The 144,179-nt window shown below is 39.9% G+C and overlaps 1 protein-coding gene across 1 annotated transcript; it reads right to left on the reverse strand.

Annotated features, from left to right (window-relative positions):
• Positions 1-61,369: 61,369 nt before the first annotated feature.
• On the reverse strand, positions 61,370-63,094 carry LOC127687081 (RNA-binding protein 12-like). Its single transcript, XM_052185759.1, has 2 exons — positions 62,698-63,094; positions 61,370-62,667 (listed from the first exon to the last, which is right to left on the reverse strand). The coding sequence occupies exons 1-2, from the start codon at positions 63,092-63,094 to the stop codon at positions 61,859-61,861; spliced, it is 1,206 nt and encodes a 401-aa protein (XP_052041719.1). The 3' UTR covers positions 61,370-61,858.
• Between the last annotated feature and the right edge of the window lie 81,085 nt (positions 63,095-144,179).

Below are 144,179 nucleotides of genomic sequence, written 5' to 3' on the forward strand. Positions count from 1 at the left end.
CCTCCAACAAGGCCACACCTTCTAATCATTCCCAATTCCACCAACTGGGGACAAAGTATTCAAATATGTGAGCCTATTGAGGTCATTCAAGCCCCCACATACAGAAGAAACAGATCCTTTAATAGCAAAACAAACAAACATACAGCTACAAAAACCACTGAGTACAACTACCGAGTCTTTCCTTTGTGGAGCAAACAGGAAAATAGGGATCAATAGGATTAAACAGTTGGTGTTTGGTTTTGGAAAGGAAATAGAGAGGTGGCATGAGGGGGTACAATCTTTAGATAGACATGAGATGATATAAACTAGTGCAGCTACCATAAAAATCCCTATGAATGGCTGGCTCTTCCTCCAAAAATGTAATATATATCTACTATATGATACCATTGTAACACTTCTAGTCATATGCCGAAGGGAAGCTAAGTCAGGAACCAGAGAGATATCACAAAGAAAATATGAAACACACACACACACACATGAGAGAGAGAGAGAAAGAGAGAGAGAGAGAGAGAGAGAGAGAGAGAGAGAGAGAGAGAGAGAGAGAGAGAGGATAGTTATTCAACATTAAAGAATATTTTTATATCAATTTTATGATGGAACTGGAGATGCACTTAAGCAATAGAAGCCAGACTCTAAAAGACAAATATCACATACTCTTCCTCATAAGGGTTTAAAGGATAGGAGGAACAGAAGTATATAATGGTAGAAAAATTAAAACTACTTTTTAAAAAATATGTAGACTCTAAAGTAAAAACAGTATGTTTCCAGCCATGTAAGTATATAAACTGTGATAGGAAAACCTACAGGAGTCTGTTAACTGTAGTGTGGGATGGACCAGAGACCAGTGGCAGTGAGGAGGACAGAGTGATGGAGGAGCGTGAATATGAGCACATTATAATCATGCAATTGAATGAAAATATCACAAAGAAATCCATTATTTTATATAATCCCTAAAACTAGATAGTTTTGTTTTGTTTTAATTAAATTATCTGAAGACTTTCCTGCGTGATCTGGTCTGATACTGTTATTGAGGGAATGGACTATTTGGAAGGGACATTAGTACAAGACCATGATGTGTTCCACAGCAAGAGGGAAAGAGTGGGTGTCAGGGAAGATGGAAGGGAAAACTCTAGCCTGGGCTGGAAGAGTCATTGGAGCACTATTCTGTATGGGAGAGGCTTCAGTACAAAGACCTGGGATATTTCCTGCCTTCTCTGTAGAGATAGTTTTGAAACTGTTTTCTGGTGGCTTATTCATTCTGGCTTAGGTTAGCTAATCTAACCAAAGATGCCTCAGGAAAGTGAGGAAACAGAGTCATTAAGAGGAATTAAGTCAGTCCTTCCATGGGAAAGGAAAGCTGAGAATGCTTACACTTACACGGAGTACCATACTGAGAAATGAACAACAGGTCTTCATATTTGCTGTAGAGGTAATGATCAATGATTAAACACCCCGTGGAACCCCGGGTTTTGTTTATTTTCAATTTAGAGACATGGCTACTGATCTTTCCAACAGGAATTGAACTCTAATGTTTCTTTTAGTAGAAAGTGAGGTAGTGATTTAATTTATGCTAAAGGGATTTCTGATTTCATTATTCACATGTAGAAAAAGTGAATCCCTAGTTGCACGGACCCCAAAGACACCACCTAGTTGGGTGCCTCTCTGCTGCAGGCCTTGAGTTGTGGTATTCTTAGTTGCTTTAGTAAGCTGGCAGGCTTTGTGCTGGCTGTGATTTTATCAGTTTTGGAAAGCACACCTTGTATGTTGAGCTCTGCATGACAAATCAAATCTTGCATTCTCCACATGCCCGTGTGAGTGGATCAGTGCATCTTGGTTAGGATTCGATCTCCTAGATTAGCAGGCAGGATTAACTTTTCTTCTGCCAACTGCCACCATCCCTCCAGGAATTGAGTCATAGGCAAATGCTTAATCCATTGGCAGTTCTTTGCTGTATATTTGGGATCATCTAGTATTCAGGAATGCCCTCCACCTCCAGGGTCTGAAAATGTGATGGCTAACACAGGTTCTGCTTTCACAGCTATTTCCTTACTGCTCAGCTTGCTAGGTTATTGCTTCGGGTGACTGGATCATCTTCTTTCTGATGCCCTGGGCATCAGAAAAGCTATTAGAAAAGATAATAGCTATTCTTTTAGGGAGCCAAAGAGCCATTAACAGGACCATGATTTCTTCCTTATTTTTGACAGTCTTTCCTTCTGTAGCCACCAGTCTCCTTTCTCTGTAAATTGCCCCATGAACATGAGCAATTTCAAAAGTAATACCCAAGGCACAATTAGCATAACAAATGACTCCCATGAAGAAGTAAGGAGAGGGCCCTGATCCTGGAAAGGCTTGATCTAGCATTGTAGGGGAGAACCAGGACAGAGAAAAAGGAGAGAGGTGATTGGAGAATGGGTAGAGAGAAGAAGGCTTATGGGCCATATGGGGAGGAGGGAAAAACTGAGAAAAGGGAAATCATTTGGAATGTAAACAAAGAATATAGGGGAAAAATGAAAAAAAAAAAGATAGCTTTTTATTTTGTCCTAAAGTCAGAGCAATTAGCTCAGCCTGCTGAGCTGATATTCCAATAGGTAAAGCCTCTGCCCAGATGACTCTTTTTGAAACTCCTGCTGCCCCTATATACCTCCATCCATCCTGCATGAAGCTGCTGGTATGGTTCAGCAATATAGTCTGATAGCGTGGCATTACTAAGGCAGTAGTCTGGAGGTTGCTTTAGGATTCCTTGGATGATGTGGGGAATGGTGATAACCAGACTCTGTCCCAAAGTCAGCTTATCTGCATCCTTTGGCATGAGAGCCACTGTTGCAACCATTTGGAGGCAGGGTGGTCATCCTGCAGGTACTGGATAGAACATTTTGGACAGATAAGCTACCGGGCAGCCCCACAGTACCAGATGTTGGCTTAGGACCCCTTTGGCTATCGCTTTATGTTCATCTACAAACAGGTGGAAGGGCTTAGTCACATCTGGCAGCAATAAGGCTAGGGCTGACAGGAGAGCTTGTTTCAGTGCATCTAGAGCCTCTGATGTTCTTTCAGTCCATGTGAAGCCTGGCTATTCCTTGATGGCTTCCTATAGGGGCTTTGCCAGCTCAGCAAACCCAGGGATCCATAGTTGGCACAAGCCCACCATCCCAGGAATTCCCTAACTTCCTTTGCATTTTTGGAGTATGGAGATTGTCAGTACTGTTTCTTTTCTGGCATAGAATAGCCATCTTTTACTTCCTTGGAGAACATAGCCCAAATATTGCACCTCCTCTTTGCAAATCTAGACCTCCAGTTTCCTAGGGTCTGTAGAGTTGTTTTGTGCCTATCAGGCATAGTTCCTGTGTGCTGGCTGTGCTGAGCAAATTATCTAGATATTATAAAAGAGTTATTTGGGGGTACAAAAAGCAAAACTCACCCAAGTCCTAATGCAAAGCCTCATCAAAGATGGTTTAAGAGTTCTTGAAGTTCTCTTCTTGAAGCCCTAAAGATGGGTGGGGAGTCAGGTCCAGGTTAGTTGTCCACTAATTCCTTTGTCAAGGTTGCACCATTCGAAAGTGAAATTATCTTGGCTTTCGGGAGCTAAATGGAGGCTAAAGTAAGCATTCTTTAAGTCTAGTACTGTATACCAAACATGGTCTGGAGGTAGAAAACTCAGCAAGGTGTATGAGTGAGGAACTGTGGAGAGAATGCTTATCTCCCATTTGTTAACTTCTCTTAGATCTTTCACTCAATGATAGTCATTGGAATTAGGCTGGTGGACTGGTAACAAGGATGTATTCTAGGTTGACTAGCAAGCTTGCAAGATACCCAGATCTAATAGCTGCCTAATGTAAGGCATGGTCTCTCTGTGGTCTTCCTTAGACATGGGGTACTGCTGGACCTGCACTGGATCCATCCCTTGTTTGAGCTCAACGAACACAGGGGGCAGTGTTTAGCTAGTCTGCCTGTTTCAGCCTGTGAAGACAGGAATCACCATAGCCAGGCCTCTATGTCTTGGATTGGTTCTCTGTGAGTCACAAGCAACTGGTATTCACCAGTAAGTCCCACAGTCAACACTGGAATGTGATGACCTGTTCCATTTAATACTTTGGTACAGTGAGTGGTAAAATGCACCTCCATCTTGGTTAATAAGTCACACCCCAATAGTGGGTTGTTCATGCATATTGTTTTATCCCTGCAGCTCCCTGTACCTAAGATGTCTTGGTGGACAAGAGTCCATCTGCTTATAGAAGAATTGAGTCCTGCATTCTCATGTTCACCATAAATTCAGTGAGCTTCCTCTCTACTTTAAGGGTTACCATTACCTTGGGCTCAGGGAGGAGAATTAAGACCCATTCTATCCAGTCACTTTCTTCCTTGAGTGCTATAGTTGGCACTGCCTCTCTCAACCTTCCATTTTTGGGACACTTGTTGGCCCAATGACCTTCTTCTTTACAATGGACACATTGATTTTTGCCTAGCCTGGGATGGATGTCTTCCTTCCTAGGTCCTTTCTTACCTTCATCCTTAGCTGTTTGAGGTGCCCTCCTCTGGATTGATTGTTGCTGCTAACATGATCTTAGCTAGGTTCTGATTCTGCTGCTCCTTGGCCTTTACCTGTTTTTCCTCAGCACTCTCCCTATTATTAAAAATACCTTTTCTGCCATGACCACTAAATTCTGGAGACTCTTTTCTCCAAGTCTCTGAAGTTTTCTGTGAATATCTGTAGCAGATTTCTTAATGAAACCCATGTCCACTGCTGCCTTTGCTTCCTGAGACTTAGGATTCATAGGAGTATATTGCCTAAATACTTCCATGACTCACTCAAGGAAGGCAGCTGGACTCTCTTCTAGTCCCTGTCTAATATTATATACCTTGGTCATATTGATGACTTGTGAGCCACAGCCTTGTGAATCCCCAATAGAGTCTGGCAGTAAACAAGGAGTCTCTCCTTACCTTCAGCAGTATTATAATCCCAGTCAGGATGAGTGGAGGGAAATCCCTTCTTGAATGGAACCAAGATGGAGGTAGGGATCGCAGTGTCACCAATTTCCTGGCATTTGTCTGGATTCTCTTTCTCTTCTATTGTAAAGAGGACCTGTAATAGTTGCTGACTGTCATTCCAAGTGAGTTGATGGGTAAAAAGGACAGTTTTTGGTAGGGTTATCAAGGCAAGGGGCTTCTCTTAAAAGAGGGCATTCTGAAATTCCAATTATACAAGTCACTGATAGCAAAGGGGCAATAGAGATAAGGCTGGGTTCCTTGGTCATGGGTGAGGGGCAGCAGCTCTCGGAAACAGCAGTACATTTGGGCCCAACTGTTTGTTCTTCTGGGGTTCCCCCTTTTTTATGTATACAGCATTCTGCCTGCATGTGTGTTTGCAGGCCAGAGAGGGCACCACATCTCATTGTAGATGGTTATGGCTAGGATCAGCTGTGCCAAGTTCAGGCTGAAAAAGGCTCTGGTGCTCTCACTGGAGTTACCATGGAGTTTCTGAGAAAGAAGAAGCAGCTTTAATATCCACAACCTAGTCAGATGCTGACTGCTGACATAGTCTCAGTGTTGGTTGATGCTAGCTGGCCCACACAATGGCCCAGACTGTTCTCTCACTGGACTTGAACAATCACATAAAACCAATGACAGAGTAGATCACACACAGCCCATGATATCCTGAGGAAATTCAGGCGACTTCACGGGTATATCAAAGCACAGGGAAGAAAACCTCTGTGTAACACACAAGATTCAAAATATTAACACTCTGTTTTCTTGGCTAATTATGAAAGACTGCTAACTCTTTACCAATTACAAGTTTATCTCTTCTCCATTCAGTCTTCCCTAGAGAATGAGCTACTGAAATAGCCAATTGAATTCTCTTGCTGATAGACTTCCATCCTTCAACCCTCCCCCAAGTTACCATGAGATCTTTCTGCTATATTTTCTTGGGACACTCACGTCATCTTATATCTTCTTCCTTGCTAATGTGCTCTTTAATGAGCTCAGCCAAAGCTATGTTCTAGGATTCTTTGATTAGAATAATTGGCACCTCACTGTATCTACCATGTGATGATCCTATTTTCTAGGAGATACTTGAGAATTTTGATCAGTATTTTCCATAGTTTTTACTCATACACATATCAGTGACTGATAGTATATAGCCTAACTCAAAGTTCACCAAGATAAAAAGGGCAAATGATCTTATTAATGAAAGGTAGAGTTATTTGTTTACTTGAAGAGAGTGTATATTGAAGAGAAACATTATTATTTAAAAATGTTTCCCATCTTTCATTCTTTTTCACACTATGTTTCAGGAAAGGTCCTGAAGCGAGGTAACCATGGGGATCAAGAAGAGCTCAGCTAGCTTTGGCTGGCCAAGCTAGATTATATGGCCTACTTCTGTAACAAGCCCACACAGGCCAAGACCTTGGACAATAGGAACTACTGGGCTAAAAGCCCTGGTATCGTCTGAATTGTATGGAGGGCTTTCAATCAGTGGTAACTGAATCTGAGGACTGGAGAGTTTGGCGCACAATGACCCAAAAACCTCTTAGGTTATGAGATCAAATCATGTCACTGCTTGCTTGAATAGAATGGCTGGAAAGTGGGAATAATTTAGAGCTGTCAAAGTCTTGTCCAGAACACACTAAGTTCAGAGGATTTTCACATTGAAAGGTCTGTGGAATTAAAAAATGGCTAAATTGTGATAACTATGGAAGGTCACTTTTCCTCCCACTGAGAAATGAGCACACATGAAGTGTGCTTCAGCAAAGCATGGAAATTAGGTTCCTGTGATGAGACTGCTGTCCAGTGGCTCTGCATGGCTTCCCTCCCAGTCATCTCAGGTAAATAAGTTATCCCCTGGGAATATCTTTCTCAGTGCTTTAAAGCTCATGGGATTCTCCAATGATCACATTTCATAGCAATATTTTGTACATAATGTTTACCATAATTTCAGTCTTATGCTTATTTGTATAGTTGCTTACTTATTATTCCCTTCTATATTGCTCCCTCCATAAGGCTAATTTTGCCCACCTGGTACTGTATTTTTCACATGACATAAACAGGAAATTGCCTTGATAAATTATACTTAGAAGCATAAACTTTACCTCATAGTGCTTTTAAATGTCTTGATTACTTTTATGAGAAAGACTATGATTCCTTCTCCTGAAGGTAGGAAGAGGTAGACCAACATTCAGAAGCAAAATGGAGAGCTCAAGTCTACGCTGCACAGAGGAGCAGCTGCCTTCAGTCATGTCTTTTGGAAAACTTTTATGGAATTGTTGTTTGGTGTTTCTGTTCTTAGAGAGGTCCTGATGCCTCTGGAGACACAGGGCACAGTTTTCATATTCCATGTCAGGCCAGCTGAATAAGAAATATGTGGTATTTGTTGACTGACAACATTTTACATGCTTCTCATTTTTACTGAGGAATATCCATTTTAATGTTTGTTTACAGTGAGATGGCTCTTTGTGACAACAAACTCAGAAATTTGTCTGTGCTTGAGACCTTCAAAGTATCATTGGAAAGTATCATTGGCTTTAAATTTTGATCTTTTCCAGGATGTCTTAAAAATGTATTGTAAAAAAAAAATTACTAATAAAACAAAGTAGGCAAAAATAAAGTATGAGGTGTTTGTTTATTTGTTTATTAAATGAAACAAATTTACTGTCAAATTGGCCAAAAGCAAAAATCCAACTTTTTTTTAATATTTTTATTTTCTATATTCTTTGCTTACATTCCAAATGATTTCCCCTTTCCCGGATCCCCCTCCCCATATGTCCCATAAACCTTCTTCTCTCCATCCATTCTCCAATCACCTCCCTTCTTTTTCTCTGTCCTTATATTCCCTTCCCATGCTAGATCAATCCTTTCCAGAATCAGGACCCTCTTCATACTTCTTTTTTTTTTTTCATTCTTTTTTTTAATTCGATATAATTTATTTACATTTCAAATGATTTCCCCTTTTCTAGCCCCCCGCCCACACTCCCCGAAAGTCCCGTAAGCCCCCTTCTCTTCCCCTGTCCTCCCTCCCACCCCTTCCCAGTTCCCCGTTCTGGTTTTGCCAAATACTGTTTCACTGAGTCTTTCCAGAACCAGGGACCACTCCTGCTTTCTTCTTGTATCTCATTTGATGTGTGGATTATGTTTTGGGTATTCCAGTTTTCTAGGTTAATAACCACTTATTAGTGAGTGCATACCATGATTCACCTTTTGAGTCTGGGTTACCTCACTTAGTATGATGTTCTCTAGCTCCATCCATTTGCCTAAGAATTTCATGAATTCATTGTTTCTAATGGCTGAATAGTACTCCATTGTGTAGATATACCACATTTTTTGTATCCACTCTTCTGTTGAGGGATACCTGGGTTCTTTCCAGCATTTGGCAATTATAAATAGGGCTGCTATGAACATAGTAGAGCATGTATCCTTATTACATGGTGGGGAATCCTCTGGGTATATGCCCAGGAGTGGTATAGCAGGATCTTCTGGAAGTGAGGTGCCCAGTTTTCGGAGGAACCGCCAGACTGCTTTCCAGAGTGGTTGTACCAATTTGCAACCCCACCAGCAGTGGAGGAGTGTTCCTCTTTCTCTGCACCCTCTCCAACATCTGCTGTCTCCTGAATTTTTAATCTTAGCCATTCTGACTGGTGTAAGATGAAATCTTAGGGTTGTTTTGATTTGCATTTCCCTAATGACTAATGAAGTTGAGCATTTTTTAAGATGCTTCTCCGCCATCCGAAGTTCTTCAGGTGAGAATTCTTTGTTTAACTCTGTACCCCATTTTTTAATAGGGTTGTTCGGTTTTCTGGAGTCTAACTTCTTGAGTTCTTTATATATATTGGATATTAGCCCTCTATCTGATGTAGGATTGGTGAAGATCTTTTCCCAATTTGTTGGTTGCCGATCTGTCCTCTTGATGGTGTCCTCTTCATACTTCTTCATGGGAGTCATTTGTTATGCAATTTGTGCCTTGGGTATTCAGGGCTTCTGGGCTAATTAATATTCACTTATCAGAGATTTCATTCCATGTGTATTCTTTTGTGATTGGGTTACCTCACTTAGGATGATATTTTCCAGTTCAAACCATTTGCCTAAAAATTTTGGGAATTCATTGTTTCTAATGGCTGAGTAGTATTCCATTGTGTAAATATACCACATTTTCTGTATCCATTCCTCCTTTGAGGGGCATCTGGGTTCTTTCCAGCTTCTGGCTATTATAAATAAGGCTGCTATGAACATAATGGAACATGTGTCTTTATAGCATGCCGGGGAATCCTTTGGGTATATGCCCAGGAGAGGTATAGTAGGGTCCTCTGGAAGTCTCATGTCCAGTTTTCTGAGGAACCTCCAGACTGATTTCCACAGTGGTTGTACCATCTTACAGCCCCACCAGCAGTGGAGGAGTGTTCCTCTTTCTCCACATCCTCGCTAACACCTGCTGTCTCCTGAGTGTTTGATTTAGCCATTGTGACTGGTGTAAGGTGAAATCTCAGGGTTGTTTTGATCTGCATTTCCCTAATGACTAATGATGTTGAGCACTTCTTAAGGTGCCTCTTGGCCATCTGAATTTCTTCAGGTGAAAATTCTTTGTTTAGATCTGTACCCCATTTTTTAATAGGGTTATTTGGTTCCCTGCGGTCTAACTTCTTGAGTTCTTTGTATATATTGGATATTAGCCCTCTATCAGATGTGGGGTTGGTGAATATCCTTTCCCAATTTGATGGTTGCCGTTTTGTCCTTTTAACAGTGTCCTTTGCCTTACAGAACCTTTTTAGTTTAAAAATCCAACTTTTAATCACTCCCACTTTTGTGTTTGATTCTTGCTTTTCATGATGTGGTGATTTGACTGAGAATGGCCTCCATAGGATCATATCATTGCAGACTTAGTCCCCAGGTGGTAGAACTGTTTGGGAAGGATTAGCAGATGTGGCCTTGTTGAAGGAAGTCTGCCACTGGGGGCAGGCTTTGAGGTTTCAAAACCCTACATGATTCATTTCCAGTTAGCACTCTCCCTGACTAATTCTTTGCATCTCAAGATGTGAACTCTCAACTACTGCTCCAGGATCATGCCTGCCCACCTGCTGATATGTCGCTGCCCCATGGTGGTCATGGACTCAAAGGCTCTGAAATTACAAGCCCCAATAAACTCCTTCTTCTAAGTTGCCTTGGTCAAGGTGTCTTTCTACAGCAATAGAAAATTAACTAAGACACATGAGAATCATTGTTAATCCATAGCTGACACTCTTAGTATTTGTCATGGCAGAGGCAAGACATCAATTCACTCACATACATGTGTATGAAACATATGACTGCCTAGCAGTGGTGGCTCATGCCTTTAATCCCAGCACTTGGGAGGCAGAGGCAGGCAGATTTCTGAGTTCAAGGCCAATCTTGTCTACAGAGTGAGTTCCAGGACAACCAGGGCTGCACAGAAAAATCCTGTCTCAAACAAACAAACAAACAAACAAACAAAAACATTTAAAAAAGAAACTTATGACAAATGATTTCTTTCCTCTTCACCAAACATTTGTAGTAGACACAGGAAAATCAGTGTCAACAAGTAAATCTCTGTTTATAGGATACAATTTGCCCAGGTGGCATAATTATTAGAATTTTAAAAATTCAATGGGAAAAAATAAGAAGGACATAAACAGAATAAAACAGGCAACAGATTTAATAATTGACCAGTATTTTAAAACTCCATTCCCACTCTCCAAATGATGATCCCTCTTATTAGTTAGTTATCTAAATCAGTGGTTAACCTTTGAACTATATACACACAAGCAACAAAAACAGACTCAGTGGATTTATTTACATATATTTGTGCATATTTATATGTATAGATATACACATAGTTATATGCACTTATATACACATGTATAACTGTAGAAAATGTAATGAAAGAAAAGGAGGCTGTCAGCTTAATTGTGGAGGCATGTAAGGGTAGATGGGAGGGGCTGGAAGGAGAAAAAGGAGGATGTGATAAGGCATATTTCCTTTCAGTCTGGATCACAGAATTCTATTACCCTAACAATTTAGGTCAAAAGAAACAGCTTAACTGAAGATTTGTAACATATTGTCCTCTTACAGCAAATGTCAGAACATAGGGATTGTAGATGTGATTGGGAGAAATATTTCATAGATGAAATGTACCTTGGGGCTGAAAATCAGATTTCCTTTGAAAATGTGTTGAAAAAGAACAGATCTGTGAGGGAACTGTGTTATCATAGTTGTGATAAAAGGAAGAAAGAAAGAAAGAAAGAAAGAAAGAAAGAAAGAAAGAAAGAAAGAAAGAAAGAAGAGAAGAAAGAAAAAAGAAAGAAAAGAAGAAAGAAAGAAAGAAAGAAAGAAAGAAAGAAAGAAAGAAAGAAAGAAAGAAAGAAAGAAAGAAAAAAGAAAGCTCACAAAACACCCTTCCACTTCTGCAGCAGTGGGAGACTGTAGAACTTGATTATTGCAAAGGTAGACTAGCATATTAATTAAAAATAAGACTGACATTTGAAGCATATTTCAGATTTCATGGCAAATTTCATCATTCTAAATATAGTTTCAGATTAATTATGACACATTTGGTGCTAAGCTATTTTAGAATTCAAAACATTTCCATCTTGGACTGGTTGCAGCAAATTAAGGTACTTGATCAAGGCTGCCGAGAACGGGGGCTGGATTTAATATTCTGCATCTCTTCATACCCTGCCTTTAGCTTTTCTTTTCTCTGCAGGATAAGTCAGGAGAATTACACAAGGTGATAGCATTTTAAGTGTAAATGGGGTTTGACATTTTAGGTGTAAATAAGAGTGACTTATCTTCTTGCAGTGTAAGTCACTCATGACCAGTGATTAAAATAAGTGAAGACCAGAGAAACTGGTGTGTGTGTTTCCTCACATGTACACCAAGAAATTACATATGCATTTACTGCTACCAGCACTAATTTACTCTTTTCCTCTTTATTGTCTCATTACAGGAATTGATAATGATATTTTGTGCAAATGATACTATTTTTCAAATACAGCTATGAACTAGGGGTCTGTCTCTTTTGTGACTGTAAGGCAGGCATACCTAGTCTTATAAAGTATAGCTAGAATAGAAAACTGAGTTTTTGTTTTATTTTGGTTTCTTTCTCTTTTTCATTTTCTAATTGATCTATTTGCCATTCTGAATGAAACATCATGTATGGTATACCTATGGATTCTTTTCATAATGTTAAGTTGAAGAGAGCTGGTAAGAGGGTTAGCTGAAAGAAAGGAACTGACTGAGAAAGGAGGACTTCTGAGCTGGAAAGGATGCTTCATTTCAGAAAAGCTTAAATCATGCCATCAAGAAGTGAAAGCTACAGAAAGTAGCTCAGGCATACCCAGCAAGCTTGTCACAGAGCTAGCCCAGACAGTTAAAATAGATGAGTTAGTGTCTTAGTTAGGGTTTCAATGCTGTGAAGACATACCATGACCGAGGCATCTTTTATAAAGGACAAGATTTAATGGGGCTAGCTTACAGTGTGAGAGGTTTAGACCATTATCATGGTGGACTCCATGGTAGCATCCAGGCAGATGTGGTGTAGGAGGAGCTGTGAGTCCTACATCTTGATCTGAAGCCTTCCAGGAAAAGTCTTTCTCTTCTGCACTGGATGAAGCTTGAAGATAGGAGCTCAAAGCCTGCCTACACAGTGACACACTTTCTCCAACAAGACCACACCTATTCTAACAAGACCATGCCTCCAAATAGTGTTACTTCCATGTGAGCAAAGCATTCGAACACATGAGTATGGGTGCGAAACCTCTTCAAACTGCTACAGTTCAGTCTGCCATTTCTTTATCTGTGTATTATTTGGCTCATTTGTAAAATCAGCCTGACTGAGAGATAGCCTTGAGTTCCTTTTATTGCTAAGACTCAGGAACTGGTAATGTCAATCAATAAACGAATTCTGAGTCTTTGCTGTTTGAGGTGAAGGTGCTTAATTTAAACTCTGAAGACCTCAGATTCATTTCTGGAGGATAGAAGAATTGATTAATTTAGTGCAAATTCGCTGGTTTTCTGTGTGGAGCATGTTATAAGGCATAGATGGATAAAGGGTTTCTGCTGTCATGGAGCAGGGTCCATTTTATCTACTTGTTTAGGTTTTTTCTGTCCCAATAAGTGTTTATTTAATGCTAGCCCCTGACAGTGATATAGTTGGTATGGAGACATCAAAATATATTTCCGGGGTCCATAAGATGGCTGAGTATGTGAAGGTACCTGCCACCAAGCCACAAGACCTAGGTTAGATACCGGGTGTTAGAGTATAGGGTCCACATTATTCTACTCCATCAATTAAATAATTATAAGACAGGGAAGAAGTTTAAGTTATAGCAAAAGGTAAAAAGTATTGGCATATGAAATAAACTCCTGGAGCAAGAAAGGGCCTCAGACTGGGAGTCTGCTGACTTCAAGAGGAGCTATGTTTTCTTTACTTTCAGTATACACATTCAGTAAATTTTCTCCTTTTTCTCTATTGTTTCTTGTAATTCATAGTTCTTTTCTGGAACAGGGATTATGTCACTGTTCCACTCTATGTTTGGTCATTTACTTTTTTGTAAACTCTCAGGAGTTTAGAAACTCCTGATAATGTGTTACATTCTCTCTCTCTCTCTCTCTCTCTCTCTCTCTCTCTCTCTCTCTCTCTCTCACACACACACACACACACACACAAACACACACACACACACACACACACACACACACACACGCCACATGCACTTTTGAAGTGGAGGCAAGCAAACAAAAGTCCAAATAGGAGTATTAAGAATAAAACAAAAAAGCAGGTGTTTTGTATTTTATAAAGATCTTATGAAAAAACAATCTTATAAGAGGGACATTTGCACTGAATCTTAAAGCACAAAAAGAAAGTGATCATGCAGAAAAGAGTATGTATCCAAAATCAGTGTGGACATCTTCCTTCTGGTCCACAACTAGGCCCAGGACAGAGCAGGTGTTCCTGATCTCCCTCCAATACAGCTTAACTGCCAGGAGGTCCATCACAACCAGGCTCACAGGCTAAAGGAGGGACAGGATCCTGTCAGAGGCAGCAAGGACAGTTAACACCTGAGATAACCAGATGGCAAAAGGCAAGGAGAAGAACATATGCAACAGAAACCAATAGGACTTGGCACCATTGAAACCCAGTTCTCTCAACACAGCAAGTCCTGGATACTCACACACACTGAAGAGCAAGATTTTGACCTAAAATTCCATCTCATTAAGGTGATAGAGGGATTTAAGAAGGACATAAATAACTCCCTTAAAGAAATACAAGAGAACTCAGGTAAACAGGTAAAAGCCATTAAAGAGGACACACACACACACACACACACACACACACACACACATATATATATATATATATATATATATATATATATATATATATATATATATATATCCCTTGAAATACAGGAAAACACAATTAAACAGGTGAAGGAATTGAACAAAACCATTTAGTATCTAAAAAAGGGAAATAGAAACAATAAAGAAATTGCAAAGGGAGGCAACCATAGAGATGGAAAACCTAAGAAAGAGATCAGGAGTTTCAGATGAATAGAATACATCAATAGAATACAAGACATAGAGGAGAGAATTGCAGGCATAGAAGATATCATAGAAGATATTGACAGAGCAGTCAAAAAAAATACGAAGTTTAAAAAGCTCCTAACTCCCAAAATTCAGGAAATTCAGGACACAATAAACAAACCAAACCTAAGAATAATAGGAATAGAAGAGAGAGAAGATTCGCAATGCAAAGGGCCAGGAAACATCTTCAACAAAATGATAGGAAAAAAACTTCCCTAACCTAACGAGTTGGTCATCAATGTACAAGAAGCCTACAGAACACAAAATAGATTTGAAAAGAACCTAAGTGACAAAAAAAAAAAAAAAAAAAAAAAAAAAAAAAAAAAAAAAAACTCCACTAGAGAACTCCTACAGCTGATAAACAACTTCAGCAAAGTGGCAGGTTATAAAATCAACTCAAGCAAACCAGTAGCCTTCCTATACTCAAAGGATAAGCAGGCTGAGAAAGAAATTAGGGAAATGACACCCTTCACAATAGCCACAAACAGTATAAAGTACCTTGGGGTGACTCTGAACAAACAAGTGAAAGATCTGTATGACAAGAACTTCAAGACTCTGAAGAAGGAAATGGAAGACCTCAGAAAATGGAAAAATCTCCCATGCTCATGGATTGGCAGGATTAATATCATTAAAATGGCCATTTTGCCAAAAGCAATATACAGATTCAACTCAATACCCATCAAAATCCCAATTCAGTTCTTCATAGAGTTAGAAAGAGCAATTCTCAAATTCATCTGGAATAACAAAAAACCCAGGATAGCTAAAACTATTCTCAACAACAAAAGAAATTCTGGGGGAATCAGTATTCCTGACCTCAAGCAATACTACAGAGCAATAGTGATAAAAAAAACTTCATGGTATTGGTACAGTGACAGGCAGGTGGATCAATGGAATAGGATTGAAGATTCAGAAATAAACCCACACTCCTATGACCACTTGATCCTTGACAAAGGAGCTGAAAACATCCAGTGGAAAAAAAGATAGCCTTTTCAAAAATGGTGCTGGTTCAACTGGAGGTCAGCATGCAGAAGAATGCAAATGGATCCATCCTTGTCTCCTTGTACTAAGCTCAACTCCAAATGGATCAAGGACCTCCACATAAAGCCAGACACTCTGAAGCTAATAGAAAAAAAACTGGGGAAGACCCTTGAGTACATCGGTACAGGGGAAAAGTTCCTGAACAGAACACCAATAGCGTATGCTCTAAGATCAAGAATAGACAAATGAGACCTCATAAAATTACAAAGTTTCTTTCTGTAAGGCAATGGACACCATCAAAAGGACAAAATGGCAACCAACAAATTGGGAAAAGATCTTCACAATCCTACATCAGATAGAGGGCTAATATCTAATATATACAAAGAACTCAAGAAGATAGACCCCAGAAAACCAAATAACCCTATTAAAAAATGGGGTACAGAGCTAAACAAAGAATTTTCAACTTAAGAACTTCGGATGGCTGAGAAGCATCTTAAAAAATGCTCAACTTCATTAGTCATTAGGGAAATGCAAATCAAAACAACCCTGAGATTTTACCTTACACCAGTCAGAATGGCTAAGATTAAAAATTCAGGAGACAGCAGGTGTTGGTGAAGATGTGGAGAAAGAGGAACACTCCTCCACTGCTGGTGGGGTTGCAAATTGGTACAACCACTCTGGAAATCAGTCTGGCGGTTCCTCAGAAAACTGGGCATGTCATTTCTGGAGGATCCTACTATACCACTCCTGGGCATATACCCAGAGGATTCCCCAGCAGGTAATAAGGATATGTGCTCCACTGTGTTCATAGCAGCCCTATTTATAGTAGCCAGAACCTGGAAATAACCCAGGTATCCATCAACGGAAGAATGGACACAAAAAATGTGGAGTACTATTCAGTCATTATAAACAATGAATTCAAGAAATTCTTAGAAAATGAATGGAGCTGGAGAATATTATACTAAGTGAGGTAACCCAGTCTCAAAAGATTAATCATGGTATGCACTCACTAATAAGTGGATATTAACCTAGAATATTGGAATACCCAAAACATAATCCACACATCAAATGATGTACAAGAAGAACGGAGGAGTGGCCTGGTTCTGGAAAGACTTATTGTCGCAGTTTAGGGCAAAACCAGAATAGGGAAGTGGGAAGGGGTGGATGGGAGAACAGGGGGAGGGAAGAGGGCTTATGGGACTTTCGGGGAGTGCCAGACCAGAAAAGGGGAAATCATTTGAAATGTAAATAAAAAATATATCGAATAAAAAATTTTAAAAAAGAAAAAAAAAGAATGGATGCATATACACATTTTTGGCAATCCTGTATATGTATGAATAGGTATCTGTGTTTAGTATTCTTGTGTTCATGTGTGATGTGAGTATGTATGTGAGTGTTACTTGTGTGTAAACCAGAGGTTAATGTTGGGCACCTTCTTTTGTTTTTTAATCTCTTTTCACCTTTGTGTGTATGTGTGTGTTTATGTAATGTGTGTACTTGTACATAGATGTATGTACATATATATGTGTATATGTATGCATGTAGAGGTAGTTTTATATTTTCTACAGTGCTGATCCATAGCCATTGCTAGGTATGTGATTTTGAGAACATCATTCAGCATTTTTATGAAAAAATAAATACTACTTATCATAAAAAAGAAAAGAAATTCCTTCTGTCACAAAGTAAAGAAAAGATTAAATACACAGAACAAAGAGAGAATATAAAAAGTGGTAAGGGAAAAACCCCAAGTAACATGTAAAGGAGAGTTATCAGAATAAAACCAGACTTAATAGAGACTCTAAAAGCCAGGATATCCTGGACATATGTCATGCAGATCCTAAGAAACCACAAATGCCAGCCCAGGCTATTTTACCCAGAAAAACCCTCAATCACCATAGATGGAGAATTTCATGACAGACCAAATTTAAACAATATTTTTTCACTAATCCAGCCCTTAAGAAATAAAAGAAAGAAAATTTTAATCCAAGGAGGGAACCAAGAAAAACAAGAAATACCAAGAAACTAATCATTTCAATATAAACCAAAAGGAAGAGTACCACACAAACATTATTACCGCCACTAACAACAAAAATAACAGGAACCAACAATCATTGATTTTTAATATTTCTCAACACCAATGGACTCAATTCCCCAATAAAAAGATAGAGAGTAACAGATTGGATATGTAAATAGGACCCAGCAATTTGTTGCATACAGGAAACATACATCAGTGAAAAAGATAGGCACTATTCAAGACTAAAAGTCTCGAAAAAAATTTCCAAGAAAATGGTCACAAGGAACAAGGTGATGTAGTCATTCTAATATCCAATAACATAGACTTTTAACCAAAAGTTGCCAAAAAAGATGGTAAAGGATAGTTCATACTCATCAAAGAAAAAATCCACCAGAATGAACTATCAATTCTGAGTCTGTCCTCTAAATGCAAGGCCACCCACGTTTGTAAAAGAAACATGACTAAAACTCAAAAGAGACATTGATCTTCAATAAAGGGGAAGACTTCAACACCCCACTCTCAACAATATATCATGGAAACAGAAACTAAACAGAGACACAGTTCTAACAGAAGTAAAGAACCAAATGGATTTAACAGATATCTACAGAACATTTCACACTAAAGCAAAGGAATATATATTCTTTGCACCTCATGGTACCTTCTCCAATATTGACTGTATAACTGGACACAAAGCAAGCCTCAAGAAGATACAAGAAATTAAAAATTATCCCATGCATTCTATCAGATCACCAGGGATTAAGGCTGGTCTTTAATAAGAACAAAAACAACAGAAAGCTCATATACTAATGGAAACTGAATAACTCTCTTCTCAATGATAACTCACTCAGGGAAGAAATAAAGAAAGATATTAAAGACTTTCTTGAATTTAACGAAAATGAAGGCACAGCATAGACAAACTTGTGGGCCACAATAAAAGTAGTGCCAAGAGGAAAATTCATAGCATTGAGTATCTTCATAAAAAAAAAATTGGAGAGACCCTATACTAGCATCTTAACAGCACATCTGAAAACTCTAGAACAAAAAGAAACAAATACCCAGGAAGAAATAATCAAACTCAGAGCTGAAATCAATCATTTAGAAACAAAGAGAACTATACAAAGAATCAACAAAACTAAGAGCTGGGTTTTTTTTTTTTTTGAGAAAATCAAGAAAATAAATAAACCCTTAGCCAATCTAACTAAAAGGCACAGAGGTAGTATCCAAATTAAAAAATAATCAGAAATGAAAAAGGAGACATAACAGCAGAAACTGAAGAAGTTAAAAAAATCAATGCAATCCCTATCAGTTCTTCATAGAGTCAGAAAGAGCAATTCTCAAATTCATCTGGAATTTGAGAATTTGACAAAAAACCCAGTATAGCTAAAACTATTCTCAACACTAAAAGAACTTCTGGGGGAATCAGTATCCCGGACCTCAAACAATACTACAGAACAATAGTGTTAAAAACTGCATGATATTGGTGCAGTGACAGGCAGGTGGATCAATGGAATAGGATTGAAGACCCAGAAATGAACCCACACACTTATGGTCACTTGATCTTCTATAAAGGAGCTGAAACCATCCAGTGGAAAAAAGATAACCTTTTCAACAAATGGTGCTGGTTCAACTGGAGGTCACCATGCAGAAGAATGCGAATTGATCCATTCTTATCTCCTTGTACTAAGCTCAACTCCAAGTGGATCAAGGACCTCCACATAAAATCAGACACACTGAAACTAATAGAAAAGAATCTGGGGAAGACCCTTGAGGAGATGGCCACAGGGGAACGTTCCTGAACAGAATACCAATAGCTTATGCTCTAAGATCAAGAATTGACAAATGGGACCTCATAAAATTACAAAGTTTCTGTAAGGCAAAGGACACCATCAAAAGGACAAAATGGCAACCAGCAAATTGGGAAAATGTCTTCACCAACACTACATCTGACAGAGGGCTAATATCCAATATATATAAAGAACTCAAGAAGTTAGACCCCAGAAAAGCAAATAACCCTATTAAAAATGGGGTACAGAGCTAAACAAAGAATTTTCACCTGAAGAACTTCGGATGGCGGAGAAGCATCTTAAGAAATGTTCAACATCATTAGTCATTAGGGAAATGCAAATCTAAACAATCCTGACATTTCACCTCACACCAGTCAGAATGGCTAAGATTAAAAACCCAAGAGACAGCAGGTGTTGGCAAGGATGTGGAGAAAGGAACACTCCTCCACTGCTGGTGGGATTGCAAGCTGGTATAACCACTAGAGAAATCAGTCTGGCGGTTCCTCAGAAAACTGAGCATGATACTTCCGGAGGACCCTGCTATACCACTCCTGGGCATATACCCAGAGGATTCCCCAGCATGTAATAAGGATACATGTTCTACTGTGTTCATAGCAGCCCTATTTATAATAGCCAGATGCTGGAAAGAACCCAGATGTTCCTCAACAGAGGAATGGATACAAAAAATGTTGTGTATATACACAATGGAGTACTATTCAGCCATTAGAAACAATGAATTTATGACATTCTTAGACAAATGGATGGAGCTGGAGAACATCATCCTAAGTGAGGTAACCCATTCTCAAAAGAACACTCACTCATGGTATGCACTCACTGATAAGCGGATATTTGCCTAGAAGCTTGGACTACCCAAGACACAATCTGCATATCAAATGATATCCAAAAAGAAGGAAGGAGTGGCCCCTTGTTCTGGAAAGGCTCAGTGCAGCAGTGTAGGGGAATACCAGAACAGGAAAGTGGGAAGGGATAGCTGGGGGAACAGAGGGAGGGAAAAGGGCTTATGGGACTTTCAGAGAAGGCGGATCAAGGAAAGGGGAAATCATTTGAAATGTAAACAAAGAATATATTGAATAAAAAAAGAAATAAGAAAAAAAATTAGATCCTACTACAAAAATCTGTATTTAACAAAACTTAAAAATGTAGATGAAATGTATGGCTTTTCTAGACAGATACCAGATACCAAAGTTAAATCAGGACCAGATAAACCACCTAAACAGTCCAATAATCCCTAAGATAATAGAAGTAGTGATTAAAGTCTCCCAACCAAAAAAAAAAAAAAAAAAAAAAGTCCAGGGCCAGATGGTATTAGTTCAGAATTCTAACAAACCTTCAAAGAAGAGCTATTATGAATACTTCTCAAACTATTCCACAAAATAGAAACAGAAGGAATACTATCTAATTCATTCTATGAGTTACATGATACATAAGCCACACAAAGACCTAACAAAGAAAGAGAACTTCAGACCAATTTCCCTTATGAATATTGATGCAAAAATACTCAATAAAATTCTTGCAAACCGAAACCAAGAACACATGAAAATGTTCATTCACCATGACCAAGTATACTTCATCCTAGGGATGCAGAGATGGTTCAATTTATGGAAATCCACCAATGTAATCCACTATATAAACAAATGCAAAGAAAAAAAACACATGATCCTCTCATTACATGCTGAAAAAGCTTTTGATAAAATACAACATTCCTTTATGCTGAAAGTCTTAGATCAGGCTTTCAAGACCCATGCCTAATCATAATAAAAACAATGTACAGCAAACCAACAGCCAAAATCAAATTAAATGGAGAGAAACTTGAAGCAATCCCATTAAAATCATGGACAAAACCAAGCTGCCAACTCTCTCCTTCTTTATTCAATATAGTACTTGAAGTTCTACCTAGAGCAATTAGATAACAATAGGAGGTCAAAGGGATATAAATGAGAAAGGAAGAAGTCAAGGTATCAATGTTTGCAGATGATATATATATATAGGCTTAAGAAGTTAGACTCCAGAAAACCAAGTAACCCACTTAAAAAATGGAGTAGACAGCTAAACAAAGAATCTCAACTGAGGAATCTTGAATGGGGCCTAGAGTACCTAAAGAAATGTTCAACATCCTTAGTCATCAGGGAAATGCAAATCAAAATGACCCTGAGATTCCACCTCACACCAGTTAGAATGGCTAAGATAAAAATCTCAGGAGACAGCAGATGTTGGCAAGGCTGTGGAGAAAGAGGAACACTCCTTCATTGCTTGTGGGATTGCAAGGTGGTACAACCACTTTGGAAATCAATCTGCCAGTTCCTCAGAAAATGAAAATTGAAGACCCAGCTAAAACACTGGGCATATACCCAAAAGATGCTCTAACATATAACAAGGACATACGCTACACTATGTTCATATCAGCCTTATTTATAACAGCCTGCAGCTGAAAACAACCCAGATATCCCTCAATGGAAGAGTGGATACAGAAAATGTGATACATTTATGCAATGGAGTAGTACTCAGCTATTAAAAATGACATCACAAAATTGTAGGCAAATGGATGGAACTAGAAAATATCATCCTGAGTGAGTTAACCCAGACCCAAAAGGACATACATGCTATATATTCACTCATAAGCTGATAATAGCCCAAAAGCTTAGAATACCTACAATAATTCAGAGACTTTATGAAGCTTAACAAGATAGAAGGCCAAAATATGGATGCTTCAAACCCACTTAGAAGGGGAAACAAAAATAATTAGGGAGAGAGAGAAGGAGGGACCTGGCAGGAGAGGGAAAGGGATGGAAAAAAGGAGCAGGACCAGGTATGGGAAGAGACAGGAGAGATGTCCTGAGGTCCAGGAGAACATATAGAAATAAGTAGCAGTGGGGGAGAGAAATGGGCATTGGTGAATCACTAGAAAGTCCCAGATGCCAGGTATTTGAGAGACTCCCATGACCCAATAAGGATGACATTCGCTGAATACCCAACAGCAGGGAGATTGAATCTGAAGAGGTCACCTCCACTAGATAGACATGGCCCGCCAGTGAAGGGATGGGGACATCCACCAATCTAAATATTTTTAATTCAGAAGTGTCCCTGTCTAAAGAAAATGCAGGGGCAAAAATAGAGCAGAGGCTGAAGGAAAGGCCATTCAGAGACCACCCCACTGTGCAGTCCATTCTTTCTGCATACATCAAACCCCACTATTGCTGATGCTAAAATGTGCTTGAAGATAGGAGAATGGTATAGCTGTCTTCTGAGAGGCTCTGCCAGCACCTGGCTAAGACAGATACAAATACTCACAGCCTTCCATTGGACTAAGACAGATGCAAATACTCACAGCCTACCATTGGACTAAGACAGATGCAAATACTCACAGCCTACCATTGGACTCAGCCCACGGACCCCATTTAAAGAGTTAGGGGAGGAGCTGAAAGAGCTGAAGGAGATTGCAACCACATATGAAGAACAACAGTATCAATTAACCAGAACCCTCAGTGCTCCCAGAGACTAAACTACCAACCAAGGAGTACACATGGGCCAGTCTATGGCTCCTACTGCATATGTAGTAGAGAACTGCCTTATCTGGCTAGCATCAGTGGGAGCACTTGGTCCTATGGAGGCTTGATGCCCCGGAGATTGGAGATACTAGGGGGTGAGGTGGGAGTGGATGAGGGGTGAGCACCCTTTTAGAGGGAAAGGAGAGGGGGTTGGAGTACAGGGCTCATAGAGGGGAGACCAGGAAGAGGGATACCATTTGAAATGTAAAAAAATTCAAATGGTCAATAAAAAAAAAACAGAAAAAGAAAAAGAAAACCAGTATGGCTGTTAGAAACAAGAGATGACCAAAGGAGAAATATATTAAAGCCAGGCAGACTTTCAAGGGCATTAAGGATGTGGTGTGCTGAGTTCAGTAGATTCTACATTTTTTGGTAGGGTCAACAATGATGGAATGTGATTTGCATGTGGAGCAACTTCCTGCATCTTAAGGACTGCTGATTGGAGGGACAGGAATGAAGTGAGAAAACCAGCCAACAGTTTGGTGCAGAGGGAGGCAGGGCAGGTAGGAAGTCTCAGCTGACAGTGAAGGGATGCATTCTGAATTTTAAAATAATCAAATTTGCCAAGGAATTATATCTTGCTCCATATCCCCAGTATTATAGCTTGTCTTTTCAACCTTGAAAAACCTTACTCTGTGACTGTATTTGGAGGTAGGCATCATAAAATCAATCCAATGTGATCAAAGGGTGAACCTGATCCAGTTACGACACAGGTGATTGACCTTAATCTTGTTTGAGAAATCAGAACACAGAGCGATGACCTTTAGAACGTACAGAGAGAAGATATCTATGAGCCAGGAAGGGTGGCCTCTCCTCAAGGCCAGTGCCTTGTCAGACTCACAGCCCCGAAAACTATGAGAAAATAAACTATGGCTTAAGGAATCCAGTGGGCTCTGCTTTGCTATGGCAGCCTTAGAAAAGAAATTGTATGTAGGGATTTAAGAAAAAAGATAAAACTGAGGCTGACCCCACTGTTGAGGACAGACGGTTGGACGGAGGGGTGTTGGACATGGTCTGCGTGAGGCAGCAAAGCAACAGAGCAAGCTGCCAACTCCTCAGTTCGCTTTGTGCATCTAAGGCCCAGGGGAGACTGTTTAGCTGGAGAAAAAGGAACTATGATGTCATGCAAGGCTAAAGGAGTAGGTGAATTCTCTAGGGAGAGAACAGACAGAAACAACAGTTGAATTCTGAGCTCACAGGAACTAACTTGAGTAATCATAGCAAACTAACCAGAATCACTGGAGGAATAGAGGACACCGGGGTATTCAAATGCACCAAAGGAAAACAACCACATCTAGCGGAATGGGCCGAATGGTGTTTTCTGCTAGTAATTCAGACTGTTTGATTTATTTTAGAGTGGAGAATTATCTCAGGAAACATTTAAGTATGCCATGGAGACAGGAGGTAGATACAAGGCTTTTGAAAAACTTGAGAGGGGAGGGAAAGGGAAGGAGGGAAGGAGGTAGAGAGGGAAGAGGAGGAAGAGAGAGAGAGAGAGAGGAGAGAGAGAGAGAGAGAGAGAGAGAGAGAGAGAGAGAGAGAGAGAGAGAGAGAGAACACAGAGGGTTTATTTATTTTTTAAAGACCAGAGATGTTATACAAGAGGCACATGCTGATGTTAACCAAGGGCAACAGAGGAACAACAAAAATTGGTGCTTTAGAGCATACAGCAGGGAACCAGGAAAGAGAAACCCTTCAGAAGTTGCGATGGTTAGAACCTACTTAGCACAGTGCCAGTACCTCATTTAGACAGAGGAGGTATCCACAACATATCATCTAAACTTCAGCACTCCAGAATACTGACTACTTGGTAAAGGAGATGCATGAACATCACTCTGGCCATTCTTCCTTTCCTAAAAACAGAAGAGGAAACACTAATGGAAAGTCTGCTCATACCAACATGGAAACAACAAATCAAGACCTAGGGAAATATGGACAAGAAAACCTTCTAAACTCCTATTCCTAGTTAGTCACTACTTCATTCAAATAATTACCCTCACTCCAGACCCTTACTAGTGACATTTTTGTATTTCACCATGTAGTCTATTCAGTCCATGAGTGTCTCTGGTTTTCATTTTCTTTTGAAACTCATGTTATATAAAACTTGAACTAAATAAATACATACATTTTTTTCTTCCTGTCGATTTTCAAGTAGTTAAAGCATAAGGCTAAGTCTGTACAGAACAAATCATAGAGAACAAAGGGACCTTGTGCTTCCTCTATACCAGTAAAGGGGAACACTGAAGATGGTGATGGTTTTGGAGAGCTTTTCCTTAAATATATTGGCCTAACTTGGAAGAGGCTGAAGTCAGAGGGAAGATTCCTAGGATGGTAGGACAAATGTGGAGGCACTAGTCTTTTCAGATCTAATTATCAGTGGCTAGTGGATGCTAATTGGTGCTGATCTTAAAAATGGAGTAATATTGACAACAGAGACTTAATGTAGAGCTAACTTACAAAGAGCAAAGACATTTGCAAAGAACACAGAAACTAATAGAAAAGAAACTGGGGAAGACCCTTGAGGACATGGGCACAGGGGGGAAAGTTCCTGAACAGAACACCAATAGCTTATGCACTAAGATCAAGAATTGACAAATGGGACCTCATAAAATTACAAAGTTTCTGTAAGGCAAAGGACACCTTCAAAAGGACAAATCAGCAACCAACAAATTGGGAAAAGATCTTCACAATCCTACATCTGACAGAGGGCTAATATCTAATATATACAAAGAAGTCAAGAAGGCAGACCCCAGAAAACCAAATAACCCTATTAAAAATGGGGTACACAGCTAAACAAAGAATTTTCACCTGAAGAATTTTGGATGGCTGAGAAGCACCTTAAGAAATGTTCAACATCATTAGTCTTTAGGGAAATGCAAATCAAAACAACCCTGAGATTTCACCTCACACCAGTCAGAATGGCTAAGATTAAAAACTCAGGAGACAACAAGTGTTGGTGAGGATGTGGAGAAAGAGGAACACTCCTCCACTGCTAGTGGGGTTGCAATTGGTACAACCACTCTAGAAATCAGTCTGGCGGTTCCTCAGAAAATTGGGCATAACACTTCTGCAGGACCCTGCTATACCACTCCTGGGCATATACCCAGAGGATTCCCCAGCATGTAATAAGGATACATGCCCCACTATGTTCATAGCAGCCCTATTTATAATAGCCAGAAGCTTGAAAGAACCCAGATGTACCTCAATGGAGGAATGGATACCAAAAAATGTTGTGTATATACACAATGGAGTACTATTCAGCCATTAGAAACAATGAATTCATGACATTCTTAGACAAATGGATGGAGTTAGAGAATATCATCCTAAGTGAGGTAACCCAGTCTCAAAAGAACACTCATCGTATGCACTCACTGATAAGTGGATATTAGGCTAGAAACTTGGAATACCCAAGACATAATCCACATATCAAATGATGTCCAAGAAGAAGAAAGGAGTGGCCCCTGGTTCTGGAAAGGCTCAGTGCAGCAGTGTAGGGCAATACCAGAACAGGGAAGTGGGAATGGGTGCATTGAGGAACAGGGGGAGGGAAGAGGGCTTATGGGACTTAAGGGGGGGATCCAGGAAAGGGGAAACCATTTGAAATGTAAAGAATATGTCAAATAAAAAATATACTTTAAAAAAAGAAAAAAAAAGGAATGTCTCGACAAAAAAAAGAAATCTTCAATTGTCCCTTCTATTGTTATTAAACACACACAGACACAGGCACAGACACAGACACACACACACACACACACACACACATAACACTGAGAACATCTCACTTCTGAGTGCAAAGTTTAACAAGTCTCCTAGAGAAAATTGCCAATGCCTAATAAAAACTGTACATACATTTTCCCAAGGCCTTGTCTGAAAAATTTCCCCAGGAAATAGAACATGATAAGCAGAAACAGAAGCACATGCACAAGATTTCTAGTTGTAACATTATCTATACAAACAGAATACTGGAATCAATAAATGCCTTAATAGTAGACTAACTGACCAAAATATGTTTTAAAACAAAGTGTTTTAAACATAGTTTAAACAGAATGAAGGGGGAATGAGGTGGATTTTTATGATTTCTTCTTCTTGTTGTTGTTACTGTAACAAATTCTTGAGATAATCCATCTTCTAAGGAAGAAAGATTCCACAAGTTTCAGTCTATGGTTTCTTGGCCACATTGCATTAGGCCTTTGGTAGCATAGTGCATTACATCAAGGCCAGTATAAAGTGGAGGAGAGACTCTTAATTTTGGCCAGAAAAGAAAGAAAAAGAAGATTAATGTTTGGTGTTCCAACATTTTCTTTGAGGACATACCTGATGAACTTATGTCTCTGTCCTTACCTTATACAGATTCTTCTACATCTAGACAGTGATACAAGCTGAGAAGGAACCTAACCTTCAAACCATGGGACTTAGAGGGACGTTTCACATGCAAAGGTTTGCACCTCAAAACTGAGTATCTACAAAGTCAGATAAACACAATCACATATTAGGCTCATAGCATATCTATACCAAATATAAATTAAATCAATTTGTCTTTTGCCAGTGACTGTCTTAATAACTTATCTTATTTCTATGATACAATGTCCTGAAAAAAGCAAGTTAATTAGGAAGAGTTCATTTTGGATCATAGTTTCAGGGTATAGTCCATCATGGTAGAGAAATTATGGTGGTAGACTTAAATTAAATATAGTCGGGAATCCCAGGAAGGTGAATGCTTGTGCATAACTCATTTTCTCCCTTTCATTCTCCCTTTCGTAGAGCTCAGAATTCCACCAGTACAGAGCTTGTCAGCCAAGTTATCAAAGTTGTTAACAGCAAGGGTGGCTGTCATCTGATGGGCTGTAGCCAAACCTGCAAACAGTGTCACTTAAGCAGTGTCTTTACCTAAAGTGTTTTACCTGCAAGTCTGTGCAGGAACAAGCAGTTAAATCTATTGATAGATATTTTCAAATTTTACTCCAAAATAGTAAGCTATTTTACCTCTCAAAATTTAATAATCCATATCAATTTTCATTCATCCATGTTTAAATATTTGTTCTCAATCAGTGCACCAATAGACACTTACTCCATTTTTATAGTTTGTCTTTGATTTTACCTGAATTATTTACACATATTTCAAATTTTCATTTACTTATAATTATCAACCTTTTCCTCTACAGATTATAGGACAGACAGTGATTTATTGATGTGAGGATGCAGAGGGCTGGAATTTTTACTGAGTCCTACAGGATACAGAATCCTCTAGCATGTAGGTACAAAAAGCCAGTGCCTGGCTTGGAAGACTCTGGATTGATGCTGTTTTCATGTACATTGGCTGATCTCCTCATCCTGTCTACTAATTAGTTATTACCACCCTTATACTTAGATTATTTCTCTTCCCTCTGTCTTCTGATGTTAAGACATCAAGGATCAAACTGAATGAGACCACACTCTACTTAATTTATAGAGCAGAAAGTGGTGTGGAAGAAAGCATGCCCACACCATGTCAAGGCAAGAAAAAGTGTCAGAAGATCTGAAAGGAGAACTTCCTTGTGGCTGAGGTGACCAGGGAACACACTGGGGAAAGGGGAGCATTTAAAGTGGATCTCCAATTCTAGATTGATTTTGTGTGTACGAAAAAGGACAGAGGTCTTGCAGCACCTAGAGAACAAAGCAGAGTATGAAAAGGAAGTCTCCAGGAGGAGCCTGGAGAAAAGTTGATCCTTCTCTGAAGAGAAGGATGAACACTTAAGAACACACCCAGGTTTGGGGGTTTGAGGTCCTGCTTCTTCTAGCCTTTCAGCCTTCTTTGGTGTTTATCCATACCTTGGAAGAGGATGTGGACATTGAGGAATGTTAACAGACATCGAGAGAATAGTAGAATGTCAGCACTGCTACAGTTGTCTTTTGAGTCTTCCCTCTTCACTGCTATAGCCAGTGCTTCAGCTCAGTTGCTCAAATTATAAGTACTGTAGCCTGGCCCAGTGACCAGCTCTCACTTATTACCTTAATTTACCTAACGTTTATTGAGTCATTTAAAACAGTTAAGTAGATTTAAGCATCTTCTCTTACATGACACATGTCCTTCTGGGCCCATAGCCAGGTAATGACATGGCCCTATGCCTCTCTTCCTTAGGAAACCTAGGGGAGTGCCATTAGAGGGATTTACACTCATGAAACTGACACATAATTCTCTTAATCTAGAAGACCAATGTGCTCCCTCTTCCTGAGCATTGGCCACAGCTGGTCCATGTGACAGTTTCATCTTTATCCCAAAAGCATTGTCATTTGTCATTGTGACTAAATCTTGCTACTTTCTCACATCTCTAACCCTCAGGTCACTGTGCAAAAGCCATAGGATTTAAACTCCAATTCTTTTTAGCTTTAGGCTAGGGTTAGTGAATTCGGATAAATAGGAGCTTCTTTGCAATTTGTATGTATCCCCACTTTGATGTAGGTTTAGATTTGAAACCTCTAAGATTCCCCCAGAGATGGCAAATAAAGCAATTAGGAGAATGGTATAAACACCTGCCTTTGGTTAAGGACTGTGTCTCAGTTTTTCTCCTGGACAGTATTTGGGGAAATTATCTTCATGAGGGTTTTATTGTCACTGATTGCTTAGATCTGTTCCTTGAGCATTTTCAACAAATTGTTCCAATAAAAGGACTTGTAATAAATCCCCCGTGTTCTGTGGATTCATTGCCTTGTAGGTGTGATCCTTCTTGGAGATATTGCAGCCTGGTGATTCAATGACTTTGTAATTTAAACTCTGACTCTGAACTCTAGAGGGAACTGAACAGACTTGTATTCTTAAAGTAATGACTTAAAACTACAATTCTGAAGATGCAAGACTTTCATGACTCCTTTGTCTCTATTGTGTATCTGTGCCGATAAACATGTGCTCAACCTGGGGAGGGGAGGCTGAGTCTGAGAGCTGTTTTTAATCAGGGACTGGTGAAGCAACTCTGTTGTTGTTGGATAAGAAAAATCACAGGAGACGCATGCTAAAAGTGAAGTGAAAAGAAGTTTCAGATGCAGCCTTAGAAGATCTATTCGGAAGTCAAGGCACAAGAAGCAGAAAGGTTGTGGAAACGTATGTCCAAAGGCAGGCTGGTATAGACATTGCTCTGCATCCTGTAAATAACATTAAGTTCTTTTTTAATTGGATATTTTATTTATTTACATTTCAAATGCTATCCCCTTTCCCCAGTTCCCCTCTGCAAACCCTCTATCCCAACCTCCTTACCCTGTTTTTGAGGGTGCTCTCACACCCATCCACCCACCCACCCACTCCTGCCTTACTGCCCTAGGATTCCTCTACATTGGGGAATCAAACCTTTACAGGATCAAGGGCATCCCCTCCCATTGATGCCAGATAAGGTCTCTTCAGTTCCTTTAGTCCTTCACCTAACTCCTCCATTGGGGTTCAATGGCGATCAGTCCAATGGTTGGCTGCGAGCATTGGCATCTGTATTGGTCAGCATCTGGCAGAGCCTCTGAGGAGACAGCTGCATCAGGCTTCTGTCAGCAAGTACTTCTTGGCATCAGCAATAGTGTCTGGGTTTGGTGGTTGCATGTAGGATGGATCCCCAGGTGGGGCAGTCTCTGGGTGGCCTTTCCTTCAGTCTCTGCTCCACAATTTGTCTCTGTATTTTCTTTAGACAAGAATAATTCTGGGTTAAAATTTTGGAGATGGGTGGGTGTGCCCATCCCTCAACTGGGGAGCTGTGCCTAACCTCTGGATATGGTCTCAACAGGTTCTCTTTCCCCTTTGTGAGGTAGTTCAGCTACTGTCATCCCCGTGAATCCTGGGAGGCTCTTGCTGTCCTGGCATCTGGGACTTTCTGGTTGCCAACCCTGGCTCCCCATCCCTCATTGATATACACCTCTGTTCAATCTGTACATCTCCTGCCTCTCCCCATACCTGATTCTGCCCCTCTTCCCCCCCACCCCTTCTATTCCTCCCAAGTCCCTCCCACTCTCTAGTTCCCTTGATTATTTTATTCACTCTTCTAAGTAGAACTGAAGCATCCACTGTTTGGTCATCCTTCCTCTTGAGCTTCATGTGGTCTGTTGGTTGTATCATGGATATTCCATGCTCTTTTGCCTAATATCCATTAATGAGTTGTCTTTTGTGATTGAGCTACCTCACTCTGGATGATATTTCCTAGATCCATATTGCCTGGAAATTTCATGAAGTTATTGTTTTTTAATAGTTGAGTAGAATTCCATTGTGTAAATGTACCACATTTTCTATATTCATTCCTCTGCTGAGGGACATCTGGGTTCTTTCCAGCTACTGGCTATTATAAATATGGCTGGTATAAGCATAGTGGAGCATGTACTTTATTAAATGTTGGAGCATCTTCTGGGTATATGCCCAGTAGTGTTATAGCTGGGTCCTATGTCCAATTTTCTGAGGAACCGCCAGACTAATTTCCAGAGTGGTTGTACCAGGTTGCAATCCTGCCAGCAATGGAGGAGTGCTCTTCTTTCTCCACATCCTTGCCAGTATCTGCTGTCACCTGAGTTTTTGATCTTAGCCATTCTGACTGGTGTGGGTGGAATCTCAGGGTCATTTTGATTTGCATTTCCCTGATGACTAAGGAGGTTGAACATTTCTTTATGTGCTTATTGGCCACTCAAATTTCAGCAGTTGAGAATTATTTCTTTAGCTCTGTTCTCATTATTTAATAGGGTTATTTGGTTCTCTGGAGTCTAACTTCCTGAATTGTTTGTATATATTGATATTAGCCCTGTGTTGGATGTAGGATTGGTAAAGATCTTTTCCCAATTTGTTGGTTGCTGTTTTTTTTTCTATTGACAGTGTCCTTTGTCTTACAGAAACTTTGTTATTTTTTTGAATTTCCTCCGTTTCTGTTGCTATGTCTCCCTTTTCAGTTCTGATTTTATCAATTTGGGTAGTGTCTCTGTGCCCTCTGGTTAATCTGGTTAAGGGTTTATCTATCTTGTTGATTTTCTCAAATAACCAGCTACTGGTTTTGTTGATTCTTGTATAGTTCTTTTTGTTTCTTCTTGGTTGATTTCAGCCCTGAGTTTGATTATTTCCTGGAATCTACTCCTCTTGGGTGTATTTGCTTCCTTTTGTTCTAGAGATTTCAGGTGTGCTGTCAAGCTGTTAGTATATGTCCTCTCCAGTTTCTTTTTGGAGGCATTGAGATCTATGAGTTTTCCTCTGAGCACTGCTTTCATTGTGTCACATAAGTTTTGGTATATTGTGCCTTCATTTTCATTAAATTCTAAAATGTCTTTAATTTTCTTCTTTATTTCTTCCTTGACCAAGTTATTGAGTAGATAGTTCACCTTAGAAGGTTGCTCACTTCTATGTTTGTGTGGGCTTTCTGTTGTTTCAGATGTTATTGAAGACCAGCCTTAGCCTGTTGTAATATGGTAGTATGCATGGGATAATTTCAATCATCTTGCATCTGTTGAGGCCTGTTTTGTGACCAATTATATGGTCAATTTTGGAGAACGAACCATGAGGTGCTGAGAAAAAAGTTTTTTCTTTTGTTTTAGGATGAAATGTTCTATAGATCATCTGTTAAATCCATTTGGTTTATAACATCTGTTAATTTCACTGTGTGTCCATTTAGTTTGTGTTTCCATGATCTGTCCATTGATGATGGTGGGGTGTTGAAGTCTCCCACTATTATTGTGAGAGGTGTAATGTGTCCTTTGACTTTTAGTAAAGTTTCTTTTATGAATGTGGGTGTCCTTGCATTTGGAGCATAGATGTTAAGATTTGGGAGTTCATCTTGGTAGTTTTTTTTTTTCCTTTGATAATCAGTGTCCTTAATTATCTGTTTTGATAACTTGGTTCAAAGTTGATTTTATTAGATATTAGAATTGTTACTCCAGGTTGTTTCTTGGGACCGTTTGCTGGAAAATTGTTTTCCAGCCTTTTACTCTGAGGCAGTATCTGTCTTTGTCACTCAGGTGTGCTTACTGTATTCAATGAAATGTTGGGTCCTGTTTATGCATCCAGTCTTTTAGTCTGTGTCTTTTTATTGGTGAGTTGAGCCCATTGATGTTAAGAGATATTAAGGAATAGTCATTGTTGCTTCCTGCTTTTTTTGTTGTTGGAGTTGTAATTATGTTTGTGTGGCTATCTTCTTTTGGGTTTGTTGAAAGAAATTTCTTGTTTTTTAGGGTGTAATTTCCTCCCTTGTGTTGGAGTTTTCCATCTATTATCCTTTCTAGGATTTGTGGAAAGATATTTGTGTAAATATGGTTTTGTCATGGAATATCTTGTTTTCTCCATCTATGGTAATTGATGGTATGGCATAGTAGCTTTGGCTGGCATTTGTGTTCTCTTGGGCTTTGTATGATATCTGCCCAGAATCTTCTAGTTTTCAGAGTCTCTGTTGAGAGGTCTGGTGTAATTCTGATAGGTCTGCCCTTATATGTTACTTGACCTTTTTCCCTTATTGCTTTTAATTTTCTTTTTGTTTTGTGCATTTGATGCTTTGACTATTATGTGACAGGAATAATTTCTTTTCTGGTCTAATCTATTTAGAGTTTTGTTGGCTTCTTGTATGTTTATGGGAATCTCTTTCTTTAGGTTAGGAAAATTTTCTTCTATAATTTTGTTGAAAATATTTATTGGCCCTTTGAGTTGGAAATCTTTTCTCTCTTCTATACCTATTATGCTTAGGTTTGGTCTTTTCACTGTGTTCTGGATTTCCTGGATATTTTGGGTTAGGAGCAATTAGCATTTTGCATTTTTTGTTTGTTTCGTCAATGTTTTCTATGGTATTTTCTGCCCCTGAGATTACCTCTTCTATCTCTTGTATTCTGTTGGTGATGCTTGCATCTATGACTCATGGTCTCTTTAATAGGTTTTCTATCTCCAGGTTGTCTCCGTTTGTGATTTCTTTATTGTTTTCATTTCCATTTTTACCTGGATGGTTTTTTTCAATTCCTTCTCCTGTTGTGTTGTGTTTTCCTATAAGGGATTTTTTGTGTGTGTCCTCTTTAAGTGCTTATGTTTACCTGTGTTCTCCTGTATTTCTTTTTTTTTTGAAATTATTATTATTTTTTTATTCGATATAATTTATTACATTTCAAATGATTTCCCCTTTTCTAGCCCCCCCACTCCCCGAAAGTCCCGTAAGCCCCCTTCTCTTCCCCTGTCCTCCCATCCACCCCTTCCCACTTCCCCGTTCTGGTTTTGCTGGTTTCACTGAGTCTTTCCAGAACCAGGGGCCACTCCTCCTTTCTTCTTGTACCTCATTTGATGTGTAGATTATGTTTTGGGTATTCCAGTTTTCTAGGTTAATATCCACTTATTAGTGAGTGCATACCATGATTCACCTTTTGAGTCTGGGTTACCTCACTTAGTATGATATTCTCTAGCTCCATCCATTTGCCTAAGAATTTCATGAATTCATTGTTTCTAATGGCTGAATAGTACTCCATTGTGTAGATATACCACATTTTTTGCATCCACTCTTCTGTTGAGGGATACCTGGGTTCTTTCCAGCATCTGGCAATTATAAATAGGGCTGCTATGAACATAGTAGAACATGTATCCTTATTACATGGTGGGGAGTCTTCTGGGTATATGCCCAGGAGTGGTATAGCAGGATCTTCTGGAAGTGAGGTGCCCAGTTTTCAGAGGAACTGCCAGACTGATTTCCAGAGTGGTTGTACCAATTTGCAACCCCACCAGCAGTGGAGGAGTGTTCCTCTTTCTCCACACCCTCTCCAACACCTGCTGTCTCCTGAATTTTTAATCTTAGCCATTCTGACTGGTGTAAGATGAAATCTTAGGGTTGTTTTGATTTGCATTTCCCTAATGACTAATGAAGTTGAACATTTTTTAAGATGCTTCTCCGCCATCCGAAGTTCTTCAGGTGAGAATTCTTTGTTTAACTCTGTACCCCATTTTTTAATAGGGTTGTTTGGTTTTCTGGAGTCTAACTTCTTGAGTTCTTTATATATAGTGGATATTAGCCCTCTATCTGATGTAGGATTGGTGAAGATCTTTTCCCGATTTGTCCTCTTGATGGTGTCCTTTGCCTTACAGAAACTTTGTAATTTTATGAGGTCCCATTTGTCAATTCTTGCTCTTAGAGCATACGCTATTAGCTTCAGAGTGTCTGGCTTTATGTGGAGGTCCTTGATCCATTTGGATTTGAGCTTAGTACAAGGAGACAAGGATGGATCAATTCGCATTCTTCTGCATGCTGACCTCCAGTTGAGCCAGCACCATTTGTTGAAAAGGCTATCTTTTTTCCATTGGATGTTTTCAGCCTCTTTGCCGAGGATCAAGTGGCCATAGGTGTGTGGGTTCATTTCTGGATCTTCAATCCTGTTCCATTGATCCTCCTGTCTGTCACTGTACCAATACCATGCACTTTTTAACACTATTGCTCTGTAGTATTGCTTGAGGTCAGGGATACTGATTCCCCCAGATTTTCTTTTGTTGCTGAGAATAGTTTTAGTTATCCTGGGTTTTTTGTTGTTCCAGATGAATTTGATAATTGCTCTTTCTAACTCTGTGAAGAATTGAGTTGGGATTTTGATGGGTATTGCATTGAATCTGTATAGAGCTTTAGGCAAAATGGCCATTTTAACTATATTGATTCTACCTATCCATGAGCATGGGAGGTTTTCCCATTTTTTGAGGTCTTCTTCCATTTCCTTCTTCAGAGTCTTGAAGTTCTTGTCATACAGATCTTTCACATGTTTGGTAAGAGTCACCCCAAGATACTTTATACTGTTTGTGGCTATTGTGAAGGGGGTCATTTCCCTAATTTCTTTCTCAGCCTGCTTATCCTTTGAGTATAGGAAGGCCACTGATTTGCTGGAGTTGATTTTATAACCTGCCACTTTGCTGAAGTTGTTTATCAGCTGTAGGAGCTCTCTAGTGGAGTTCTTTGGGTCACTTAGGTAGACGATCATGTCGTCTGCAAATAATGATAGTTTGACTTCTTCCTTTCCAATTTGTATCCCTTTGACCTCCTTATGTTGTCGAATTGCCCGAGCTAGTACCTCAAGTACAATATTGAAAAGATAAGGAGAAAGGGGGCAGCCTTGTCTGGTCCCTGATTTCAGTGGGATTGCTTCAAGTTTCTCTCCATTTAGTTTGATGCTGGCTACCGGTTTGCTGTATGTTGCTTTTACTATGTTTAGGTATGGGCCTTGAATTCCTGTTCTCTCCAAGACTTTAAGAATGAAGGGATGCTGAATTTTGTCAAATGCTTTTTCAGCATCCAATGAAATGACCATGTGGTTTTGTTCTTTGAGTTTGTTTATGTAGTGGATTGTATTGATGGATTTCCGTATATTGAACCAACCCTGCATTCCCGGGATAAAGCCTACTTGATCATGGTGGATGATCGTTTTGATGTGTTCTTGGATTCGGTTGGCAAGAATTTTATTGAGTATTTTTGCATCGATGTTCATAAGGGAAATTGGTCTGAAGTTCTCTTTCTTTGTTGGATCTTTTTGTGGCTTTGGTATCAGCGTAATTGTGGCTTCGTAGAAGGAATTGGGTAGTGTTCCTTCTGTTTCTATTTTGTGGAATAGTTTGAAGAGTATTGGTGTTAACTCTTCTTTGAAGGTCTGGTAGAATTCTGCACTGAAGCCATCTGGTCCTGTGCTTTTTTTGGTTGGAAGACTTTCTATGACTCCTTCTATTTCTTTAGGCATTATGGGACTGTTTAGATGGTCTAGTTGGTCCTGATTTAATTTTGGTATTTGGTATCTGTCAAGGAAATTGTCCATTTCCTCCAGATTCTCCAGTTGTGTTGAGTACAGGCTCTTGTAGTAGGATCTGATGATTGTTTGGATTTCCTCCGTTTCCGTTGTTATATCTCCCTTTTCATTTCTAAGTTTGTTAATTTGGATGCTTTCTCTGTGCCCTTTGGTCAGTCTGGCTAAGGGTTTATCTATCTTGTTGATTTTCTCAAAGAACCAGCTCCTGGTTTTGTTGATTTTTTGTATGGTTCTCTTTGTTTCTACTTGATTGATTTCGGCCCTGAGTTTGATTATTTCCTGCCTTCTACTCCTCCTGGTCGAAATAGCTTCTTTTTGTTCTAGGGCTTTCAGGTGTGTCATTAAGCTGGTAATGTATGCTCTCTCCATTTTCTTTTTGGAGGCACTCAGGGCTATGAGTTTTCCTCTTAGCACTGCTTTCATTGTGTCCCATAGATTTGGGTATGTTGTGTTTTCATTTTCATTGTGTTCTAAAAAGTCTTTAATTTCTTTCTTTATTTCTTCCTTGACCAAGGTATCATTGAGTAGAGTATTGTTCAGTTTCCACGTGTATGTGGGTTTTCTGTTGTTTCTGTTGCTATTGAAGACCACTTTTACTCCATAGTGATCAGAGAGGAGGCATGGGATTAGTTCTATCTTCTTATATTTGTTGAGGTCTGTCTTGTGACCAATTATATGGTCAATTTTGGAGAAGGTACCATGAGGTGCTGAGAAAAAGGTATATTCTTTTGTTTTAGGATAGAATGTTCTATATATATCTGTTAAATCTAATTGGTCCAAAGCTTCAATTAGTTTCATTGCGTCCCTGTTTAGTTTCTGTTTTCCTGATCGGTCCATTGAGGAAAGTGCAGTGTTGAAGTCACCCACAATTATTGTGTTAGGTGCAATGTGTGCTTTTAGTTTTAATAAAGTTTCTTTTACGAAAGAGGGTGCCCTTGCATTTGGGGCATAGATGTTCAGGATTGACAGTTCTTCTTTTTGTATTTTTCCTTTGACCAGCAAGAAGTGTCCCTCAGGGTCTCTTTTGATGACTTTGTGTTGAAAGTCAATTTTATCTGATATTAAAATGGCTACTCCAGCTTGTTTCCTGAGACCATTTGCTTGTAAAATTGTCTTCCAGCCTTTTACTCTAAGGTAGTGTTTGTCTTTGACCCTGAGGTGTGTTTCCTGTAAGCAGCAAAATGTAGGGTCCTGTTTACCTATCCATTCAGTTAGTCTGTGTCTTTTTATTGGGGCATTAAGTCCATTGATGTTAAGAGATATTAAGGAATAGTGATTGTTACTTCCTATCATTTTTGACGTTATTTTTTAAATTTGAATGCTTAACTTCTTTTGGGTTTGATGGAAGGTTACTATCTTGCTTTTTCCAGGGTGAAGTTTCCCTCCTTGTATTGGTGTTGTCCTCCTATTATCCTTTTTAGGGCCGGGTTTGTGGATAGATATTGGGTAAACTTGGTTTTGTCATGAAATATCTTAGTTTCTCCATCTATGGTGATTGAGAGTTTTGCTGGATATAGTAGTTTTGGTTGGCATTTGTGTTCTCTTAGAGTCTGCATGAGATCTTCCCAGGACCTTCTAGCCTTCATAGTCTCAGGTGAAAAGTCTGCTGTGATTCTGATAGGTCTTCCTTTATATGTTACTTGGCCTTTTTCTCTTACTGCCTTTAGTATTCTTTCTTTGTTTAGAACATTTGGTGTTTTGATTATTATGTGATGGGAAGTATTTCTGTTCTGGTCCAGTCTGTTTGGAGTTCTGTAGGCTTCTTGTATATTCATGGGCATCTCTCTCTTTAGGTTAGGGAAGTTTTCTTCCATAATTTTATTGAAGATATTTGCTGGCCCTTTAAGTTGTAAATCTTCACTCTCATCTATGCCTATAATCCTTAGGCTTGGTCTTCTCATTGTGTCCTGGATTTCCTGGATATTTTGGGTTACAAGCTTTTTGCATTTTGCATTTTCTTTAACTGTTGAGTCCATGGTTTCTATGGAATCTTCAGCATCTGAGATTCTTTCTTCTATCTCTTGTATTCTGTTGTTGATATTTGCATCTCTGTCCCCTGATTTCTTCCCAAGGCTTTCTATCTCCAAAGTTGTCTCCCTTTGAGTTTTCTTAGTTGTTTCTACTTCTGATTTTAGATCCTGGATGGTTTTGCTTAGCTCCTTCACTTGCATGTTTGTGTTTTCCTGTAATTCTTTAAGAGATTTTTGTGTTTCCTCTTTCATGAGCTCAGCCTGTTGACCAAAGTTCTCCTGTATTTCTTTAAGAGATTTTTGTGTTTCGTCTTTCATGACCTCAGCCTGTTGACCAAAGTTCTCCTGTATTTTTTTAAGTGTTTTTTGCATTTCCTCCTTGTTGGCTTTTGTATTCTCCTGGATTTCTTTCAATGATTTTTGTGTTTCCCTTGCAAGGGCTTCTAACTTTTGATCCATTTTCTCCTGAATTTCTTTAAGTATGTCCTTCATGTGTTCCTGTACCAGCATCATGACCAGTGATTTTAAATCGAAATCTTGTTTTACTGGTGTGATGGGGTATCCAGGACATGTTGGTAGAGGAGAATTGGGTTCAGATGTTGCCATATTGCCTTGATTTCTGTTAGTGACGTTCCTGCGTTTGCCTTTTGCCATCTAGTTCTCACTGGTGTTAGTTTGTCTTGTCAGTGCTGGACTCACCAGTGCAAGGTGCCCCTTCCCAGTTGGCCTCTGGTGCACAGCTTACCTCCTGCACTGCTTGTAGACAGGGTGCTGCTGCCCAGGCTGTTCAGATCCCAAAGCAGGCACCCGAGGGCTCCCGCTGGGGCCCTCTGGATTCACTGGAGCACACTGACTTCTCCCAGCTGGCCGCCCGGAAACCCAGCTAGCCACCCGGAAACCCAGCTAGCCGCCCGGAAACCCAGCTAGCCGCCCGGAAACCCAGCTAGCCACTTGCAGGACTTGGAGATGTGGTGGTGCTGCCCAGGCTGATCTGGGCAGCAGAACTTCCAACCAGGTTGGTGCACACAAGGCTAGCCTAGCTGCTCAGGCCCTGAGTCTAGGCAAAAGCCTGGCAGGCCAATGTCGGTGCAAAGTTCCCCTCAGCTGTGGGTGTTAATTGGGTGTGTCAGGTGGCTAGGATGGTGGCGTGCGCGAGTTCCCTGAGAGTGCTGGGAGAGTCTGCTGGGCTAACAACCTCCTGGCTGGGTCAGCACACAGATGGCCCAACGAGCAGCCCAGGGCCTGGGGGCAGTCCAGGGCCTGACCGTCTGAGACCCCTGCTATGTCCGCCTCGGGCTATGCCTGTTAGCTGGTTTGGTTTTGCCTGCTAGGTCTCTCTGGCTTCCCGTAGGCAAAATGGCGGTGGTGCGCAAACTGGCCCGGATAAACAACCTCCTGGCCGGGTCGGCACACAGATGGCCCACCGAGCAGCCCAGGGCCTGGGGGCAGTCCAGGGCCTGACCGTCTGAGACCCCTGCTATGTCCGCCTCGGGCTATGCCTGTTAGCTGGTTTGGTTTTGTCTGCTAGTCTCTCTGGCTTCCCGTAGGCAAAATGGCGGTGGTGCGCTCCGGCCCGGGCAAACAAGGTCCTGGCTGGGTCGGCACACAGATGGCCCACCGAGCAGCCCAGGGCCTGGGGGCAGTCCAGGGCCTGACCGTCTGAGACCCCTGCTATGTCCGCCTTGGGCTATGCCTGTTAGTTGGTTTGGTTTTGCCTGCTAGGTCTCTCTGGCTTCCCGTAGGCAAAATGGCGGTGGTGCACAAACTGGCCTGGATAAACAACCTCCTGGCTGGGTCGGCACACAGATGGCCCACCGAGCAGCCCAGGGCCTGGGGGCAGTCCAGGGCCTGACCGTCTGAGACCCCTGCTATGTCCGCCTTGGGATTTGCCTGTTAGCTGGTTTGGTTTTGTCTGCTAGTCTCTCTGGCTTCCCGTAGGCAAAATGGCGGCGGTGCGCACCGGCCTGGGCAAACAAGCTCCTGGCTGGGTCGGCACACAGATGGCCCGCCGAGCAGCCCAGGACCTGGGGGCAGTCCAGGACCTGACTGTCTGAGACCCCTGCTATGTCTGCCTCGGGCTATGCCTGTTAGCCGGTTTGGTTTTGCCTGCTAGGTCTCCCTGGCTTCCCTTAGGCAAAATGGTGGTGGTGCGCTTGCTGGCCCGGGAGGAAAAAAACCTCCTGGCCGGGTTTGCACCCTGGTGGACCCCCAATCAGCCCAGGGCCTGGGTGCAGGCCAACGCCCGTCGGGCTTAGACCCCCGCGATGTTGGTCTCGGGTTATATTTGCGTACCTCAGTCTGATTTCTCTGGTGACCGAGAACCAATATGGAGCCCTCGTAACTGACTGGCGGGAGGCAGAGTTCTGATGTGTCCTGTATTTCTTTAATAGAGTTATTTATGTCCTTCTTAAAATCCTCTATCATCAAAAGATGTGATTTTAAATCATAGTCTTCCTTTTACAGTGTGTTGATATTGCTGTGGTGGGAGAACTGGGTTCTGATGATGCCAAGTAGCCTGGTTTCTGTTACTTATGTTCTTACATTTGCCTCTTTATATCTGGTTATCTCTGGTGTTAGCTGGCCTTGCTGTCTCTGACTGTGGCTTTTCCCTCATATAACCATGTGTGTCAATACTCCTGGGAGACCAGTTTTCTCCAGGAGGAATTTGGGTATGGAGAACTGTGGTCCAGGGTCAGCTCTGGGCACCGATGGAAACTGGAAGGATCCTGTCCCAAGCTGCACCTTGGTTTCTGTGTCCTGATGTCTCTGGGCAAGTCCCTCTTGGGCAAGGAATTTGAGCAGAAGTGTTGGTCTCACCTGTCCTCTCAGGTGTGTCAGCACCCTTGGGAGGCCAGCACTCTCCTAATGGGATTTAGGTACAGAGAGCTGTGGCACAGGGTCAGCTCTGCATCACAGACAGAAACTGGAAGCAACATTAAGTTCTTATAACTGATAACTAAAAATGAGAGATTTCTTTTTGAGGCTTCTATTTCCTCTGTGAATGATAGAATTGTCCATATACCTTGGAGCATGGCAAGCATAAAAAATGGGGAAATGAGGAGTCATGTGCTGGAAAACAGAATTGATGGGCAGAAGTGAGGTTACTCTCTTGAAGTAGTGGTTTTATATTTGTTTAGGTAAAATTTCTTGCTACTGTTTTTATACACAAATTTTTGATATGCCTAAATCTAATCATAGAAAAATTCTAGTAGCAAGTGTGGGTCTAGGTTGAGTGTGATAATCTACAAAGGCAAATAGAGGTTTGGAATGTTGACAACACAATTTGTTTGTTTAAGGAAGAACAGTATGATTCTGCATCTTATTTCAGAAGGTTCAGCCCAGTCATGGAAGAGTATTTTGTTTCATGATGTGGGAGGAATCAGAGGAGAGAGAATGCCAAGGTTCCCAAAAGAATGATATTTACATCAAGGATCATGGCATTATTTGAATAAGAAGATATAGAAAGAAAGGAACAGAGGCTTACATTGGAAGGCTTAGTACATAGGAGGCTCTGGAAAGGCATAGTGGAATAGTTAGAAGCCATAAGTAAAGAGGCATTATTATATGTAGTTGGTTCATAATTCAGAGATCAAACCATTTGAAATAATAGTGAGGTCCTCTGAAATATGAAGTGAATGTAAAAGGTTTCTGGAAAAGGTGAACCCAAGCAAGTGAGAAATAAAAGTTTTTCATTCCTACTAGTGTGACTTGAGATGGTTAGGGCTAGGATAGGGATTGTGTGTCAGTGACCTGCTGTGTGCTTTTACTCTGGTAGCTGGATGTGAGGATATTTCTAGGCCAGAAAATTATGCAGGATGTAGAGACCAGTTTGGATCATTACCAAACACAGGCTTTGTAATTTTCATATCAATTATCCCTACTCAGAAGGCTTGATTGTTGGAGGCTTGCTCTCCCCCCCCCTCCCCGGTGCAATTATTTTGAAAAGAACAACAATTATTCTAGAAACATCAAGAAGCAGAATTTAACTGTAGGTAATAGGTCACTGCTGATGGTTCTCAAGGATCTCCTGTCCCTAGTCACTTCCTGCTTCTCTGTGTTCTCTCTGTCACAAGCTCTGTTTCAACTCCAACTACCAGGACATTCTGCCAGTAGCCATGGAACCAAGACTTGTGGACTTCGATCTCTGAAACCTTGAGTTGAAGGAAATCTTCCCCTCTTCTCCATTGTTATCTTGTGTATTTTTGTTGGAGCCGTGAAAACTAACACATGGGACAGATGACTCAGAAGGGAACCAACAGAACCAGAAGGAAAACAATAATACAAACCAAAAGGGCCAAGTGGCCAGAAGTTAAGGGAAATAATGGGCCTTGGGGAGGTCTGTAAACATTGAGGAAGGAGAAAAATAACACTGAAAGTTAAGCATCACCAGGCTTTGTGGCATGCATGGTGGTATGCACAAAATCATATGCAGGAAGCAGAACCAAGGAGATCTCTGAGGATTCCAGGCCAGCTAGAACAACAATGTCAAACTCTGTTTCAAAAACCAAACCCAACATGTCCTAATAAGTTGAACAAATTTGATGGCTGAGGTAAGGAGAAGCTAAGCTGAGGAGCACAGACAGCACCCCAGAAGGAGATACCCTGCTTAGACTCAACCTAGGCAATGCTATTTCCTTGTGGGCCTGATAAAAAACAAGCCAAGCCAAGCCTTGCCTGCAGATGGTAGTTAATGAAAACAACCACTTGATAGGAAAATGTTTGCCTGGAAGAAATGCTTGAAAACACATGGTCTTTTGTCTTTGAAGATGGCCTTATTACACTTTTGACTCTAGGTTGGAATTAGCAGCCAGAAAGAAGAATCTCTTTATTTTCCTTCCCTGGTGGTGGTAGCTGATTAGCCTGCATAGTCCTTGGAAAATAGAATTGCAACGCTTTGCAAGTCCAGAAATAACATTTCTTCTAGGGCCCATCAGGTGAGGACTGGAAACCAAATAAACATATTTATCCTAGGCTCACAGCAAGCCAGTGCCTCTGAGGCTGGTATGCTACATGCATTTCAGGAGGATTCTTCTTGAGAGAGAGAAAAAAAAAAAAGGACAGCATAAACAATACTGTGTTTTGACCCAGGCACAGGGATGATGGTGTTCCATGTTCCCTCTCTCTCACACACACTTGTCTGGGCACATCTCACATTGTAGGATAAGGAGTACTTGGGCTGACAAATCTAGAAGTAGCCTTCTCCTCTTTCAAGACCATGCTCTGACACATAGGACCCTGATACCTTTGTTCAAATGGCCCTGATGCTACATTCAGAGCTGAGTTGCATCTTTTTCTTCCCCTTTGCTTCTGAAAACACAGGAGATACACGCTAGGCTGGCCAGGACCAAGTGGTAGCTGTGGAGGCGATGGCTGGGGAATACCCACATGGCTGAGTTTACATGGTGTGGTCGCTAATACCATATAACTTCCCATTCTACTTGCTCCTCCCTTCCTGCTGCTGACTTCCGCTCTCTCCAGTGGCTTGAGACAGTTAGCTTGATACTGTCTTTCTAGTAGAAACTTCTAGTTGAAACTAGTTATCAAACTTGTGTTTTATCGCCCTTGAGCTTATCTCTGTTTCAGAGGTACTCCTAGATACATTTTCAATTTATTAGCACTTTGCAATTGCAAAAATAACATATTATAGAGAAAACTGACCACAAAATATGTCTACTTCTTGGCCAGGGCAACTTGACAAAGGGGAGTCCTTGTCTCTAGAAAATACACATTTCCATTCCCAGGGCCCAAGGGAAGGGATTTGTGAAATGAGAACTTAAGGTGTTCATTATGATTTTCCCCACATCACTTAGTCATTGATATTCACACAGCAAGTTAACCTTTAAAAAGTGCAGTGTCTTCTGGATATGGATGTCAAGACCTTTACGGACATGGAAAATTATTGTAGTATTTTAGACTAGCAGATTTTAAGTATAGAACTTTGAGTTGGCCTTGTTTACCTAGGGTTTGCTGACCCTGAAGCTTTCAACACAGCCCTTACTGCTTAAACAGCAGTAAAAACTAACCTTTGCCATAATGCCTTCTGATTTGAAGCTAATTTCTTGGAATAAATAATAGTTTTTAGGTAGATGGAGGGAATATTGATTTTATGTTATAGGTACATGATGGGGCTCAATGTAAAAACATGTAGTGCCTGGTCCTTTCCATAGTGACAACTGGTTTATTGTTCCCTCCATGTGCTTATCTCTACCCTTCACTGCAGCCCTAGGAGCCAGTCCCTGCTACCCTGTAGAGGCATAGAAATTGGGGGTCAGCAAATGTTAACCATTTGGCCAGGGTCTCAGTAGGGCTGAGTTACCCTTTGAAATCCTATCTGTTTAACCACAACCCCTTGCCTCTTTCTAGGTTTCACACAACTGCTCTTAGCCTCCACTCAGTGGATCCGCTTGGGCCTCCATCCAAAGGATTTTCACAGTAAGTATGTACAACTACCTTCAGGCTTACCTGTGACACATTCCTGACAGCAAATGATGGTTCTGATTTGGCATTATATATCTCATCAGTGCTCTTCAGATAAATAGGGTGCTTCGTACCCTAATATTTCTCTTTATGTACACCCTCTACCCAAACACGCACATTTATACTGACCCATGGTGTTCTAGAGTTGTCTTAGATTATATAGATATTCTTGAATATTTGGAATTTTGTCCTATTTTCTTTGAGATAAGAGTTCCTTAATCCCAACTGTGCAGGCAGGCTTGAAATCAATGGTTCTCCTCCAACTTCCTGAACATCAGAAATATAAGCTTGTGTCATGCAGAGCGGAGCTCTTTTTAATTTCTGGTGATCAAACTTCCAAAGCTAATCACTCAACAATCTTTTAGTACAGTAAGTATCTGAACAAAAATATCAAGAGTCTTAAGGCACCCCCTTAAGTCAATTAATGAAATTAGAATGTAATATTTAAAAAGGAACTTCAAATATTCTCTCAATAATTGTTGGTTTTGTCCAGGCTCCACAGCAGAACAAATGCAGGTAAAAGGTCGTTTAAAACAAATACAAGAATGGGAAATGGGTTTCAAGAAAGAAGTAAAGTTCCAATCCATACAAGTCAAGTAGGTTTTGTGGAAATTAGGAAAGAGCTGGGTGATGTTAAGACAGAAAGATGTGCCAAGGGAAGCTTGACCACAGGAAGGTCAAATATTCTCATGACCTCATGGTCAGATCAGAGCTTGTAAAGGGTAAAAGAAAGACTACAGAGAAGAACCAGAGGAGGCAAGGACACAAGGTGGGTTGACTGTGAGTTATCCATAGGACAGCTGTGTCCTCAGATGCCCTTGAATTCTAATTTACTCTGTGCTCTTGTCTCTCACTTGACATAACGTATTTAAGAGGCAAAGTTTGAATAGCAAAATAGCAATAAGAATTGAGGAACTTAAAAAAAAAACCTATTATCAGACCCCAAACTTCTAATAGTAGGCAAAATGTTTTCTGAGTGCATTTCTCTGGAATTTGTTTATAAGGATGGGCAATTGATAAATCCCTTGGAATGAGTTTGTATCATTGCTCCAAGAAGCAACTGGTTCAATTGCCTTGGTTTATGTAATTTTCAATTTAGGTATATATTTAACTTTTTTAATCTACATGTTAAATTCTTGCTTTTTCTGATTTATCTTAACTTCTAAAGACTGCTTTCAATTTCTCCTATGTGTGAGGATTTGATAAAATTTATTTAAAACTTGCAATCTCAAGTCTCTTTCCTGACAAAAGGCCTAAATCACTTGTGTAGTAGTTTAATTGTGACCTCTATATTTTGTAAATAGATGCAGATGATTCAGGTGCAAGGCTGCAAAACTATAAGAAATACTGATTTTTTTTGTTAAAATGTCAATAATGTGCTTGTCATCCAGACAGAAAGTATCATTATAAAATCCATTTTTAGTCTTTGTAATTTATGATTGTTAGATGGTCTATATTTGTGGATATGATATAAAGTAGAGGAAGTCCTAGAAAAGTACAGTTACACCGACAAGGGAGGTAACTTAGAATATATATTTGAGAATAAGAACTTCTCTACATTGGGATGATCAGAGGGCTGTGGCCAATTTCATGTGAAAGAGAAGAGATAACTATGATTTCTATTTCTTTTTTTAATTTTCACTTTAATTATTTATTACGTGTATTTAATTACAGGCCAGTAGTGGACCCCCTCCCAGTCTGTCCTCCCACAGTTCCTCATCCTATTTCCTCCTCTCCTCTGTCTTCAAGAGGATGTCCTCTCACCTCACACCAGGGATCCCCACTCCCTGAGGCCTCAAGTCTTTCAAGGGTTAGGCACACAGCTCCTTCCACTGAGGCCAGACCAGGCAGTCTTCTGCTGTATATGTGTCAGGGGCCTAGGACCAACTAGTGTATGCTACCTGGTTGGTGGCTCAGTGTCTGAAAGATCTAAAGAATCTAAAGATCAGTTAGTTGAGACTGCTGATCTTCCTATGGGACCACTCTCCTTCTTCTACCCTTTTCCTAATTCAGCTACAGGGGTCCCTGACTTTCGTCCAGTGGTTGGGTGAAAGTATCTGCATCTGTCTCGATAAGCTGCTTGTTGGGACTCTCAGGGGCTCCTGTCTGTAAGAACACCCTAGCATCAGTAATAGTGTCAGGCTTTGGAGCCTCCCCTTGAGATGGATCCCAAGTTGGGTCTGTCAGTATCTTCTCCGTTTTTATCCCTGCTGTTCTTTTAGACAGTAACAGTTGTGAGTCAGAGTTTTTGACTGTGAGATTTCTATTTCTTTTATTGAATTGAGGCATGGATGCAAAATCTCTTTATAAGCCTTTTTCACAGAGAATCTCTGTGGTTTTGCATTTTTACCTCACCACTGGGGTGGCCACTCCCGGAAACCAAACACCAAGATGCTAGTCTGCGTTTCTACCTCTACCTCGAAGCTGGGTGGTGGTGGTGAGTCTCATGGGATGCTACATGACACTCAGGGAAGGCAAAACAATAGCAGTTCTGGCCTGTGTTTCTCCTGGTGAGAAACGGCAAAGGCAGAGACTAAGTCTGTGGTTCTCAGACTTCTGCATGTTCAGATGCTGCTGGGAGCCACAAAGAGTTGAGAGCAGGGCTTGGGGATGGGGCATTTCCCATCCTCCTTTGTACCCAGAGGCTGCTGAGGACCTTGAGGAGATGGGAATGGTCCCTTGACACTGTGATGGGCTCAGAGTAGGGGAATTTTGTTTAGCTCAGGGCAAATGCCAGGAGTGCAGAGGGGCCTTCTATGGGAGACTTAGGTGCAGCTCTGAATGAGGAAGGCCTCCCTCCCTGCCCTCCCCACCCCTCCACTCCCCACCCCTCCAACCTCCCACCCCCACCCCTGCTCCATGTCTGTTATTTGTGAAGCAGACAGTCCTTGCTTATCCAAACTGCTTTATTCATAGTGGATGACAATAAGTATGATTTACTCGGGGTGAACCAGAGATTAAATACCTTTTGCTGGAAGGAATGCCCTGGAAGGGAAGCTCATTGACTAGACACTTGAGGCCTTATCTAGATGCCTCATTAGCATATCCAATTCTGGGTTTCTATGTTATGTGACCAGTTGTCATGGTCTTGTTCTTCAGGACAGGAACCTTGTTGGGAGCTGAGTTAAATCCCCACCATTCTCAATTATGAGATTTAACAGTGTTTTGAATCTGCTTAACCTCAGCAGTTCTGTCTGGTGGCACGGTTCTACTTACCTGTCTCTTTGAACCTCTTTCTCAGCTACTTAAAATATTTTCTGCAAGTCGCCTATTACAAGCAACCATTCTTTATTACATCATCTTCCAGACGCTTCTGGCAGCTCCCTTCTGGCACTGTTCTTGCTCTGTTGATTCCCCTTCTTCATAGGAACTCAGCCTTTCACTACCCATTCCCCTCTTGTTTTCATTATGAACAGTAGTAGTCTGCCTTCCTTTTTCCTCACTCTCTTATGACAAGTTTCTAACCCTAGTCAAGCCCAAGCATCCACTTCATCTATTCTGTGCCAGAGAGGAGGAAGTGTATGTGTCTATAGCTAACATAGATAATTGTATAAAACTAAAGCTAGCAGCCCTGCAGGACTATTGTCTACAATCTGATTCACTGGTTTCTCCATGTGTGCCAAGTTCAGCAAATGGGCTTCCTAACATAGGGAGGGGTTGGGGAGAATCTTCTCTGCTATCAGTCACTGCCTTCCAACCCAGGAACAGGAGATTTCATCTGCCATTCCTTCATAGAATTTCTGGAATATTCTGTGTGTCTTGTCTGCTTTCTTTCTTTTTTTTTTTTTGTCTTTTTTTTTTATTTGATATAATTTATTTACATTTCAAATGATTTCCCCTTTTCTAGCCCCCCCCCTCCCCGAAAGTCCCGTAAGCCCCCTTCTCTTCCCCTGTCCTCCCTCCCACCCCTTCCCAGTTCCCCGTTCTGGTTTTGCCAAATACTGTTTCACTGAGTCTTTCCAGAACCAGGGACCACTCCTGCTTTCTTCTTGTATCTCATTTGATGTGTGGATTATGTTTTGGGTATTCCAGTTTTCTAGGTTAATAACCACTTATTAGTGAGTGCATACCATGATTCACCTTTTGAGTCTGGGTTACCTCACTTAGTATGATGTTCTCTAGCTCCATCCATTTGCCTAAGAATTTCATGAATTCATTGTTTCTAATGGCTGAATAGTACTCCATTGTGTAGATATACCACATTTTTTGCATCCACTCTTCTGTTGAGGGATACCTGGGTTCTTTCCAGCATCTGGCAATTATAAATAGGGCTGCTATGAACATAGTAGAGCATGTATCCTTATTACATGGTGGGGAATCCTCTGGGTATATGCCCAGGAGTGGTATAGCAGGATCTTCTGGAAGTGAGGTGCCCAGTTTTCGGAGGAACCGCCAGACTGCTTTCCAGAGTGGTTGTACCAATTTGCAACCCCACCAGCAGTGGAGGAGTGTTCCTCTTTCTCCGCACCCTCTCCAACACCTGCTGTCTCCTGAATTTTTAATCTTAGCCATTCTGACTGGTGTAAGATGAAATCTTAGGGTTGTTTTGATTTGCATTTCCCTAATGACTAATGAAGTGGAGCATTTTTTAAGATGCTTCTCCGCCATCCGAAGTTCTTCAGGTGAGAATTCTTTGTTTAACTCTGTACCCCATTTTTTAATAGGGTTGTTCGGTTTTCTGGAGTCTAACTTCTTGAGTTCTTTATATATATTGGATATTAGCCCTCTATCTGATGTAGGATTGGTGAAGATCTTTTCCCAATTTGTTGGTTGCCGATCTGTCCTCTTGATGGTGTCCTTTGCCTTACAGAAACTCTGTAACCTTATGATACCTAAACATAGTAAAAGCAATATACAGCAAACCGGTAGCCAGCATCAAACTAAACGGAGAGAAACTTGAAGCAATCCCACTGAAATCAGGGACCAGACAAGGCTGCCCCCTTTCTCCTTATCTTTTCAATATTGTACTTGAGGTACTAGCTCGGGCAATTCGACAACATAAGGAGGTCAAAGGGATACAAATTGGAAAGGAGGAAGTCAAACTATCATTATTTGCAGACGACATGATCGTCTACCTAAGTGACCCAAAGAACTCCACTAGAGAGCTCCTACAGCTGATAAACAACTTCAGCAAAGTGGCAGGTTACAAAATCAACTCAAGCAAATCAGTGGCCTTCCTATACTCAAAGGATAAGCAGGCTGAGAAAGAAATTAGGGAAATGACCCCCTTCACAATAGCCACAAACAGTATAAAGTATCTTGGGGTGACTCTTACCAAACATGTGAAAGATCTGTATGACAAGAACTTCAAGACTCTGAAGAAGGAAATGGAAGAAGACCTCAAAAAATGGGAAAACCTCCCATGCTCATGGATAGGTAGAATCAATATAGTTAAAATGGCCATTTTGCCTAAAGCTCTATACAGATTCAATGCAATACCCATCAAAATCCCAACTCAATTCTTCACAGAGTTAGAAAGAGCAATTATCAAATTCATCTGGAACAACAAAAAACCCAGGATAGCTAAAACTATTCTCAGCAACAAAAGAAAATCTGGGGGAATCAGTATCCCTGACCTCAAGCAATACTACAGAGCAATAGTGTTAAAAACTGCATGGTATTGGTACAGTGACAGGCAGGAGGATCAATGGAACAGGATTGAAGATCCAGAAATGAACCCACACACCTATGGCCACTTGATCCTCGACAAAGAGGCTGAAAACATCCAATGGAAAAAAGATAGCCTTTTCAACAAATGGTGCTGGTTCAACTGGAGGTCAGCATGCAGAAGAATGCGAATTGATCCATCCTTGTCTCCTTGTACTAAGCTCAAATCCAAATGGATCAAGGACCTCCACATAAAGCCAGACACTCTGAAGCTAATAGAAAAGAAACTGGGGAAGACCCTTGAGGACATCGGTACAGGGAGAAAGTTTCTGAACAGAACACCAATAGCGTATGCTCTAAGAGCAAGAATTGACAAATGGGACCTCATAAGGTTACAGAGTTTCTGTCTGCTTTCAACCATAAACAGACATAGTCTCTGATGAAAAAAAAAAGTGCAATTCAAGTCCTGCGCTCCCCTGGACTGACCTCCATCTTGAGGACAGGTAAGTGAGACAATACCACAGGCTATTCTCTCAATGTCTTTTCATCAGGCTCCTGCATTAGCTTTTGTCCTCAACAGCTTTTCTCTTTATTATATTACTGCTGGCTTCTTTCAGAAAGGTGGGCAATTTTGAAAATTGAGGGTAACAAAATACTTTTTCCTTAGCTGAGGCTTGTCAATGCAAGACAGAGCTGTAACCTCAAAGGAATAAAAGGGTTTACTCTTGAATCTGATGCAGAATTAGGTTGTCCTGAAAAAGTGGGTTCCACTGTGAAAGCAATAACATGTGATTTTATTGGTTAAAATTTTTTTTTAGTTTACTAAATATGTTGATGAACAAACAAGTCACAAATCGAAGCAGGAAAATGGCTATCATAGGTTTCATATGCTAATTGACACCACTGTTATTTTTTTGAGTTGGTGGAAGCCAATAGTCAGCTATGAATGCATTTTAACAGTTTTTATAGTCAGAAGGATATTTAATTAGATCAGTCACTTGGGGCAAGCAGTGAATTGGTTTCAAGGGACTGATAATAGCCCGATAATTTGGCATTGCTTCCAATGCTCTATGATCCTGGAATTCAGTTATCATCACTAGTCTTTAACACAGGCATAGCTTTTCTTTTTATCTGAGACCTTGAGGATACAGGATAAGGTATAGACTTTCTTACCTGTAACCAGATCGATATGCAAATGTTGGCTGCCTGGTTGAGCTCTTGAGTGAGCAGACTGCCGGCTCCTTAGTGGCCTCCTCTTAGAGCAGAATGATGTCTCCTCTGTTAGAGTTAGGAAGCTTGTGTGACCTACTGTGAACCCTTCTCCCATGGCCACAATGTTTCAAGGTAAAGCCACCAGAGACCTCCTCTCAGACATTCTCAAAGATGAGGTTCTAGGTCCACTTCCTGAGACTGAGATATATAGAGAAAGAAACAGTAAAGACAACTAGAGATTGCCACCACATAAATTTAACCCAGGGCATCCGCTGATGTCTCACGTTGACCTGAGACACCAGAATTAAATCCATGTTCATCCTTTTTTAAGTTCAGAAAGAGTCATAAACAGACTTATTCTGAAAACAGCAGATCCAGGTGACTTCCTGACATTTCTTGTTTCAGGTGGAGGTGTCAGGAGGCTCTGGGGTGGCAGGGCTAGAGGCAGAAGTTTGTTTGGCCCTGAAATATCTCGGGTGTACACTCCCTAGGAAATGTCCCTTTTCTGTGCTATCACCCCACAGGGGGCCCTAGACCATGGAATTCCAATGTTTTAGTCTCTGTGGGTCTTTCCGAAGTCTCCAGAATATTTCAGATTAACCCACTAGAGACTACAAAAAAAAAAAGTCTTTATTGATGGCAAGCAGTTGCTTGAGGAACTTGCCCCAATTATGCAGCTCTGAGCCTTGTATCCCTTTGTCTTTTATGCACAGAAACCACATCCTGATTGTCGCACTTCAGTATGAATAAGAATTTAAAGAAAAATCACATTTTCTGTTTAACTGTCAATGCTGGGATCCACATTTAATTTTATAAGCTTTTTTCTGTTTTTAGGGTTTTTTTATTTTTGCTTTTTGGCATATGGGTTTTATTTGTGTTTGTTGATAAGAAATGTAAGACTGTGATGTTAATAAATTTCAGATTTCTATAATGTTAAGAACTTAAGTATCAAAATAATAGATTGGTTTTGAAGTAGGAGGAGGACGAAGAGCAGAAGAAGGAGAAGAAGGAAGGAAGGAAGGAGGAAGAGGAGGAGGAGGAGGAGGAGGAGGAGGAGGAGGAGGAGGAGGAGGAGGAAGAGGAGAAGGTTAGTACCTAGTACATTTAGGGACTTTCCTGGAACTATTAACTAGGTTTTTGTTCGCATTTTGGAAGTTGTTGAGTGCCTGTGTGCTGGGTTTTAAGGCCAGAATATTGCTTCTAACACAACATCAGTTGTGCTAGGTAAGGTCTGGGGACCTGCTACAAGAGATAATCAACAGTCCTTTGAACCTTGATTCTCCTCAACCTTAAAGTCAAATAATTCTTTGAGCAAAAACATGATAAAAATATTTAGGTCTGACTCTACTCCCTTTTTGTCTTTCTGTAAACAGTACACATTGTAGCAGAATGACCTACTACACGCTCATACTCTCAGCCCAAGCAAGTGAGAGTGGAAAACAAATGCTTGTTAGTGGCCTCTTTTGTTTTCTTTTGGTTGTTTGTGTTTGGACAGCATTCGTCCATCATCTCTTGGAGCCCTACTACTTTCTAATGTTTTTGGAAGGCAACACTCAGCTATGTTTTTCTAAGTTTCTTTCCAAATAATTATTAGCCACAGATTCTCACTCCTTCTTATACATGGTGTGGAGTGTGGTTGTAGTCTGGTAGAGCTGTCTACTAAAAATGGGGTATGGAAGCTTATTTCAATGCTCCCAGCCCTAGGCAGGGGGATTTCCATACATTCAAGGCTTTGGCTACATAGTGAGTTTTGAGACAGCCCGAGATACACATTAAGAACTTACCCTGAACACACAAACATGCACACACATACACACACACACACACACACACACACACGCACACGCACACGCACACGCACACGCACACGCACACGCACACACAAACACACACATACACACATGCACACACATACACATACACATACACATACACATACACACATACACACACATACACACACATATACACACATACAAGAAGTAAAAAAGGAGGAAAAGGGAGGAGGAAGAAGAAGAGGAGGAAAAGAAGGAGGAAAAGGAGAAGGAAAGAAAAACTGTCTAGCAGACTATTCAGTTTCTAACTGAAATTGTTCTAAGAATAGGAAATAGCCTCCTCTTTTATGTCTGCATTCCTCCCTGTGTTTGAAAGGAGTCTTTTATGCACTTCCCACTTTTCACTTTGTTGCTTATACTCCTTTTCTTCCATCATTTCACAGATGACATTTTTTTCTCTCATGTTTTGATGAAAAACTAAAAAACAAGTTAAGAAATTAAAATAGGCAAATACAGCTGTGTGCAATCTGCCCTCCTCTTTGTTACTGAGGAGTCACCTTCTAGCTAGAGTTAACATGGCTACATTTCTGAGGTTATCAAATTGGAGACAATGAGAATTTGAAACTTGTCTCAGAAAACAAGAAGCAGCAACACAGGAGACGGAGGCTAGACTTTGGAACAGGGCCAGGGAAATTTAGAGGATGCAACAATTTAAGTACAGATCTTTTTAAGACTAGTTTGTAATCCAAATAGGATGTAGAGCTTATACTATTTAGTTTTAATAAACATTAGTATTATACTCTGATATCTAAAACTCAGATAGACCTTTTATCTGTTGTTATGCTTAAGAAGACCTCAAATCAACCAACTGGAGCAAAGAGGTAAATTGGCCTCACAGGCAGATATACTCAAATCTGATTGTTTGAGTTGAGTTCAAGGATATCACCAAGGACCCAGATTGTTCTACATACTGCCATTCTTTGGGTATCAGCTTGCAGGTATGTAGTCTGACCTGCATCCCTGATTGATCAGTCCCATGGTATGTGTTCAATAAACTATATCTGCTTGACTGAGATGAGCATCTAAGTGGTCTGCAGGGTAATTCCTGAATCCCAACATGAGAAAAGAGGAGTACTTACTCACTGCTGATATCCCTGTGAACTGGTGCAGTCAGTGTGGAATCAGTGTACAGGCTTCTGAAAACAAACAAACAAACAAACAAACAAATCCCTAAAACCAGAACCATTTGGCCCAACTGTATGACTTTGAAGTATGCACACAAAAGATACCACAGAGATGTTTACACAACAGTATTTATTGCTGCTTTATTCACAGTAGGTAAAAAATGTAATCAGCATAGATGTCCATCAATTGATGAATGAATGGATAACTGAAATGTACTAAATATACACAAAAGGGCCAAAAGAAGACCCAGAAGACCATTCCTTTTTCTAGCATGATTGCCTCAGATTCTTTTTTATGTAAGGGAAAATAAATTAGGACTGTCTCAATTATTAGGGTTTTTCTTCAAATTACTTCCTAAAAAGTACTGGGAGGTAAGAATTCCGTGTCCTCGACTTCTCTAAATACCTTCTATTCTGTCCTCATGACAGACTTGGTGGATTAGCAGAATGGTCAGTTCAGGATTTCCACAGCTTTGTTGTTTGTCTTTGAGTGCAGCTATTGAGGAAGTGTTAGAGGCTGCTGGTTAGCCCCGTTATACTTTCCTTTCACTCAGAAGAGCCTTCAGCCACCTACTCAGTCAATGATCCATGTTTGTTGTTCTAGATAGAAATTTGTCTTCTGTTTCCCAGAGTTCCTCCTTCCACCTTCTCTAATCTGTCTTTTGAGAAATTCTGTCAGACAGATATTAGATCTCCTCGATAAATCCTCATTGCCTTTCTTTTCTATTATATTTTAAATACTTTTTATCTCTTTGTTCTGTATCCCTAGTAATTCCCACCTTTTCCCCTTGCAAATATAGCTATCAATATCCAACAGTGAAGGCCTCCTTTCCCTCAAATTAAAGGTGTCTAAGAATCATGCTGACTCTAACCACTAACCCTAAATTAAAGCCTCCTAGATAGCAACACTCATCTGTGAGAGCAGAGCTCTCCTAGCACCTCACTCTTAAATGTGAGCCAGTTGTCAACAAGCTAATTAAAACTAAACTCAGGTGAGACATCCAGAGAATCGGCTGCCATGTTAAGAGATTATAAAGAAAATACTGAAATTGGAAATAAATTGTATTTCTTTCATCTAGAGAAGAGAAATGGGACAGTAGTGCATGAAACAGATGCATTGTCTTTTGTTAGTCTAGAATTCATATTCCTTTAGGATTGTGCCTGGCTTAATTCCCTCCTTGAATACATGTGAAATGAACTTTCTCTGAAAGTTTTGATAGCTCACCTCTTCTAATACTGCCAGGACCTTTTCCTTCACTATTCTGTTTTGTTTGAGATAGTCTCCTTTATGTATTCCTGACTGGCTATGGAGACTAGAATGGCCATGAACACATAGAGATCCAGCTCCCTCTCCCTCCCAGGGCTGAGGTTAAAGGTGTGCTCCACCACATCAGGCTCTTTCATTGTTTTTGGGAAAAAATGTCTTTATGCATTTCTTTTCCATCAGTTCGAGGGTTGTACGGTAGAATGCAATAAATACATATATTCAGTGCAAGATCTGAACAATAAATAAACTCCAATTTCAATATTTGTACTAGTTTTTTCCTATTTCATTTACCAGTTGGTGGCCCATCCATTTTTCCCCAAAGAGAATCTCTTGTTTCCAAGAATTATTAATTGAAGTGCTATGATAACAAATGTCCCATAGTTAGTGAGCTCCAACTGGGAACTACATTGTGATTTAGTCAGTGTAAAACTGACTCTAGCCTGCTCTTGACAGTCTTATTGACAATGTCAACTAAGGCTAACCTGGGTGAGCCCAGGCTATATCCGACTTGATACATTGTTAGGAGACTAAATAAGAGGGGAATCGGGTAAAATCCAATGTTCAGATCTAGTCTGTTGCTGTGAAGAGACACCATGACTGTGGCAAATCTTGTAAAAGAAAACATTTAATTAGGGCTTGCTTTCACTTTCAGAGATTTAGTTCATTGTCCTTATGAGAGTATGGTGGCATGTAAGCAGGCCCAGGAGAAGTAGCAGAGAGCTACATCCTGATCCAAAGTTGGGGAGAGTTGCTGGGCTTGGCATGGGCTTTTGAAACCTCAAAGCTCACCCTCACCCACAGACTTCCTCTAATAAAGTCACACCCTCTAATCCTTTCAAATAGTGCCAAAGCTTTCTGGGTAAGCATTCAAATATAAGAACTTATGGGGCCATTCTCATTTTTCCCATCACAGATGAGAAATAGGAACTCGATGATCTATTCTTTTGGATACACACACACACACACACACACACACACACACACAGAGAGAGAGAGAGAGAGAGAGAGAGAGAGAGAGAGAGAGAGAGATCGAGGAACCATCAGCCTGAAATGGTATGCCTCCACCAAAGTCAGGACTTGGGCAACCTTGTGGAACAGGAGGCAGAAAGAGTATAAGAGTCAGAGGGGATGGAGGACACCAGGAAAGGCAAGACCATCTAAATCAACTTGATCAAAGCTCATATGACTCAGAGACGGAGGCAGCACACACAGGACCTTCATGGGGGTACCAGGTCCTTTGTGTATGCCTTATGGCTTCTAGTTTAGTACTATTATAGGATTTATGAGTGTACAAATGAGTGGCTCTCTGTTTCTTGTGCCTTCTCTTGGTTCCTTTTTCCTGCTTGTTTCTTTTTGTGCAGTTCTGGTTTGTTAGCTTTTGTTTGGTCTTATTTTAGTTTACTATTATCCCTTAGAAGCTTGCTCATTCTTTCAATGAGAGGCAGAAGGGGAGTAGATACAGATTGGAGGGGAAGTGGAGAAGAACTGGAAGGAAGAGATGGAAGAAAAATCATAAGATATCCTATGTGAGGGGGAAATCTATTTTCAATTAAAGGGGAAAATCATTTGAGGAAAACCAAAACAAAACCTTGCAGCACAAGAATTACTACTCACTACTGATCAGGGATCTTCAGTCTGAGAAACACCTTTCCAGTGTCCTTTGAGAAATAGCGTACTTGTGCTAAATTTTTACTTTAACACACTTGTGAATTAACGTACATGCACCTACCTCATTTCTGCTTAAGAGACACCAAACCACTCACATTTTACCAAGTAACTTGGACCTTCTGGTGCCTCTTACTCTAACTGTAGGCACAGTGCCTAAGGTTAAATTGTAGTACAGAATGCTAGTAACTGGGCCGGGATGGGGATCAGCCAGACAGACACAGTCTTCTTAAATCAGCTTTTTAATTGATGGAAACCTTCTGCTCTGGGATGATAGGAAAGAGGAGGTGAAATGGGAATGGAATAGGCAAAGTGTTGGGAAGGAGCCAGACTTACGAGAATGGGTGATGTAACTGGAAAGGCTGTCCCTGGATCCTCTTCACACAAATGATTGTCCCGATAGGGCGATGGAATATCTGTGTGCTCTGCACATCTCTTAGCGGACAGTTATCCTTGTTTGCCCCCCTCTCTCTAAGAAGAGAAGTATGTGGAGCTAAACAAGACATCAGCTTCCTAAGAATGTTCAACTGGGGCTAGCTCCAGTCTAGGAGGATAATGAGAGGACAGGCCATTAGGGCACAAGCCAAGCAACACAAGTAAGTGAACATAGTTTATGTGGTTTAAGAGAAGACTGCTGCTGCTGACAAGGAATATTTTTTTAAAACTACAAGAAAATATAAATTTCTGAACTGTCTATCATGGTAAGAACATATTTTAGAAAAAATTTTTAGCAGTAATTTTTAAATGTTCAAAGCAAAATAAAAAAAAATACGAGACTCACAATGTTAACACTTTCAAGTCTAACTACAAACAGAAGATTAAACAATATTTATCTCTCTGAAATGGTTTTCAGTTGAAGAAGAGAAAGTTTAGTATTCTGAAAATATGTAAACTCTAGAACCATCAGTAGAGAATTCATTGAGAAAACCAAAGTTAGAAGAAATATTTGAAAAGATTCTTTTGAAATCCACTTGGGCGACAATGGACATGTAATCTCACATGGGTGTCCACATTATATATAAGCTAGATGAGCTTTTTGACACCAAACCCAATCAAGATCTCTAGGGAATGGACTTGGGTGGAAATCAACATGGTTCAAAGCTAATATCCAGCCAGACTTGAGGACCTCTGCTGGGTACTTGCTTTTCACAGTGTGGTCCAAGTTTGAATAGAAGAAGTGTTGCTTGGACATGTATGTGAAATATCATGAAACTTTAAACCCTTCCTTAGGTGATCCCTGTGCATAGTAAATTCAAAAATCTCTGGTTGAGAGAGTACACATACTATTCAATTTTGAAACTGACAACTTTCTAAATAATCTCTTCTGTGATCTTCAGAGATTGCACAAGGCTTTCTCTTACAGCTCAAATAGCTGTACCTGCTTTAGCTCATGACCTCTGTATTCTCTTAACTTTTCTGAGGTAATGCCCTCATTCCTCAGAGCAAAAACCTGGTTCCAATCTTGATCCTGATTGTGAACATCCTTGACCCTAATTATGAGCATCCTTAACCCTGACCTAGGAAAACCAAACAGTACCAGAATATTTATAATTCTAGTGCCCTGAATTATATAATTATATAATTAAATAGAAATTATATAATTTTATAACCTGATGCTGGAAATTTTTCCTTATTTACTCTCTAGGCTAGGCATCAACAGTCACCTTTAAATTCCATTCCTCATTGTTTGTCTCAGTTTCTTTGTTTGTTTAATGCTACTTTTCATCAGAACCCAGCTCTGAATTTAGCAGAGTGATTAGGGTGACATTTGGCTTTCTACGAAAACCCAATTCTTTGCTTTAGAAGTTCATAGAGTTCTGAATACATAGGCAGAACTGGATGGTGATACTGAATGACACACAAGCACTGACTTTTCCAATTAGCCAGTGAGTACATGGCTTCTTGAGCTCATTTTTCCTCCAGCCTACTGGGATAGACTTTAATCCAGTAAAAAGACTTCTGGAGCAGAATTCATACCCCAGTCCATTGCAGATGAGCCTCACAACAGCAAACTTTCAGACCCTGGATCTGAAACCAAACTTCATAAAGCCCCTGCTCTGGTCTTCCCTCTTTCCTATAGTAGAAGCTTCATGTCTTATGCCCATGTGAGCTATATTACCCTGTGGCTTGGAGTCATGATATGGTCATTGCAGAAACAAAAGGCTTGTGAGAAAAATCTAGGAGATCTTAGTATAAAGGGACAAGCAAATGAGTCCAAGAAAAACCATTACTGACCTAGAGAGTTTTTCCATTATTATTATTATTATTTTGATTATCATAATTTATAATTTATTTGTATTCCTACCATACTTATATAGACATATTCTGAGTCCTATCTAAGGTAAATGTATTGCCAACAAAAGAGTAGAATTCACCTAGGTAGTCATAAGTTGAATTTAGTGAAATATAGAACTCTGGTTTACTAAAGAATTCATTTCTTGAAAGAACATTATAAAATCCCAAACACATAAAACAAACAAACAAAACTCCAAAAACAAAAACAGAAAAAGAGAGAGAAGAAAGTTCCCAATGGAAGTCAAGTCAGTGGACCCAGGCACAGACTTGCTTTAGAATTAGGGTTTTGAATTGAACAGCTGTAACCCATTTGGGCAGTTGTGCAAAACAGAAAGTTGGCAGACCAGACACTATTTTCAGACATTCAAACATAAGATGTTTGCGGCCAAAGCTTGTGATTAAGAAATCAAATGTTTTCTTTTCCCCCTTCCAACCTGTTCTCAGAATGTGGAAAGTTATGCCATTTTTTTCATCTCTGAATCTGTTTGTGGTTATTGGGAATTGACTGTCTCCTCAGTCACTGGAGATTGATTTGACTCAATTCAGTACATTCCAATCCAATCCAATCCAATCCAATCCAATCCAATCCAATCCAATCCAATTCATTTCAACTCAGCCTCATGCACCTTTCTTTAGGGGGCTACTTATATAAAGATAATGAACTTTAGTGCCTTGTGGATGATATACCTGCTATCTGCAGCTCAGTTTGTCAGATATCCTGACTTTTGTACAATATCACTGATTTTTGTTTCCACTCTGGCTTTGTAGATATGTTCTCTCGCCTATCCTGAATGCTATGGTCTTCTTTCTCTATAAATCGGAGATAATATACAGAACTGTAGTTCGTTCTAATCTCTTTGGGCAGTACTTGCTACTTTTGTGCCTAGCTCCAAAGGCCATATCTGCATTCTAGCTCTCATGGGAACTTCTCCTGGATGCCTCTCTACACTATCCTTTCATGGCTCATTTTCATGATTCATTCTTTCATGTCCCATTTTCTCCTACAGCTTGGCCTGGCAAGGTCCAGTTCCTCTCTAAAGGTTTCCTTTTACATGTACATGCTGAGATATGAATGCACATCTGGCATCAGATTTTTGTATGAGTTCAGTTCTTCATGAAATATAGGGAGAGGAAAGACAGACAGACAGACAGACGGACACACACACACATACACACACACACACACACACACACAGAGAGAGAGAGAGAGAGAGAGAGAGAGAGAGAGAGAGAGAGATATCTTTTTTTTTTTTTTTTTTTTTTTTTTTTTCTGGATACAGAGACTTTATTCAATTTTAAAAGAAAATGAAGGTTTCAGACAAAGCTTTGAGCCTATAACAAAGCAGGTATGTCCAGCTTTAAATCAAATTGCAAAAGTAGCCAACTTCTAATTGTCAGCACTGGCACAAGCCCCCTCCACGAGCTCTACTCACGTTTCTATTTTCTTCATCCCATGTGGTATAAAAGAAAACCAATCTAGATTCCTTGATACGCTTTATATGATCGAGTATTACAAATGGTCTCTACTGTATGCCAAAGTTATTTTTGTGTTCTCTCCAGATAGCTTTACTGTAACAAATTGCAATATTTATTCTGTGAGTTGTAAAACAGCCAACCAATGCTCTGTGTATAGAAACCAATCTATCTGCAATTGAAACAATCCACAGGTTCTAACCTGGAACTACTAGGAAAACAATCTGGATGCATTAATCACAGCAAAATAAAGATATACTCAATAAGAAACTGATGTGAACGGCTACCCTAAAACGAGTTTTACCTTTCTTGAACCTATAGGTCTATCATTTAAATCAATGACAGCAGCTGTGGCTTCATCCCGAGATTCAAAGGCCACCATGGCTTCACCTGTAGGCATACCTTTTTCATTGTATTTTAAACATACTGAACCCGGAATTACTTGATAACCATAAAAGAAATCTAAAATTTCATCAATAGATACAGTAAAAGGCATGTTCTGCACCTTAATTATTGTAGGTCCTGGTTTTCCAGAGCTAGCTCCAAAGCCAGGGGGACCCCCAATATGGATGGGGCCAGGCCCAGGCCCTGGCCCAAAGGCTGGTGGCCCACTCAAATGCCCAGGAACACTTCCAAGACCAGGGGGTCCACTTCCAAAACCAGGAGGAGCATTTAAACTACCTGGGCCATTTCCAAAGTTCTGAGGGATGCCCCCAAATCCTGATGGCCCACTTATATTATTTGGTGCACCTCCAAAACCTGGAACCTCCAGTCCTAGGCCAGGCAAACCACTATTTCCAACCGAAGGCATAACAGGCCTAACATCACCAAAGGCACCCCCTAATCCTGGAGGGGGGAGTGGTGGCCCAAAGGCATTGGGCCCACCAAAATTACCAGGGAAGTTAAATGGTGGCCCATTATTGGCCTCCTTTGATCCTACAGTCAAGAAGACATGCTCTTCTCCTCCTGCACTGGGGATGCCAGCACCAGGTATTGCAGGACCAGGTATTGCTGGGCCAGGTATTGCTGGACCGGGCATTGCGGGACCAGGTATTGCTGGACCGGGCATTGCAGGACCGGGCATTGCGGGACCTGGCATTGCGGGACCGGGCATTGTGGGACCGGGCATTGCAGGACCTGGCATTGCGGGACCGGGCATTGCGGGACCGGGCATTGCAGGACCTGGCATTGCAGGACCAGGTATTCCAGGACCGGGTATTCCGGCACTAGGTATTCCAGGACCGGGTATTCCAGGACCAGGTATTCCACCACCAGGCATTCCAGAGCCGGGCATCCCAGCACCAGGCATCCCAGCAGCAGGTATACCCGCACTAGGCATCGCAGCACCTGGTATTCCAGCACTGGGTATTCCAGCAGTGGGAATTCCAGCAGTGGGCATTCCTGCACTAGCTATCACCGGTACTGCAGGATTACCTGGAACAGGTATCTTTAAGCCCTTTTTTCCTTGGGCTGGGGGATTTTTCTCAATCTCGAGAGAGAGATATCTTAATGTCTTCATGTCTAGAAAAAAATTAAGAACCTGCTGTAGCCCCGTTTGAAGAGTTAGGTGTCTGGATTCTAGCCCACTTCGCTTCTATTCTACCTGCACTTAACTACATTTCTAAATGGCCTGGCAGCAGCAGATTGGCAAGGGATGTGGTGGGGGTGGCTAGTGAAAAGTGACTGCGGTGGCTCCCAGCTGTGAGGAGCCAAGGGGTGAAGCCAAAAGTTCTATTAAACAGGATGGCCTTAGTGTTGTCTAAAGTACTAAAATGCATGAGTCATATATCTATCTTTATCTCTATCTCTATCAGTCTCTATCTCTATATCCATAGTGGATTGAACCCTACCACAGCAGTCATTAATCAAGACAAACAAAAAACAAACAGAAAAACAGAAAACACCATCAGAGATAAGCTAATCTAATGGAGTCTTTTTTTCCCAATTGAAGTTCCTTCTTCCCAAGTGACTCTAGTTCAAGTCAAATTGACAAAACACTAACCAACATAAGTAACAGTGCATACAACTGCTATTTAGAGTATTTACATTGTAACTGATAGTATGCACTCACTGGTAAGTGAATATTAGCACCAAAGCTGATATGATATCCATGATACAATTCACAGACCATATGAAGCTCAAGAAGAAGGAAGACCAAAGTGTGGATGCTTCAGTCCTACTTAGAAAGGGGAACAAAACAGTCACAGGAGGTAGAAGGAGGTGGGGACCTGAGAGAGAGAGAGAGAGAGAGAGAGAGAGAGAGAGAGAGAGAGAGAGAGAGAGGAGGGGGAGGGAAAAGGTGGGGCAGGATCAGGTGTGGGAGGAGACAGATAAGATGTACAAAGAGGGTCAGGAAATTGAATGGAGGTATGTAGCAGTGGGGCGGGTGGGGGGGGGGGAAGTAGGGGAAGCAACCAGAAAGGCCCAGATGCCAGAGAAGCAAAGAGGCTCTCAGGACCCAACAGGGCACCCAATGAAAGGGAGACAGAACCTGTAAAAACCATATCCAGTGGATTGGAACAGTCCCCTGTTGAGGGATAGGACCAACCACCTATCTCAAAAAATTTAACCAGACTGTTCCTGTGTAAAGGAAATGCAGGAACAAAGAGTGGAGCAGAGACCATCCAGAGACTGTCCCACCTGGGGATCCATCCCATATGCAGTCACCAAACCCAGACATTATTGCTGATGCCATGAAGCACTTGCCGACAGGAGCCTGATATAGCTGTTCCCTGAGAGGCTCTGCCAGAGACTGACCAATACAGATGTGGGTGGTCACATCCAACCATCAGACTGAGCACGAGGATCCCAGTGGAAGAGTTAGGGGGAAGGGGACTGCAACTTCACAGGAAGAACTACAATATCAACTAACCAGACCACCCAGAGCTTCCAGGAACTAAATCAACAACCAAAGACTACACATGGAGCGACCCATGACTTCAGCTGCATATGTAGCAGAGGACTGTCTTATCTAGCATCAGTGGGAGTGAAAGTCCTTGGTCTTCTGGAGGTTTGATGCCCCAGTGTAGGGGGATGCTAGGGCTGTGAGGCAGGAGTGAGTGGATGGGGGTATCCCCTCTGCATACCCCCAACCCCATCCCTCAACCCTCATAGAGGCAGGGGATGAGGATTGAGGGATGGGGTTGGGGGTATGCAGAGGAGAAACCAGAAAGGGGGACATTTAAAATGTAAATAACAACAACAACAATGACAACAACAATAGTAAACCAGAAACAATGTGAGTACTAGGGGATATGTGAAGGTCATGTGCAAAGGCTACACTAGTTTGTTTTTTTTTTTTTTTAATGTAAGTTATTTGAGCATCCACAGATTTGAGTCTCTATAGATATTCTAGATAACAAGAACACCTTGTATTGCTTTGTCAGTAATAAAGAGACACTTCCCATCCCTCTCTTCCACCTATTATTCCCTCCAATAATTTATTTTTTATTTACTTTACATCCTGATCAGAGCCCTCTCCCACCCTTACAAATCCCTCCCCCACTGCCCCCCTGTTCTTCTCTTCAGAGCAGGAGGAGCCCCCTTGGGTACCACACCACCCTGGGACATCTAGTTCCACCAGGACTAGGCACATCCTCTCCCATTTAGGCCTAACCAGTCAGACGAGGTATCAGGAAGACAAGGAACAGAGACCAAGACAGCCCACACTTCACTTGTTAAGGGTCCCACATGAAGACCAAGTTTCACATTTGCTCCTAATGTGTAGGGGTCTATATCCAGCCTCTGCATGCTTCCTGTTTGGTGCCCCAGCCTCTGTGAACCCCCATGGGTTCAGGCTAGTTGGATTTATAGGTCTTCTTATGGAGACCTCGACCCTTCCAACTTGCTCAGTTCTATCCCTGACTCTTCCACAAGGCTCCTGAGCTCCACATCTTGTTTGTCTTTGGGACACATCCCATGTAAGAGAGCCAACTTTGCTATGCTTGCAGACAGGAACCTAACATAACTGCCTTCTGAGAGGCTTCATACAGCAGTGGATGGAGGCAGATTCAGACACCCATCCTCCCTTTCTGACATGCTGCTCCGACCACCACTACTGGTTCCTGTCATGGTTTTCCCTAAAATTCTGGCATTCTGATGAATAAGTTCCAGGCCTGGCACCATGATAAATTGTCAGGAGCAAGCCCCAGTAGGGAACAGGTTCTAGAGAGGATGTAAGGATCAGGAGATCAGAAAATATCTTTATTTATGCAGATTTCTAAACATTTACAACTTCAAAATATGCAAATCACATCATTTTGTCCCAGGGACACTAACTTTTCTACTATGCACAGGCTTGATGGTTAAGCACAGGTAAAAAGGTTTTATTATCATTAACATTATATTCTTATTCCTAAAATTCTACAGATCATTTTAGCTCAAGCAAGCAAGCAAGAATATAAAAGCCTACTTTGTCAGCACTTTGTGGTTTCAAGATGCTTAGATAGAGAATAGACAGAATTCAAGTTAGTCCAGGCAAATAACCCTGTATATTATTAACTTTTAGTGGTCAAATTGTGGTCCTTGAGAACTCAGGCTTAGGAACTGTAGTTGATAGATGTATTTATAATCTTATAATAATTTGGTTAATGAAAGAATTCATTTGTTTCTAAAGTAATTAACATTATGGCAACCTGGCTAAAGCAGTCTTTTTAAGCACAACAAGTCCTAACTCCTTATTCATCTTATACCACCTACAATGTTGTTATAGAATCCCAAGCATTCTAGTTTCTGTTGCTGAGTTCTTACTAGGAAGTATTACTATATACTATAGGACTAGTGTATATGGCCCTCTATCTTAAAGATTTTATTTCTGGGTCTTCAATTCTATTCTATTGGTCCACTTGCCCGTCACTGTGCCAATACCATGCAGTTTTTAACACTATTGCTCTGTAGTATTGCTTGAGGTCTGGGATACTGATTCCCCCAGAATTTCTTTTGTTGTTGAGAATAGTTTTAGCTATCCTGGGTTTTTTTGTTATTCCAGATGAATTTGAGAATTGCTTTTTCTAACTCTGTGAAGAACTGAGTTGGGATTTTGATGGGGATTGCATTGAATCTGTATATTGCTTTTGGCAAGATGGCCATTTTAACTATATTAATCCGGCCAATCCATGAGCATGGAAGATTTTTCTATTTTCTGAGGTCTTCTTCTATTTTCTTCTTCAAAGACCTGAAGTTCTTGTCATACAGATCTTTCACTTGTTTGGTAAGAGTCACACCAAGACACTTTATATTGTTTGTGGCTATTGTGAGGGGTTTCATTTCCCTAACTTCTTTCTCAGCCTGCTTATCCTTTGAGTATAGGAAGGCAACTGATTTTCTTGAGTTGATTTTATAACCTGCCACTTTGCTGAAGTTGTTTATCAGCTGTAGAAGTTCTCTGGTGGAGTTTTTTGGGTCACTTAAGTATACTATCATATCATCTGCAAATAGTGATAATTTGACTTCTTCCTTTCCAATTTGTATCCCTTTGACCTCCTTATGTTGTCTATTGCTCTAGCTAGAACTTCAAGTACTATATTGAAAAGATATGGAGAGAGAGGGCAGCCTTGTCTAGTCCCTGATTTTAGTGGGATTGCTTCAATTTTCTCGCCATTTAGTTTGATGTTGGCTACTGGTTTGCTGTATATTGCTTTAACTATGTTTAGGTATGGGTCTTGAATTCCTGTTCTTTCCAAGACTTTCAGCAATAAAGAATGCTGAATTTTTTTCAAATGCTTTTTCAGCATCTAATGAAATGATCATATGTTTTTTTTTCTTTGAGTTTCTTTATATAGTGGATTGCATTGATGGATTTCCTGCATCCCTGGGATGAAGCCCACTTGATCATGGTGGATGATCGTTTTGATGTGTTCTTAGATTTGGTTGGCAAGAATTTTATTAAGTATTTTTGCATCGTTCTTCATAAGGGAAATTGGCCTGATGTTCTCTTTCTTTGTTGGATCTTTGCATGGTTTTGGTATAAGCATAATTGTGGCTTCGTAGAATGAGTTGGGTAGTGTTCCTTCTGTATAGTCATGTGATCTTTGACAAAGGAGTGGAAAACATCCAGTGGAAAAAAGATAGCCTTTTCAACAAATGGTGCTGGTTCAACTGGAGGTCAGCATGCAGAAGAATGTGAATTGATCCATTCTTATCTCCTTGTACTAAGCTCAACTCCAAGTGGATCAAGGACCTCCATGTAAGACCAGACACACTGAAACTAATAGAAAAGAAACTGGGGAAAACCCTTGAGGACATGGGCACAGGGGAAAAGTTCCTGAACAGAACACCAATAGTTTATGTTTTAAGATCAAGAATTGACAAATGTGATCTCATAAAATTACAAAGTTTCTGTAAGGCAAAGGAAACTGTCAAAAGGACAAAACAGCAACCAACAATTTTGGAAAAGATCTTTACCAACCCTATTTCCAATAGAGGGCTAATATCCAATATATACAAAGAACTCAAGAAGTTAGACCCCAGGGAACCTAATAACCCTATTAAAAATGGGGTACAGAGCTAAACAAAGAATTTTCACCTGAAGAACTTCGGATGGCTGAGAAGCACCTTAAGAAATGCTCAACATCATTAGTCATTAGGGAGATGAAAATCAAAACAACCCTGAGATTTCACCTCACACCCGTCAGAATGGCTAAGGTTAAAAACTCAGGAGACAGCAAGTGTTTCCAAGGATGTGGAAAAAGAGGACCACTTCTCCACTGCTGGTGGGATTGTAAGATGATACAACTACTATGGAAATCAGTCTGGAGGTTCCTCAGAAAACTGGACATGATACTTCCGGAAGACCCTGCTATACCACTCCTGGGTATATACCCCAGCATGCAATAAGGACAAATGCTTCACTATGTTCATACCAGCCTTATTTATAATAGCCAGAAGCTGGAAAGATCCCAGATGTCCCTCAGTGGAGGAATGGATACAGAAAATGTGGTATATTTACACAATGGAATACTATTCAGCAAGTAAAAACAATGAATTCATGAATCTTTTGGGCAAATGATTGGAACTGGAAAATATCATCCTACGTGAGGTAACCCAATCACAAAAGAATACACATGGAATGCAATCATTGATAAGTGGATATTAATTAGCCCAGAAGCTCTGAATACTGAAGACACAATTAGCATATCAAATGATTCCCATGAAGAAGGAAGTAGAGGGCCTTGATCCTGGAAAGGCTTGATCCAGCATTGTAGGGGAGTACCAGGACAGAGAAAAGGGAGGGGGAATGATAGGAGAATGGATGGAGAGAAGAGGACTTATGAGACATATGGGGAGGGGGGTACTGGGAAAGGGGAGAGCATTTGAATGTAAACAAAGAATATAGAAAAAATATATATACAAAAAATTTTTATTTCTGAAAAATTCTAAATATACTGTAAAAGGAGTTCTGTCCTCTTCTCTGCTGTCCTTTCTCCTCTCCTGCTGAACCTTGTCAGTCTCCTCTGAGTTCATACTGTTCTAATTATTTTGTTTCATCAATTTGTTTAGATAGCAATATCCAAGGCACAGAGAAGACTTCCAGATAGGGTCAACTGAGGGAACTGCTTTGAAAGCAGGCAGTAGTACATTCAGGACTTTCTCAGGGGAATGCAGAAACAATTTTGTCAGAGAAGACATGGGTGAATCGGTATGCTAATTGTCCCCCAAGAGTGCAAGACTCAGAGATGCAAACCAAAAGTACAGGGCACCAGGTCAGCAATTGCCGCATGTGGTTCAGCTTTGCTGGCACTTTGTTAAAGAGCTACACTGGCTTCAGGACTCTCACCCTTCCCCTAGGAAATGGCTGTGCCATTAAATGATATAAAAATTGCTCCTCACTGATCACAAGTAGCTGTCTGTCATAGGAATATAGTGCTTGGAGTTTCTTAGGAGCCCAGAGGAAAGAAAATAATTTAAGATCATTTTAGGAAGCATTGTTATTATTAAATATTCTGTAAAGTGAATTATTCTTTTTATAAATGTAACCAATGAATTGATCAGGTTGCTTTATTTCTTTACTTTTGCTAGTCTCCAATAGCCACATAAAGAAACCAAGCTTTATTTACAAGCTTCTACAACAATACCTGGGCAATACTGACTCATATTAACCCCCTATGCTACAGGGCTACCTCCCAGCCACGATCCCATGATACATGGGATCCCATGCACATTGTTATTGATCTGGCTCTTTGGGGTTCAGATATTTTTCTCATAGTGTCTTTTCAGACCCTCTCCTCCTCCTGGCCCTGATCTTAAACTCCTTCTCCCTCTCTCTTACTCTGGCTGACAGAAGTTTCCACCCTCTTTTTTCTTTTCTGTCCGTTTGGGTGACCAGCACATTTATTGACAAGGCAGTGAATAAATGGTAAGAACTATTTATAAAAACTTGAGGCAGGTCATTCTTGACCTAAGCATCATAATGCCACCTTATCCAGAATGAAACAAGATATGAGGGCAGAGAAATCAGCATTTAAAAATAATCTTTAAACAATGCACAAAAACATTATGCTTACACACTTACAATAAAATATAATTCTCTCTCTCTCTCTCTCTCTCTCTCTCTCATTTTTCTGAGTTTTTCAGTATTTGAAAACAAATCTCTAAAGGACTCATTATGGTCTAATAAGAGACAGGTGACTATCATTGAGCCCACCTCAAAAACGTATTTGTTCTCTCCTCTCTAGACCCCATCCCCCAACAGATCACAAAGATCTTCTCTTCCAGTCATTCTTCCCCCAACTCACCCCTTTATCTCAGCTTCCAACACCAGTAGGAATTCATTTGGGACACATCAGCTAGGAGGAAGAGCAAAACAGGTAAGCTAACCTAAAACCACCACCACTCCCTCTTCTTCTACAAGTCCAATACCCACTCTCATTCCCAGTGTTACAACAGAACCCCAATTGAAGCGTTTCTGCCCCCACCACCCATCCATGTCTCCTGTGGACCGCCCACTCCATCTTCTTCTCACCTCCCGGTCATCATTTGATCACTTTGCTCCAGCCCTTAAGTCTAGGAGGTATCCTCTGCTAACACAAGTGCCAATTCTCCCAGAAAAACAAGTAGGCTAAAGGCAGACCCACACCTCTCCTGCTGCTCCTGAAACCTAATCCTCCAAGTTTCATCCCCAGGTCTATAGTAGGAAATCTGAACCAATATCACTTTTCTTTTGACTTCATATCAAATGGATCACAAAGATCTCCACTAACCATCCTTCCTGTAACCCATCTCAATATCCCAGACTACAACACCAGCAGGCATTTTCTGGGATCACAGCAACTGAGCAAGGCAGTAAAACAGGCAACACACAGCCATCATATTCTCTGAAATTCCAAAGAGAAAACAGAAATCAAGGAACTAAATTCCCACTCAAGAAAGACAAAATCAGAAACTAGCACTTAGACCTATACTTATCTCAAATGTAGACACCACTGTAAAAACACAGTAACAGCCGGGACAATAATGTCTCCACTTGAGTTCAGGGACCGACCACAGCACTTTCTAAATATTATAACACAGTCAGAGAAGAAGAAAAAGACCTTGAAACCAAGTATATGAAGATGATACAGAAAAGATGATAAAGATGAAGAAATGAACAAATCCCTTAAAGAAATGCAGAAAAACACATGTGAACAACTTGAAGAAATGAATAAATCCATTAAATAAACCCAAGGAATCAAAAACAATTAGAGGAAATTAATAAATCCCTTAAAGAAAGCTAATAAAACAAAACAAACAGTAGAAGGAAATAAGTAAAACTGTTTATGATCTGGAAATGGAAATAGAAGCAATAAAGAAAACACAACAGGAGGGAATTTCTGGAAATGAAAAACTTAGAAATTTGAACAGATCCTAGAGAAGTGAGCTTCACAAACAACACAAGACAATAAGGAGATAATCTCAGGCATTGGAGATATGATAGAAGAAATGGATAAATCTGTCAAAGAAAATCTTAAATATAAAAGATTCCTGAAACAAAACATGAAGGAATTCTGGGAAACTATAAAAAGACTAAACCCAAGAATAATAGGGATAGAGGAAGGAGAATTACAACTCAATTGCCCAGGAAATACTTTCAATAAAATCACAGAAGTATTCCCTAATATCACAGAAAAATTCCCCAATATAAAGGAGATGCATATAAAAGTAAAAGAAGTATTTAGAACATCAAATGAACTAGACCAGAAAAGAAAGTTCTCTTGCCATATAATAACTAAAATACTAACCATACAGAACAAAAATAAATATTAAAAGCTTTAAGGGAATAAGACCAAGAAACAGTCAAAGGCACACCTATTTGAATTATACCCAACTTTTCAGTGGAGACTTCAAAATCCTGAAGGGCCTGGTCAGATTTGTTACAGACTCTAAGAGACTACAGATGCCAGCCTAGACTACTATATCCAGCAAAATGTTTAATCACCATAGATGGAGAAAATAAGGTATTCCAAAATAAAGCAATATCTGTCTATAAATCTAGTCCTATAGAAGGTTCCAGAAGAAAAATTACAAACCAAGGAGTTTAATTATACCCATGAAAACACAGGAAAAAAATATCACAATAATAAAATAAAAAGAAGGGAAGCATGGACACACACCACTACTGCCACCACCACCAACAACAACATTACCACCACCACCACCACGAACAAAATTAACAACCATTGGTTATTGATATTTCTCAACCTCAATGGTCTCAATACCTCTATAAAAAGACACAGGCCAGCAAAATGGATACAAAAACAAGACCCATCTTTCTCCTGCATCCAAGAAACAAAACATCAAGGATAGACATTATCTCAGGGGGAAGAGTTTGGAAAAGATACACTAAGAAAAGGTACCTACGGAGTAAACTGATGTAGCAATTCTAATGTCTAACAAAATAGACTTCAAACAAAAATAAATAAGGAGATAGGGAAGAAACACTGTATACTCATCAAAGGAAAAATCCACTAAGATGAATTACCAATTCTTAATATCTAAGCCTCAAACACAAGAGTATGTGCTTTTGTACAAGAAACACTGTTACAACTTAAATCACATATATGTCCTGACACACTAATAGTGTGAGAAGTCAATACCTGACTCTCACCAATGAATAAGTCTCCATTAAAAACCTAAATAGAGAAATTCTGGAACTAACAGATGATACAAACCAAAAGAGCCTAACATATTTTATAGAATATTTACCCTGACTACAAAACAATATATCTTCCTGTCAGGACCTGCTAGAACTTTCTCCAAAATTGACCACATATTCAAACACAAATTAAGTCTCAACTGATACAAGAAAATAGAAATAACTTCCTGAATACTATTAGACCACCACAGACTAAAGCTACATATCAACAATAGAAACAGCAGAAATCTTACAAATTCAGGGAAACTAAACAACTCTCTACTAAATAAACAATGAGTCAAGGCAGAAATAAAGAAAGAAGTTAAAGTCTTTTTAGAATTCAATGAAAATTAATACACACCTTACCCAAGTTTATGAAGATTAATGAAAGTTCATAGCACCGAGTGGCTACATGAAATAAAAGGAGAGATCTCATACTAGCAACATAGCAGAACACCTGAAAATTCTGGAAAGAAAGAAGTAAGCATACCCAATCAAACTGAGATCTAACATCAATAAAATAGAAATAAAGAGTACAATAAAAAGAATCAATGAAACAATGAGTTTGGGAAAATTAACAAGATAGATAAGCCTTTATCCAAACTAATAAAAGATAGAGAATACCCATATTAATAAAGTCAAAAATAAAAATGGAGATATAACAACAAACAATATGGAAAGCCAGAGAATCATAAGGACATACTTTTAATAACGTGTATTCCACCAAATAAGAAAATCTAAAAGACATGGTTAATTTTCTTTAAAATATCACTTACCAAAGTTAAATCAAGAGCAAATAAATAATTTAAATTGCCCTAAAGCCCTTAGTAAAACAATACAGCTGTTAAAAATCTCCCAACTTAAATGAATGAATGAATGAATAAATAAATAAATAAATAAATACATACATACATACATACATACATACATACACACATACATAAGCAAGCAAGCAAGCTCACCAGCCTAGGACCAGATGACATTAGTGCAGAATTCTACCAGATTTTGAAAGAAGAATTAATGCCAATACTTATCAAATTATTCCATAAAATAGAGACATAAGGAACACATAGGTCTTATGTTATGAGGCCAGAGTTACTCTAATCCCAAACCACAGAGAAACTTAACAGAGAAAGAGAACTATGGACCAATTACCCTTATGAACATAGAAAAGAAAATATTCAATGAAATACTTGCAAGCCAAATACACAGAAAAATATCATCCACCATGATCAAATACACTTCATTCCATTGATGCAGTGATGGTTCAGTATATAAACATCAATAAATATAATTCATCATATAAAAATGAAATAAAACAAAAGTACATGATAATTTCATAAGATTCAGAAAAAAATCCAACAAAATCCAACACCCCTTTATTTTTAAAAGTTCTCGAGAGATAAGGGACATAGCTAAACATAATAAAAGCAATTTACAGCAAACCTATAGTCAATATTAAGTTAAATGGAGAGAAACCCAAAGCAATTCCACTAAACTCAGGGACAAGGCAAGGTTGTCTACTCTCTCTATATCTATTCCATATAGTGCTTGAAGTTTTAGCTAGGGCAATGAGAGAACTGCAAAACACAAATGAGATACAGATTGAAAAGTAAAAAGTCAAAGTAGTCATATTTGCAGATGATATTGTAGTATATATAAGTAATCCTAAAATTTCTACCAGGAAACTCCTTCAGCTGATAACTACTTTCATCAAACTAACTGGATATAAAACTAACTAAAATAATCAGTGGCCTTCCTATATACAAATGAGAAACAGGCTAAGGAAGAAATCAGGGAAATAAAACATTTCACAATAGCCTTAAATGAGTATTAAATATATTGGAGTAGCTAATCAAGCAAGTGAAAGAATTGTATGGTAAAAATTTTATGTCTTTGATGAAAGAAATTGAAATAGATATCAGAAGATTGAGAAATTGCCCCCATGTTCATTGATTGGTATGATTAACACAGTAAAAGTGGTCATCCTACCAAAAGCAATCTGAAGATTTAGTGCAATCATGATCAAATTTCCAACACAATTCTCTGCAGAACTTTTTTTGCATTTTAATTAGATATTTTCTTTATTTACATGTGATTTTTAAATGTGATTCCTTCTGAAAACCACCTATCTCACTGCTCACTAACCCACCCACTCCTGCTTCCCTGATCTTGCATTCCCCTACCCTGGGTCAATGAGCCTTCATGTGTCCAAGGGCCTCACCTCTCATTGATGGCTGACCAGGCCATTCTCTGCTACCCATGTGGCTAGAGCCATGGGTCCCTCCATGTGTACTCTGGTTGGTGGTTAAGTCTATGGGAGCTCTAGGGGTACTGACTGGTTCATATTGTTGTTCCTTCTATATTTTATTTTATTTTCTATATTCTTTGTTTACATTCCAAATGCTTTCCCCCTTCCAGGTTCCCCCCTCCCCATATGTCCCATAAGCCCTCTTCTCTCCACCCATTCTCCAATCACCCCCTCCCTTTTCTCTGTGCTGGTACTCCCCTACAATGCTGGATCAAGCCTTTCCAGGATCAAGCCCTCTCCTTCCTTCTTCATGGGAACCATTTGATATGCTAATTGTATCTTGAGTATTCAGAGCTTCTGGGCTAATTAATATCCACTTATCAGTGATTGAATTCCATGTGTATTCTTTTGTGATTGGGTTACCTCACTTAGGATGATATTTTCCAGTTCCAACCATTTGCCTAAAAATTTCATGAATTCATTGTTTTTAATTGCTTAGTAGTATTCCATTGTGTAAACATACCACGTTTTCTGTATCCATTCCTCCATTGAGGGGCATCTGGGTTCTTTCCAGCTTCTGGGTATTATAAATAAGGCTGCTATGAACATAGTGGAACATGTGTCCTTATTGCATGCCGGGGAATCCCCTGGGTATATGCCCAGGAGTGGTATAGCTGAGTCATCAGCAAGTATCATGCCCAGTTTTCTGAGGAACTGCCAGACTGATTTCCAGAGTGGTTGTACCATCTTACAATCCCACCAGCCGTGGAGGAAAAGTTCCTGAACAGAACACCAATAGCTTATGCTCTAAGATCAAGAATTGATAAATGGGACCTCATAAAATTACAAAGCTTCTGTAAGGCAAAGGACACCATCAACAGGACAAAACAGCAACCAACAAACTGGGAAAAGATCTTCAGTAACCTTACATCTGACACAGGGCTAATATCCAATATATACAACGAACTCAAGAAGTTAAACCCCAGGGAACCATATAACCCTATTAAAAAATGGGGCACAGAGCTAAACAAATAATTTTCACCTGAAGAAATTCAGATGGCCAAGAAGCACCTTAAGAAATGTTCAGCATCATCAGTCATTAGGGAACTGCAAATCAAAACAACCCTGAGATTTCACCTTACACCAGTCAGAATGGCTAAAGTTAAAAACTCAGGAGACCACATTTTTTGTATCCACTCCTCTGTTGAGGGATACCTGGGTTCTGTCCAGCTTCTGGCTATTATAAATAGGGCTGCTATGAACATAGTGAAGCATGTATCCTTATTACATGCTGGGGAATCCTCTGGGTATATGCCCAGGAGTGGTATAGCAGGATCCTCTGGAAGTGATGTGCTGAGGAACCGCCAAACTGATTTCCAGAGTGATTGTAACAATTTGCAACCCCACCAGCAGTGGAGGAGTGTTCCTCTTTCTCCACATCCTTGCCAAAACCTGCTGTCTCCTGAATTTTTAATCTTAGCCATTCTGACTGGTGTAAGGTGAAATCTCAGGGTTGTTTTGATTTGCAATTCCCTAATGACTAATGAAGTTGAGCATTTTTTTAAGATGCTTCTCCGCCATCCACAATGGAGTACTATTCAGCCATTAGAAACAATGAATTCATGAAATTCTTAGACAAATGGATGGAGCTGGAGAACATCATACTAAGTGAGGTAACCCAGTCTCAAAAGATTAATCATGGTATGCACTCACTAATAAGTGGATATTAGCCTAGAAAATTGGAATACCCAAAACATAATCCACACATCAAATGATGTACAAGAAGAACGGAGGAGTGGCCCCTGGTTCTGGAAAGACTCAGTGTAGCAGTATAGGGCAAAACCAGAACAGGGAAGTGGGAAGGGGTGGATGGGAGAACAGGGGGAGGGAAGAGGGCTTATGGGAATGTTGGGGAGTTGGTTACCATTTTGTCCTATTGACAATGTCCTTTGCCTTATAAAAGCTTTGCAATTTTATGAGGTCCCATTTGTCAATTCTCGATCTTAGAGCATAAGCTATTGGTGTTCTGTTCAGGAACTTTTCCCCTGTGCTCATATGCTTGAGGGTCTTCCCTACTTTCTTTTCTATTAGTTTCAGTGTATCTGGTTTTATGTGGACATCCTTCATCCACTTGGACTTGAGCTTTGTACAAGAGTATAATGGATCAATTTGCATTCTTCTACATGCTAACTGCCAGGTGAACCAGCACCTTTTGTTGAAAATGCTGTCTTTTTTCCTTTTTTGATTCTTTTAATTGAAATTATTCTTCATTTACATTTCAAAGGTTATACCCCTTCCTTATTTCCCCCCTCCCCCAAAACCCTCAACTCATCCTCCCACACCCTGCCTCCAAGAATATTCTCTTCCACCCAACCCACTCCCACAACCCCCACTCGATTTCCCCATCTATTGAGCCTTCACATGACCAAGGACCTCTCCTCCCACTGATGCCAGACAAGGCATTCCTCTGCCACTCTTTTGTCTGTAACCATGTGTACCCCTTGGTTGATGGCTTAGTCCCTGGGAGCTCTGGTGTCTCTGGTTGGCCAACATTGTAGTTCTTCCCATGGTGGTGAACCCCCTCTCCCCTCTTCCAGTCTGCCCTCCAAATCCTCCATTGTGAACCCCACCCTCAGTCCAGTGGTTGGTTGCTAGTATTCGCCTCTGTATCTGAAAGACTCTGGCAGAGCCCCTCCAAAAGACAACTATAACAGGCTCCTTTCAGTACGCACTTCTTATCATCCATAGTAGTTTTGGGGTTTGGTGACTCTTTATAGGATGAATCTCCAGGTAGGACAGTCTCAGGGTGGCCTTTCCTTCTATCTCTACTCCACACTTTATCTCCATAGTTGTTCATGTGAATATTTTGTTCCCTTTCTCAGAGAAACCAAAACACCCCCAATTTGGTCTTCCTTCTTCTTGAACTTCCTGTGGTCTGTGAATTGTAACATGTTTATTTTGAGCTTTTGGGCTACTATCCACTTATCAGCGAGTACATATGATGTGTGCCCTTTTGCGATTGTGTTACCTCACTCAGAATGACACTTTCTAGTTTCATCCATTTGCTTAAGAATTTCATGAATTCAATGTTTTTAATAGCTGAATAGTACTCCATTATGTATATATACCACAATTTCTGTATCCATTCCTCTGTTGAAGGACATCTGGGTTCTTTCTTGCTTCTGGATATTATAAATAAGGCTGCTATGAACATAGTGGAACATGTGTCCTTTTTACATGTTGGAGCATCTTCTCGGTATATGCCCAGGAGTGGTATAGCTGAGTCCTCAGGTAGTACTATGTCCAATTTTCTGAGGAATTGCCAAACTGATTTCCAGAGTGGTTTTACAAGCTTACAATCCCATCAGTACTGGATGGTTTTAGCTCCTTTGTCAAAGATCAATTGACCATAGGTGTATGGGTCCATTTCTGGGTCTTCAATTCGATTCCATTGATTTACCTGTCTGTCACTGTACCAATACCATGCAGTTTTTATCATGATTGTTCTGTAGTACAGCTTGAGGTCAGGGATGGTGATTCTGCCAGAAGTTCTTTTATCATTAAGAATAGTTTTCAATATCCTGGGTATTTTGATATTCCAGATGAATTTGCAAATTTCTAGCTCTATGATCTTTGCAGATCTTTTTGTTTGTTTGTTTTTGTTTTTGTCCTGGCTGTCCTGGAACTCACTCTGTAGACTAAGCTGGCCTCGAACTCAGAAATCTGCCTGCCTCTGCCTCACAAGTCCTGGGATTATAGGTGTGTGGCACTACTGTCCGGCAATCTTTGCAGATCTTAATAGGACACTTCTCAATTTCAAATGAAAAAACAAAAACAAAAATAAAGACCTCAGGATAGGTAAAACAAATCTGTACAATAAAAAAATTGCCAGCGGTATTAGGATCCCTGATTTCAAGCTATACTAAAGAGGTATAGTAATAAAAATTGCATAGTATTAGCATAAAAAGGCATGTTGATTAATTAAATACAATTGAAAGCCCAGACATAAATCCACACACATTTGTACACTTTATTATTTCTGAGTTTTAAAAAGGCAGAAATGTACCCTGGAAGAAAAGAGAGCTGAAGCAGAAATTTCTGGCTTCATTGGAGGCCAAGTTGTGTCATGTGTGATGTTTTATTGGAAACTGACTAATGAGAGAGTTTTGTTGAAACACATATAGGAAGAAGTTTTGATGAAGCAGACATGTGAGAGGATGTTTTGTTGAGAACAGACCCATGGTATTTTTCTGGAAGCTGCCTGGTGAAAGGAAATGCAAATTTACTGGAGCAGATGCTTGAGAGGACACATGATGTTTGGAAAGAGTATAAATATAACCCAAAATACAGCTGATGATGCCCTGGCATTGGTTCACCTTGCTTTCTTCTCTGATCTGATAGTTTTACAGGGAGAAATGCACCAAAGATATTCTGGTGGTGTTCTGGATGCTTCTTGCCACTTTAGTGGACTCATGTTCATAGATAGAGCCTCGTGGTTTCTTCTGAATGGAGCTGCTACTGATGATTCATGTTTGGCGGTTTCCTTTAGACTGGACTGCAGACAGTGAAGATGGGAATCACCCCAAGGAACTCCTTGTTTTAAAATTATGTATTTTCTTTATTTACATTTCAAATGTTATCCCCTTTCCTGTTTTCCCTTCTGAAAACACTCTATCCCATCCCCCTTTCCCCTGCTCACCAACCCACCCACTCCTACTTCTCTGTCCTGGAATTCCCCTATACTGGGGCATCAAATCTTCTCAGGACCAAGGGCCTCTCCTCCCTTTGGTGTCCAACTTGGGGATCCATCCCATATAGAGTCACCAAACCCAGACACTATTGTAGATGCCAACAAGCACTTGTGAACAGGAGCCTGATATAGCTGTCTCCTCAGAGGCTCTGCCAATACCTGACAAATACAGAGGTGCATGTTCTTAGCCAACAATTGGACTTAGCACAAGGAACTACTTTTAAACAGGTCTCCCTCCACTTCCTTTTGTTAGTCAGCTATAAGAGATGTTGAAGCCTTTCAGAACTCTTATTAAAGTAGGTTTTGAAAAATATAAGCCTACATAGAACATCTTCAACAAATAGTGCCAGCCAAACTGGTTATAAGCATGAGGAAGAATGTAAATAAATCATAAACTTATCACCCTGCACTAAACTCAAGCCCAAATGGATCAAAAACCTCAACATAGAAACATATACACTAAACTTGATAGAAGAGGAAGACAGAGAGAGACTTGAAAGCACTGACACAGAAGAAGACTTTTGGACAGAAACATTAACAGTACAGGCACTAAGACCAGCAATTAATTAATGGGAACTCATAAAAATGCTCAACTTCATTAGCTATTAGGGAAATGCAAATCAAAACAACCCTGAGATTTCACCTTACACCAGTCAGAATGGCTAAGATTAAAAATTCAGGAGACAGCAGATGTAATAAGGATACATGTTCCACTATGTTCATAGCAGCCCTATTTATAATAGCCAGAAGCTGGAAATAACCCAGGTATCCCTCCACAGAAGAGTGAATGCAAAAAATGTGGTATATCTACACAATGGAGTACTATTCAGCCATTAGAAACAATGAATTCATGAAATTCTTAGGCAAATGGATGGAGCTGGAGAACATCATACTAAGTGAGGTAACCCAGACTTAAAAGATGAATCATGGTATGCACTCACTAATAAGTGGATATTAACCTAGAAAACTGGAATACCCAAAACATAATCCACACATCAAATGAGGTACAAGAAGAAAGGAGGAGTGGCCCCTTGTTCTGGAAAGTCTCAGTGAAGCAGTATAGGGCAAAACCAGAACAGGAAAGTGGGAAGGGTTCAGTGGGAAAACAGGGGGAGGGCAGGGGGCTGATGGGACTTTCAGGGAGTGGGGGTCTAGAAAAGGGGAAACCATTTGAAATGTAAATAAAAAATTTATCGAATAAAAAAAACACAAAAAAAAAGAAAGAAAAGTTTCTGTAAGGTAAAGGACAGCATCAATAAAACAAAGTGACAGCCAAAAGAATGGGAAATTTTTTTACTAACTCCACATCCAATTGAGGACTAATATCCAAAATATATAAAGAACTCAAGAAATTAAATATTGAAAACCCCAAATAATCCAATTCTTCAAATGAGGTACTGATTATAAGGAGAAATTTCAATAGAGGAAACTCACATGGCTGACAAACACTTAAATATCCAACATCCTTAGCCATCAGAGGAATGCAACTTAAAACTACTTTGATATTCCATCTTACACCTGTCAGAATGACTCAGATCAACAACCCAAGTGACAGCTTATGTTTGTGAGGATATAGAGTGAGAAGATTACTCTTCCACTGTTCTTAAGAGTGGAAACTTGTGAAGCTACTACAGAAATCTATATGGTGGTTCTTTAGAAAGTTGGGAATCAATTTCACTCTTGGGCATACACACAAAGGACCTCTCTATCCTACCATAAAAATATTTACTCAACCATGTTCATTATGGCTTTATTCATAATAGCCAGAAACTGGAAACAATTAGGTAGCTCTCAACAGATGAATGAATAACAAAATGTGGTATGTTTTCACAATGGAGTATTATTACTCAGCTATGAAAAAAAGACATCATGAAAATTTCAGGCAAACTAGAAAATGCATCCTAAGTAAGGTTACTCAGTTCAGAAAGATACATGTGGTGTGGATTTGCTTATAAATGGATATTAGCTGTTAAGTAAATGATCTCAATGATACCTTGGTCAAGGAAGAAATAAAGAAAGAAATCAAAGACTTTTTAGAATTTAATGAAAATTAAGACACAACATACCCAAATCTATGGGACACAATGAAAGCAGTGCTAAGAGAAAAACTCATAGCCTTGAGTGCCTCCAAAAAGAAAATGGAGAGAGCATACACTAGCAGCTTAATGACACACCTGAAAGCCCTGGAACAAAAAGAAGCTAATTCACCCAGGAGGAGTAGAAGGCAGGAAATCATCAAAATCAGGGCTGAAATCAATCAAGTAGAAACTAAGAGAACCATACAAAGAATCAACAAAACCAGGAGCTGGTTCTTTGAGAAAATCAACATGATAGATAAACCCTTAGCCAGACTAACCAAAGGGCACAGAGACAGTATCCAAATTAACAAAATTAGAAATGAAAAGGGAGATATAACAACAGAAACTGAGGAAATTCAAAAAATCATCAGATCTTACTACCAAAGCCTATACTCAACACAACTGGAGAATCTGGAGGAAATGGACAATTTCCTAGACAGATACCAAACACCAAAATTAAATCAGGATCAAATAGATCAACTAAACAGTTTCATAACACCTGAAGAAATAAAAAGGGTCATAGAAAGTCTCTCAACCAAAAAAATCACGGGACCAGATGGCTTCAGTGGAGAGTTCTATCAGACCTTCATAGAAGACCTAACACCAATACTCTTCAAACTATTCCACAAAATAGAAACAGAAGGAACTCTACCCAACTTGTTCTACGAAGCCACAATTACACTGATACCAAAACCACCCAAAGATCCAACAAGGAAAGATAACTTCAGGCCAATTTTCCTTATGAATATCGATGCAAAAATATTCAATAAAATTCTTGCCAACCGAATCCAAGAACACATCAAAACGATCATCCACCACGATCAAGTGGGCTTCATCTCAGGGATGCAGGGATGGTTCAATATAAGAAAATCCATCAATACAATCCTCTAGATAAATAAACTCAAAGAGAAAAACCATATGATCATTTCATTAGATGGTGAAAAAGCATTTGATATCAAAGTTTCAATCCCAAGACCCAAAGGAGAAGATCCAAAGATACAAAAGGGGAAGGATCTAGGGGGATGCACGGATCTCCCTGGGAGTGTTAAGTGAAATAGTTTTTATGGGCAAACTGGAGGTAGATAGGGAAGGGAACAGGGAGGTCAGGTTGTGGGAGTGATGGGGTAGAGGAAGAGAGTGCAGAGAGAGATAGCTGGAACTGAGGGGTATTTGGGAGATGGTACGAAAACCTAGTGTTGTGGAAACTCCTGGAATGTTTGAAGGTAATCCCAATGAGGACTCTTAGTAATGGGGGGGGGGGGGTATGACATCCCAATTGGTCATCTTTTGTAGCAAGACAAGGCTTCTAGTGGTGGGGTTGGGTTACATTGAATTTTAATCTTGGCCAAATAATCCAGGCTGTATCTAAGACAATAGATTGTTCCCCACAAGTTAACAACAGAGTCCTGTTGCTATAAACAACATCAACAACTCACCGAAGAGAAGTCAAGCTGATGCCAACATGGAGCCTTCACCCCTATGTTCTAAGTTTCTCTTAGGTAGGAATGTGGATACCAACCCAGCCACAAATCCTTTGTCCAGCCTGTAAAATATGCAAGGGTAATGATGGTACAGAACTCATGTATACCACCATTGAAGTAAGCAACCAACATCTGATTTGACTTAAGGCCCATGTCATGAGAGGGAACTCATTCTTGACACTACTTGCATAACTAAGAACCAGGGTCTGGTTTTACCCAGATACCTCAGGTAGAACCAAACATTACTATTCTAGAAAAAAAAATAACATCAATAAAATGACTCCAAATGGTGTTCTGTTATACTCATAGATCAGTGCCTTTTTGAGTTATCATCAGAGAGGCTTCCTCTAGCAGCACATGGGGCAGATGACTGAGATTCAGACATTACATGGAGTGTGTGTGTGTGTGTGTAAATGGTAGGTCTCCATCAAATTTCTCACCTCAGAGTCCAGAGAATCCTTCAGAAAAGGAGGCAGAAATATTGGAAGAGCCAATGGGGATGAGGGACACCCGGAGAAGAAGGCCCTATGAATCAACTAAGCAAGACCCATATTACCTCACAGAACTTGAAGTAGCAAGTACAGGCCCCACATGAGTTTGCACCAGGTCCACTGGGCACACATTATAGCTATTAGGTTAGAGTTTTTATGGGACTCCAGACATTTGAGTATTTGAGGGTCTCTGACTCTTATGCCTGCTTTTGGCAATCTTCTCCTCCTGTTGGGTTGCCTTTTCTAACTTTGATGAGATAGTTTTTGCTTCAGCTTTTTTAATTTTATTTTGTCATATTTGGTTGTTATCTTTTAGAAGCCTGTTCTTTTCTAAAGAGAGACAGAACGGGAATGTATTCAGTGAGGAGAGGAGTCAGGGAGGAATTGGGTGAGATAGAGAGAGGGAGAACAATAATCAGGATAGATTGCGTGAGAAAATAATCTATTTTCAAAATAGAAAAACTGAGAAAAACCCATATTTGTGCTGGTGTCTGAGTGTATGCTCATGGTGATTGACACTTTGACTAAAATCTGTAGAGGTGGGTGGCAGTTCCCAAAGGAACATTTGTCAAAGAAGGGCTGGAAACGGTTCCTGGGCAGATCAAGATAGTATCTGCTAATGATGTCATCACCACCTTTCTCCTTATACTACTGTTCACTATCATTATTCTTTATTTCATTATTTCTCTCAGAGGAAATGTATAACCAACTTTGATTGGCTGTCAGGTGGGTTTCCAGGCATGAACACATTTGTTATCAGAGGGGGAACTAAGACATTACTTAATAAATGGTAGGTACAATGCCGAGGTTGTGCGAGACTCTCACTCTAATTCTCAGCATGGAAGGATTGTGATGTGGGAGTAGGAGAGAGATGGAGAAAGACACAGATATTCATATTTGTTAAGAGTAGTTCCACCTGGCCTGTTTGCCAGAAAATAAATAAAATAAAATAAAATAAAATAAAATAAAATATACCTGGCATCTCAAGAAAGATATATGGATGGCAATTCTTCTTTCTTGGAGAGAATAAAAGCTTCATATCTAACTTACTGTGAACATTGTTTCCCATTTATAAATGTTTTTTGCTAGTTGGTGTTAAGGCTTCTTAGGAAAATGTCTTAGACATGCAAAGAAGTCAGGGACCAACCAACCTTACAAATGGCATTCTTACCCCAAAGACACTTGCACCCTATACAATGCAACTGTATATAGAGAGTTCTATGGTCACTTAATGGATATATGATATGTATACATATACATAATGTATACATATAATATATATATACATATGTATATGTGATATATATGTACATATACACATGTGTGTATATAATTGATGTATTGTGCAATTCTTGCACCAAGAGCACAAAGGCATTTTTTAATCAATTTATTTTTTTGTAAGCCACATCTTTGGAAATAAGGTGCTGACAAGGATATATATTTTTTGGTTAATATCACTCCATGTACATTAGAAAGATCACAGAATACTTCTCTAGTTCCTTATTTTCTGGCAATACATATTGGTCTTCATTATATAATTGGCTTACTTAAAAAAATAATAGCTAAATAAAATCTCTAGGATAGTGGATAAGATTTCTCATGACAACAGAGCCTTCTAGTTGATTGTAGTCTTGAGAACTCAATGAGTACAGGTATAGACTCAGGAAGATTCCCAAAGAACATCAGAGAATTCCTGTGGACACATAAATTCCCATCTTGTGTAAATCAGCAAGTCATTTCACCTTGGTGATGGTAAACTACCTGTGAAGAAATACATTTTTTCTTCTAAATTGGGTGTCTACAGCTGTCATCATTTCATATTAGCATGTTACTCCTCACACCAATGCCCATTATTTAAATAATGAATAAACATTCATATTCCCTTCAACATAATTTTTAGTAAATAAAAGGGACTATTGGCAACACTGCAAGAATTTGGAGACATAGTGCTAATGTCCACCTCCTCTATACCTTTGATCTCATTCATCTTCATTTCCACCCTGCAATAGAACTAATGAATTTATCAACAGCAACAAAATCCAGTAACTTTGAATTTCAGAAGAACTAATTTTAAACTCTATTCCATGCAATATACTAGACACTTAAAAATTATTTGTTATTTATATGAAAGTCAAATTTCACCGGACTATTTCTTTTACTTTTCTAAGTCTGACACTCATTTCGGAAACCCAGCATTGACGCAAATATTCAGCATCTGTGCCTTCTTCTTTTAAATGTGTCTCTTAAAATACCCACAGGCAGGGAACACATCTCTTTAGTCTAAGGTGGAAGCCCATAGGCTGGCCTGAAAGCTCTTCTCAGACACTGTGTTACATACAAAACTCAAAACCACTCACTGACATCAGAAAAATCTTCCCTGGGCATCCTTGAGGTCATACAATAAACCTCACAAATGTTAGTTTTTCCTGTCCCCTTCCAAAAAGGTTTCCTGTCTCCTAACTCCCTCATGAATCCTCTTCTCCATTATGTTTATTTGCCTTATACCCAAGATTCTGCCCTTTGACTTTTCACCCATGTCCCAGAACTGCCACAAAACTTAAAGCAGGAAGGAAGAAGCTAAAGGAACAAATGTGGTGACAGAGTACGTGCCTAGAATGAAGGAGGCCTGGGCTGATCTTCAGTATGTGAACGATTAACATAATGAAATATTATGAAAGCAGCCTTATAATTATTCATACCCTGACACCATTAAATAAAATATTAGTTTATCAACAGGGAGGTTGAATTAAATTGAACTTTTTCTAATTTTGTGTTCCAAACCATGACAGCCTAGATTTCTAAAGATGAGCCTTTCTCAACATTGTTTATAACTATATTGTCCTCAGTGTTCAGTGGGATGATTTCTCACAGAAAATGTAACATAAGAAAGCTCTCTTTCCATATTCTTAGTGTTTAGGGTCATAGGAGAAGAACATAAATTATTTCTTATAGGAAAAATTCGATCTGCTGCATCCCCCTGGAAAAGCCAAACATGTGGGCAGTAATTCCCTTATATTCCTACACTGCACACTTATTACAACTGCCATGGCTGGCTGTGCTTCCCCAGCTCCTCATCAAAGCAGCTTACAGGTATTTGGTGGAATTAAATAGAACCAGTTGCATTCTATCATCCAGCAGCGGAGGTCACAAGTCCAGGCATCAATACATAATGGAACAGTGTCCAGAAGTCCACTCATGCTGATGGTCATCTGCATGACCTGGGGGTGGCCCAGCATGGTGTTACATTTGGGAGGGGGTCAGACAAACCCACTGTCTAGACAACAAGAAAAGATAGAGAATGCTATTACTAGTTAGAGTTCTTCATGAAGAATGCTATTTAAAAGAAAGTCTTCCCCAGCCCATACCTGGTGACAGGCAAGTACAGATCTGACAAGAGCTGCTTACTTTTTCACTTACTCAGAGTAAATGAGGATTATTTCTGTGTGTAAAGAAAAATGTTTGCTCACTTAAATGCTTGTCAATAACACAAGGAAAAAACCAAGAAAAGCAAATCAAAGAAACACAGACTAAAGATACATTTTTCAGGGTAGATAATAGCAGCCACAACAATAATGATAATTTGATATTAGCAGATAGTATATTCTGTATTTCAAATGATTAGCCTGTTGTTATTTGAAAATAACTTCAGAGAGAGAGAGAGAAATGTGATATTTAAAAATAATTTATTGTTGAGGGTTAGGTGGTATCCATCTGGAGACTAAAGAGATTAGTGATTGTTATTGAAAGCAGAAGCAAGCTATCCAGGGCCTTTCATATCCAATTTCTCATTTTGTAATGATGTGGCTCTAATTCTGCAGATGAATTAGGCAGCATCTACACAGTAGAAAAACATCTAGTTGAAATATTGTTAATTTAGCCAAACAATATTTAAAAACACAGTATAATGCCAAATTTTTAATGAATTCATTTTTATTTCATGGCCTCATTCCACATTGTTGATCAACTGTTTCCCTGATGACCAATCCTATTTGGCTTATCCTATGCCTAAACTTCCCATCTAGAATGCACATTGGTGTCATACAAAGATATCATTTGACTCTGATGATTTTATCTTTCTGGAGTATATTAGTGAACTACTTTGGTAGAATGTTGAACTCATCTATGTCAATGAGAAAATGTCAAGTCAAAAAAACTTTAAGTCGGACCTTAAGGAGAACATGCATATTGTGTTCAAGGGCATAAAAGTATAAAGTATATCATCAATGACTTAAAAGAGAATTTTGAGGATGATTCTGTAATAAAACTTAGGATAATATGTATAAAGAATATGAATGAAGTATGGTTTACTCTAATTTAAGAAATAAAAAGAAAAGATCCTGGAAGAAGATATGCCATCCCAATACCTGTTTTAAGATAAAGGTTTATGCTCTAAAAACATGCATATGCAGCCAAAACAATTTATTACTAGGGCGGGTTGGGATTTAGTGGCTGTACTCTTGCAGGGGGATAAAAGAGCCAAGCACAAGATTAATATTTTAAAAGTTTACTTAGAAACAAAGCACTACTGGCCTCCAAGATACTATGCACCAGTCTTTCCCCTCTGAACAATTTTTACAGACAACTTATAACTTATCTAAATTACAGGTTGTGGGGAAAAAGGAAGTTATTGTATAATAAAGAATCTATCTGACAGATGTTTAACTCTAGCTGGACTGGTTGTTGTGGCTGTAATTTATGCATAGATACTGATTCTAATTAAGTAATAGCAGAGGTTGCCTTTGAATTTATGAGGCTATAATCAGCTCCCTTGTGCTCAATAAATGCCACAGCTACAGTCTGTGGTGTTAATTTCACACTACAGTGGGAACTAGTGCTTGTTGCCAAATATACTCATAAGTCACAGGCAATTTGGATTATTACTGTAGTGTGTGCTGCATGGAGAAATGAACTAATCATGACCACTTTCTAAAGTCATTATTGATTGTTTTGTATATGAGAACTCTTCTGACATTGACAAGGCATAGTGTCATAGCTAGCCTTTTCCACCAAATTAATTCTAGATAAAATATACATGCTTAATTCTCTAGGAAAATAGCAATATAAGCAACCCCATGCATCTTTAGCTATCTGGCTAATGCAATACATGTAAACTTGAGATTTTCCCTATACACTACCTCTTGTGTGTTGTCCCCAAAGGATAATGCTTGTATGTGTCATTTCAGTGTGGATATTTTGTGAGTCAACATGAACAGATTTTATCAGTGTCATGAGCTTGCTGGGGAATATGCTATCTTCCTAATTTTCTGAACCTAAGGTGTAGACTCAAGCACCCTCACTGAACCTCACAACCAGAGTCACTTCCTTAAAATGTCACATGTACAAACATGAACAAACTATCTCAAACAATTAGAGTACCAGTCTACATTTTACCTTTGACCTTTGTCTCAGAAGAGTTACTTCTGCCCATTGGGTTTTGAGAAGTCCTATCTAGGACAGAATAGTATTCTATGATTTATCTTACATTAACTAGTGAAGTAGCTTCTTTCTGCCAGTGGTGATTGTGTTCAAACAGTAACTATTGGTTTTAAAGGGTCTTCATGAGTGCAAGGTACACTGTTAATTCTATGACAGCATGCTCTGGCAGAAACTACAGGATTTTGTTGTGAGTCCATTCATATCATCTCCTGAGGAACCCACCAGGCTCTGGTGCAATCAACAACACAATAGGAGGATCGTGTTTTCTCCTTCAAAGTCAGCACAAAAGGCTGATGGCTCCTTGTGTGATGTGAGACCTGACAAAATCAAGATGCCGAGAGGGACAGAAAGTGGTCAGGAGTCACTGTCTCATTATATATCTTTCAAATAAAATGACAGAAAAATTAGACATTTCCTATATTGCTTTCCATGTTCTCTTGAGACAAAGCTCTTCATATGCCTGAAATATCTTCAAGCTGAAACTGAATTTTGGTAAAATGCTGGAAACATGTACAGGAGGTAAACATGCATGTATGCGTGTGCATGTTCATGTATGTGTAGAGGAGTTAGAGACCAGTGTCCTTGTTCCTTTTATTAATGCTTCATGGGCAAATATTATGAACTCAAAGTGACATATAATCGGGTGTTTTCTTCATCTAACATTCAGCGCAAAAGAGAAAGTTTATTATTTTTTTAATACACATATGTAAATACCAAGACAGTAGCATTATAAGAAAGAGGCCAGGACGTAAGTAGATGAGCCATATTACATAACTGTGTTGATTGGTCTAGATGCACAGCCTTACTTCTTGGGAGAAAGATGGAGAAGTTTAACAAATCTCTGTTATGGAGTAGTTGTAAGTAATGATCAATATGTAATGGCCACAAAGGGAAACCAGACAGGTTTCTTCTGCAAAGAAATACTGAGCAACATTGCTAGGTGACAGCTTCTGCTGCCTGCCACTTCTGCCAACACCCCAGAGTCTAGTCTTCCTAGACTCTGAGAATGACTTGCCAGAGGACATCAGGAGAACCAGAGGATGGCTGCAACCTCTGCTCAGAGATTCCTCAGCAGCTGATTCTACCTTCCCTCCTCACCTCTCAGTACTCATGAGAACTACTCCCACTTCACTATCAGAACCTTCTTTATTCCTTCTTCTATTGAGTACTTCCACCATATATAATATCCAGATATTTCCAATTCCCACTGCAATCTAAGAATGTCCTCTGATTGAAAGCCACTGGCCTAAAGCAAGAAAGCTCTTGTAGGGGCCGGAGAGATGCCTCAGAAGGTCTCTTGCCTCAAGGCTGGTGAGCCTCCTTCATCCACAATGTCTACATGATAGAAGAAAAGAATCAATGCCTGTAAGTTATCTTCTGGTTTCCACAGACAGGCATTATGTAGCACATACAAGGTAGAAAGAAAGAAAGAAAGAAAGAAAGAAAGAAAGAAAGAAAGAAAGAAAGAAAGAAAGAAAGAAAGAAAGAAAGAAAGAAAGAAAGAAAGAAAGAAAGAAAGAAAGAAAGAAAGAAAGAAAGAAAGAAAGAAGGAAAGAAGGAAAGAAGGAAAGGAAGGAAGAAAGAAAGAAAGAAAGGCAAAAAGAGAAAAGAGAAAGAAAGACAAAGGAGAGAAAAAAGAAAGGAAGGGACAAAGAAAAGAAAGAAAGGAAGAATGAAAGAGAAAACAAAGAAAGAAAGAAAGAAAGAAAGAAAGAAAGAAAGAAAGAAAGAAAGAAAGAAAGAAAGATGGATAGAGAGAGATAGAGCTATGGATGGATGGATATATAGGTTTAATTAAAGTGAAAATAAAGAAAAGCAAGTTTCTCTAGAGAGGGCCAGTTGTTTTCTGCTTCCGCTCTTGTGTCCTGTAGCTGTCCCGAGTTCCTGTGTGTCTCCTGCTGCAGTATAAGCTCCCCCAGAGGAATTGTGCTTTCATGCTTATTAGATTTCCCCCAAGCCTTTTTTGTCCCGTTTTAAACAGTGTTCATTTACATGATGACCCAGAGAAGGAGGCAAAGAAAGAAGAGGGAGCAGCATGATCACAAAGGCAGTGAGGTAGCAGTGGAAGGAAGGTGGGAGGGTCACTCCCAGAGCCAGTTTTCCCTGGCTGAGTTTGGCTATCTCTAGTCCATTGTTCCTTATCTGGCCTTACTATATTTATCCTTTCCTTTTCTCCTGCCTCCCTTTTCTGCCCTCTGTTTCTTCCTTTCTTCCCTCCTGCACTGTTTGTTTGTTAAGAAACTGTTCATTTATTACACCCAAAGTCTTGAAATCCTCCCGGGGTTTTGGGTCTTTGAAGCCTCTTTCCAGGCAACAGCTGGCTGCTTCTGTCCCTCCCTAATGACTGACAGCGGCTGTCCATCAAACTGTGATCTCAGACACTTGGGCACTGCTCTAGAGTGAGTATTTTTCTTCTTATTCTTTTTCTGACTAAAAATAAAGAAATAAAAGGGAAAAAAACTCATTCTGAATAACAGCTATTCCCTAATGCAGGAGGTAAGGAAGAATGTCACCATGCAGTCCCAGCCCTCCCCATGCAGCTCTTCTGAGGGCAAGGCAATGGGCAGTGTGCTCCCAGAGCCTTTAGGCATGCATGCCATTGTTTGATGCCTGGGAGATTAGGAAAGGCATTTATCTGCTTACTAATTGTTTAAGACTCAGATTAATCAGAGCAACAATAATCATAGGCACAAAAAAGAAAGAAACAAAAGGAAGAGTGGCTTGATCTGTGTCCAGATCATTTTTGCTCTTGAACCCTAGATTCCTCTGATTTTGGAGACTGGACCCACCAGAGAATTTTTTATATTAATTACTGAGCCACACTAGCATATACCCCCAGTTTACACACTAAATACTTCTTTAATCCCCTTAAATCTGTTCTCTAGATAGAGGTTTCCCTGGCTTTGATTTCTTTTGAACTTCTAGAATTTTTAGCAATATTTCATAGTCTACATAAGAGCTAAAAATACGCTTGATGCTCCATCTCTGACATCTCAAATGCTTTGCTGCAGTGACCCAAATTGAGTTTCATGGAATCCTAAATTTGTAAGGGGGAAATTAATTATTGAACTGACTAGTTCCCAAAGTTTAGTTAATAAAACATCCACTGAGAGTACTTGTCAAGAATTCAGATTTTGATGAAGTTTGGGAACACACAAAATTTAGGTATGGAGTAAGTGCTCTGTGGCAGATCCACTCATCCCAGGGCTACAGGCCTGTGGATTTTGGTCACTAGCATAGACTGTTATGTGCTGCATATACAAACATTTGCATAATCTCGGGCACCCATGCCCCTCTACAACTTCTCTTTTTTTCCTTATCCCCATCTATAGCCCTAGAACACACTGATTGTGTCTATTTTGACTCTATAATTTTGCCTTCTACAGAATTTTGCACAAACAAAATCATAAAATACAGAGCTGTTGTGTTCCCCTCTCTTCCCTAGCATAGTGTTCATGGGCCTTCTCTGTAGACTTTGTTGTTGAATTAGCAAGTGTTGGTGACCTGTGCAGTATCATGGCCACGTGTGGGAAAGCACTAATCTGTTTCAAACTGTTTCCGAAGTGGAGGAGTCAGGTACAAGGAATGTAAATGTCTGATTTGAAGTGAAACATTACTGAACTTTGGAACTTACATCCCTTGGAAGCATTCCTTTGAGTAACTTCATTTTTCTCTACTGGCCTGCAATGAGAGATTGGATCCTGAGGGAACATCAGCAAATGCTTCTTATTTTCAATTCACTGACAAAGGATGGATGATACAATGCACAAGTAACTCTGGAATTTTCTTCCTTGTTACAGAAAGTTATTATCAGGGATTCCCTTAAACTCAGAAAAGTCTACTAACAGACAAATTCTTATAGTTAGCCTGAGAACAGTGTGTTTTGGAGCTCATGTTAGAGTAGTTTCAGCACCACACAAGCAGCTGTGCAAAATGAAACAGTATCAGTAAGCCATAGTCATGGATGGTTAGGAAGGTCCACGTAGAATACGATGCATTCCAGGGAACACTCCAGGATAGCCAGGGCTGTTTACAGCCACACTGCTGCCTGACAATTCGTAACTTGGTAGACTCAAAATCCATCCCATTAGATCTGTACCCAGGTGAGGAAACTGAGCTACTGAGAGAAAAAAATAATCTGACTATAACTAGTTCCCACACTAGTCACAGAGCCAATAATCAGCTTAGCACCTAGCTCCTAGTCTCTCATATGCTGTCAATCACCCTGGGCTGTTTTCCAACTGGGTGGAAGGGCTTGTCCACTGCTTAGCAGGGAAAGTCTATATATAACTGCCATCCGAATATCACAAGAATCCACTTTTAAAGGACTGCTAATTATGGCTTGTGAGTTTATCCCCTCCTTTGCTTCTCTAAAAATTGAAAGTGCACCCAAGGCCATAAAAATAAAATAAGTTAAATTTCTTCCAAAAGCAGTCAAAGAAAGGGCAACAGTAGCACGCAGCCTCTAAACAAACTGGCCCGAAGAGGACCCAGACTTTCATTTATAGCTTTCTTTTTTTTTTCTGGCCTTCAGCACTAAGAGTGGGCATGAGGATAGTACTGACCCGGTGATGAATGCCTCAAGCTGGTCTGCAGGAGGAGACCCGTGCTTTCTTGCACCACTGGAATTCGAGGCAAGATGGGTGATTCTGTACTGATTTCCATAATCCTGCAGAGCTCCCAGGAGCTGAGGGATGTGTGTGCCAAGAAAGTAAACAGACTGGAGGTGTGAATTACTCTTATAATTAAATTACATATTCACATATAAATTTGTACATTGCAACAAAAATATAATAACTTGGAAGAATTTCTGAATAACACTCAAGCACATAATAAATACATTTTTAAGGTCGTTAAAATAGCCGAGTTCATCAGCGTTTCTCAGCTGCTTTTCTCTGCATCCCAGAGCTCTGGATTCCCACTTCTTCCTCCTACCACTTTAGACATGTGATCAGTGGTCAAGTTTCCACTTCAGTATCAGCTACCATGAACTCCTAGCATAGTGCACATGGCATCACATGTCTTTTTACAGTGTAGGTTCTCTTTATTATTTGTCTGCTTGACTGTGAAGGCTTACTCATTTCTTGCCTTTCCAGCATCTGGTTCTGGGCTTAGCATGCTGCTGCTTTACGGTGCTTTCGAGCAGTAGAAACACTGAACGCCATTCCAATGCCTACCAACCTACCACTCTGTTCCCTACCTCCACTGACAGACAGCCCTCCCTGGCTTCTTCCTTCACTTGGCTTCCTCATCTCTGAGCATCACCCTGTGTAATTCTATTGGCTCAGTGCAGCCAGCACCTTTGACAGAGAAGTCAAATGCGATTTTTATAATGATTCTACTTCATGAACTCACACTCACCATCCAAGGGTGATTATTCTTATTAGCAAGTGTTTCCTCCCAATTTAGTCTCTTCCACTATGACTTTCATTTTCTGCCCTGCAGGGATCCTTTCCATTCATTCTTAGGGAATCAGATTTCAGACCTATCAAGATATCTAGTTAATCATTCTTTTCTCATTCCAAAGTCCTTTGTTGGTCACATTGTTTTGTTTTGTTTTGTTTTTTCTTAACTGCAATCTCACTTGCTTCCTTCTACTAATGCTGTTTAAGAAAACCTTCTTGCTCTGAGGTCAGTAATATTTGAAGAAAATAACAGTTTGGAAATGACTGCCACAATAAATGTATGGAACCCAATGGATCATCAATGCCGCTCAAAAATTTTACTCAGTCTCAAAATGGGCATTGCATATTTGAATTCTATTTATCATTTTCGAGTTAACTTCCTATTGCAGACACCTGTTGCACATCATGCCAGAACCTGTGGGCTTTCCTTGACTGTGCTCTTTCTATGAGGTCCTGTGAGAGACTGATGGAAATATCTGCCCTTTGATTCATCATTGTCTTCCCATGGATGCAATGCTGACTTCCACTTTTAGGACTATCCTGGGAACTTACTGGACACCAGGAAAGTACAAAATAATTAACACAGGGTAGTCGGTACTCTCTGAGGCAAATCTTTAGCCAGTGGAAGGAGGCATGATAAGGAAAATTTCTGTCTTCTTTATTCTCCCCAGCAGAGTGCTCTGCAGTACTTCACAGGTCTTCTGCAGATGGTCCTCGGAGGTCACACAACACAGCAACAGCCACAGCGACCAGCACAGCAATACCTCAACTCATTTCTGTTCTTGCTCCTTTGCTACCTCCTCTCCTTCTTTACTGTCTCCTGCTTCCTTGGAATTATATCACATTCCTTTCTGCAAGCATGCAAACACCAGAAACTGCTAGAAGTAAACTTTGCTATAGGCTATTTGCTGGATAATCCAGACTGGGACATTGCTTATCTTTCAGCAAACTTTCTGGGGGGAAAAAGACAATTTAGTTCCTGTTTATATGGAGAATAAATGCAACGAGGTGTGAAAATGTTCACCTTTCTCATTCTCATGTGAACTGAATTATCTGCCTCTATGCTTATCCACAGTTTTGGAGAGGAGGCTTTGCTTCTTCAGCTTGAATATAACTGCTTTCGTGGTGTGGATCCTTTCTGCCTCCTTCTGAGGGGTGCCGCTTTTGTAAATTCTCTTCTCAGTCACACCATTGCCTCCTTTTCTCTTCTTCCATCTCTATGGGTTACAGATATGTGAAGATCTGTTATATTACAATAACTCTTCTATAAAATATATTTTATTTCGACTCTTGCCTTCTATTTACAAGTTAAGAATCATTAATAATCTTTCCCTGCCCTTCTATCCCAGAACAAACTCCCCATAGATCGTAGTTTCCACATTCATCACTCAAGTCAAGAATGACAACCACTTCTCTTTGCCAATTCTAATGGACACTATTCCAAATTGATCTTCCCAAGGCTCATCCTCTGCAAAAAAAAAAATTTCTCCTTCCTTAGCCTATTTCCTTTCTTTCTTTTTCTTTCTTTCTTTCTTTCTTTCTTTCTTTCTTTCTTTCTTTCTTTCTTTCTTTCTTTCTTTCCTTCCTTCCTTCCAGTATCCTAATCTTTTCCTATTTTCTGACACTTTTTTTTTTCAAGATTCCTTTGCTAATTTCATCTCTGCTTTTAAAGAGAAGGTTCTGGAAAACATTCCACCCCCTGACCCATTGTCCCTCACTCCATATTCTTTCTGTAGGATAACACCCAGTGGTATGATTTCCTTAATGCTGGTGATTTTAAAATATCTCTCTTATCTGAATGTATTTCACAAGTACTAATTTTACATGTCAGTTGGGAAAATGGACATCTTTATATAGCTTATCAACTCAAATGGCAAAAAGGCTTGAATGTGTTGCCTTCTACCCACAATGATCTTCTTGCAAATTCTACCTGTCAAACTTTCCTTCCTTAAGAGCCCACTTTAATGTCAACTTTCTTTTTTAATACCATCTTGGATAAACCTTCTTTGATGCTGAACATCTTCTAAGGAAGCCTTCTTTGATGACGTACATACTCTACACCAGGTACCAGGAAAAAGGAAGAGAGTGGCTGACACAACAGCAAATGTCTCTCCACAGGTACATCTTCCTCTAATAATCAAGAGGCAAAAGAATATTGAAAGGCCATGGTCCTTAGAACAGAATTTATTCCTCTGTGAGTTTCTGAGCCTTTTTCAGAGGTCCACAGATGCAAAATTATTTTTGTCATAACATTAAAGAACTGAGTCCTTTCCACCTTCCTGGCATTTGTACTGATGATGCAAAAGTAATACTGGATAAAATTTCTTGGCACCATAAAATGATCCAAAAGCAGTAGCATTAAATCAGTCGTTGGACTCTTCCCTGCCACCTACTCACAGTAAATGAAATGCCAGTTTTGTTTGCACATGTCCTTGATGAAGCAGTAAAAATAATTAATTTAAAAATCTCAGTCCTTGAGTGTTCATCTTTAATAGTCTATGTGACAAAATGAGAAGTACAGCATGCAGAGATTATCTCTTCTGTGTCCTGGAGAGGAAGGAAGGCACCTCATAAGATTCAAGAAGCTAATGAAACAGACTTAGGAAACTCAAACAGACTCAAGGATCTCAGAAAGTCATGAAACTCAGTAGGCCCATCCTCAAGGTTATTTAAGCAGGAAGCAGTCCCTAGGGTAGGAAGAGATGATGATGGACCTATATGCAAGATGGTCAGGGGCCTTCAGGGATGCAGTTTTGGCGAGTGGTGATTTATACAGGCTTTTCAGTGGCCTAGCTCTCCAGTCACCCATGCTTCTGTGGGCAACGCCTCATCAACACAACGGAAGTAGATTCTGAAAACTCACAGAATAAGGCTCAGGCTGTCTAGGGAGCCCAGCCTTAGAGGCATTTGTTGATATCACCTCAGGAGAAGTTACACAACAAATGGTTAAGTCATGCAACAAATGTTTATCTCTAAAGAAAGGTTCTTATGCAAATTTTTTATGTTGTGAATAGGATTAGCTTTCTTATTGTGAAAAGCCAATTTTTCTTAAAGGGATAATTGATGATCAAACATCTTTCAATCCCGAGGATCTGGCAATTATTTCTTAAGAGTTAGTAGCAAGCCTGCTGCTTTGAAAAACAAGAACTCCCTAGGTTGGTTGTCAATAATAGCGTTGAAACTCTCAGGTAAAAGTTGGAATTTTGGAAGGCTTGAGCACCTGTAAGTTCAACAGTTTTCTAATATCTAAGGTTGGAAAAATAAGATTCGTGGTAGTAGTAACAATGCTTGATGTGGTGTAATGAAATTTGTCAACCTTTGGAAGCTCCTTGGACCAAGTTTTTGTTTGTTTTTTTGTTTTGTTTTGTCTTGTTTTTTTTTTTCTAGTGCCTAGTTCATGGCCAAGAGATCATTTTGAAGATGAAAATAAAGCAGCAAATTTCAATGTAATAGAATATGAAAGTTTTTCAAAGTGGTTTCAGGTGCATGTTGAAACTATCTTTCAAAAAGCTACAACCTGGCCAAATTTGATTCACTCATCAAACAAGGATATTGACAATTATGACAACAGGCTATTAAAGTACTCTTCTTTGTTACAAATACATATGTGTGAGGCCAGATTTTCTGCATATACTCCAGTTAAGGCTGCATATCCACAGCAGATTGACTGTAACATCCAATAGGAAACAGAGCTGTTTTATAGCAGACACAAAAGTTATTCACAAAAATGCGAAGCAACTTTACACTTCCCACTAGTGCTTTGTTGGTGGTTTAGAAAATATTTTGTCAAAAATAACTTTCAAAAAATAAACTAAGCATGGGTTAAACATATCATTGTGCTTATTAATCAGATTAAGCAGACATTACAAACCATTCAAAAAGAGATCAAACTGAAATTAAACGCGAAGATGGGCAAAAGAAGCAATGTAAACAAAGGCAAAATAGAGTTCACAGAGTCATCTGAATCAGATAAGACAATTAAATGTTTATTGGTCATCTGTAATTTACAAGATGTAAAATGCCTCAAAGAAGAAAAAGTCTAGAATCTGGAAACACAGCACGAGGATATACCTTCAAGAATTAGCAAGGTTTTTTGTTTGTTTGCTTGCATTTTCCTTTTTATTTTTTTTATGGAAGCAAATCTTTGTAAATAAGTTCACTTTTGGCCTTGCAGTGCTGTGGATTCAATCTGGACTTCATGTATGCTAAGCCTCTACTTAGAGTCAGAGCTTATTCCCAGCCCTGCAAATTGATTTTTATTATAAAAACATTAGTGGTGTTAATTGGAAATCGACTTGGTCTTGTTGTTTTTAAGTAATATAAATTGATATTTTAAAACCTTCTTGTTTTTAAATTTTCTGTGGCTGACATAAAAGTTGCAGATTTTACCAAGAATTTTAGTAGGGTAAGGATATGCTGTGACTAAAAGCATTATTTAAAAAAGAAGAAAAACCACACACACACACACACAGTGGTAAGAATTAAAAGCCTTCTCACCAGCAGTGGGTGTGGTCCCTTTGTCCACATTCAGCATTTGTTGTTAGCCAGCGTGAGATAGAATCTCAGTGTGTTTTCTTTGTGTTTCTCCATTGTGCATGAGACTAAATTATTTTCTGATTATTGACCATGTCTATTTCAGCTTTTGAGAATGACCTGTTCTTTTCATTATCCCCCTTCCTTATTGGGATGTTTGGTTTCTTGTTGCTCAGTTCTTTGGGCTCTTTTGTATTCTGGATACTAACCCTTTGTTAGCTATCGCTGGCTAAGGTTTTCTCCGCTCTCCAGGCTGCCTCTGTACTGGATTCAGTGCTTCCTTTGCTGTGTGGGAGCTTTTGAATTTCATACAATTTCATTTGTCAACTCTGATAATTTTTTTTCTCTCAAGTAACCAGAGTACTATTCAGAAAGTCTTTGCTTATTCCTATATCATAAAGTGTAGATATTAGCCTAGAAGCTTGGAATATCCAAGGCACAATTCACATATCAAATGATGCCCAAGAAGAAGGAAGGAGAGGTCCCTGGTCCTGGAAAGACTCAGTGCAGCAGTGTAGGGGAATACCAGGACAGGGAAGCAGGAAGGGGTGGATTGGGGAACAGGAGGAGGCTGATGGGACTTTCAGGGAGGGGGGATCCAGGAAAGGGGAAATATTTGAAATGTAAATAAAGAATATATCGAATGAAAAAAGTGTTTCCTAACTTTTTCTGATAACACTTTCAGAGTTTCAGGTCTTATAGTAATGCCTTTGATCTATTTGGAGTTGAATTTATTGCCAGTAAGAGTTGGGGACAGTCTTCCACATGTGATTACTCTATTTCCCCAACAACATGTGTTGAATAAATTGTCTTCTCTCCAAGGTATGCTTATGGTATCTTTGTCAAAAGGCTATAGATGTGTAATTTTATAGCCAGACCATCTATTCTATTCCATTAGTCTATATATTACAGTGGTGTGTGTGTGTGTGTGTGAGTGTGTGTGAAAGAGAGAAACAGAGAGACAGAGAGACAGAGAGACAGAGAGACAGAGAGAGAGTGTACCATGCTGGTTTTGTTACTATACCATGCTGGTTTTGTTACTGTGACCCTATAATATAGCTTTCAATTAGCAATAACCTGCATTATAACTTCATATGATGATAAATCCAGAATTATTTTCTTTTCTAGGTATTGCTTTGGTTTTATTAGTGTCTTTTATGAAATCCAAATGGATTTAATATCTTTTTCCTGTTCTGAAGCATGGTATTCGAATTTCATGACAATTACACTGACTATATGTGCTGCTTTTTGTAGCAGAGTATTTTTACACCATTAATTCTTCCAGTCCTTCAGTGTGAGAGATCTTCCTGAAATCTAGCATCATCTCCAGTTTCCTTTTTCAGTGTTTTAAAATGTTTAGTATAAAATATCTTTTATTTCCTCCTTGGTTAGGTTATAGCTTTGCTGATTGTTTTTATTAATGGGATTGGTTTTGCATTTTTCTCAGTATTTCATTATTGGTGTATAAGAACATTACTGATTTCTGTAGGTAGATCCTGTGTTCTGTCTCTTCACTGAAAATTTTTATTATCTTTAATAGTTTCCTGGCAGGATCTCTAGGCTCTCTTATGTATAGAATCATGTTATGTGAAAATAAAGATACTTTGACTTTTTCTTGCTATTTTTCCCATTGATTTCCTTCTCTAGTCTGTTTGCTCCAGCTAGAACTTCCAATGCAATATTGATTACTAGAGGAGAAACTAGGTACTCTTGTCTTGTTCTTGAACTCAGTGGAAATTTTTTCTGTATTTAGCATAATATTGGCTACAGGCTTTATTATATTGAGATATGTTCTTTCTATTCTTAGTCTGTCCAAGGCTTTTATCATGAAAGGATGTTGATTACTAGTGTAGAAACTAAGCACACTTGTCTTGCTTTTTAATTTAGTGGAAATGTTTTCTGTATTTAATATAAGATTGTCTAAAAGTTTTATTATATTGAGATATGTTCCTTCTATTCTTTGTCTGTCCAGGACTTTTGTCATGAAGGGATGTTGAATTTTTGTAATAGACTTTTCTGTGTCTATTGAGATTATCACATCACTTTTACTTTTACATCCATTTATGTAATATGATTGTTGATTTCCATTTCTTGAATCATCCCTGTATGTTGGGAATAAAACCAGCTTGATTAGAGTGAAGAATCTCTGATGTGGTCATGAATTTGGCTTGCATGTATCTTACTGAGAGTTTTTATGTGTATGTTCATCAGAGATGTTTGTATATAAGTCTAGCCACTATGGAAATCAGTATAGAAATTCCACACAAAGCTAAAAGATGACTTACCCTGTAATACAGCTATACTACTTCTGGGTATTTACCCAAGTCCACATACTGCTAGATACTTGCACATCAGTGTTTACTACAGTGCTATTTACTATAGCTATGTTACAGAACAAACTAGGTATCCACAAAGAGAGGAATGGATAAAGGACGTGCTTCATAGATACACAATGGGATTTCTTTATCCATGAAAAGTGAACTTATATCATTTTATGAAAAACTGATACAAATGGAGACAATCACTTTAAGTGAAGTAAGTCAGTCTCAGAAAGATAAATATTGTATGCTCTAGCTCATTTGTTTTTCTTATATTTTATATAAATAAATAAAGTTAGGTATGTAAATACGAAATAAAACTAATTTTTTATTCGATATATTCTTTATTTACATTTCAAATGATTTCCCCTTTTCTGGCTCCCCACTCCCCAAAAGTCCGAAAGTCCCATAAGCCCTCTTCCCTACCCCTGCTCCCCCATCTACCCCTTCCCACTTCCCTGTTCTGGTATTCCCCTATACTGCTGCACTGAGTCTTTCCAGAACCAGGGACCACTCCTTCCTTCTTCATGGACATCATTTAATATGAGGATTATGTCTTGGGTATTCAAAGTTTCTAGGCTAATATCTACTTATCAGTGAGTGCATACCATGATTGATCTTTTGAGACTGGGTTACCTCACTTAGTATGTTGCTCTCCAGCTCCATCCATTTGTCTAAGAATTTCATGAAATTGTTGTTTCTAATGGCTGAATAGTACTCCATTGTGTAAATATACCACATTTTTTTGTATCCATTCCTCCGCTGAGGGACACCTGCGTTCTTTCCAGCTTCTGGCTATTACAAATAGGGCTGCTATGAACATAGTGGAGCATGTGTCCTTATTGCATGCCAGGGAATCCTCTGGGTATATGCCTAGGAGTGGTATAGCAGGCTCCTCCAGAAGTGTCATGCCCAGATTTCTGAGGAACTGCCAGACTGATTTCCAAAGTGGTTGCACCATCTTGCAATCCCACCAGCAGTGGAGGAATGTTCCTCTTTCTCCACATCCTGGTTAATACCTGCTGTCTCCTGATTTTTTGACCTTTGCCATTCTGACTAGAGTGAGGTGAAATCTCAGGGTTGTTTTGATTTGCATTTCCCTAATGATTAAAGATGTTGAACATTTCTTAAGGTGCTTCTCAGTCATCCAAAGTTCTTCATGTAAAAATTCTTTGTTTAGCTCTGTACCCCACTTTTTAATAGGGTTATTTGGTTCTCTGGGTTCTACCTTCTTGAGTTCTTTGTATATATTATATATTAGCCCTCTGTCATATTTAGGGTTGGTGAAGATCCTTCCCCAATCTGTTGGTTGACATTTTGTCCTTTTGACAGTGTCCTCTGCCTTACAGAAACTTTGTAGTTTTATGAGGTCCCATTTGTCAATTATTGATCTTAGAGCGTAAGCTATTGGTGTTCTGTTCAGGAACTTTTGCCCTGTGGCCATGTCCTCAAGGGTCTTCCCCAGTTTCTTTTCCATTAGTTTCAGTGTGTCAGGTTTTATGTGGAGGTATGCCCAGGAGAACAAGGGACAAAAGGCAGAAGGCATCCAATGTACATGTTATCCTTATATGAAAATGTCCTTATGTGATATGACTTAATGCTATATCCATTAATAATACACAATGAAGTATCTTTAAATCAAGAAATTAATTAATCCCTGTGATTACTTGCTTACCTGACTCAGACTGCATCAAAAGTCAATAATCCTGCTTTCTCATGTAGCCTCTCCTGAAGAGAACTGGGCACCTTTTAACACCCGTTAGCCCTCTCCAGCACCAGCATGTTATAACTAAGCTGTCCAAAGTCACAATGGCTTGCAAGTCTAAAGAGGCTTGCTGGCTACAATCACATGGTCATCTCCCTTTAGTACAACTTCTTCCTAACCTAATTGTCACCACCCTTCTCCCCATTTTTTTTTTGTACCTCAGATTCATAACAAACTTTTTTCTTTCTCTTTCTTGATGTTGTTTCTGCTGGAATCTGACTCTTTCAGAGTGCTGCTTCCCAGACAGCTTTATCTAGCAGCTGCTGCTCATTGCCCACATTCTTTCTGGCTGGTAGGTAACATGGGTATTCTTCCTTCCCCCCAGGAGTTTTTCACCCATATTCTTCCCTCCTGCACAAAACATGATGCTTAGGGGCCATGACCCTCCACCTTCTACCCCTTCGTCAACTACCTGGCACTTATCTGCTCTAAGCTGCTAATGCCAAAACCTTGGTTACCCTGGACTTTCTTATCATTCTGCCTAGATGACATTTTCCAATTCTTGACCTTTGAACTCCAATGACCCATGCTGTTTTAATATTCCCATTATCGATAAGTTCATTTCCCTCCCATGCTCATGCCCTTCCCATGCCCTTGATCTCTTTCTTTTCACATCATTCCTTGGCCTTCATTTCTTTGTTTCTTCTACTGTCATGTCCACACCATCTTCTATTTCAGTGAGTCTGGAGCATATTCTTTAGTCCTTCTTCCAAAGTCTTCAAACCATCTATGTCCTTTTCTGTCACCATGCTTGGTGAATTGAATTTTATACACCTCCAATTAACCACCTTTCACAGAGCTGGAAGTTTTCCCCATGACCCTAATGCCAGGAGTCCATTTTCTCTGACTCCAAGAAGTTTTCAAAATTTACTTTAATTTTTGCATTTTTTTCAGTCATTTTCCCCATGTTTTCATACCCATTCATCCTTTCCTTCAACCAGCTTCCTCAGTGCACCAGGAATGTACTTATCTTCCTCCCACAGGATGGAGCTATCATGTGTGAGCTCTGCTCTGTGGTGTGGCTACCCAAAACTCCATCCACAAACAACCTCTTTGATCACTAAGTGTCCTTTCCAAGGATAATCTCTATTTCTTTGTGATGGAGTAGATAGGAATGCGTTTCAAAGATGCAGCCTGTCTGTAGTGACCCCAGGGGGAAAGGCTCAGGAAATCAATATTTCAATCTCACTTGTTTCCTGCCTTGCCCTGTCTCTTGCAAGTGCTACTTGTTGATTGAAAATAATTAAAAGCCAGATAACATGAGAGACCATTGATACAATCTTCCAAGACACAGCACAAATGGAAAAGGTAAAAAGGCATCTCAAGAAAGTCAAAAGGAAACATCTAGCACATCACATGGTTTTTTAAGTGATGAAGACTCTTTCACACTCTGCAGTTCAGAGGAAGTCCCTTACCTAGGCACACATAGAGTCTAAACAATTAGTGTATATGGTCAGGGGTAGAGGGGAATGTACTGGACCTTGGCTTTGTCCACCAAATACTTTAGAGGGAAACAAGTCTCAGCATTCTTTCAACAGTATCCATTGCAGGAAAGACATACCCCTTAGATTTCCTTTGCCTGCTGCCTACATGACGGCCCATTGCGAGGCATTCTACAGTTATGCCATGTGACTCCCTTTCCACAGTCAATTCTCAATCTGTGGGGAGACATCCCCACCTCTCCACATGAAGAGATGCCTCCAAGGACTTCACCCATGGTTCAGAAGGATTCAAGCAGCTGCCACCAATGATTGCCTACCTAAGTGCTTATCACCTGGCCCTAATCACCTGTAATAAATAGATTTTTATGTCCAATGAATTAATGATGGCCTCGGAAATAAGATGATGTCCACAACATTTTATATGCAATTAATTTAGTTTCTCCTAATTCTTCCTTGTTCCTAATAATATCCAGTAGCTCCAGTCACTACAGGGAAAAAAATTGCTTTGCTTTTAAGCATACATGCTTCTCTATAATGGCAATGTTAATCCATATTCAGTCACCATTTATAAAAAATGAAACCATATTTTTTTCTTTAGCCCTAAGCTTCCTTACAGATAAATATGCACAAGTGAGGCCTAGGTCATAAAGGCATATTGTAGATGAAATACGTTTAGACCAGAGTCCTTGAGTCTGGACTACAGGCAAATCCCCTTCAGTGAGATCAAACCTGTTAACCAGAAATGACACCATCCACAGCAAAAGGCAGTCGAGCCTCTCAAAAGGCCTCACTGGAGGACCTGTTTATCCAGCAAATGATGCATCAATGGCTCCTAGGCCACTGTGCAAGCCAAGCCTCTGCCTGCTGTTTTTGAGAAAGCCATTTATCACAACCAGGGCTTTATTAAAAAAAAAAAAAAAAAACCTCCTCTCTTCAGAGAACAAATATGAAAATCTAGTTTCTGAAGATATCAGAAGCATTTATTTTTGAAGTTGGCAGCACAGGCTGTGAACGCTACTTTGGGGTGGATCTTTTCTGTGGATCCGTATTTTTCAGAACAGGTCTTTCTCCTCTCATGTACAAGAAACAATGAAATATTCAAAGTGCTATGAAAAAATTAAAATGTTTTGAAAGGGCTAAAGAAAGGAAACTGTGCAGACTGATGGGAAACCTCTACAGGGAGTCTCTCTGATGATATAGAAGAGAAACGTGTTGGGCCAGGGCCCTCTGATCATCCCATCTGTGCTCAGCTTCCCCGCAGAGCCAGTGTTCCCACATTAGTTGATTCCACTAGCCATTCTCCCACAAGCTCAGACAAGAGGCGAAGGATCTCTGAGGTGGCTGTCCAGGTCTCGCCAGAATCTTGTTATAGAACCCTAGGACAACCAGTGAAGGAGATAGTCAATCCATTAGCTGCTTAGCTGCTTAGAATGAGAATTGGTCTGAAATTAGACAGACCCTGAGGAATTCCAACTCAACCATTTATTTACTGTGTATTTGAAAATATCTTTTCTCCACTGAAATCTGTTTTCATTCACATCAATTAAAATACACACACACACACACACCACACCACGTGGCTAATTTCACTATCCATCTGGGGATTGGCTATGACTATTAACATAAAAAACAGACATTTGTCATAAAAACAGGAGCAATACTTATGTTGTATGCTGTGACTGGCATTCAGGTGTGCTAACTCCATGTAATCCAAAGGCATCATATTAAAAGGTTTTATATTCATCATCAATTTACAGATTTTAAACATTCTGGCATCACAGCAAGGTCAAATAGTTTGTCACATACAAGATGTGCTTGTAAAGGCAGAGCCAGGATTCAGAGTCAGCTATCTGTTCCTGGATCAGAATCTCCAGACCTGTATACTTTGCTAGGTAGAAGTCTCACAAAGATTAATGTTAATTTTTTTCTTATCTACAATAACAGTTTGGTTTTACTTCCACAGAAAAGCAAGGAGGTGTTCTTATTCATTTTGCAGGAATGTGACCCTAGGAGATTTTGTGGGCATATCTGACAGTTTTTGGATTGTTTTCTACAAAGATTGTCTTCCTTTCCGCTGTCTCGGAAATCCAATATACCGTGGACAGAAAGCATTTAGTTTATGTTCAGCATATCCTAACAGAAGCCATCTGATTCCATTATGCTGATATACAATGGACAAACAACTGAGTGTTTAGATAGTTCTGATTTTCATCAGGTCATTCAGATGTGTAAAGCTGTTTAAAGCTGGTGAGTCACAGAACATGCAGATACAATCTCTGTCATGCTGCCACCAGTGAGCTGAGGCACCAGTGGCCATCCGCTGCCTCTCCCGAGGCAAAGCGGAAGCACTGTGACTTTCATAAGTGACAACGAAGGGAACCCTGTTGGATCAGAACTTTTTCAAGATCTATTGTTCTGAATGAATGGAAGTGTCTGTACTATGGGTATCAGAGTTATCAATAAACATATGTGAGAGACTGAATGAGCTGAAAACTACATACAAAATCAACTTGGTAAGTAAATCAAAATTTAAATTACTGGAGAAATTAATTATTTTACAAACTCATTTTAGGCAAGTTATGATGTTTATTAGGATGAAAATTTCTTTTTCAGTTGATTGTGTTATTTGACAATTCTGATCTCTCTCTCTCTCTCTCTCTCTCATACACACACACACACACACACACACACACACACTACACATCCTCCCCTATCTTCATTCTCTCCTCTATCAGTCTTCCCTACAATCCCTACCAGCCCCCTTCCCTGGCTCTGGACTTCTGGTTTTCTTTTGTTAATCATTTAATGTATCTAGGGCCATCCATGTGACCACTGGCTTGCTACTTTCCATTGGAGCCTGGTGGGGTCATCAGCGGGTACGCAACTGAAGACAGTGGTTCCCTCTTTCCCTGAATCTCTCAGTAGCAAATAGCAAAGCAGTGAAGACTAGAGCCCCCCTGAGCCCCTTCTCCCTCTATGCCTGTTGGCGGGGTCAATCTTGTAAAGACCGAGTCAGGCATCCAAAGCTGCTGTGAGCTCATTGTTTCAATGACTGCACCTCTCGCAGAAGATGACAGTTTGTAGCCCTTATCCCTGTCATCCAGATCTTATATATCTTTCCACCCCATCCTCCTATCTGTTCCCTAAACCTTAAGAGGGATGATATATTAAATATTTTATTCATTTGTTTTTTATTATTTTTTCTTTTCTTATTCACTTTACATCCAACTTACTGCCCCCTACCAATCACACCCTCTCACAATCCTTCCCCTCTCCCTCCTCTTTTCCCCCACCCTGGCACATCAAGTCTGTGAGGCTAGTTACATCTTCTCCCACTGAGGCAAGACAAGCCACCCTAGTTAAAAGAACCTATCCCAAGTACAGGCAATAGTTTTTGGAATAGACCCTGTTCTAGTTGTTTGAGACCCACATGAAGACCAAGCTGCACATCTGCTACATATGTGAAGAGAGGCCTAGGTTCACACTGTATGTTCTTTGGTTGGTAGTTCAGTTTCTGAAAGCCAAGATGGTCCAAGACTTTCTTGGTCTTCCTGTGGAGTTCCTATTTCCTTCAGGTCTGCAATCCTTCCCCCTATTCTTCCATATTAGTCCCCAAGCTCCATTAACTGTTTAACTGTGGGTGCCTACATCTGCTTAAATCTATATTTAATGAACAAGAAAAATAAAGGTATGGCATAAATATCTTGTTTAAGGCCGAGCTCTCGTGTATCACTCAGTTTTAGTACCTTGCATCCATGAGCTTCTGCCATCATCACCAATCACAGGAAAGTATATAGTGCCCTGATGAACGCTAAAAGTAGCGGTTGTCTATGTGTATGACTGCAGAAATGTAGAAGGCAGTTTGAAACTATGAGAATTTAACTAAATAGCAGTATTTAGTCTCCCTTCCCCAATGCAAGGCCTCTGATCTCTCTTGTCACTAATTTTTTTTTAAACCAGGTTTACAGTTACAAGCCCAAAACAGTCATGTTGGTCAATAGAACAAAACAGAAGACATAATTTTAAATCTTTGCAACTATATAGCCATTTGATTTTGATAAATATGACAAAATACATATCATCTTCAACTAACATTTTTAGTAAAAATGGATGCCTGTACACAGAATGAAACTGGGACTTTATGCCTCACCCTGCACAAGAATAAAGTCCATGTGGATTGAAGTTTGGAACTTTGAAATTAATGGTAGAGAATGGAGGGAGTCTGCTACAGTATATAGGCTACATATAGACTTCCTATGCAAGATTCTGAAAGCTCAGGAAATAAGGCCAGTAATTGAGAAATTGTACATTACAAAACTAAGATGCCCACAGAATGGAAGAAAATATATGCCAGATTAATCCAACAGAGGATTAACATTTAGAATACATAAGGAATTTTAAAGAAAGGAACAGTACTCAATTCTAAAATTGGGCTACAGATCTGAACAAAGAATTCTCAAAATATAAAATACAAATAGCTAATAAACACTGTAAAATGTATTCAACATCACTAGCCATCAGGGAACTGTAAATTGAAACTTAAAAATTTGGTCTCACATCAGTCAGAATGGCCATTGTCAAGAAACAAAACAACAGAAACTGAGGATGTGGGAAAAGAGGAATCCGTATGTATTCATTTGGGAATACAAGCTAGTGTAGGAACTTTGCAAAGAGTAGAGATTCCCCAAAAGACTGATAATGCTACAGTTTCTTAAAGTGAGTAGCACGCGCGCGTGCGCGCGCGCGCGCGCAGCGCGCGCGCCGCGCGCGCACACACACACACACACACACACACACACACCAGCAGTGATGCTGGACATGGTCCTGGACGTTAAGTGGCCAATGAGGTTCTCCCATATGCTACATTTGTTTTATCCCACAGCATGTACCTATGAATTTCTGGCAGTAATCCTACTGGCATCAGGCACTATCTGCTACTGCTTTACTGCTTAAAGTAAAAACTCAACTGAATATAAACACCCTTTCTGCCAGTCACCATCCTGATACTACCCCAACAACCAACTTCAACAGACACAGAGTTGTACTAAAATCATTTTAGTGTTATTCATGTGGTACTGAGCCTACTAAATACGTTGAGTTTTCCAAAGCTCTAAGTGCAATCTGTATAACCATGCATCAGTAGAGACAGGAGTATGATCTAAAGGGGCAAAGCCTTAATTAAATTCCTGAATGAAGTTTATTCAGCATTTAGCCTAATGGCAGTTTTCTGTATTTCCAGATATGGTTAATATTGCAAACAACAGATCTGCACTGTGGTAGCTACTCTCCATTGTCAACTTGACTACATCTGGAATAAACTAAAGTCCAAGTAGCTGAGTATACCTGTGAAGGATTCTTTTTTTAATTGAATCTTTTGAAGTGGGAAGAACACCTTTAAATCAGAATTGACCTTTACTCTTGGGCAGGCCTTCTGCTGGCAGCCTATATAAATGTCATGAAAAAAGGACACTCGCTGTCTCTTGGCTTGCTTGCTCTTGCTCTCAGTAACAAGTCATGGCGTCAGAGTGTTCGTCAGGCTTCTGGCATATACAGAAGACTAGCTGAGACCCAGCTTTATGGATTGAACAACTACTAAACTCTTATTACACTAGTAGACAGCCATAGTAGGACTAACTGGACTACAACTTTTAAGCCATTCCTACCCTAATAAAGTGTGTGCGCGCGCGCGTGTGTGTGTGTGTGTGTGTGTGTGTGTGTGTGTGTGTGTAGTCATTCTATCCATTCTGTTTCTCTAGAGAACTCTGGCTAAGACAAACACTAAAAACACATAGGCACAGTAGCATTTGAAGGGGGTATATGGTACTTTATGCTGATTGTCAGTTTGATAGAATGTAGATTCATTCATCTTGGAAACAAATCTCTGGGCAAGTCTGTGAGGAATTCTGTAAGCTAACTGAAATTGCAAGGTCTACCCAACCTGCTGAACTAATTAAAAAGGAGGAAATGAGCTGAGTAGGAGCCTTTACTACTCTCTGTTTCCTGACTACAGACACAAGATCGCTAGTTGGCTCAACCTTGCTGTCATGATGTCCCTGCAACGATGGATTGCACCCTCAAATTGTGAGTCCCCAAACCGTCTCCATTCTTTATGTTACTTTTGTTGAGTATTTGCGACAACATGGCAATTAAAGTACAGCATGAATAGATAGTTTCTACCCCACTTTTTAGTTGTCAGAAAGCCTGTACTTATCTACCATGAATACTGAAGTATGATAGGCACTAGAAATGTCACATCTGCATATAGAAAAGAGATGAGATCTGGTGGAGACTTTAGCAGAATGCCTGCACACACTAGAAAAGATAGAAATCGGTCTGATGGACTTGAAACTAATTTTAGCTTTACGAATATATGCATTTTGAAGTCAGTGATTTAAAAAGAGAGGTGTTTAAATTCTTCCAGGAGACAAAAATCATTTTCTGTCTTCTGAATATTTAATAGGCACAATATTCATACTTAGTTAAGGAACAACTGCTCATCTGTTCTGTGTCCTTCTGTCAGGAATGCAGCTGTTGCAAAGACACCCATATAGTGTCCAAGTATACAATGAACTAAATGGGAAAATTCATTGAAACATGGGATAAACCAGAAAGGACTTGAGAGGACTTGGGAACTTGGGAGCTGTGCTAGAAGTGCTCAGTCTATGTAACTATGCAGAGAGCTTGTAGAAAACCCATAGATTCAGAACTGTCCATTCTCACAAGGAATGTCACGGGGATCAGGGCACTAGAGAATAGGCTTGGCCTGGTTCACATAATGCAGGACAGTGTCAATATCATGGGAAGATGGTGACAATATAGGTGTGGAAATCAGTTGCAAGAAGGGGTGCCATTGGTGGCCTAAAATATTTAATTTGGTTATAATTTTAATTTCAGTATACTTAAAAGCTTTATGTATATAGGATGACTTATATTTTAAATTAGAAAAACAAAAATAAATTTAAAGGAAAAATATGTATTTTAAAGATTGATAGAATATTTGTGTTCACCCTCATCATCTAAAGGCTGCACTGAAATGATGATAAAAGCTTTTTTATAGAGTGGGAGGAGAATAAAGATGAGCACACAAGTAAACAATCTAAGAAACTTCTAGAAGGTAGAAGGTGGTTAGAGGTTATGGAGGTCTGAATGAGAATCTTCCCAGTGAGCTCACATATTTGAATAGTTGGATCTTGATGGTAGAACTGTTGGGGAAAGAGCAGGTCTTGTCTTGGGAAGAGGTGTGTCACTGTAGGTGAGCTTTGAGCTTCAAAAGCCAACAGGATTCTCAGTTAATAGCTCTCTCTGCATCCTACTTGTGGATAGGAATGCAATCTCTCAGCTACTGTCTTAGTGTCAGACCTCATGCATGTCTACCTCCTGTTATGTTCCCCACCATGATGGCCATGGAATCACTCTCTGAAATTATAAGCCCAATAAATTCTTTCTTCTAGAAATTACCTTGTTCATAGTATTTCTTCATAACAATTGAATTATAACTAAGACAGAGGTCTACAGACAAATGGATGTGAAGGGTCCGACCCAGAAAAGTCTCTGAAAGTCTGCAGTGAGTAGTGCACTCTCAAGTACAGCATGACTAAGAGTCCCAGGGCAGGTGAGGCTGAAAAGTGACACAAGAGTAAGGTGGAGAACACTGCACATGCTCACTGCCCCATTTCCCTCCTTATCCCATTAGAACAAGATTCCCAGAACTCATCCTTAAATGCTCTGAACAAATCAGAAAAATCCTAACCTGTTTTTACAGTATTTTGACTCCTCAGGAAAATTTGTTCTTCATGGTGACCTTTCATGTCATTTGACCCATCAGCCATAAAACTAGTCTCTGAATCCACTCCATCCTCCTGCACAGCCTGCCAGGTACACGTTTCAGTCAACAAGAAAAACCCATCAAAGGGATTCCAAATATTTTCTTCATTAAACATGTTTTCTCAAAGGAGACACAAACACATGAGAAAAATGAGCTACATGAAAAAGAAAGATGACAGGCAGTTTCTAGAGAAAATAGGTATAATTAAGGAAACAGAAGAGAACTTTCGCAATTCCTCCAACACCCTCAAAGAGATTTGAAAATGCATTAAGCCCACAAACCCAAATCAAATGGCTGTGAAATGGTAGCACAGAGAAAGAGAGCCTACAAATGAAGAATAATTGCTTGAAGATAAAACAGGAATTCTTAAAAAAGAAGAACCAACCAACAGAACAAACAGAAAGATAAGAGAAGATAAAATTGAAAGATGCATTAGACATAGAGGCTTACTTCAAGGTACCAACCCCTGACTGATGAGGGTCCAAGAAAAATAGGTCTTAATAAAAACCGATGTGTGCTAGCTGCTAGTCTGGCAGAGCAGATATTTCCATGGGCTACAGGACTTACTATCCAGGAATAAAATCTCCTTCTAGATTCAGAGGACAGAAGCACAAAGTCAACGAGCAAATGGCATTATTTTCCTGAGGTCCTTGGGAATCGGTTCCTGAATCTTGAAGGCTTAGGGTAGACAGCTCTCTTCTCTTCTCCTTGGCCTGTATAGGCATCAATCTACCCTCTACCCTCTTCTCAGAAGAGCTCTCAGCTTGTGTCATGTGTTTATGTGTCTCTTTGTAAGGCCTTAGAGGCCACACTCAAATTCATCATTTGCAAGGACCCTGTTTCCAAAAGGGTCACATTCACAGGTAGTAGAGATCAATTTTTTGAAAACAAAAAATTGTAGAAAAGATTACAATTCAAATTACATCAGGATGAAAATTCTTTAAAAATTAATAATAATAAAAAAACCCAAAGATAAAGCTAGATACAGGTCACTGAACTTAAAGAGCATCTTCATGTAATTTCAAAATCAGGAGATTAAAGAAAATGCCCGTGCTCCCAAAAGTGAGAAATTATGTGTTCAAGGGGAGAAGAATTAAGACTGTGGTAAGACTGAGTTGGAGTGGATGTTACAAATCAGTAACCAGAAGCTAAGAAAGCTTAAGTCTTATCCTTGCAATTTTTTTCTTTTATATTGAGGTACGACACACATGGAGATAGACACTCATCTGTATCACCATACGGACCAATATGCACATAATTTGCATCACTCACACTGATAGTCAGCAATGTCCTCCTACCTAAGTAACAACTCCCATCACAGTAGACATGTTTTCCTGTTCATAAATCTTAGTAACTCAATTCGGTCAGATAGTACACATTCCTTATATCTTGCATCTTTCTCTTATTACGGTGGTTTTAATATTGACACAAATTGCTGGGTACGTTTGTAGCTCATTCTTTTCAGTTGAGTAGGACACCAACAGGTTCATGTTTACAGGACAAATCTAGTCAAGATCCTGAGCTACATTAATGGAAAGTAAAGGAGGAACAGTAAAGTTAGAATGCGTGCCCCATGCAGACAGGACCAGGATGCTGTTGTTGTTGTATTAATTTACTATTTTCTGTTGTTTTTGTTATTTTGCTTTTCCACATATAGTTATAGTAGGGTTTCTTTATTGCTATATTTCTGGCACATAGAACAGTATATGGGGGATGACTTGCCTTTGATGACAATTAGTTGGAATAAACACTCAAAGTTACATATGACAGCTACAAGGATAACATTTGTTGCCTAATATTTGACTGAGACATCTTTGTTCACTCCTTCAAAATATCAGGCATGGGGTTTGTGACCTTGGCTTAATTCCAGGAAAGACACATTCACATGTCTCTCACTCCAGTCTCTGTTCACAGTTCTTCTTTATCAGTTCATCATTCATTATCTTCATCAAGCAAAATTCAGTCTGGTTGTTACGGAGAGTGTGTGTGGAAGGAACCATTGCATTGCTTCCTCTCAGGGCTTTCAGTGATATAGGAGCTTGGATATGCTGAGTGATCTGTGTGCATCTGCTTCAAGAACAAGACGTGCCACAAACTCAGAATGGGACTTAGACTTTAGACACACTGATACTAAAAATGGCTACTTTAATTAATCAAAGCAACGAGGAGGTAGCGATGGGTAAAATACTTCGTTTTTTTCTTCAAAGTAGAACAATAGATTTTATTCAATTAAAATAGATTAAAAACAGACTGTATAAAAAAATAGAATTTTTCAGTAATTTAGTATTATTTCTGTTCGCAAGTGCTGGTCCTTAGTAGACACAGTGAGGACATGAGCTTGCAGGAACCAGACCTTTTGTGATCTAAGCTGTTAGCTTCTTTTCCTTCCCATCCCTTCCTTTCTGAATCATCTTGGCACTTATGCCATTGAGTTCACCATGGGAGGATCTTCGAGCACCCTAGGCAGTGGTGACGGCATCACTGCCTGGTAGAAGAGCTGACAGGTGCTGGCAGTGAGGAGGAAGCTCTCTTCTCTAGAAGAAAACTTTATTCCAGGTTCATATGCACAAGACTGTGAATGCTTTCCTTTCCCTGAAGCCAGCAATCTTTTCCAGGCTTTATGTTGTATAAAAGCTCCTTCAAGCTCACCCCAAACCCAGTTTCCAGGGAGCAGATGTAAAGCAAAAAAAATAAATAAATAAAAAATTAAAAATTAAAAAAGAGCCACACTTCTTAGTCACTGAGTCACTTAACATCCCCTGCCTATGAGGTTCAGAACTTGGAAACTTATCAGAAATCCTCTTGAAATGCTTTGTGCCTTTGACACACAAACGAAAAGTGGGGAGTCAGGGCCATGTGACCAAGAGGAATGCTCCCCAAGGGGGCAGTAAGACAGGAGGAAGAGTGGCCTGGCATCCCAGAAGAGGCAGGCTGGCGGGCTCACTGCAGGTGGTAGACCCCTGGATGGCTGTGGTCATCAGATCCCTTGTGCCTCAGCTTTATAGACTCTCAGGTCTGCTCAACCTTAGGACCCTAGGAGGCCCAGGCTGACAATAGCTTTGGCCAGTGGGGGAGCACTGTGGGATGAGGACATGCCGTCAAAGATGGAAGCAGAGAAGGCCTAATGGAGAGGCTCAGTCCAAAATGTCTCTCAAATGGAACCAGATGGTAATAAGACAAGTTGGTGATATAAGCTGCTGGGTCATCGCCATCTTCCAGCTCTGAGGTGAACTCACCACCATTTTCAAACAAATGTTCTGTAGACTCTGCATCCAGGAGCTTGTCCTTCCTGTTGGGTATGCTGTGGTAATGACTGTTGCTTCTGTGTTTGCCAAACCAAATCCGTTGGAGCTTAATACTTCTTTAGTATTGGATCATGGGCTTTTGACTTTAAGATGGTCATCGCTCTAAAAGAGCAGAGCTGAAACCTGAAGAAATCAGGCTACCACTCATGTCGTTCATCTCCTGAGACCAAGAACTAGTAGCCCCTATTGTGAGTATGTGTCTGTGTATTAGGGAGAAGCAAGTCTAGCCATCGAAAGGCATAAATGCCAGAAAATTCTTTGTTTAGGGGATTTGTCTAAAACCTTGCTTCTCTACCATGATATCTATGGTGGACAAATGTCTTATTCTTTCCATTTAAGTTATCTCTCCTCATACTCTAATCATATCTGGAATGTTCTCCCACTTCAAGGTCCCATCATGCTGCCTCTGATGTTCCTCCCTCTCACTCCTACCCCAAGGCCCAATCAGAGCCTCACCGTCTGGGCTTTTTCTCCTGGTAAAGCTCACTTCTAAAGGGTCGTTTTACATCACCCTTTTCTGTGATTTCCAATTTCCAGCATTTAGTTGTTCCATCAAGAAACAAGGAAATACCTTCTGAACTTCCACTTGACCATGCTCACCATATATATTTCAACTTAAGGTGGAGGGACTTGCGGTATTGACTTAAGGAATTGGCTCACATGGGCAAAGCCCTGGAAAGAGTCAGGAGATAAACAGAATTCTTAGGCAGAAAATCTCTAAGATCTTCCTCTCACGTTACAGAGGGAGCAAATGGGAGCCCAGAGATATTTGCTGGCCTGGTTGAGATCCAAATGCTAACAAGGCTAGAAGGAATCTCCTGATCCTTGCCAAGTGCTCTTTACACAGAAACCATTCCCCTGGTCTATTTGATATGCAGCCATGGGTGGCCAAAGGTAATGACTTGAGTTTTATTGGCCAATTTGAAAAAGCATGATTTTTCCCATCTCCATATAGAACCTATGACTAAATGACATCTTTAAGGAAAAGCTGAATGGTGCATATCAAGGAGAGTATGTGCGGAAGTAACAAAGTGAGAGGAAAGGAAGCTCTGTGGACAGATGGATGGATAGTTTATGCCACGCAGAGCAGGAGTGAAAGCCCTCCCTGGGATTTACTCCCTGTGCACTTTGCAAATACATCTCTACTTCACAAAGTCCTGCTTAAGTTAGGAGTCATTATTGCTAGACTAATAAAGTATCCATCTCATCCTGAAATTCATTTCAAGAGCGTGCTTAAGATGTATTCATCTCATTAAATTCACAATTTCTTCCTTTTAAATCAGACTTCATTTAAGGAACAGAGGTGTCCATAGGAAGCAGAAGTTTGTTTTTGCCGCTGTTCCACAGAACACTGGAAAGGTGACAAGGCCTGCCTGAGGAGAGGAGTAGGCTCAATGGCAGGAAGTGAGGACGGATGTTTCAAAATATGCCACTGGCACATCAAGTTTTAGACTATAAACATGAAGGGTTTATTCAAGAATTATAAACTTTATGGGTTTTTTTACATTTTAAATTTGTTTGCAAATATGCATATATATGAGTGGATGTCAATGCATGCATGTGGAGGTAAGAGGACAATATACAGGAGCCATTTTTCACCTTCTATCATACCTAGGTCCTGGGGATCGAATTCTGGTCATTGGGTTTGGTAGCAAGTTTCTTTAGTCACTAAGCCAACTCACAGACTCACATTTTATTTATTTATTTATTTTTTTACAGTCCAGAGTTTATATCCCTCCCAGTCTACCCTCTGACTGTTTCACATCCCATACCTCCTTCCCCATTTCCAGGAGGCTATCCCCACCCCACCCCCCACCCCCACCCTACCAGACATGCCCACTCCTTGGGGCTCCAGTCTCTTGAGGGTTAGGTGCATCTGACTGGAGTCCAGACCTGGCGGTCCACTGCTCTATAAGTGTTGGGGGCCTCATATCAGCTGGGGTATGCTGCCTGCCTGGTTGGTGGCTCAGTGTCTGAGAGATCTTGGGGGTCCAGGTTAGTTGAGACTGCCGGTCTTCCTATAAGGCTGCCCTCCTCTTCAGCTTTTCCCTAAACCACCCACAGGGTGGTTCTATCTATTGGTTCTATCCATTGGTTGGGTGTAAATATCTGCATCTGACTCAGCTGCTTGTGGGAGGGGGGGGGGGAGATTGGGGGGAAACTCTCAGGGGCAGCCATGCTAGGCTACTTGTCTGTAAGCACACCATAGCATCAGTAATAGTGTCAGGCCTTGGGGTCTCCCCCTGACCTATATCCCAATTTGGACCTGTCACTGAACCTCCTTTTCCTCAGCCTTTTCTCTATTTTTGCCCCTGCAGTTCTTTCAGACAGGAACAATTCTGGGTCAGAGTTTTTCACTGTAGGATGGCAACCCCATCCTCCACTTGATGCCCTGTCTTTCTACTAGAGGTGGGCTCTACAAGTTCTCTCTCCCTACTGTATGACATTTCATCTAAGATCCCTCCCTTTGAGTCCTGAGAGTTTCTCAGAACTAGAAAATATCATCCTGAGTGAGGTAACTCAGACTTCAAAGAACATGCATAATAGGTACTCACTAATAAGTGGCTATTAGCCCAAAAAGTACAGAATACCCAGGATACAATCCACAGAACTCAAAAAGGTTAACAAACTGAAGGGCCCAAGTGAGGATGCCTCAGTCCCACGTGGGAGGGAGAAGAAAGCAATCACAGGAGTGGGGAGGGAGGGAGGGAGGGACCTGGGCTGGAAAGGGGACTGAGAGGGAAAGAGGGGAACATGATCAGGTATTGGGAGGGAACAGGACTGAAACTCTGAGGGTCAGCAGAAAGAATGGAAACAGGCAACCTTGGGAGGTAGGAGGTAGGGTGACCCTCTGGAATGAATCAGAGACAGACTCACATTTTTTCAATAATATAAAAAAAACAAAAACAAACAAACAAAAAAAAACCTAACCCTGGTTGGGTTTTGAAAGTGGGGTTTAGGGAACACAATAAAGTGGGGTTTTTTTTCTATGCTACTTTGGCTATGGTATCCTGAGATAGCTTGAGGAAATTTCTGTAGCTACATTTTAAGGGGCCAGCTCAGTAGGGGAGCCCAGGCTCCTACTGGACCCTCTGCCACATTGGGTTTTATTTACCTTAGCTAGGAGCAGTCTGTGAGGCTCCAGACAGAAAGCTACACTTCCTGACAGGCAGACCGCTGCCCTGATAAGCTGTATTCCTTCCCATGTTTTTTCAATAAAACGTGGCTTCATGCTTTACTATCTCCACCCCCGATTCATAGACATGCCAACATTGCATTCATATTTCCAACTATAAAGCTAGCAAGGCCAGCGAAAGAGGAAGCTGTCTGCTTCCCAGTGCTTGCCTTTACTGTGGATGTCTTAACATGAACCCTTTAATAAGCCTGCCGCATGCAGTATTTCATTTCCTTCAGACGAGACACTACCTCACGGAGTCCTCCCGGCCCTTCCCTGAGCTCACAGCAGCAGCCACACCACACAGAACCTACCCAGGGTGGCGTCCCGCCTCCTCACATGAAAGCCAACGTTTATAAAAACAGATGTAGTAATTAAATTTTTAGTGACATGTGTAGCAGCTTCTCTTTAAAGCAGGAAATATTGTGGATTTATGTGATGTGAGGCCAGGTTGTTGTCACTGTAGAGTCTACACTGCCGGAAAGGAGGAAAAGATTTTTGAGCTCTAGGATCCCCACCCCCGCTTTTCCTCCTCCTCCTCCTCTTCCTACTCCTCCTCCTCCCCATTTCTTGCTCTCATGGTTTAGACTCTATGCTTCCCTCTCTAACAACAACAGATATCTCTTTTTATTCTTGGAGTATATATGAAATTTAGAGATGAGATTCTAACTCCTTTGGATACCAGGATATTATTAAGTATTAGGTAGCATGGAGGCAATGTTTCCAGAGACAACTTTCAAAGAAAGACAGTAAAAACATGGTACATTGGCATTTTGGAATCTATGTCAAGAGTCTGAAAACAACGAGAACCAAATAACCCTATTAAAAAGTGGGGTCCATAGCTAAACAAAGAATTTTCACATGAAGAACTTCAGATGGCTGAGAAGCACTTTTAAGAAATGTTCAACATCATTAATCATTAAGGAAATGCAAATCAAAACAACCCTAAGATTTCACCTCACACCAGTCAGAATGGCTAAAGTCAAAAAAATCAGGAGAAAGCAGGTGTTGGCGAGGATGTGGAGAAAGAAGAACACTGCTGGTGGGATTGCAAGATGGTGCAACCACTTTGGAAATCAGTCTGGCGGTTCCTCAGAAATCTGGGCATGACACTTCCGGAGGACCCTGCTATACCACTCCTGGGCATATAACCAGAGGATTCCCCAGAATGCAATAAGGACACATGCTCCACTATGTTCATAGCAGCCCTATTTGTAGTAGCCAGAAGCTGGAAAGAACCCAGGTGTCCCTCAAAGGAGGAATGGACACAAAAAAATGTGGTATATTTACACAATGGAGTACTATTCAGCCATTAGAAACAATGAATTCATGAAATTCTTAGACAAATGGATGGAGCTGGAGAACATCATACTAAGTGAGGTAACCCACTAAGTGATAAGATAAATCATGGTATGCACTCACTGATAAGTGGATATTAGCCTAGAAACTTTGAATACCCAAGACATAATCCACATATTAAATGATGTCCATGAAGAATGGAGGAGTGGCCCCTTGTTCTGGAAAGACTCAGTGTAGCAGAATAGGGCAATACCAGAACAAGGAAGTGGGAAGGGGTAGATGGGGGAACAGGGGGAGAGAAGAGGGCTTATGGGACTTTCGGGGCATGGGGAGCCAGAAAAGGGGAAATCATTTGAAATGTAAATAAAGAATATATCAAATAAATAAATAAATAAATAAATAAAAACCTAATATGATAGCACGGCCAGGGCTCACTAAAGTTGCTTACTGGGGCATCCACACAGAAGGGAACTTTTAATTTAATATCTTCTAGTCACATCTTTCCTCTGCTTGAATGACTGGGAACTGGACTGCATGATACCTGCCTGTCTTAGTTAAGATTTCTACTGCTGTGCTAAAACTCTGTGACAGAAGACAACTTGGTGTATGTGGAGTGGAAGTAGGGAGTATTTTAGCTTATAACACTCAGGTCACAGCTACTTTATCACTGAGGGAAGTTAGACAAGAACTCAAAGCAAGAGCTTGGAGTCAGAAACTGAAGCAGAAGCCATGGAGGAATGCTGCTTACTAGCCTGCTTCCTTATATACTCCAGGGCCACCTATCCAGAGGTGGACCACCCATAATAGGCTGGGCCCTTCCCCATTGATAACTTGTTAGGAAAATGCCCCAAAAACTTGCTCCCAGATCACTCTTAAGAGATATTTGCAGTTTAGTTCCTTCTTCTCAGATAGCTCTAACTCATTCTAGCTTATGATGTCCAGTTGGGGGAGAAGACAGAGAGAGGGAGAGGGAGAAGGAGAGGGAGAGGGAGAGGGGGGAGAGGGGGAGGGGGAGAGGGAGAGGGAGAGGGAGAGGGAGAGGGAGAGGGAGGACAACTAGGTATTATCTTTCACTCAGGACTGTCTGAAATGTGGACAAAGGAAACCATTAATGTCCACCTCATTCTCTTCCCCATTTCTGCTTTGGAAACACAAAAGATGAAGAAGAAAATCTGGAAGGTATGGGGTAGATTTAAAGAGCAAAGATTCAATCATGGTATGCACTCACTGATAAGTGGATATTAGCCTAGAAACTTTGAATACCCAGGACATAATCCACAAATTAAATGATGTCCAAAAAGAATGGAGGAGTGGGCCCTGGTTCTGGAAAGACTCAGTGCAAGAGTATAGGGTAATTCCAGAACAGGGAAGTGGGAAGGGTTGGATGGAAGAATAGGGGAACGGAAGAGGGCTTATGGGACTTGTGGGGAGTGGGGACCCAGAAAAGGGGAAATCATTTGCAATGTAAATAAAAAAATAAATAAATAAAAATAAAAATAAAAATAAAAAAAAAGAAAGTAAAAAAAAAAAAAAAGAGCAAAGACACTGTAGGAGGCAGTACTCAGTATGTATGTTTTAGGCCTTTGTAGTATCAGGGTTGGTTTCCACTCAGGTAAGTATAAATTGTGGTTCTTTAAAAATAACCCGCAGAGCAGAAAGTTCAGGATGTGAGAGACTCACTAATAATCCTAACGCCCCCTTCGCTTTAATGGAAGAATTTCTTCCTCAACATTCTTTTTCTTATTTTTGTGTTCCCAAAACCCAACTAAGAAGATGTGTACTGGCTATTGTCAAAGGAAGACAGACTTTAGCAATTACCTCTGTGCTTCAAACTTACTGTGAGTGAGAACCAGGGCTTGCGGTCCCCCAGGTTTTTTTTGTTTTGTTTTGTTTTTTTGTTTTTGTTTGTTTGGTTTTGGCTTCTTTGGGGTATAGGGGCAGTAAATATATTAAGACAGAAATGACTAACAATTCTGTAAAAATATTTTGTCTGTTTTTGCATGGCTTCCCCAGGGAGGCCTTTCTCTCACCCTTAGCAGTAACATTAAACCAAAACAAAGTCTCCACTTGGACTTCAGTTTGAAGGCATCACTGTTTTATTACAGCCGCACGAGACTCATCTTTCTGAAAAAGGTGCAGGCAGATCTCATATATTCATAAGTCAGTTAAAAGGATAAATATTGTAATTCTTCAATCCCATTTGTTTCTCAAAAACCCCACTAATTTTATAGCAAGTATCCATATTTTACAGAATATGAATGCTATTGACTATAAGAATTACAATTGTTTTATAGATTGCTGAGAAAAATGCTGTCGGTAAGATTTACGTAACACCCTTCTTTCACTCAGAATTTTTATTTTCTGCTTATTGAGAGAGCTATTTTAGACTTATTTAGGCATAGATTTTTATGATATAGCACACTGGTACTTCACTAACATTGAAGACATAACAAATTAAATTGACAAAAATCGTCTTAAAACACTCTCATATTTAGGTACTTTCTTAAAATCTCAAAGCCTTTGCTGCTGATTCTCCATATCCACCATGCGGTGAGTATTGCTAATGGCTGGGTTGTACATTCAGATGTGCTACCACCATCCATCCACTTCCCTGGCAATTCCATCCCACTAGCTTTCTCCTCTTGTTGTGCATAGACTATATCCTGACTGTTGCCCAGTCAGTGAGGACTATGAGACAATCCATTTTAGAAAGGGAAAATGCAAGGAAAAACAACCACGTCTTAGAACTGATGTTTTCCCCATAAACTGTGATTACATAGGTCCTTCCACATTGCCCTCATAGTTTAAGGTAGGCATTTGTTAATCTTTTGACATTTGCATTTTGATACTCAAATCCAACTCTAATACTCATTTACAAATCTAACAATTCATCTCTGTGCCCAGCTATAGAATATATTTATTGAAAGTCAACTATTTCCCAGACAAGTTGAGGAATACTGATACTATAAGTACAGTTAATATAGGATCTTGGCCTTTAAGAAATTCCAGCAAAAGTGGGTGACAGATGCTAACCTATGGTTAATAGAAGACATCATCAACGAAACAATAATGGCATGTAGTAGGCATTTGCTACAAAATAACGTCATTAATTAGGTGTTCTGAGCAAACATCAAAAGAGCAGTTGAGACAGGGTTGAGACAGATCATAAATGGTGCATCTCTGGTGAGGAAACAGGCTATTCTCTCTCACAGCAGGCTTTATGCATGCCCAGCCATATGTTGACTTGTGTACAGATTTGTTAGAACCACAACTTTCTGCTTTAGCTAGACTATTATGTCAGAAAGTGCAGAAATACCCATCTCTTTTTATGGATTGTTTTCAAGATTGAAAAACTATATCCTTCAGTAAGAGGTTGGTTTCAATAACATTAAGCCACTGATATCAGGGAAGAAGGTTGAAACATTCAGCTAACAGGCAAAAGGGCTGATCTGGGTGTGTCTCTGATCTCCAAAGTATCTTAGCCATAGCACCAATAGCTTTATTCCAGGAGTATATATATGATGGGGCTGGTACTCATGAAATAATGCAGGCATTTCAGACATGCCACCATGACTGGCTAGGCACCCATGTTATCTTTACAGTGAGATCCTTCAATGAGTTTAAGGTAAAATAGATGGCTTTTCTGGTCCCAATTATTTCACTAAAGGATACTCAACTTTTTTTTTCAGCGACTACCAAGGTTCACAGATGCAGTTAGCTAGTGTTTGGGTGAGAGGAGTTTTCAGCTTCAACCCAATCTTTCTAATTTCATAGGTGCTTGGTATCTGATGAATTCATTGGCTTCTGCCCAAACAAAGATAAGAATTTTGTCTAATCTTCATTTCCCCAGTATTATTTGACTATCCTGTGCCCTGTAAATAGCACAGTTTTGGGGAGGTTGTACTTTTAGAATGTGGAATCTTGTTGAGGAAAGGATACCATTAGGGGCAGGCTTGGAGGTTTTATAGCATGGCCCTACTTCCTCTTCTCTTTCTCTGCTTCCTGTGTGTAGATGTGATCCTATCAGTCTGCTTCCTGGACGCCAGACTGGCCTTGCACACTTACTGATATGTATTCCCCACCATGAAGACCTAGATTTCCTCTGGAATGTAAACCAAAACTCCCCTAACTTGCTTTTTGTCAGGATATCTTATCACAGGGACAGAAGAGTGGCTAGCCCAGCTATCCAAGGAAATGGAGGAAGAGTCATCAAAGGAAGGGTTGGGGACTCATCACACTTCCCAAGGGGCTGGGACAGTGTATAAAGAACAGCTGGACTGCAGCAGCCACTCTGTTCTTGCAGCAAATCCCTTAACTCACAGGTTCTCTTTCCTTGGCTTGTTCTTAAGCAGCAGAACCTCCACACAGAGCTCTTGACCCACCTTGCAGAGGCAGGCCACTCCTGTCCATTGCTTTCCTGCCTCTTTGTGATGTTTCTACATGCAGCCTCCTATCCATTATCTGCTGGGAAGGAGTAGGGCTGGGCACCCAAGACAGTTAGACAGCGCGCCTAGTGATAAGTACTTAAAATGTATTGTTTTGGCTTCTTTTTTATTTCTTTGTCACCCAGTGGCTAGATGTGCTTCAGGAAATGGGTAATAACTTAAGCCAAGAGCTTATGTAAGCTTCTTGATTTTAGTTTTGCTATAGATGTTTTCCTTGATTTAATTCCTTTAGCTTAACACTCTCCAGATAGAAGAGGCAACAAATAGAATTGAGCCTTCAAGCACAATATCAAACCTGAACACACACACACACACACACACACACACACACACACGAACAAACACGTATGCACACACAAGCTTCATTTTTGACCAATAACAATGCTTCAATCAACAGGTCAGTATTTAGTAAATATTTGATTAACAAAACTAAATAATGTCCTGGCAGAAGTGCTTATTTGTGCAACAATGGCAAAAAAAAGCTATGAGGGTTAATCAGCCATTCTATAATGGGATTTGAAATCCACTCTACAAAAGGGATACAATACCTGTATTATAAACACATTTAAAAGCCCATGGTTGAGTTGGTCATAAGAATTAGAGGTAACTTAATTCCTTTGTTTATCTAAATAGCATAATGCCAAACAACCTACTCAATATATGTGTTTTACCCATAAGTCCTTAATTGGGGAAAGCTCTCTTTGCAGTGCCCCGTAATGAAGTCAGTGGCATATAACAACACAAGGTGGCTACTGAGTGCTCGGCCCTAAACTCCTCCAAGGTTCAGAGAACTTTGCTGAAGATGAAGAAATGTGAGAGTCAGAATATAGGGACAAGAGCTGCAATATACAGCTGTCGCAATCATAAGCTCTCAACACCTATGAATGACTGTATGAGAGCTTCAAAAGAATGAACATATCAAAATCTGGGAAAAAACAAAGAAGGATCTCAGGGGGCCCAATCCTCCACTGCTAACCTACTTCCTATGGATGATTTTAAGGAAAGGAGGAGTTACTGCCTCCACTTGTATACCTACTAGGAATCTCACTAGGTTCCACTGCACAGTCCCTATCCACTAGACACAGAGAGCGTTGGCTAAAATAAATTAGATGCACAATAAAAACCCAAGCTCATGGATCTGGTACAGGGACAGGTAGAGAACTGGAGGATGATGGGAGGGATTGGAGGGGTATAACAGGGAGTATAGTTGACAGAATACAACTTGCTTATGCAATAGCATCTGCAGTGTGTGCGCACGCGTGTGTGTGTGTGTGTGTGTGTGTGTGTGTGTGTGTGTGTGAAGTTGTCAAAGAACTGCTTTAATGTTTTACAAAATCCTGGTGCTTGTTTGTCATTGTGCTCCTTCTTCTGCAGAACTCTTTAGGTGTCTGTATTTCTGGTCAATTAGTCCACCTCATCCTAGAAACTGCAAATTGCTACTCAGCCTGTGCTAATTCCATTTGCAGGCAAAGCATCTGCACTTCTAAAGGCTCGTGCACTGGTATGAGACGCTTTCATTCCGAGGAATCCAAGATAAACAGGGCATCTTCCTTTCCCTTGACATCGATCATTTGTTTGGAAGAACGTTTGCTAGGGTAATGTGGCATGAAAATAAAATTACGACAATTGGAAAAGTTTGCAAGCTAAAGAGGCATAGAAGGCAGAGTCGAAAGCAGGCAACAAGATGCTGCCATTTTGAAAACGGCTTCTACAACACAGTTGTGCAATGCCAGATAGTGAGCCATCCCATGGTTATATCACTGTTTCATCTGGTCAGAACCTCTAGCACAACTGGATGTTATAGTTCATGATTAATGCTTCTTATATTAAAGTCTTTTATAGTCGTGAAAACATTTTTGAGAGTTAAGAAGAAGCAAGTGTTTTTCTCTATGACAACATCTTCAGGAGAAGGCTAAAATGTTTCTTTAATTTCAAACAGCAGTTTGAGTCGACACTTTCAATTTGAAAGGTTCCTCCATTGAACTGAAGTACCCATGTGAAGTTTTTGACCAAATTAATGTTCCGGAACAATTGACAATCACTGTAGTCCATGAGCAATAACTTTAGTTATTTGTGTGGGTAATAATATATGATTAATTCATCTTGCTTTTGTGCCTTGACTGGTTATCTTCATAGTGTATATTCAAAATCAATTAAAGTAAAAGACTCATAGACCCATGAAATCTCATATAAACATACAATATAGCTGGGTAATTTACAGTGTGGACTAGTCCATGAAATATGCTATTCCCGGGTCCCCTCATTTGTAAAACTAAGGTGCTAGACAGACTCCTTCCTATAATTACTTCCTTACCTTCTTTTCATCCAGTGCTTTGTATGGGAAAAGAAAGGTGTGCTTTGTAATTCTGCCACTAAGCTGCAACTACAGCGTTACTTCCCATTACTCCAACATTCATTTCCATCCCTCACATTTTGTTGACTCTGGTTTTATCATAAAAGTATGTAAGACAAAAAATATTCCATGTGGGTGAAAACAACTTCAGTCAGAGCCCCTTACTCATCTCTACGCCCAAGTGCCTTTGCAAGACACCTGCACTTCAGCATTGTGCAAGGGCTGGTAACTCACATCTCTGCATCAGTGTGAAAGTCCTGTCATTTTATCAGAGGACAGTGGCATGTACAACTCTGACTCATACTGGCTGGTTGTGCTGAGCTGAGCCTGCATTTTTGAATTATCATTTACTCGTTACTAGTGACTTTTGAAACTCCTGTGTGTGGTGCTAGTTTGCAAATCATGGCAGGCAGTGTAGAGTGTCTATGGAACCCCTCTTAAACAGGGTTGACAAGTGGCAACCAATAAAGCAGTGTGGAATTGCTGCAATGTGACTAACGAGGCCAGGTAATAAGTGGTATGTAGATTTACCTCTGACTATTCAGTCAGGAACTACTCAGGACCATGAACTAGCATTTTTTCTAAAAGTATGTGCTTAAGTGACAGGCAGAAAAGCCAATTACCAATTGAGTGTTCCATCTTGGAACCAGCACTGCGGCCCCAGCCAGATCTTCAGACGTTTATCAATCATATTTATAAAGTAAGCTCATGGGGGATGCTCATCTGAAGACAGATAAGCCACTCTCCAATTCCTTAGAGACTGGAAAGACAATGGAGTTCATTTAAGTTGTTGTATTTGGAAATAACAAACTTATTAGGTGGTAGTAGAAAATTAATTCACAGCCCTCCAAAATAGTACATATTAATTTTTAGCCAGTTACCCACATCTGAGAACAAAATAATATTCAATATTCTTGTATAACTTAATGTAATCTCAGTTTTAAATTCTCTTTGGTCTGACGATGGAGAAAAACTAATCAATGCTGTGATGAGTCAGTAACTTCAGATTTTAGCTTAGTTTAGGACATTTTCTCTCATTCCCCATTTGCATAAGCACAGCATATATAATTGGGGAGAGAGGTTGTAACTCACCTACTGTTATGGTATCAGGAACATATGCACGTATCTTTAGTATTTTTAATCCAACCTCAGGAGCCTCCAGCGAGACTGCAAAGGAAACCATGACTGTAGGTATATTACTAATAAGGGGTGGAAAGACTGACTTCCAATATTTTTTCTAGGTCAGTGCTTTCCACTGTTTTATCAGCTCTAAAATTTCATTAAAATCTAGGGGAATTGTACAGGGCACAGACGAAGCCAATAAAGTCCCACTTAAAATTCTATGGCTTCTCATGGAGTTAGAAGGCCAATTTTAATTTAAATGTGTGGCTCCTTTGAAAGTCCTGTCCTCTGCCATGTGTTATGCGTTGCCCATGAAGGTTTATTAATAGCCCAAAGCTACTCTAGAAGCAGGTGGGGTGGAAAGGAAGGTCTTTTCACATGAGTTGACTTTTTCAAAGGAAGGCATGTGTGGACTTTATACAAGCCCTAAACTTCCATTACTACTTAAATTTATTTTTCATTGCATTAAAAAAAATCTTTCTGGATTAACAGCCACTGACCTTTGCTAGAACCAGATAGGAAGGAGTGTGCTTGAGAAATGTAAAAACCTGTCAGCAATAGAACTGTGTCTTCTGAGTTCCCAGAATGGGAGTTTTCATGGAGCAAATCACCATTTTAAATGGGCATGGCACAGGACTTGGAAATGGTTTCATCTATGGCAGACAGCCAGGACAAGCCATAAACTGACACATCCCTTCCCATGGTGGCTGAGAAATCAAGAGCCCACACCTCCACTACACCCCATGGGAAGGCTTTCCCTCCAATTCCTAGCCTTTGTTTCATTTCAGACTAGAATTTAAATGGCTTTCATCACATCCTATGTTCAATTATATCTCCCAGGTTTGGACCATTTTGTCAAAGTAACAGCCTGAGACGCAGCCCTGCTGCACAGTTCCTCTTTTATTTTTATAACAGCAAAGCAATTCACTTGTTCGCCTCCATAGCTCTCACACAAGCTGAGGGATGAAACCCACATGTGGAGAGGACGGTAATGAGAGAAACGTGATCCTTTTGTCAGACAGAAATGATCAGGGCTCATTTGTCCTGTTTGGCTTTCTTGCTATTAATTTCAGGGTTATTGTTACTTTGTTAAAAAAATAACAAACTGAATCCTCAAACGATAGTATTATTCAGTTTGTGCATGCCTCTAATATTTCTCTAAAATATATACTCTCTCTCTCTCTCTCTCTCTCTCTCTCTCTCTCTCTCTCTCTCTCTCTCTCTCTCTCTCTCTCTCTCTCTCTCTCTCTCTCTCAGGGTTTCTATTCCTGCACAAACATCATGACCAAGAAGCAAGTTGGGGAGGAAAGGGTTTATTTAGCTTACATTTCCACATTGCTGTTCATCACTAAAGGAAGTCAGGACTGGAACTCAAGTAGGAAGCAGAAGCTGATGCAGAGGCTATAGAGGGACATTTCTTACTGGCTTGCTCAGCTTGCTTTCTTATAGAACCCAAGACTATCAGCCAAGAGATGGTACCACCCACAATGTGTCCTCTCACCCTTGATCACTAATTGAGAAAATGTCCCACAGCTGGATCTCATGGAGGCACTTCCCCAACTGAAGCTCCTTTCTCTGAAAATTTCAGCCTGTGTCAAGTTGATACGCAAAACCAGCCAGTGCACACACGATTATTTATCTATTGTAAAGTTGTTCAGTCATTTTATTTTACTGATTCTGGTTCAATTTTTGGTATGTGAAATGAAGTAGTAAGGGTATACATGGCATATTACAAACAGCAGTGACAGCTAAAATTGTGACACCAAGTCTTGAGATGATGATCAAACCAGAGGGAAGTGAAAAAGAGAGCATGTCAGAGGAAAGACTGCAACTAATGATTTAAAATAAGACGGTGTCTGTTGTGGGTCATGTATCAAATCAGTTTGGAAAACAAGTATAAATTCTGATGTAAAAGCAAAGTGAAAAGCCGATGTGGGCAGTGAGTGTAATTACCTTTGTAACAAGTGACACTCTGAATTGAAAGAAGTGCCAATTACCTTGTCTCTTTGAATTTCTAACCAAGTGTTGCTGACCCGCCATGAAATGTAATCTTAGGGTAGTGTACTCAACGTCAGGAAATTCAACTGTGTGAACAAGGACATCTCGCTCTCCAAAATAGTCTTCACTGTGATCTTCCAGCTTACAGAAAGGTTTCCTGATCCGGGAATGGTCTCATTTCCCATGGATGACTCAGGCAGTGTCTGGAAGAAGAGGGAGGGCTACAGCTGTGGTCTGTGAGATACTCTGAGGCTAGGGAAGATTTGTACTTTTCTTCTGAGCCATAGTCTTAGAGCAGAGCTTCTCAACACAGACGGTATTCAACCAGTTCTGTCTTCTTCATTCATAAGAGCTAAAGTATCTGTGTACTATTTTTCCCTGTGAAAATCCTATAGTCAACAAATCATATGAGGTAGAAACAATACATAAAATCCTGAGAAATGTAGTCTCATGCATTATTTGTGAGCACGATGCTTTCCTCAACACCACAGATGTAAAGACCCAAAACCACAAAATCAGAGGCAGTTAGAGGACAGCTAGATACAGCTGATTTCTCTATTAAAGAGAAAGGATAATCTAACATAAGATATTATAAGTATAATTAACAACATCATTAAATTATTAAAAAGGATGATTCATTTAATACAATATAACCACTCCAAACATAAGTGATTTGTTAATAAGAAACATCATGTATAGCATGTTTTATTGACCTGTTCATTATTAATTGTACAAACGAAGGATTTCATTTAGATACTTTCACACATGCAGACAATACACTTCCATCATTTCCTTATGCTTCCTCTCCTGCTTTCTCTTTCCATATCCTGAATCTCAAATAGTGCCTTTTATACGTTCTCCTCCATTTTTGTTCCCTTAAAATCCACATATAAGAGAAAATACACAATAATTTTTGTGAGACTAGCTGATTGCACTTAAAATGATCTCAGCTTTATCCATTTTCCTGCAAATGACATAATTTCATTCTTTATGACTGAACAAAACCCTATTGTGTATGTGCCACATTTTCTTTATTCAGTCATTACTGAGATGAGCCCCAAACCCTGGCTGTTATGAGGAGTATAACAGTAAACGTGACATGCTGGTATCTCTACTGCAAGCTGACTTTGACTTACTTTCTTTCTTTCTTTCTTTCTTTCTTTCTTTCTTTCTTTCTTTCTTTCTTTCTTTCATTCTTTTTTTTTATTGTGCCAGTGACCTTGGCTGTCAACTGACATATCCAGAAAAAGGGGACCCTTAACTGAAGATTTGCCTCCAGCAAATGGCCTTCCACCAAGTCTGTGGGAGTAGTTTCTTGGTTGTAGGAGGGCTGCTCAGCCCACTGTGGTAGTGGCATCCCTGACAGGTGGGCTGTTTAAGGAAGGCAGCTGAGCAAGCTTGAGCAGGCACTGCACTAAATAGCATTTCTTATCAATCTCTGCTCCAGTTCCTGCTCCCAGCCTCGTGTCTTGAGTTCCTGCCTTGGTTTCCTTTGATGATAGACTATAACCTGTAGGATAAAACTTTCCCTCCCCACGCTGCTTTAGGTTAGTGTTTTATCACAACAGAAACTAAGCCAGGACAAGTATGTACCTATAATAGCATTGCTGGATCAGATGGTAGTTTAGTTTTAAAATGGTCAAGGAACTCCTGCACACGTTGCCATAGGAGCTTGACTAACTTACGTTCCTACCAGCAATGCCTAGGTTTGTCTTTATTTTGCACATAGATACCAACATTTGATGTTTTGGGATTATTTTGATGGCAGCTCTTCTGCCATCAAAAATATAAATAAATATATTATGAAATATATATCAATTATACTTTGCTCATATACCTTCATTACTCCTTGCTGTCTTCTTCCCCATGAATTGTCTCATAGTTCCTGCCCCATCTTCACTTATGTCACACATGCATACATACACACATGTACATGTGTGCATGCTATCACAAACATATACATGAAAATCTAGATTATGAGAGAAAACATGCTATTTGCTTTTCTGAGTCTCTGGTTTGTCCTCTTAACAAGATGATCAATAGAGAATGTTTCTTACTCATATTTCTGGTCTCTGAAAAATTCAAGATCAAAGTACAGTCATTGTCAGGTGAAATCTTGTTTCCTGGTCCATAGAGGGTCTTTTCCCTCCCGTGGACAAGAGCAAGGGCAAGTGTTTTGTCTTTGCCTTATCTATAAGGACATAATCCCATTCATGAGTACTCAAACCCCAAGATCTCATGTCTTCCCAAGGACTTCAGTTCTCAATACTGTACAGTTGTGGATGAAGATTCTTTTGGTATGGATACATTTGAAGAGTCATATAAGCAATCAAACTACAGTTAAACTATTTAGACATATAAGGAAAGGCATGACACATTTACATATATTAAAGACAAGAACTTTATGTCCTTTAAACATTAAAATATAGGAGTGGAAAGTCAAACCAGAAAAAATGAAAAATATTTTCAACCAATATAACTAATGCAGAAAAAGAGAAACCCATAAAAAAGGGGGGAGAACAGGGGAGGGAGTAGAGTTATAGTTCATCAGTTAAGAGCACTGGCTGCTCTGCCCAAAGGACCCAGGTTCCATTCCCAGCATCCACTTAGCAGCTCACAACAATCTGCAACTCCAGTCCCCAGGATTTAACCTCCTCTAGCGGCCAATGGTGGCACTGAACACATGTCATGCACAGACATACATGTAGGTCAAATACCCATAAACAAAGATAAACATGAGATAAAATAAGTTTTGAAATTTTAAAAGAGAAAATAAAACAAGTAAGTAGATTTAGTTCACAAGTTGAGTAAGCATTTCCTATAAGAGGAAAGGAGCAGAGGAACACTCCTCCACTGCTGGTGGGATTGCAAGATGGTGCAACCACTTTGGAAATCAGTCTGGAGGTTCCTCAGAAAACTGGGCATGATACTTCCTGAGGACCCTATTATACCACTCCTGGGCATATACCCAGAGGATTCTTCAGCATGCAATAAGAACACATGCTCCACTATGTTCATAGCAGCCCTATTTGTAGTAGCCAGAAGCTGGAAAGAACCCAGGTGTCCTTCAACGGAGGAATGGATACAAAAAAAATGTGGTATATTTACACAATGGAGTACTATTCAGCCATTAGAAACAATGAATTCATGAAATTCTTAGACAAATGGATGGAGCTGGAGAACATCATACTAAGTGAGGTAACCCAATCTCAAAAGATCAATCATGGTATGCACTCACTGATAAGTGGATATTAGCCTAGAAACTTTGAATACCCAAGAAATAATTCACATATTAAATGATGTCCAAAAAGAATGGAGGAGTGGCCCCTGGTTCTGGAAAGACTCTGTGCAAGAGTATAGGGGAATTCCAGAACAGGGAAGTGGGAAGGGGTAGATGGAGGAACAGGGGGAGGGAAGAGGGCTTATGGGACTTGCAGGGAGTGGGGACCCAGAAACGGGGAAATCATTTGAAATGTAAATAAAAAATATATCAATAAAAAAAAAGAAAAAGAAAGAAAAAAAGAGGAAAGGAGCAAGCAGCAACCCTACAAGGTGACTAATTTTAAGCAGAAGAATCCTAAGAAAATTCTATTTTCTACTAAATTAGAAAAGTCTGAAATATCAAGTTCTATGTTCAACTAAACTAGAAAAATCTGAAATATCAAGTGTTGGCAAAAAAAAAAAAACCCAGACAAATTATATACCTGTTTTATTGTTTAGAGGAATTTAAACTAATGTGAATGCTACATCAACTTGTCATCCTTTCTCTTAAAGAAGTCCAAGTCTGCACCCTAGTTTATGTAAAAGAGCACTCAGAGGGGAAAATGAAATCTCCTGAGTGATTAATTGGACATATTTGTACAGTAGAATATTATGCCATGAGATGATTCATGACTCTTAAAAATGTTACAGCAATTTCTAGAATACTACACATACTTTGAATCTTGATATGATTAACAAAAGAAAACCAAAGGATGTATAGTCTGAAAAGGACACATACCATTTATGAAACATTCAGTAAAAATCAAAAGTTAAGAGTCATTTTGATCAGTGGCAGCCAGGGTGTGGAGGCAGAAAGGTATAAAGACACAGAATCCAGCCAGATGTTTAGTGCAACAAAACAACTCTGTGACTACAATGGCTGATGTATCATAAAATCCATACATGTACAAGGAGTATACTCTATGTGAAAACTGGACTTGGTGATAAAATGTGTTAAAGCAGACCCTGTACGTGGATTGTAGGAGGCCTTTGCACAGTGAGCACACGAGCACACAGAAGTCTCGGTGACCTTTACTCAATTTTCCTACAATCTTAAACCACCCCAAAGGAGGAGGGGAAGAAGCGACAAGAAGAAGAGATGGAGGAGAAGGAGAAGGAGGAGGAGGAGGAAGAGAAGGAGGAGGACAAGGAAGAGAAGGAGGAGGAGAAGGAGGAGGAAGAAGAAGAGGAGGAAGAGAAGGAGAGTTTATTAAAATGAGTGAAGATGGCGAAAATTTAAAGGGGAAACAAAGGAAGCCAATATTGAGTTCTTGCCCCAGCTAGATTTGGAATAGTAATTCAACAGTAGCCACATAGTTCTTTAATATAGAAAAATGTGTCCAGTTTTCTAAATTTAAAGATAAAAGGCATTCTCATAAGTGATTCTGAAAACATTGCACCAATGACCCTTTCTTGAGGGAAAAATATCTGCTCAAGTAAAGCAAAGAATTCAGATATTGGGAAGTCTTTATAACAAAGCAACATGGACCACAGCGGGGAACTATAATCACAAAGTAGAAGGTAAGTGTTCTAAATCCTGACTTTCCCCACATACAACAAACACTGGGACAAATCAACAGCGAACAATGGATGTGCTAGTAGAGGGCCACTTGCTATCCTGTGCATTTTATAGCATAGCATCTCACATCAACAACTGAACTCTCTACAAAGGCCGCTGATATACATGCACACACATGTACATGTATGCACACAATATACCTGAGCTGGTTCTCATGCTACAATTTTTCATTTACTTACAAATTCAATACCTTGGATAGTGAAGAAATATTTTTGTTAAATCAACATTTTCTCTTTTGCTTAGTTTTATTTGTCTTTTGTTGAATCAAAGAGATATCACATTCCTTTTTAAAACTACTGCATTATCCCATTTTTACAATCAGTGCTCTCCCTTTCCAGGTTATGTCTGTAATTCTCTCTCTGTGTAGAGGACTGATGGGCAAATGGGCAGCTCTGGTAGAGGCTTTGGACATAGTTTGTAGCTTGTTTAGATCTTTCACTGATCTTTCAATTATTTGTAACAAGTTTTGCTCTCAATATGAAAACAAAATAATCCCTCCACAATAACACCTAATTATTGCTAAATAGAGAAATACAATGTTTGAAGGTTCTTAGTGCAGTGGAAGGAATTAGTGTTTTTCTTCAGTATGGCATGACATCCTTGAGAAAAAGATTTTTATCCGCTGTATTTACAATCCCTCATGTTCCACGCACATGGCTGATGCTATGTAAATTGTTCCACACTAAATTTCTATGTTTTCTTTAGACTTAATAATAATCTGAGAAAAAAAATCTCTAAAAAATTATCATGACTTCCTTTTGGACTTCACTGGCTGTGTCTCTTTAAAGAACACCTTCCTCAGAGTAGCCAACACTTACTATTGGATAATTGTTTTTTTATATTTTCTCAAATAACTTCATTAATTTTCACTAATTCATTTGATCTATATTTATAGAGAAATTTAAATGGGCAGGTGTGTTTATTTGTGTCCATGGTGGCCAAAATGAATATTTCTAACCTAAAGCAACGTACATTTTAATAGGAGCACACCTGCAAGAAGTAGGTGTATACTCTTTCAGATGACGATAAAGCCATGAAATGATAACACATTTTAAAGGAATAAAAAATGACCACATAGGTGACTTGGAGTGTTCTTGAAGACACCTATGTAGCATGGCATTAAGGAGTGAGGCTTGCGGGTATCTTGGGCAGGAACCTTCCAGACAAAATATTCATTTAGTCATAAGTGCAAGAATCAAGCTTAGATGAGGAATGGAGGGACCATTTAATGAGATGAAGACAAAGGCAGGGTTTGTGTTTAGTTTAAGATGCCCATGAGGCAACATAAGTTAAGGTCTGGGTGAATAATTCCCATAGGAATCTAAAGTCTGATAAAAGAAGGACTGGGCACGTGAGTATGCACACTTCACTGAATTTAACAATGCGTAAGCTGAACAGAATGCTTCCAGTTAGCAGAACAGTGCAAATCCCTCCAAATTAAATGGTCCACTGCTTTGAAAAATAAAATATATCTCAAAAACAGTTTCTTTTTTCAAAGCAACTTGTGTTTCCAATTTGTGTGCAGGAAGCAAAACTTCCAGGGCTGCCTTTCTGAGTGCCCATTACAAACAGCGCAGCGGACTTCCCGGCGGTTTACTGCAATAGAGGTGCAGCAGTTGCCTGGCTGAACCCTGTGTCTGATAACCTGGCCGTGCACAGCATCCCACACAGAACATAGGCTTAGGTTTTCAGGTACAAAGGCCCTGCAGGTGAAGAGTCATTCTGTCCTTGGACCCCCAGCTTTGATGGGGAGCCTGGCACCAGCAGTGGGTTTTCAATGGAGGTGAGATGACATTCTGCCAATTAGCAAATGGCAGCTGGGTGCAGGCCAAGCTGTGCCAGGGCGCAACGGCATTGTGCCAGGAGACCAGAGCACTCAGCTGCCCCTCTCCTGTGATCTTATCATTCTCAAATGCCAGTGTGTCCTGCTCCTGATCCCTGAAGTCATCTCGCAACCTGGATATGGCCTTCCTACGGCTTGGCCTTCTGCTCCTGGCTCGTGCTGAGGTTGTAGGATGGATGGATTTCCATTACACTGATAATGTGGACAGGCACATCACAGGATACACTTAATTTGGAGTGTAAGTTGCTTTAAATCGTTTGAACAAGAAAATGAGTATATCTTTCAAAAATACAGAGATATGCATTGCACTCCACCAGGCTCCATAGACAAAGATAAGCAGTAGGTAGGTGTTAAACTGTTATACTCAAGAAGCGATTCAGTTAACTAATGTGGAGAACTTATAAATAAAAATCCAAGGACAAACAGGCTTCATGAAGCTTGCAGATCTCAAATTTCACTCAGGATCCAATTCTAGTCTCATTTTCTATGACCAGAGCCAAACAGAAAATCTTCCTCCTATGACTTTAATGAACCCCAAACACGTATGTTTCTCATTGTTTTTGGTACTTTGTTCCCAGTCACTCATTTTCCTCCACATCATCCTACACTGAAACGGAAACCTTTCATTAATTTTCAAAAAGAAAAAAAATATCTGGCAGGTTTCATCAGCTTACTGGAGATTAAACAAAAAAGAAGGGACCCACTGTGTGTCCCATTGGCTTTGTCACAAAGGCTGACATCCCTACAGATATCAGGTGGCCATCATCCTGTACAGACTCAGCCCAGAAATCTCATCAGCATTTAAATTAAGGTAGCTCTGCCCTTAACTGAAAAACTAAAATCAGATGCCAAGAAACGTAATTTTCCCCATCATTACATCAGACTAGAATTAAATTTCTATTTTGTGAAAATCTTACTTTGGTGGGAGTAAGATTTGTAGAAAGGTTGTATTCTTGGTTTTGTGCTATACCCACAGTTGAAAATCTTTGATTCTACAATATGCCCACTGCATAACTATCACATTTTCAGTGAGTCTCAGCCTGGGGTACTCTTTAGGATTCCCTGTTGGGCTTTCAAATGTCTTAAGGGTGAGGCTCAGTTTAAACATAAATAAAATTTTGAGGAGTGGAACTTAGTCAATAACTGCATTATAGCTCCCTAGGTGATTCTTAAGTTTAGTCAAAGACATGATTGATTAGTCCTTGTTTTCTTTCTCCCTTCTTCCTCTCTCTCTCTCTCTCTCTCTCTCTCTCTCAGTCTACCTTGCTTGCTTTTTTTCCCCCACCATCAAATTGTTCAAACCTCCCTGGATCTCTTCTGTCCTCCTAAGCTCAGTCATCATTTATGCTAACAAGCGAATAATTAATGAAACAAATACATTTATTCTACTAATCCATCTTAATGTATTCAGCATATATCCATAGCATTTTGCTAGCCATTCATGTATTTTCTGTTTGAGAATTTCCTCTCTACATTTCCAGAGCAACCTAAAGAAATACTTTCTCCTTATATTACTAGGTTGTGAACTAAAATCCTAACAATACATATTGAAAAGGAACATAATGACTATAGCAGGCACTGGAAAAGTTTGAGAATGTTTATTCCGCGGAGTATTACAATAGCTTCGTGCAATGGGCTACAAGAAACAGCAGACACACATGTGTCTGGTACATGTGAAAATGTTCAGTTTCTTGGTAGAAAGTTCTTAAATGATGAAGTAGCAGACCTGTCAAATCTATCTTCTATGTATATGAATTAATCCCCCGACTCAAAATAATACCCATGCTACTCACTCCAGGTTCTGGGCTCAATACAAGATTGTGAGGTGGTTCTCACAGCCATTCCATCACCATTAGATTTGATTTTAAAAGCATCCTGGAAGCATTCTTGATGATAGATTTTTTTTTTATTTTTTTTTATTTTTTAGGTATTACCACTGTATTCTTAAAAATCTGTGGCATACCCATCCAACATCATCATCTCTGAACCCTGTGTAAATCCACACAGCCAGGATAACATGTTAGATCCTGTGGTCCTAGAATGAATCTCTAAAATGAGGAGTTGAAGCTACCTGCCAGATGGGCTTTTGAAATCTGAAAGCCTACTCAAATGAGATACCTCCTTGAGGCCATACCTTCTAATAGTTCCACTCACTTCAGACCAAACATTCAAACATATGAGTCTATGCACACTCATGGGTGGTGGTAGGCAATTGCATTCAAGCCAGAACAATATGAGAGGGTTCATTGGTCACTTAGGTTTCTTAGAATATGGCTGGCTTCTCCTCTGATTCACAGCAGGAGTATGTGGTGACTGTGGACCATCAACACCTTCATCTATACTATCACCACCATATAAGCATATTCTTGTACTCATGAGTTGCATTGCATTCCATACATGGCCAGCCAAAATTTCATGGAGTATCACAGTCCTTACACACAGTGGCTACAAAGAACAGCAGACACACATATTGCGCATGTGTCTTCTGCTCTACCCAAACAGCAAGTTATTAAGGATTCCATACTGGAAAAAGCAAAGCATTAAACTGGGGACCATAGACCTTGTAAACATGAGATGTTGCATGATTCTACCATGCAATATGAAGCAGATGGCAGATCTTTCAGTGCTTAGGTTCTGGCTAAGCCTGAATATGAGTGAACCAGAGAGAGAACCAGGAAGCAACTGTCTGTCATTGCTTCCTTAGATTCCTACTTGAGTTCTTGTTTTGACTTTCCCCAGTGGTCAATTGTGACCTGAGGTGTGAGCCATGTAATTCCTTTCCTCCCTAAGTTGCTTTTGGTCAGTGTTTTATTATAGCACCAGAGAGGAAACTAGAGAGCTTGGTAAATGCAGACTCAGAGATTCTAGGTCAAGATCAGCATATAACCTAGGGATGTTTATTTTGTCAATAACCCCAACCACTGAACACTATAAATTGAAACATGATGAATTGCCACTACAAACCATCTACATTATCTAAAACAAAAACTACACACACAAGTTACAGGGTCCATCCAGAATGTGAATGTCAAATTAGAATCCATATACTTGTGGCAGGAATGTAAAATCTTATAGGCAGTTTGGAAACATTCTTTAAAGTTCCTTAAACTGTCCAGCATGAACTTACCAGAATCCCACTCTTAAATATGCACTGGGGAACCGAACACAAATACCTATGTCTTGTAGGCAAATGTCCCCGGTAGCATTCTTCACAATAGTTCAGTAGTGAACATGGCTGTCAGCTAGTAGAAAGATGAATAAATACATTGTGCTATCGAGTTACAAAGAAACGTTACTCGGTGATAAAAAGAATTAAGTGCTGATACATGCCGAAATACAAATAAATCCTGAAAAAAAAAAAAGGCTGCTATGTGAAACAACCAGTCACACAACATTACACATTTTATAATTTAATTCATATGAAATTCCCTGAATAAGTAAGAAAGCTCAGAAAGTAGATGAGTGGCCACTTAAGGCTGAGGGAGTTGGAGAGGAAGTTGGATAACAGACTTCTTTTGAGGACAGTGTAAGTATTCTACAGTTGACTATGCTGGTGATCACCCTGTGGGCATACTATGCTGGTGATCATGTGGGCACAATGGATGGCATTAGCCCTGTGGGTATTCAGAATATTAACCCTGTGAGTACATTGTGTGGTATTAACCCTATGAACACACTGTGTGGTATTAATATCACCAATACACTCTGTAGTATTAACTCTGTGAGTTACTAACCATTATCTTTCTGTAAAGTATGAGCTATGATTTCACTGTTTTTAAAAGTTCATATTATCCATGGAATGCTATGCTATATGCTCTCTATATAATATGATCTGTAACTCACATGTCGGCACAATAATCTCCAGATAATATGAATTTCAACAATTCAATTTTATCACATTTGATGAATCTACTGAAGCCCTTTTTAGATGGATATTATTTTTAAATAAACATCACACTGAAACAATTGTAACAATTTTCTTATCATGTTCACTGTATGAAGGCAAACTTAGAAGGAGACAGTCTTTGATCTGAAATGACTTTGAAAACATCGAGTTTTCTTGGTTAAGAAATGAAGAGCAGCACCAGCACAGACAAATGGACTCTCAAGAGAACAAGAGTATCAGGAGGAGGAAGCCTTCCTTAGGAGCTCCTCTTCAGAGGCGGTAAGATGAGCTTTAATTTCTCTGAGAGGTAGCTTTCTTCCTGATACTGAGACACTACTCAGCCCAGCCCATGTGCGTATCTTCTTTTTGCTTTCCTGCTGTGTGAAATCTCCCCTTTTAGATAAGGACAGGATGACAAGAAACAGGGCACTCTGATTCTGATTCAGAGTGTGTTGAGACCTAACATTTCACCTTCTCATTTTTTTTTCTATAGAGCATGCAGACAGAACCCTAGAACCACTTAATTGCTCCTGCTCTGCATGTCACATGCTGTTCAAATCCTATGGAGGGAAGACACTAAAGTTCTGTGTACAGAGACAGGTCCTCCAAAGCGTGTATGTTCCTTCTGTCCTCTGTAGAAGATGAGCAACTCCCACTCCTACCCCTTCACCAGAAACTCTGAACTCTGAAAAGGTTATCATCTCTTACACATTTTAACATGAGGTTTGGGGAGATGGCTTAGTGTGTAAGATCCTTGTTATGTAAGCATGTTGCTCTAAGTCCAAATCTGTAGCATTTATGTAAAGTCAGGCACAATATTGAGTCTATATCCCCGGTGCTCCTGAAGTGAGATGGCAGGTGGAGTAGAAAGAGCCCCAGAAGCTTGTGGGGCAGCTTGCTTGACTTACACATCAGCAAAAACAGCAAGGGGGCCTTGTCTCATAAAAGAAGGCAAAGCAAGGTCTGTGAAAGTCAGGATTTTTTTTTTTTTTTTTTTTTTATCAACTTGCTACAAGCAAGTTAGTGTCAATTGGGAAAAGGAAACGTCAATTGAAAAAAAAATTGTTCCTATCAGATTGGCCTGTAGGTAAACCTGTAGAGCATTTTCTTGATTAATATTTATGTAGGAGAGTCCAAACCATTGTATTTAGTGTCAACTGGAACAGGTGGCCCTGGATTGTATAAAATAGCAAACCTAACAAGTCAGAAGGAGCAGCCTAGAAAGCAGGTTCTTCAACTTTATTGAGAAGTGCTAACAAGACCAGCTTTTTAGTAAGGAGTGGAGTTCAACAGTTTTTCAAGCACTTCCACCAGAAGAGGGGTCATATCCATTCTCACAAATCTGTTAGATTCATTTATCTGTGGAGCTACTGGGAAAATCCTGATTTGAGGAAAATATAGGATCTTCCTTAATATTGCTCCCAGATGCAATTTTTAGAATTAATGCAATTCTTGAGCTCCTGGGAGATTCTAACCAGCAGAAAGCAGTAAATAATAAAAGCAGAAAAAGTCAACCCAAAACTCTAGTGTTGTATCCTGTGAATAAATAGGACCCACTGGTTTGGTCAAGAATAAGGCAGAGAGTTGTGGGTAACCACGATGCCCAGGATTATGGGACCCAAATCAGCAAATTTAATTACTTGTACCTAGAAGCACCCGTGACGTAAACTAAATGTGCAGGATTTTCTGAATGGGCTTGTTTTAGCTAAGGAGTCTGCTAAGGGGACAAAAAGCAGTCTATGGTCATAGGCAGGATATGACAGCCATCATTTCTCTCTACACCAGTTAGCAAATCTGACCTTCAAAGTCTTCATCAAATAGAAGATGCTAGGGAACCTTAAATCTCTAGTTATAAAAATTTCTTTCTGCAAGGAGGACCAAGTGGACTGTTTAGGAAGTTTTATGTGTATGTGCACATGTACATGTTCATGTGAATGTCACATGTGTATGGTCAAGTACACTATACTTGGGGACAGAGGTCAACACCAGGAGTCATTCTCAATTACTTTCCAGCTTGCTTTTTTTGAGACAGGTTCTCTCATTAACCTTGGAACTCGCAGGTTCAGTTAGACAGACTGACTGCCAGCAGTACCCAGGCATTCTGTCTCCACCTCCCCAGTGGAACTCAGGCATGTGCAGCTATGCCTTCTTGTTACACAGGCTCTACAGATCAGGTTCAAGTCCCGTCGCTTGCAAGGTAAGCTCCCTACGTCCTGAACCATCTCCCCAATGTGTGCCTTGAGGTTATTAAAATCATTTTACTTCCCATTGTTCAAGACAACACACCAAAGCCACTTAAATTGCAGAGAAATTAGAAATAAATTAATAAAACACCAGTAGAAGTTGGTAGGAAAATATCATCTTTGGATTTAGAAGCCTACTGAAACAAGCAGCAGCAGTACGCATGCTCCTATGAGGACCATAGGGAGAGGGGTCCTCCAGGTAGCAGGCAGACTACTCAGGTTTGCAGATGGCATTGAGTATGACATATGATTGGCCTCAATGTGCTCTTGTTTTTTTGTCTCACCTAGATTCCAAGTGTTCAAATCATTTTCTTCCTTGAGATCAAAAGAGTGATTCATAGAAATACATAAAAGATATAAAATGAGACCTTAAACTAAACATCCCCTCTTCCTGGAATTCAAAACCCTTCTCTTCATGTTGAGGAGTTCTCCAGAAGGGTCAACATCTTATTGATGTAAAAAGACATCATGACCAAACAGTTCATATATATATATATATATATATATATATATATAGTTGGGGCTTGCTTATATTTTCAGATGGCTAGTCTGTTTTCATCATGGTACAGAGCATGATGGCACACAGGCAGACATGGGGCTGGAGAAGTAGCTGAGAGTTCTATATCTGAATTCACTGGCAGCAGAAAGACTGCCTTGGGCTCTTGAAACTCAAAGCCTTTTTCACCAGGGAGACATTTCCTCTGATGAGGCCACACCTACTCCAACGAAGTCATTCCTCCTGATCCCTCCCAAGTAATGCCACTTCCTAATGATCAAGAACTTAAATATATGATCTTGTGGGGCCATTCTAATTCAATCCACTACAGGGAGCTTCGGATTCCTTTTCATCACTGAGTCTGAGGAAGAAGCACAAGGGGCCATATCAACTTTACCAGTTTACGCTTGAATAATTTTATTGTATTAGTTCATTGGGGAGTACTGTAAAGATCAATAAGTCTGGGTTGGAATTCCTCTTTGGACCAGAAGATTCATTGAAATTTTCTGAAATTCAAATTTCATCTCCTGAAAAACACCAATCATCAATATAGTTGCATAAGATAAGCTGTATCTCACTTCAGTGATTGGACTCAGTGTTGTGGTGGTAAACAAAGCTAGTCCCTTTCCAAAGAGAGCCCTAGTCTATTTGGGAGATACAGATACACTTATATACAGTTATTAACACCAACTAATACACTTTTTATAATTTATGGTA

This window comes from Apodemus sylvaticus, chromosome 1, assembly GCF_947179515.1.
Source record: "Apodemus sylvaticus chromosome 1, mApoSyl1.1, whole genome shotgun sequence".
Taxonomy (NCBI): domain Eukaryota; kingdom Metazoa; phylum Chordata; class Mammalia; order Rodentia; family Muridae; genus Apodemus; species Apodemus sylvaticus.

Excerpts from the sequence above, each read along its gene's own strand:
- LOC127687081 (XM_052185759.1), bottom strand. The coding sequence starts at position 63,094 with ATGAAGACATTAAGATATCTCTCTCTCGAGATTGAGAAAAATCCCCCA. Across the intron at positions 62,668-62,697 it reads GCCAGGTCCTGCAATGCCCG|GTCCCGCAATGCCCGGTCCT; the intron begins GTCCCACAATGC and ends CCGCAATGCCAG.